General features: G+C 39.9%; 1 protein-coding gene and 1 long non-coding RNA gene across 3 annotated transcripts; one reads left to right on the forward strand and one right to left on the reverse strand.

The window, feature by feature from the left end:
- Positions 1-33,662: 33,662 nt before the first annotated feature.
- LOC148126329 (uncharacterized) lies at positions 33,663-110,454 on the reverse strand. 2 transcript variants are annotated; one of them, XR_015743103.1, is made up of 6 exons: positions 110,383-110,454; positions 87,907-87,998; positions 68,742-68,831; positions 66,028-66,068; positions 60,794-60,978; positions 33,663-35,783 (listed from the first exon to the last, which is right to left on the reverse strand). It is a non-coding gene; the product is annotated as an uncharacterized LOC148126329 (long non-coding RNA). The 2 variants fall into 2 exon arrangements; XR_015743102.1 differs by lacking the exon at positions 33,663-35,783 and adding an exon at positions 54,223-54,488.
- LY86 (lymphocyte antigen 86) lies at positions 48,478-80,248 on the forward strand. Its single transcript, XM_026715050.2, has 5 exons — positions 48,478-48,801; positions 63,623-63,709; positions 65,181-65,309; positions 78,468-78,520; positions 79,927-80,248. Exons 1-5 carry the CDS (start codon positions 48,630-48,632, stop codon positions 80,008-80,010), a joined length of 525 nt encoding a protein of 174 aa, XP_026570835.1. The 5' UTR covers positions 48,478-48,629; the 3' UTR covers positions 80,011-80,248.
- Positions 110,455-115,872: the final 5,418 nt, after the last annotated feature.

The raw sequence follows: 115,872 nt of genomic DNA on the forward strand, positions 1-115,872 counted from the left end.
CTGGATATAACTAAACATAAAATGGACTTAATAGACAAAGAAGAACTGGCACAGAAAATTAGGAGTGCCAAACAGAATTATTTTGAAGATGCAAATAAGCCAGGTAGATGGCTAGCATATAAGCTGAGAAAAGAGAAAGAGTCGAGGAAAATATTGCAGTTAATAGATGACCAAGGTAAAACTTGTCATGGCAACAAAGAGAAAAAAGAAATTATTTATGACTTTTACAAACATTTGTATAAGAAAGAAGATATTGATGAGGAGAAAGTTAAACAATACTTGCAGAATGCAAATTTACCTAAGATACCTAAAGAGATTGAAGAAATGTTAGGAAGCAATATAACAATGATGGAGTTAAGCCAAGCACTTAAGAAACAAAATAATGGAAAGGCACCAGGTCCAGATGGGTTTCCTGTAGAATTTTATAAAACCTTTCAAGAATCATTGTGTATTCCACTGTTAGAAGTTATGAATGAAGTTATGTTAAAAAAGATAATACCTAAAACATGGTCAGAGGCTTATATTACACTTATTCCAAAAGAGGAGGCGGACCTACTTCAAATCAAGAATTATAGCCCGATTTCCTTATTAAATGCAGATTATAAAATTTTTGCTTCAATATTAGCAGAAAGACTTAAAAAATATCTGAATAACTTTATCCACTCAGATCAAAATGGATTTTTGCCAAAACGACAAATTAGAGACAATATGAGAGTAATTCTGGACACCTTGGAATATTATGAGGCGCATCCTGAAAAGCAAATGGCTTTGATATTTCTAGATGCTCAAAAGGCATTTGATAACGTAAATTGGAGATTTATGTTACTTTTAATGGAACAGATGGGCTTTGCTAGAAGATTTATTCAAGCAATAGAAGCAATTTACAATGAACAAACAGCTAAGGTAATGATGGAGGGAGAACTCACAGATCCTATTAATATAAGAAAAGGCACAAGACAAGGTTGCCCTCTTTCTCCCTTGTTATTTGTATTGACTTTGGAAGTGTTGAATAGAAATATCAGAGAAGATAAAACTATAAAAGGAATGAAAATTAAAAAGGAAGAATTTAAATTACAAGCTTTTGCAGATGACCTAGTCTTTATTCTGGAAGACCCTATAGAAACAGCCTTGAAGCTGTTGGAAAAGATAGAGGCATATGGGGAGGTGGCCGGTTTGAAAATAAACAAAGATAAAACAAAGATTTTGTCAAAGAATATGTTGCTGAGACAAAGAGAAGAACTGGCAGAATTGTTAAAAATTCAAGTTACAAATAAGATTAAGTATTTGGGGATATACTTGACGTCAAGATGTAGTACATTAAAGGAGAATAATTATATTAAACTTAAACAACAGATAGCTCAAGACTTGAAAAAATGGGAAAACCTACAATTGTCATTAATAGGAAGGATTTCAACAATTAAGATGAACATTCTACCCAGAATTTTATTCTTGTTTCAAACAATACCAATTAGGCTTGGAAAAGAATATTTTGAGGATTTAAATAAAATTGTTTTGAAGTATATATGGCAAGGCAAGAAAGCAAGGATAAAGTTAAAGCTTTTACAGGATGCTAGATTTAGAGGAGGGTTTGGCCTGCCTAATTGGGAGTTGTACTACCAAGCTGCAAATTTGATGTGGGTTAAAGAATGGATAACATTAAGGAAAACTAGATTGTTGACATTAGAAGGTCATGATTTGTTGTTGGGTTGGCATGCTTTTTTATGGTATAAGGGAACCAAAACACAGGGGTATTTTAGAAGACATTATATACGGGAGTCTCTGTGGTTAAATTGGGAGAAGACAAGAAAACAATGTTATTTGAAAATTCCAGTTTGGTTATCGATGATAGAAGCGTTTTCTTACCCTATAATTTATAAAAAGGAACAAACAGTTAGCTATGGGGAATTACTAGATGAAAAGGGTGAACTTAAATCGATGCAAAAATTAGAGGAACAAGGTATACAGATGAATTGGTTTTCATATTTGCAAATACATTCAAAGTATTATGAGGATTCCAAAGCAGAGGGATTTTATGATAAACAAACTGATTTAGATAAGATTTTGATGGGTACTGATGAAAAGGTGATTAAAAAATTATATGGTTACTTATTGGAAATTAAGTTGGAGGAAGAACAAGTTAAAGAAACTATGATTGCTTGGGGAAGGAATTTTGGATATGGGATTGACTTAGAGAAATGGCAGAAATTATGGTTGCAAAATTATAAAATGACAATGTCTACAGCCTTTAAAGAAAATTTGTATAAGATGTTTTACAGGTGGCATTTTCCCCCGATGAGGATAGCAAGAATGTTCAAGAACAAATCCGAAAAATGCTGGAAATGTCATCAGAAACCTGGTTCATATTACCATATGTGGTGGACTTGTGAGGACGCTAGAAAATATTGGACTAAAATTCACATGTGGCTGGAAAAAATGACAAAGAAGCATATAGACTTGAAACCGGAGCTTTTTTTATTGGGAATTTTACCAGATGCTTATAGTAAAGAGCTGAAATATTTGATTGTAAATGTATTGACTGCGGCTAGGATTGTATTTGCAAAAAATTGGAAAAATGAGAAAATTCCATTGCAGGAAGAAGTCATAAAGAAAATATTGGAATGTGCTGAGATGAGTAGATTGACTTTTGAAATCAGAGAGCAAGAAGATAAACAATTTTATATAGTTTGGGATCTCTTCTATCAATGGTTGAATGATGAAATACAAAAATAGAAATGTTAGATAATAAGGAATAATATTGATTCTATTTTTCTTTTCTCTTTTTTGGTACTGGATATTATATTTATATAATATTTTTCTGTTTCTTTTTTTTTCTCTTTTATTTAGGATAGAATTGGCACGATTATATGATTTGTTTTAGAATAAATTACTTAAAATATAGTTATCTCACAAAGGCATGATCGTACAAAAGTCTAGTCAAATTTCTTTTTTTAATAGTGATATTATGATTTATAAGTTTGTATTGACAATAAGAGTTATTATACAAGGTAATTGTAATTGTGACTATGAGATGAGTGCACAAAACTGATGAACCAACCGACTCACTGTTTGTATATAAATATGGGGGAGCTGATGTTTTTATGTTTTGTCTGTTTGTATGTCAAAAAACAATAAAAAATCTTTGGAAAAAAAAAAAGATAAAGGAAAGAGGTCTTCTCGGGCTGTCACTGTGCCTGTTGCTCACGTGGTCTGCTGTCAGTCAAATACAGAGTGAGTATTTAAGGGATCAAGGGAACTTCCCCCCCCCTCTCTTCAAGATGTAATTTAAATAATACAGAGGCTTTACTTTCTTATATATTTCTTTAAAAGCTTATTGTTTCAATTTTGTACAGACAGGGTGTACTGTCTACAACTCTATATTTAAAACACCAAATTAGGAACATTTTATATCTTTTTTATCAACACATTCTGTAATCAGTATTCTTTCAGTACTCTGCATATGTGCAGGAGTACCTTTTCTTTCTTTTTCTTTTTCTTTTTAAAACAAAACTTTACTGAAGTTCAAGATATTAGAAAGTTTACAAAAGGCAAAATGTTAAAAAGATTTACAAAAGTTTCTATAATAGAGCTTATGTTGACATATTTCTGTATCATTCCTTGGCAGTATATTAAATACCATATATATGCATAGAATTTGACAGTTTTTTAAACATATTGTCTGTATTGATTCTCAATTCTCAATTAATATTAATAAACAAAACTATATCATCTTTTAAGATCACTTTTCCTTTTAAGTGTCAGTTTGATATTCCCTTATCTGTATATGCGGATTAGTGATTTTACGAGTACTTTTTCTAACAGTTGCTGCTGCTGCTGTCTTTATCAGATTATTTTCTGTATAGTTGCAACCTTTCTAGAGTCAATGCAGAAAAACTGGAAGGAACTGTCTTCAGAATTCAAACCATCAGAACAGAAACCAGCCTGCGATTGAAATGCGCCATTCTTACACAAACAGAATGCAAGGCCATGTGCTGCTTGAAAAATAAATGTACCCCAGAGTCAGGGAATTTAGAATTATGGTCCCCCAAACAACTATGAGGCAGCATACTGAGGCTTTATTTTTTTTGTTTCCCATAGTAACATTATGGCTCAGCACATGGATGAGTTATGAACCCAATGAGAGCTAGCATCCTGCATCCTTTGGTTTGACTTTTTAACACAGGTAGTTTAGCATGGATATTTAGCACACATACCTTTCATGCCTGAGAAAGGAGGATGTGGATGCACAAAATGCCTTTCCTGCAGATTAGGGAGTACAGTTACACAGGGTTTTCCCTCTGGCCTCATTAAAGGGCTCTCCCTCAGCTTCCTTGCCTCTCCCACCAAGCTTTGCAATCAATGGGAGAAACAGTTCCCAAATCTCCCCTTGGTGTGGTGTGGAGCAGAGGTGGTATTCAGTTCTGACCAGTTCTGGAGAACCAGTAGGGGAAATTTTGAGTCTTCGGAGAACTGGCAAATACCAACTCTGACTGGCTCTGCCCCCATCTATTCTCTGCCTCCCGAGTCCCAGCTAATTGGCTGGGTCTTCTTTTGTTGCCCTGCACAGGAGAACGGAGCTGGAAAGCAGGTTAATGGGGTGGGGAGGGAATGGGATTTTGCAGTAATCTTCCCCCAGGAGTGGGGAGGGGATGGGGATTTTACAGTATCCTTCCCCTGCCACGCCCACCAAGCCATACCATGCCCACCAAGCCACACCCACAGAACCGGTAGTAAAAAAAAAATTGAATCCCACCACTGGTGTGGAGTGGAGAAGGCAGATTGTAGGCCTCAGCCACTTTTCAAGTCAAGGGACAGATTATTGCACTTATGTGCTGACTGGCATGAAGCCCTGTTGGGCCTAGGTATTTTATTTATTGTTGGCAATGGTTAGCTCAATTTCAGTAGTCGCAGAGAGTAGTAGCAGAATCAGTGTCACTCAGTGCAGAGAACTCTTAGTAAGGTTATTTAATAGGAACAAGAAATTCATTTTAAAGCACAGAGGGAAGGGGTGGCTGTTTTTAAACTTGTCGGCTGTTGAGAGGCTTCAGATCACCTCAGCACCTTATTTGGAGCATTTTAAAATTGTAGTTCCCACCCACCCACCCCCCAATCTAACTAGAGAGCTATAACTAAAAGTGGATCCAACTTTTACTGAGTTATGGTTTGTTTAGCTCTGGCTGATTAAACAAATCACATTGCGATTTAGTGGAATTTTCACATTTTTACCTGCAATTAAACACCGATTAAGTCATGTTTCTTGAGTTTGCTCTTCTCAGTCTGACGGTCCCCCGGATGTTTGGGGGTACATTTTCTAGAATTCTCAATCACCATAAATCAGTGGTTTACTAGTTTGTGCATATACAAGCAAGATATTTGATTACATATGTTGCACCTCCATGTGCACAAGTGAAAATAACAGATGTTTTCCTTTCAGAAAAAAAAAAGATGTTAATTTATGGGTGGGGCAAGCTAACGTGCTGACAATAGATACCAGAGCAGAAATGCCATTACTTGCAAATGAACACATGAAAGGGGTTATATTGAAATCCTACCCAACTTAGTAAAAGGAAACATAGATAAATTGTGCAGTATTAAATAACGTGCTGGAGAAGATTTGCAAGAGCTCCTAGCCTTCCATGCATATAATCCCACTTCTGTGGAAACATTAAAGACTACAGATTATTGCTTTGACTTCATCTCTGCTGGGAATTATTTCTCTCTAGGCCTGTTACAAAAAAATCTAAGAAGTAAATTGTTCGTCTCTGGAACGCACAGAAGTTCATGCCAGGCATTAAGAAAGCCTAGAAAAGTTATAGTCTGGCTCTCCCTAAAAGTCATCCAGAATCATTCCATTAATGCATGCAGCCTATTAGTCAGAAATAAAACATAAAATATTCCTAATAAATACCAGGCAAAAAGATGTGCTTGCCAAAGATGCTAGCATCTTGTCAGATTCCTTGCTTTGCTTTGTGGAACCACTCGTGCAGGTTTTCTTTTTCTTCCTAACAAGCCAGCTGATTTTCATTCCATAGGTTGCTTTCATCTTCCCTTTCTCTACTTGGGGAGAAGATCCATTAGTTTTGTAAATTTCTGAGCAGCCCAATGTGTCCAGGGCCCAAGGGAGATGTCTGGTGGTGTGGGGAAAGCATATTCAAATAACAGCACTTTGGTGATTTAGTTTGAAGAGACAATATCCTGCAGCCTATCAAACTATAGTATAAAATAAGAATTATCAACACGGCATCTTTCCAGGAGATGCTAGAGCTATAAGCAATGGCCCTGGCACCAAGAAATTTGTAAATAACTGATGTGAGATAATTGTAAAGTGTGTGTGTGTGTTTGTGTGTGTGTGCGTGAGTGTGCGTATATATATATATATATATATATATATATATATATATATATATATATATATATATATGCTTATATATGTGATGTTAGCTTTTCAAGGTAGGTGAGTCAAGAAGCAGGACAAATAGAATTAGGTCTGTATGAATTGTATGGTTATACTAACAGACTCACAAGTCAGAAAGTATCTCTCTTGTTTTACACTCACAAAAACTAGGGAGGGTACCTTCTGGGCTTCTTTCTTCACCACTCTTCTTAGGGATTCAAATTTTGCTTATCAGATCATTGTCTTGACTGTGGCTCTTCTCTATGTCTACCAGGATCATTCTCACATACCATTACATAAGAACATATTTTCTTATATATATGAAAAAGTCTGAGTAAGCAAAGAACATCAAAATGTATACAACAAAGTTATTTAACATGCAGTATGCCAGTTAAAAAAAAAAAGCCTCCCGTCTTCAGTCAGTTAGAGCCAACAGAGTAATTTATTAAAATAATTGGGTTCATTTGGGACAGCTTTCTCCCATATAAATCTCACAGATCTTGATTCCCTCACAACTAGGGTTACCAGATATTTGAACAGGCAAAGGAGGAAAATTGGAAAGGAGGACAAATGAGAGGAGAAAGAAGACACACTAGCTATACAGCTCTTGGCATCTGTGACAAAATTAGAGCAAAAAATATGTACATAGGCCTACATATAAATGCAGCATCATGAAGTCTGATTTTTCAATTGCAATATTTCTCTCCAAAATATCTATTTTGAAGAACATATGCTAATGATAACATCCACTTGAAATAGATTTGAAAGCCTGGATCAAGACACCATGACTTCAGATATTTTTATAGGTTTACAAGTGTGTAAAGCTATGAGAGAACCACCAATCAATCATGATTTGTCTTTTCTGGCCCACAGCAGAGTACAAAGACCCATCAGCCAATCAGTGCTTGCTTGCTGGTTGTAACTGTCTTCTTCCCTCTCCTTCATGTCTAAACAACCAGCCCCTCCCCACCTTCACAAACATTAAAGAGAATAATTATTTTCCATTGTTTTTGTTCTGTATTAACATACTCCAAATACTGACTTCTGATTGGTCCACATGTACAGCATTATGATTTGTCAACTAAACGGCAGTGATTGGTTCGCCAGGAATCAACTGCGATTGGCTGAGCCGATCGCGGGAGATTCAAGGACCTGTCATTGGCCGGCGAGCTGCGAGCAATCCCTATATGAAGGGCTGCCGCGGCTCCAAGATCCTGTACAGATCTATACATGAAATAAAGAGCTTGAAGTACACTGGTCTCGAGTCTCTTTCGTACCCGATCTAACAGTTTCCCTGTTTGCCATAGGAGCAAACATTTGAAACTTCAAAGCTAAAGCTGGCAGTTCTGCATTTTTGTTCTTTTTCCCAAATCATTCCCACATATTGCTTGGCGGGTAGAATTTGAGATGAGCCAAGAATCCTTTCCTATTAAAGCACAGTTGATGTTTTGGGCACAAGTTAGTGATACATTACAATTTCTGAAGGGGCATCCATGGCTTGGAAGCAGCATTTCTCCATCTACAGATGCAACACTGCTGGCACAATGACATGTCTGCTTGCAATTACAGGTCCCTGATTACTACACCATGGGATTAGCAGAGGGTTTATCTCATGCAATTGCGGTTACTACCTTGGAAGGACTCCATTTATAACAAAAAGAGCCATATTTCTCTATTCCTCTTCTCACAGCTCCCGAACTCTACCCAGTTACATCCTTCATCTGAAGAAATCACTCAGCTGATCTTAGTTCCCTCCCTTTACCTTACTTTCCTGCTTGATCTAAATGCTTCATGTCTGGCAGGCCTATGAAATACTCACCTGGGATTTGATGGCTTCTATTTACATGTTTGAACATATGTTTGAACATATGTTGAACATAACTTTTCCTCCCCCCCACTTCCCCCCCCAGCAAACTCCCATTTAATCATAATCTCTTTTGTCTGCCTTTTCAAGGCTCCTAGTCCTTCTGTGAGATGAGAACCAAAAACATCTGTGGGGTCACTTTCTCCAACTTCTTCCACAGTTTGGTAAGATCTTAGTTTTATTTCCACTCTCCAGAGTTCATTCAACGTGCCATTATGTGAAGAGTATGCTAAATAAATTTTACTTCTCTGTGGTTATGAAGAGGTTGTGTCATGTTTAGAATAGATGAAGGGAGGAAACTTTCTGTGAGGGAGACAGAGGTATAAGCACCTTTTTTCACTTTGAATAGATAATTGGGGTGGGTGGGGGATCAGCCCATGGAGGCAGTGGAAGCCTGCATAAAATTCTCTTGAAGCCAGTGGAACAATACAATCCTTTTAAACTGCACATAGGAGGTTATATCTCTCCAAGCAAGAGATTGGTAGAGGTCCCAAGCAGGAACATAAAATCTCTGTTTCTCCAGAAGCTCCAACTTACTTTTAGGATTCTCTCCAAGGAACTACAATCTCCATAAAATTGGACTTGGAAGCTCCTGATTATAAATAAAATGAAAAATAAGATATCTGTGCTATATTAGCATACGCCAAACCCTGACACCTGATTGGTCCGCACAGACGGCAACCAGATTGGTTGACTCAGCGGCTGTGATTGGCATGCTGGGAATCTACCGCGATTGGCCGAGCCAATCGCGGGAGATTCAAAGCGCTGCCATTGGCCGCCGAGCCGCGAGCAATCCCTATATGAAGGGTTGCCGCGGCTCCAGTTTACTTGTACTGAAATGGACACAAATAAAGAGCTGAAAGTTACTATGGTCTCGCGTCTCTTTGGGAACCGATCCACCCCGATCTAACAATATCAATGTCACCTTCCATACACAATGGCCTTCCTTAAAACTATTAATCACATTAAGAAATGATACATCCTTAGCATCACATGTGGATTCCCTTATAAGGGACTGTCTTCCAGGGAGACCAAAGTCAAGTTGCTCCTAATGCTTTTTATAGATACAATAAAACTCAAAATACTACTTCTACCCAATGATGCCATATCATTTTCATCACATAGGCAGAGGCCACTTGAAACTAGTTCAGCATTTAATTGCTGACTCTAAAGAAATGTAATAAAAAATAAATAAACATATATTCTGGTATACATATGGTCAGGGGTCTCCAACCTTGGCAATTTTAAGACTTGTGGACTTTAACTTCCAGAATTCCTCAGCCAGCAAAGCAAAGCTGGCTGAGGAATTCTGGGAATTGAAGTCCACAAGTCTTAAAGTTGCTAAGGTTGGAGAGCCCTGCATATGGTGTTTTGTTTAAAGAGAATTCATGTGGTGTAATTGCAAAGGTATTAGACTAGGAGTGGGCACCACTAGCTCAAGTTCACCCACAGCCGTGGAAGCTGATGGGTGATCTAGGGCAAGTACAGAGGTGATATTCAGCAGATTCTGACCAGTTCTGGAGAACCGGTAGCGGAAATTTTGAGTAGTTTGGAGAACCAGCAAATACCACTTCTGACTGGCCCCATCTCCATCTATTCTCTGCCTCCTGAGTCCCAGCTGATTGGCTGGGTTTTCTTTTGTTGCCCTGCACAAGAGAACGGAGCTGGAAAGCAGGTTACTGGGGTGAGGAAGGAATAGGATTTTGCAGTAACCTTCCCCCCGAAGTGGGGTGAGAATGGAGATTTTGCAGTATCCTTCCCCTGTCATGCCCAACAAGCCACACCCATTAAGCCACACCACGCCCACCAAGCCACACCCACAGAACCAGTAGTAAAAAAAAATTGAATCCCACCACTGGGCAAATAGCTCTTCTTCAGTCCAGCCTACCCTACAGGATTGTTTTTTTTGGGGGGCGGGAATAGGAGAAGGGAGCAGTATGTACACCATCTTGAATTCCTGTACAAAAGTTACAATCTAAAATCAAGCCAATAAAATAAAACTAAATACATAAAATGACACATAGAAGTATTTTCAAAAAATGTACTATGTCATCCATGGAAAAAATTTTATTATCTATTATGCTGCTCCAAATATGAAGCAATTGCCTCAAACGCAGTAAAACCAGTTCATTTTCCAAATGTTTCCTGTGTTGCTGACAAATTTATTGGCATCATAAAAAAGGGCACTTTTTGAAACTCCAGAGATGTCTTGGATGTAATGGTGTCAAATAAGTTTGCTTTCATTCCAAAGACCAAACCAAATGCGTTGTCTTTTGGAGAAAAGTGAATCACGCTGGGATTAAGCAGTTGCCACACTTTCCAGAAACAGTGCAAAAATGTTCATTGAGCCTCAAACCAAACACAAGCAGCAAACTTGCATTTTTAAGTGCAGTTCTCTCCCAACTTACTTATAAAGCAAAGGATAAAAGGTATGTTGATGGGGATGCCTCTTGGCCATTAAAGCAGCATACTCCATTCCATTTAATGTGGGGGCAGAACCTCATTTAAGGCTGCAGCTCTGCATGACATCTATCGTATTTATTGAAGATCTCAATTCTATGAAAAAGGAAGCCTATCTAAAAACAGCAATCCTGCTGTTTCTTTTCTTCACCAACAAACTGAAAAGCATATTGTTAGTTGTTTGAATTTCCTCTCTTTTGCAAGGGACACGGAGTCAGGGAAATTTGATACCTAACCAAAACAGTAGTTTGAGAAAAACAAAGTGAATGTTGATATCTACAGTGATTAAATAGCAATGGCACTTAGACTTATATATCACTTCACAGTGCTTTACAGCTCTCTCTAAGCCATTTACAGAGCTCAGCATATTGCCCCCAACAATCTGGTCCTCATTTTACTAACCTTGGAAGGACAGAAGGCTGAGTCAACCTTGAGCCTGGTGAGATTCGAATTTGCCAAATTGTAGGCAGCTGGCAGTCAGCAGAAGTAGCCTGCAGTACTGCACTCTAACCATTGCTTCACCACAGCAAGAAATATTGATTTCTTGCATTCAGTGCCAAGGTGCATTGTCATACCATCTTCCATAACTATTTTTTATTAACTTGTTGGTCTAGTATTCCTCCCTGGGATTTCCTGGTGGTCTCCCAACCAAGAGGAAACAAGGTGTCAACCTCACTAGGTAAGGCTGACCCGAACATAACTCCGCAGGAAGACTAAAATTTCCTTTATTGAGAAGGGGTATAATCACAGACTCTTGCAAGTCTGATCCAGTATCTCTCCACCTTCTTTTTATACACTAATGAATGGTGAAGTGTCTGTCCAAACTATCTCCAAATGTTAACTCATTGCTCTGCACTTTAAAAAAAAGTTTCAGCCCCTTTACATAGTAACACTTCTTGACTAATTTCTATTGAAGTCATCTCTCTTATTTTCCACATAAAATCCCTGCTTAGTTTGTCAACTTCAGGAACAGGACTTATATTCCGAAACAAAAAGGGCTTGGATAATGCAAGATTTGCTTAATGCAGAATCCTGAGGGCTTACAGGCAAGTAATTTTTTTTTTTACTTTGCCCTATCTCATTTATATCCACTGGGACTACAGAAAATGGTGGGAAGAAACCTCAATAAAGGGCCTTCTGGTGGATAGGTGTTTGTGATTTGCCACACCCAACATGGCAGTAATTTTACAAAGAAAAGCATTCTTTTTCTTTTTTTTACTGTATGGTGATAGTTCCTGACGTATTCTCAAAATTCAGAATATGTCCCTAAACCCAGAACAGTTGTCCATTCCAGATGGATAACTTGATCCATACTTTCAACAATAAATTCATGTGATAAAACGAGCTCTTTCCACAAATAAGTGTATCTTGACTTCTGCAAATTTACTTAGCTCATAGAATCTGTGCATGAGGCTTATTGAAGGAACCTTTTAAAATTCCATTTAAAGGAAACTTGGGAAGGAGAAAGGAGATAGATTTATTCATTCCTCCCAGATGTTGTAGGAATACATCTGACAATTTCTGTAATGATTGGCCGTTTTTGTTAGATCTTAAGAGACTTGGAATCCAACAATATTTGGAAAGCTATAAATTCTAGCAATTTTCCTCTTTTTTATGCCAGATTATTTATGTTTATTCAATAGGGATTGTTACCAATGACACTGCTTTAGTATTGTAGTGTAATGGATTCCCCAGATGCTGGGTCAGACAACAAGGAAGAACTGGCTCTCAGGTTTTTTGGAAAGAGATATGGAGAAGCATCTGAAGGACTCCACGCTAGGAGTGGATGGTCAAGAGGAGGAGAGGCCAGAAACATTGGAAAGGCCAGCGAATGTGTAACTGAATAAACAGCTGGCTGAAGTAGCAAGAGGCAAGATGCAGATGCAGCCAGAAAGCATGGATGACCTGTCAGAGGAACGGAGTGGAGAAGGGGCGTAGCTGCATTTGGTCAATGGAGATGAGGAGGAATTGCCTCTCCTGCCAGATCTCAGGGCACGTAGAGCCGAGCGGGGGGAGGTGCAACAGAGGTCAACAAGGCTAGTCACAAGAAGGCAGCCTCATCCCTCCTAATGAGCTGCACGGGCTGGTGCCTACTTAGCCCAACACGTGAAGCGAAGCAATGTTGCAGACAACCATTTGCTTTCCCGCCGTGCATCAGCTTTGACTTCATGGATTCCTGATTCCGGACCTGTGACTTGTTTCTCAACCTCATGCTTGGACCTTGGATTTCATGCCTGGATTCTGGACTTGTACCTTGGCTCTGGATTTCATGCTTGGACTTTGGACTTTGTTTTTAGATTTTCATATCTGTGCCTTGACCTCAGATTTTATGTTTGCCTGCTTGAGGTTGTGCCTTGACTGTGTGGACTCTTGACGCATCTGGACTTTGCGGAAAGCCTTTGGCCAGCAAGTTTCTTGCGAGTGGGACCTCTGGGATAATAAAAGGGTTGTGATCACCCAGGGTGGGATAAAAAATAAACATGGTCACAAAAAACAAGTGAAGCCCCTTTTATTCCTTCACTTTGCTTCCAAGCTCCAAATATCCTTGACTGGGGACAAAAAACTCCCACACACGCAGTTACAAGAAGGAGGAAATGTCATTTAAATTATAAAGAGTAAAAAACAACACAAACCAGGCTAGATAAGGGCTTGAAGACATCCACAGATATCAGAACACACACTAGGAAGGACGCCAAACTCAGAGAGGAACAATAAACTAGAGATATTTCCACACTTCGTTTCCAGCATTCGTCCGTACGCATGTCCGTCCTCTTATCCAGTTGTCACAGCTGCAGCCCATGAAGAGGATCAAGGCACTCTCATCCCCAGGAGATCACGTCTCACTCTTATCCTGTCCTCCCTGCGTGCCCTAGGATGAAGAGGGGATGGGCCTGGGTCCTCCTCTGAGTGCCCAACTGGCCTCTGCCCTTCCCCAGGCTCCTCCACAACCTCCAGAGCCACACTTCCACTCACTGTCAGCTGTTCCTCCTCTCCCTCAGAGTCAGTCTCCACCAGGGGCATGAGAAGAGGTTGTGGTGCCTAAATAAAGTGTTAACACTCTTTGGAGTGTGCATGCATGGACATGTAGTCTTAACTAGATAAATTGATCAGCAGAAATGCTCTTAATCAGATCTCTCTTGCTTTCGCCTAAGCCAGTGGCTCTCAAACTTGTCAACTTTAAGATGTGTGGGCTTCAACTTCCACAATTCCCAAACGCACTCCAGATCCCCGATGCACAAGTAATGATGCAGTATCCATCTCCACCATTAGAGAGTTGCAATCCATAGTTTTCTAATACTTATACTCCCAAGTTTTCTCTCTTCCAAAAATTGCACAAAATTACAAGCAAAGTATAAACAAATGAATGGTAATTAAAATACGTAGGTCATGCTCATCGCCATATTAAAAGAGAAGAACACCGAGCCGAAGTGGCCTATTAAAACAGAAGAGTTGCATGTCTGCTTTTTAAAAAGCAACATGTATCTAATTATAATGGAACAAGATAAAAGTATATTTATTTGTTCATTCATTTAATAATCCAATTTATATGAATACCTTTCTATGCAAAAATTTCAAGGCGGCAAAGAAAATAAAAACAGAATTTTATTAAAGAAAAAAGCAACAAACCAACTGAAACTGCACTATGGCTCATTAAAAACACAAATTCACAAATATATCGGGGTGGCTTTGGGATAGCTTTAACATGTTGCTTTTTACAATAATGCATATCACCTATAAATTTTCCAAGGATTTCAATACAGAATATTTATAATTCTATTTTCTCTTAATGTCAACCCTATTAGATAAGACCAGCCAAAAAGCCTTGATAAGGAGCGAAGATTATCACTTTACATTGTTTTTCCCCACTGACTAAATTTTAAACTTATAACTGTAAAAACAAAAATGAAAGTGGTGCTACTGATAATAATATTGCCACTGTTCAGAATCACTTGATCTCTTTAGCATGCTGGTTCAGACAAGCTTTTGAGTTCTCTGAAACAAACATTATCTCAGCATTGCATAGAATCTGTTTAATATTTGAACATTAAAAATGGGAGAGGTTAATCCATTTCAGTTTTAGATTCTCTTTTCCAATGATCAGTACTGCCGTAAAGGCATATTGGCTTTCCTGGTACAGGAGTAGCTCAGAAGAAATAGAATTTTTAAAGGGTGCAATAAGAGCAATTGATCTCAACCTTTCCAGATATAAAATATTAACCATAAACCTTTATTTCATGCCAGACAGAACTGTTTGATCAATTAAAAATTAGGACATTTGGCTGTAAACATACGCAAAATGGTTCTTATAGAACTCTTAATTCCATCTTGACTGCTCTCTGATACCTGTTAAGCTTGAGATGATTCAGTCACCTATTTCAACAGGAAAAGAATGAAACATTTTACTTTACTTTCATACATGCATTAAAAAAATAACAGTAAAGAGATTCCCATCCTGAAATGTTTCATCAGTTGTGCCACAGTAGATGTTTGCCTACTTGTCCTTAGGCAGTGTCTGTGAAATAGCCATATCAAAGTTTATGCATGAGCAATCAGACAGACACTGGTGACCAGTAAACAACACCATTTCTGTCTGATTTGGAATCTCTGCTCGGTTGGATAAAGATCTTTATGATATATAGGTTTGATTATTAGAAGGATTGACTATGGAAAGAAGGAAATCATGTTGTAACCTTAGAAAGAAAATAGAATAGAATGGAATGGAATGGAATGGGAATAGGAATAGGAATAGGAATAGGAATAGGAATAGAATAGAATAGAATAGAATAGAATAGAATAGAATAGAATAGAGGAGTTGGAAACAACCTTGGAGGTCTTCTAGGGCAGGGGTCACCAACCTTTTAGACCTCAGGGACCACCAAATGCATAATTTTAAATCCCGCAGACCAGAGACCCTGGAAAAATCCCCCCAAAAGGTCTGCAGGAAAATTCCCCACCCCTTTTTCCTACCGATCGATCATTCTTTATTTGGGATCGCAGGATCCTGTCTCCAGCTCCGCTCTTTGAGGGGGAGAGAAAGAGAGACTTTTGGCTTTATGCAAGGAAAGCAGCAGAAGCAGCAGAAGTCTTTCTTTCTCTCCCCCAAACTCCACCAGAATGGCGCAGCCTCTTGGAGCAGGATGCCTTGCAGGGTCCCAAAGACTCATTTCTGGCGGAATTTGGGTGAAAGAAAGAAAGTATTTTGCTGCTTTCCTTGCGTGCATCCAAAAGCAGAAGAAAGAAGTGGAAAGCCCAGTGACCAGGTGAGGAGGTTCCCCCCTCTGCCCTTTCCCCCCTCCCCTCACTACCTCATGTTGTTTGCAATGCAAGTGAAGCAAGCCTTGTTTTCCCATGCAGCCTGGATTAATTGCTTTGGGGGGTGTTTTGGGGGTGACATTTCTCTGCGGACCACCAAAATTTTCTCGCAGACCACCAGTGGTCCCCAGCCCACTGGTTGCAAACACTGTTCTACCCCAACCCCCTGCTCAGGCAAGTTGTTCCACTGGCTAATCGTTCTAACTATCAGGAAATTTCTTCTTAGTTCTAGGTTGCTTCTCTCCTTGATTAGGTTTCCATCCACCCAGAAGATAAAATATAAATGTACTTGGAACTGTTGTTCAGAAGAAAAGAAGTTGCTTCCTCATAACTTTGTCTTTCCTTTTTTCTCTATTTTTTTTCCCTAGCACTTTGTTTTACTCACATACTACTTTTATATACTTTCCTGACTTTTCTCTTTCAAAATGTGTATTGTTCTTTTTAAGAAGTTAGTAAAGTTATATATGAAAATACAGTAATAATCATATCATTGAAAATATCCAGTGGTATTTTGAGGGTTTTCAAAGTACTTCAATTCTCTTCAATAACAGGAAGATAACAGCACAGTGTTATTTATATCTACAGAAAAATATCTCTTTCGTCCAGGTAAATGAATACAAGATTGCAATGCAAGTAATCTGTCATACAGTATAGGCAAATATCAAGACTAGAGAGAATCCTCTTGGCTAGAAATATACCCGCAATTGTTAATAATAATGATATTTTTTATTTATTGCTAAAAGTTCTGAATAAAATTATTAATAATACGGATTTGGCTATCTCACGGCTGCAAATTGGTCGATACATTGTCAGCATTGTCCTGATTTTATCTGAGCTTTCAGAATGTGGCAATACTTGATTATATTTCTTTGGGTATCATATGGCCACATTCACACAACCTCCTTGCTCCACTCCAATGCAAAGATATGTCACCAATAATTTCCGGTGGGTATGTCTGCATGCTACGGTGTACAACTCATGTTCAGCTTCAGTTGAGGTAGCCCCCCAAAAACAGCATTAGGTGCTGTTTTCCTTCTTAGTTTAGCTCAAGACCTGTCATACAAACAACTTGAGGTGACATAGTCTTGAGGTGGCAGTAGTCTGGTCAACCTTTACTTTGACTTCTTAAAAAAGCTCATCAGTCTGGAATCCATATCATGTATCTGATATTAATACAATTGAAAAAGTCCAGAAATATTTCACAGAAGAGTTCTCCGCTCCTCTACTCATTGCAGAATACCTTATTCCACCAGACTTGAAACTCTAGACCTAGAAAATCTAGAACTACGCCGTCTCCGGTCTGATCTAAACATAGTATATAAAATCATACATTGCAATGTCCTACCTACAAATGAATACTTCAGCTTCAATCTTAACAATACAAGAGCACAAACTCAAGGTTAACCACACCAAACTTGACTGCCGAAAATACGACTTCAGCAACAGACTGGTCAATGTTTGGAATACTCTACCTGACTCTATGGTTTCTTCCCCAAACCCCTGAAACTTTAACTTAGTCTGTCTACTATTGACCTCACCCACTTCCTAAGAGGCCTGTAGGGGGCGTGCATAAGCGTATCAATCGTACCTACCATCCCTGTCCTATTGTTTCTTTTTATTTTTCTTATAAGTATCTATCTCATGTATTCAAAACTATGTTTATTCTTATACCTGTATCTTGTAAGCGATTGACAAATCAAATAAATACTAAATACCTTGATTGATTTGAGGTGGCATGTCCACCATGGGACTCCCTTCCATCTGGTCTTTGGGTTAGGGTTAGTTCACACCCATTTATACTATTCAGATGACCCTGAGGACACAGATAAACCCCTAAGTAGCCTCAACAACTCTCTAAAGAATGCAAATGACCAGCTATCTGCAAGAAATATAAATCCTTCCATTCCCCACCATCCAGTCAAAACTGAAGAAGCTTCTTGGATGAGAAGCGAAACATCTTCAAAGAAAAAAACAGAAAGTCCAGTGGAAAAAGCACTTTGGGATCCTCTAAATGTTGCTAAACTATAACTTTAACACCTAACTAGCATGTTCAGTGTTAAGAAATGCCAAACATTGTAACTTTTGAGCCAACTAAAAAAGTACAACATACGTGTTACTATACTCAATGAAGATATTGTTATATATTACTAGAGCACTCTGACAAATGCAACAAATTCTAGTATTTTGTAAATATATATACAATACTCTCTTGAATTAAATAACCTTAAATTTTAGATTTAGATAAATCTAACAATAACATAGTAGTACATTAACAGAAATAATTATGTAAGATACTGTACATTCAGAATTTGCTTAACAGTTGGTATTCGGACATTTCTTTTCATATGCTTCATGTGTCCAAACAGCAAGATTAATGTTGTAGCTAGCATATATATTCTCAGAAAAAAAAACCTGTCCTATTTCTTGGAAGTCTAATTTATTAGTGGTGATCATCACTTAATTTTTATAAAATTAAGACAGCATCTTAAACTTGGCTGTCCCAAAATTTCAGAGGCAGGTGATCCTAGAAGAAAGCTAGACATTGTGTCATCCCTACTACAGCAAGTAACCATTCTGGAAGCCAAGTCTAAAATCCTGAGATTTAATGCATATTTCTTTAAAAATCAGCACAATTACTTGGTATTTTTTATATTAGCAATTAGCTTGTCTTCATGTTTAACACACCCTTAATATTGATTTATTTGCTGAGAAAAGAATGGACATTCTCTTGCTTTTCCCACGGTGCCAACTATACTCTCCTTTTGCCAAAATCTCTCTCCCTATTCTTTGCCAAAGACCACTAGACGTTCCACCATGTGATTCAATCTCTTTACTGGGCTTTGTTAAAAAAAAATTCCCTCCAGGGATCCATGTGTTTACAAGTTGGAAGCATCTTAGCTACTATCCACTTGAGGTTTACTTGAAAATGTGTTTTTTTCATTTTGTTCTTGCCTTATTTCTTCTTCTTTTCTTTGAATCCCAACAGGAATGTTTTCTCAAGTCAGGGCTTTTGTGTATATTTAACAATTCAAAAGGTTTTTCTTCTGCACACTACTGTAGTTCATATTGCCTTGGTCTGCACAACATGTTTTATTGCCTAAGCCCAAACATAATGCTATGTAAAAAGCTAACTTGACTGGCAGTTGAATTTTTCTTCAATATTTGCTAGAGTAAGGGTATCTAAGTTTAGAGGAAATATAATAAGATGTGTGAAAAAAACACCCGGTTCTATCCTACTCAATATTTGGAGGAAATTTTTAGAATGCTGCTACGGCTGCTGGACAGAAACTCTGTGTGTTGGTAGAGAGGGCCAAGGATATAATCAGGTTGCATTTGCTCAAAGGTGACTGGGGAGTTAGTCATTGGCTTTTGCAAAATTAAGCTTGCAATTCTTGTTCAGTAGTTAGAGCTTAAGTATACAAGGCTGTCCTATTTCCAGCAGGTTAGCTTCTTAATTCCTTGTGTAAAGGCTTTTAATTATTTCTCGTGTATATTGCTTAGATATATCTGTGCTGTTGAATGGGAATTACAAGGTATTATTGAAACCTATTCACCAATGTATCTTTAGTCTCTTTTTTTAAAAACAGCTGAATGGTATGTTTATAATGAGAACTAAATCTCACTGAGTCAGTACGTGCTTACAGCTAAGTCAGTACGTGCTTAGAGCCTAAGCAACTTACACAGTCCCAAAGGTTCGTCTTGCATCAATTGCTGTTGAAAAGATTGATAAAATTCCAAATTAGAAGAAATTGTTGTTGGAGGGTGAAGGGAAAAGAGTAATTATCATACTTTCTACTTATTGGTTTGTTTTTACAAAAATCAATTGTCATTCCACTTTCACTCCTTTTAAATTTCCTGTTGAAGCAAATTCGAACATATTTTTTTTGTCCATACTGCATTACTTTCTCATTATATAGCTACCTATGTTCAGTTGGCTATATAATGTGGTACTTTGTATCCCTTTTTCTTTCTTCCATATTTATTCATTCAAATATTAAGCAGAGGGTAGGATAGGATTGTAGATTAATATCTTAGGTTACACGCACAGGACCATGGCTTGTTTACAGAAATATACATATCTGTAGATGCAGTCACAACTGGATCACCACCAGTTCCATACAGCATCAAAACTGCGAAACTCTGAAGAAAATAGAAACACGGGACCTGGGAGGCAGAGAAGAGGATGAGGCAAAGTTTCTTTCACACATGTTGGGGATGGAAGGGAAATATCCCTGAGCAACATCCAAAAGAAAATATAGCTGTACTCAGGGGTGGGATTCAGTTCTTTTAACAACTGGTTTTGTGGGCGTGGCTTAGTCGGCAGGTGTGGCTTGGTGGTCATGTGACTGGATGGGCATGGCCAACTTGACATCACTCACGTCAAGGGGTGCTTCTCCTCACCTGGCCTCTCACGACAGTGGGGATGTTGCAATGGTCATAAGTGGTCCTAAGTCACTTTTTTTCAGTGCCATTGTAACTTTGAATGGTCACTAAATGAACTGTTGTAAGTCAAGGATTACCTGTACAAAAATACAAAAAGCTTCTTTGCTTGCAAAAAGCTGCCCTAAATACCAATCATTAGATTAAAAATACCTGCAAGCCAAAGTTACACATCAGGCAGGGTGCCAGAGCACCTTGAGGAATGAAAATAGTTAAAATGCAGTGATAACTGTCAGGCACCATCTCTTGCTCATAAAGTGAAACCCTTTAGCAGAGAGGTCATTTAAGCTCTCCAGAAAAAGCACACCCAGGAAAAGCAATCCTTAGATCCATTTGCAAAGATACTTAAAGATACTAGCTGGTTCCACTCCCCTCAAAAGATATCCTAAGGAAATCATCCAGATTTAAGGAAAGGTCACATGCCCACCAGAAAGGCAGTAAAGAAAAATCAGTGCCAAGCTTGCATCCTGCCTCTTGGAAGTATACCCCAGAAGGACAATGCCAGATAGTACTAAAGCAGTGAGGAAGACCCCCTCCCCAGATAGAAAAAGAAATCATGAGGCAGGAAAAAATTCAAACACAATACAAATAATTAAATCACAACAGTAGCTGTTGCTTGTTGAAGCTGAATAGGGAAAATTATCCCATCAATAAACACAGGATTAAACATCACCAAGCACAGAATTAACCTTCACTAAAAAAGTTTTAAACCAAAACTCAGAAAGGGTATGTAAACTCACGTTTGAATGTCAATCTTTCTAGCTAGCAAAGAAGCCTTGCTGAATGTCACTCATCTTGGTTTCCTGTCACTAAAAGCTCTGCTTCATTATTCAATTATTTCTTCAAAGTGCTGATTATCCAGGAAAGTATTTCCTCCCAACAGCAGTGTAAAAATCTTAAAACAACCCTTCCCCTTTAAGAAAGCCAAGCCTCAGAAGCTCTGGAGACAGGAAGTCTAGGCGTACTGGCAAGTAATAAGGGTGGGAAAAAAACAAAAGGAGATTGCTTCTAACTACCAAACTGCTTAGAAAGTTAACAAGGGGTTCTATAGAACCGGACAGAACTAGTAGAATCCCACCCCTTGTACTTCATTGTTCAAGTGAGCCAAAATAATATTCTCAAGCACTATGGCACTCATGAAACTGCTCCAGTTTGGTCCAATAACCAGACAACATTCTTCTCCTTCCTTCCAAAATGTGCTCACATCTACTGCCAACATCTCCCATATCTGATTGCTTCATAGGTCATCCCTTCAACTGGTTTTTCTTCACACTCTTATCCAAGCATCTTCTCAGCTTCTTGTCATAGGTAAGGCTTCCAGCTCTTCTCATTCCACTGGTTTAGCTGCCATGGGTGAGAGCCAACTTTTCTTTTGTGCCAGTATATGTGGGTCATTATCCTTTTGATTGTCTTTTATTTGGCCTGAGAGAAAACATTGGGATGGCATGAGTTAACTGCCTGGAAATGAGACATATAAAACAGTTCAGTTAAATTGATACAAGTTTTGCTTCCTACTCAAATAAAATTTATCAAGGCTTACAAAAACCCACTGTTGATGGTATGTTAATATGCAAATGAGAAAATGGCTGAAAAGAACAGTTTGATCTCTAACTGAATGGTCCCTATATTTTTAACAATTAACCTGATGCCTCCATCCTGTAGGAATAGTCAATGTGCCAGCCACAACTGACTTTAGCCCAATGTATTAATAAGAGTAGATGCCTAACAGAGGTGGTATTCAGCAGGTTCCGACCAGTTCTGGAGAACTAGTAGTGGAAATTTTGAGCAGTTTGGAGAATTGGCAAATGCCACCTCTGACTGGCCCCACCCCACATCTATTCTCTGCCTCCTGAGTCTCATTTGATTGGCTGGGTCTTCTTTTGTTGCCCTGCACAAAATGGAGGTTAGTGGGGTGAGGAGGGAATGGAGATTTTACAGTATCCTTCCCCTGCCAAGCCCACCAACCCACAGCCACCAAGCCAAGCCCACAGAACCGGTAGTAAAAAAAATAATGAATCCCACCACTGGTGCGGAGCCTAGTTCGGTACATTAAAATATGACATAGATATTTCAGAATATGAGGAAATAAAACAATATGCTGCTGAAGTGTTTCTTTATAGCTCCTCTTAGTCCAGTGGTTTAAAGCATCAGGCTGGAAGACTGTAAGTTTGACCAGTCATTCTCTCTCAACCCCAGGAAGAAAACTATAGCAAAACACTTCCAAAATCTTGTTAGGAAAATTACAGAGTTTTCTGCTTTTTCCATGAAGCAAAGGTTCTACTTTTCTTTCTTTCTTTGTCATAATATGCATATGGCTTCCCATTTCATAAGAATATGAGCTTTCCCTTCTAGCTATTTTTCCAGAATCTGTTTTAGTATATATTCCTAGGGATAGTGCAATGATGAGACCATCCATTATTTCTTGCCTGAAAAGTGGTTCATATTGCAACAGCTTTAGTTGAGCAAGTATATTGTGAAACTTCTTGGATTGCCATTCTGAATTCTTTTAAGAAGAGAAATGGGTGGAATATGTTTGGAAACCACTCAAAGATCATGACTGGTTGTGAAGCTTTCTGGCAGATTAATCTCTTCTTTTAATTCTTCTCCAAAAGAGATGGCTCCTTTCTCACTGTGTTCTTTTGTTTTGAAATCCTTAAAGTGGCTTAAAGAAAACATCAATATTTGGTTAAAAAGGTTTGCAGACATCTAACATTTTAACATCAATTCCTTCTTCCTAACTGACTTAGGTGGGTATGTTACTCCGTTTTGAAGGAGAGAAAAATAAAAGGATTATCAAAAATGATATCAAAGAGGTAATCATGTTTTGATACTCGCAAACTTTTGATACTTCTTAAACTATTACCTTTCCAGTAGTGATAATAAGAAAGGCAAGGTAAGGAAGAGTTTTCCAATGAGAGAGAAGCACTGAAATTTTGGGAAACTTATGCTATAGCAAATCCGTTAACCTTTAAAGTCACAGGAGAAGGCAGTACTTGGATAATGTAAGCTAAGTAGGGTTAGACATGGTTCATTCCTGGATGGGAGCTCAGCAGGAAATGCTTCAACTGTAAGATAGACTGGTGACTTGAAAAACCATCCAGGGAAAGACCCAAAGGTGCTTTTTCAAGAGGCAACTGGACTCAGAAGCTTCTTGGATGAGAAGCAAAATGTCTTCAAAGAAAAACCGGACAGTCCATTTGCCTCTTGAAAAAGCACCTTTGGGACAACCATGACCTGGATAAGACTGAGAATCTCCATAGACATCCAGGGAAAGGGTGATGGTTAACTATTTTTGTACTGCTGCCAAGAAAACTACAAATGCATATCATCTGTAATCACCAGGAGTCATATTTAGCTTAAAGCAGTGGTTGCCAACCAGTGGGCCCGGGGACTACTGGTGGTCCATGAGAAGATTTTGGTGGTCCGCAGAGAAAGCCCCACCCAAAGCACTCCCCCCAAAGCAATTAATCCAGGCTGTGCGGGAACACAAGGCCCACCCCCCACTGGCCCCCACCCTTCGGCCAAGTGCAAACCTTACCTTGAGTAGAGCCACGCGAGCTGGAACTGTAAGTCCAACCGCGGGGGAGGAAAATCCACCCTGGGGTGGCTTGCTGACATTGGTGGGAAAGTCAGTCCCATATTCCAGAGCTGTAGTAGTCACAGGACTGGCCTTTTGGTCATCCTGGAGCAGCTCCTCCAGTCCATGGCAGGCCGGTGCACCTGGGTGGTGGAGCAGCTGCTCCGGGATGAACCAAAGGGCCAGTCCTGTGACTACTGCAGCTCTGGAATATGGGACCGACTTTCCCACCAACATCAGCAAGCCACTGTCAGTCAAAATTCATATTAGTGGTCCCTGGGATTTAAAATTATGAGTTTGGTGGTCCCTGAGGTCCAAAAGGTTGGCAATCCCTTGCTTAAAGAATCTTTGTCTTTGGAGACCATCAAGTCTGGAAAGGTTAGGATGAGTCTGCATCTAATTTCCCCCATCCTTGTTTCTGAGCCCCAAACAGGCTCAGGATACATTCATGCAAAATAAAAATTCCACAGCTCAGGGTGAGGAAGCACGCCCATTTGCCCAGAAATAAAGACATATCCTAGCATAAGATGGCTTCAGGCAGAGATTGAAAACTGTGAACCCCAGTGATAGTTGCATCAGTGGTGTTAGGCACCATAGTTTGCTCCATTTACTTTCCTTAATGGCTAATGCTTTCCTGCTGTACATAGATTTTACCCATATAATACTCTTCAAGTGCTTAAATTGCTGATAGTATATGGCCTTCATTAACATTTGAATGTTGATTCCTTGATTAAAATCCTGTTCTTCAACCTCCCCAGTTCTTTTCCCCTTTGGCTTGTCTTCTTCGCTACCAGAAATCAGATGGTATAAACCTCAGTGGGAAAAGTTGTTGCTTGTATCTTTGAAATATCACACATATAAACAGAAATAACGAAGAGAATTTGTATATACAGGTAGTTCTCAACTTACGATCATTTGTTTATGATCATTTGTTTTAGCAACGGCACTGAAAAAAGGGACTTATGACCATTATTCACACTTATGACCATTGCAGCATTCCTATGGTGACATGATCAAAATTCAGATGCTTGGCAACTGGTTCATATTTATGACGGGATCATGTGATCACCTTTTGCGCCCCTCTGAGAAGCAAAGTCAATGGAGAACCTAGTTTCACTTAACAGTCATGTTAGTAACTTAACAACTGCTCAACTAATTCATTTAATAATTGTAGGCAAAATGAAGATAACCAGAAAGAACTACATTTGTTAATTTATCTGGGGAATGTAATAATTTTCAAGCTGAGCACAAACCTGCAGGGGGGGATATAACTGAACAACAAAAACACAAAAAATGCAAATGTGAGATTAGAATTAACAGAACCATAATTCCCAAGTTATGGGTTGGTCTTTATCTTCAGAATAAATGTGTGTTGTCCTAGACATTAGTATGGCTCCCAGATATCTCTCTGCTCTAGCTGATATTTTTAAAAGACTCTTTTCATGGATTTAAATGAATAAATGAGAAAAAAGCAAATACAGTGTAAAGTAAAGCACCAACCTCTATCATCATATTTATTTATGGCCAACCTGAGTCAGTTGTTTCAGCTACCAATTTTCACAGTTTCAGTCACAAATTGACTTCCGTGGACCTTACTTACATTGTGCTTAAGTGGTAAGTAGAGGGGATGTGCATAAGTGTAATAACGTGCCTATCATCCCTGTCTTTGTACTTTTATTCTTTTATTCTTGTTCTCATTTTTGTATGACAAATTCCAATTAATTAATTAATTAACGTTGGATTTTACAGAGATCGCGTTGGGATGGCAGAGAGTGGAGATTAGTTTATGTTCTAGCAAATGGATGTTTTGTGACTAGCCATATTTATCATGAGAACTATTTCATAAATAGGTAAGTATCCTATGGCAACGTTATGTTGAGTGTACCCATCACAGCTCCTCAAATGTGTCCCAGTCCCCAAAGTCTGACCCGTGACTTGAAAATCTGGTCTTTTTTTTTTCAGATGTCATATAAGGTGGATAGCCCTAATGTCTGTGTTGTCCATGGCACTTTTAACTCATGGAAACAATCTAAGTTTCTTTCACACTATTCTGTCTGTCCATGAAAAATCTAATATCCAATGCAACCAGGTGTGGTTGTATAAATTGCACAAAAATATTGATGATATTCATGGAACTTACTGTAAAGGTGATACTTCAGGCAATATTCCAAATTTCATGCCCAGAGGGATCAACTAACAGATACCTTTTTAAAAGAAAAGGAAAGGAGGGAAAACATTTTGCCCCATCATCTATTTTTCTAAAGTTAGTAAAATAAGAAAAAGCTGGAAAAGTGGCTGTTAATGGATAATGACAAGTCATTTCCTGTGGTCTTAAAACAAGCCATCAATTACAGACAGCCTTTTAAATTCTACAGGCTAAAAAACGGAATTCAATATCATTCAGCTGCTTGTGTATTGCTGAGTGATTTGCAATGTGGGTAGAAAAATAATGTATTTTTAAAAAGAAGAAAATAAATTCCTGTCTAATCCTTTATCTGCATAATAGTACAGTACCAAATGCAAAAAGTTTGCTAAAATTATGGTTTGCTAGAACCTTCTACAATATATACTTGCTCTTTTCTATATTCTTTAGATCACTTGTAATTAGAATTCCTAGGCAAATAGCCAATATTCTAGCATGAACTGTTAGCATAGTCATTTTTTTGTGTGTGGAACACTTATCAATACTCTATGAGCAACAGAAGTCAGTTCAGGTTTTCCAGAGTTTTCTAAAATGTTTCATAGTAACCCACATGGTAGCATGTGGCTACCCACATGCTACCATTTGCATTGCAGATCTAAAGTGGGATTTAATTTGCAGTGCTCCGGTTATTTCTGGAGGTTGAGTTTCATAATCCTAAGCATGCTGAAGACTGTTGAATTTGGAGGTTGACAGATTTATCTAATCTTCTAACAGTCTTGGGACCCAAGAAATGGGGAGTCCACTTATTCTGATACTGCTAAGAAATGTAGACTTGACTTTGGGTAAGGCATGGGAGAGCTGTTAAAAGGCGGAAGGGACAAGTGAGCTAAGAGGAGGGCTCTAAGAAAAGATTGCCTAATCCTGAGGTAAAGGAAAGCATGAGAAAGAATAGATTTGTGTGCCACTTTACAGCCCTCTCTAAGCAGTTTACAGAGTCAGCATATTGGCTCCAACAATCTGGGTCTTCATTTTACTGACCTTGGTAGAATGGAAGGCTGAGTCAACCTTGAGCTGGTCAGAATCGAACGGCTGAACTACTGGCAGTCGGCAGAATTAGCCTGCAATACTGCATTCTAACCACTGAGCTGTCACGGCTCATCCTGCCTTGATTTTGTTAGTATAACTTAGGAAAGCGAGAAATTGGGATTCTGTTATTCCATCCCATTGCTTCCCAATTTCAGCAACTTTAAGATGTGTGGACTCCCTCCCAGAATTCCTCAGCCTACTAGAGTAAAGTACATTCCTGGAAACCCTGCTATGTCTGTTTCTGGACTTGAATTTGGCCTTCCTTAAAGGCTGACATCAATCTTGAAAGTCTCACAAATACTTGTTACTTTTCTCACAAATAGCAAAGCCTCTGCTTCTCTTTTAGTTTCGGACCCTTTTGTTTCTGTTGCAGTTTCAATCTTCCCAAATTCACATAGGAGTGAAAGACCCCTAAATGAACTATTTTTTTCTAGGGTAAATGACACACCTGGAACTTTCTCTGGACTGAGATCAGGCTCGCCCTGTTACCTATCCAGGTTCTGACTTGTTCTTCCTTTTCCTCACAATTCAAGAGGTGGACTCAGTTTTTAAGAAGCCCATTTACGGCTGGGCTACAACTTCCTGGAGCATGCATGCCTAAAGTCAGATGTTCCTTTTGATATGTGTTTTCTTGGTTACATGTAGTGAGTCATTTAGAATATTGTCTTGCTTGTTTTGATTTCATTCGTATTATTTATTTCCCAAAATTAGGCAAAGTTTAGCCTGGTCTTAGCAATCCTCCCCCTATCAAGTACACAGTGATAGGGCTTGCAGTTTAATTCATCTGGTGAGCACTTACTGTAACTATGCCTCAGGGGTGAATTCAAAAATTTTAACAACCAGTTCTGTGGGCGTGGCTTGGTGATCATGTGATGGGTGGACATGGCTTGGTGGTCATGTTATTGGCTGGGTGTGGCCAACTCAATATCATTCACATCAAGGCACACATCTCCTTGCCTGGCCTCTCAAGACTGTGGGGATGCTGCAACAGTCGTAAGTGCGAAAAATGGTCATAAGTCATTTTTTTCACTGCCATTATAACTTTGAATGGTCACTCCACACAAGCAAAGTACCAGCAAAGGAGGAAAAAAAACTCCAGAGATGTTCCTGAGACAGGAAGTCTAGTCCTGCTAAGAATGTAATAAGGGTTAACAGAGAGGCAGTTTCTGTAAGCAACACCAGAATGTTTCCTTCCTGCCTTCCTTACAGGATTAGGCCAGTAATTTCTTCTAACAACTGGTTCTCCGAACTGCTTAGAATGTTAACAACCGGTTCTAGCAAATGGGTGCAAACTGGTAGAATCCCACCCCTACTATGCCTGCATAGTCTTCTTATAGCAGTTCTTATAAACACATATAATAAGCTATTTTTGTAATTGTGACAGTTCTGCTTTAACTTTGACTGTGTCACTCCCATTTTGGCCAAAAGCGCTAAATCTTCATGATTAAGAGTCGTTTGTACATAGGAACAAACAAATGTTTGGACCAAAATATGTCCTTATCTGCAAGGTTATTTCAAGACCGGCAGTGCCCTTGGCTGGCTTACAAAAGACAGGTTACAAGAGATAAAATAATGCATCCAACCTTATTTCTAATTGCTGTTCTCCTTCAACAGATGTTGTTTCCCTGAGACAAAGTTCTCTGCATTACCCTTACGGTCTGAAGCACCAGAAAAATGCTCACGCCTTATTTAAACATTTACATAAATGGTATTTCATATACATAGAAGATCGAAAAGGGCAGATTCTGTCTCCAGAAAGACAATTTCAAACATCACGGGAAATCATTTAGCACAAGTTCAACATCTTTAAAATCCAATTTGTCTAGAAAAATAACAACACAGGCAAACAAAATATCGACAGAATTATGCAGGCTGACAAAACTTCCAACAGCATTTTGCAGCCTGGCATGTCCCTCTTCCATGTTTCAACTCCTCCATACAGGGAGTCCTCGACTTACAGCACAATTGAGCCCCAAATGTCTGTTGCCAAGTGAATTTTGCCCCGTTTTATGACCTTTCTTACCACGGTTGTTAAGGGAATCTCTGCCGTGGTTAAGTTACTAACAAGGTTGTTAAGTGAATCTGGCTTCCCCGTTGACTTTGCTTGTCAGAAGGTTGCAAAACCTGGGACATTACAACCGTCATAAATATGAGTCAGCTGCCAAGCACCTGAATTTTGATCACATGACCATGGGGATATTGCAATGGTCATAAGTGTGAAAAACAGTCATAAGTCACTTTTTTCAATGCTGTTGTAACTGTGAATGGTCACTAAATGAACTGTTGTAAGTAGAGGTCTACTTCTACTGTCTCCCACACTACTAAAGAAGTTTCTTAACTTCTTTATTTTCTTCTACTTCTAAAACATTCAGTAGGATGGGACAGGAAGGAGAGGAAATCATATACTTTCAGGCCATGTTTTGGTGAGAGAAAATTCCTACCATGCTTTTCAGACTAAATAATTCCTTTTCTGCTTCTCAGGGTGTTTTCTTTTTTAAAATATCTTTATGGATAAGCTGGAATTGCCTATAAAATTTAAAAGTGCTGCTATTTTACTGTAGATGAGATTGGATACCAGCTCCTACATATAACAGGAAATGGAATCTTTCCTGTGCTAAATTAATTCTTCTTTAAAGTGAGGCATTTTAAAAAATAACCCTCCCTAATTAAATTTCAGAAACAAACAGAAGTCATATAAATGGTTTAAAAGGTTGAATGGAGATGGTGCGTCCTATTACTTTAGATTTCTACTAGTTCTTTCTCATGGTCCTCCTCATATCCTTCTGATTGGGGCATGGACAAGTCCTGCTAAGCAGTATGACAGCATCCCCATCCAGTCCATAGCTTTGGTTGTCCCTGTGTTGACATAGTGTTTTCCCTCTTGTCGTGTTCTAGCATGCTTCAACAATAATTTTGTGAGTAACATGATTAAGGGCTACTACCTGGACAACCTTTATTGGGCTAGTAAGCCACACCTCCTCCATTCTGATTACTGGGTTTGGTTCTCAATGTCTGTTTTGACTTGAGCTGTAGAACTGGACGAGACCACACGTTTTCACACATAACATATGTTTGCCTAAGTCTAACCAGCACTTTCTAAAATGCTTCTAAGAGCTTATGGAGGGTCCTTACATCCACAGGTTAAACTCTTTTGAAAGCACATAATACTTCTATTGAAAAAATAGGCATAATGCTCTGTTGGAGTAATGCTAGTTCTCTACAGCAGATCACTCTTAACTGGGAAAGAGGCTTTGCTCAACAATGGTCGTGTTATGGCTTTTCTGCTCCTTCTGCTGAAAGAGGTTTTATGTAGCTGTATTTTTCCCTGTTCTTTGGTGAGTGCAGTGGAGCAAGTGGCAACGTTTTGCCTTGGTTACTTTGGGATGCTTCCAGTCACACCCCCTCGATGTCAGCACCATCATTTCCTCGTGGCATTAATCAAGGACAGAGGTTGCTTGTTGTCAGTGACTTCCTGTTACTTCAACTGCGTGTCCTTTCTCTGTGTTTGTGAATGGTCAGACTGGGGTTGTTGGTTTTTGGGGACACTATAGCTTTCTTTCATATGTAGACCAACTGGCTGGTAACACACAATGGGCACATCCATTTTTGGAGTTGTTAATTGGGTCCCTTGAAAGAGGACCACTCCAAATGCCTGTGTAGGTTTGCCCACTCCTGCTCTACCACACATTAAGCAGAGCGCATGGTCCTAGTGTTTTTTGTTATTGGCCACTGATGAAGAGGAAGTATAAAAAAACAAGATATCGTCTATTTCTCTTATATTACCTCCTGTTAAAACAATGAGCACTGTATCACTTCTTGGTCTCATTATTGAGGCAGGATAGGGGTCAGGACAAGGGACTGGCACAAGGTACAGCTGCCTAGCTGTGCTCATAGACCTGCCTAGCTGTGCTCATAGACCTCATAGACCTGCCTAGCTGTGCTCATAGATTCCATTTGCAATCAAACCCACAGACAAGTTTTAATAAATCTCTGTGCAAATGTATTTTTTTGGACATACAAACATTCTTTGAAAACTGTGTATGTGGAATGGTGTGCAAGCAAAAAAAACCATCCATTTTCTTGAGAGTCCCATTCTCAGTTGTAAATGCCATCATTGTATCTCTATCAGGCAGCTCTCATACCACTTGCCAACCTTGATTGTTTGACTTTTCCAAGAAAGATCTTCATCCTGAGTTCATCTACAATTGATTACCCTTCTTTCTGCCATCAGTCCATCCCAATTTAAATCCTACATTGGTTTAGCCATTCCATGCATCTGACAAAGTGAACTACGCAAAAATGTATGTATTTTATAAAATGTATTAGTTTAAACAGGTGCTACCAAACCTCTGAGTTTATGCTACCATAGATTAACATGTCTCCTTCTGCAATGTGATTTTGCTATTGATAAAATGAAATCTTGCTACATGATAGACTTTTGCCCAAACCCATTTAGCTCCCGTCATAGCACCCAACCCGTAGGCTCTCAACAATTAGTAATGATGATTCATTATTCACTGGTTTTGCTGCACTAAAATTAGTTGACAAAAATTCTCATTCTGATTTTCACTTGCAGTACAATTGCGTTAACACAGTAAAACATCCCCAGTCCCAAGGAATGCACAATTCCTTGGTTGGGTAAGAGCTTCTCCTCTGTGTGCGTATTTTCAGAAATGACACTTGGAAAGGAAGACAAGGAATAGCCTTCTACCCCATCTCGGGAACGCTTCTTAATATGGCAGAGAACTCTGCGTAGATTCACAAACGACCAATCTCCATCAAATTGTTGACAGGGAAGGAATGGAGTTTCACTGCTACATGGAGTCAACAGGAAGAAATTAAAAAAAAACCCCACTGACATGTACTTAAAGGATGCTTGAGCTTTAAGCAACACGGAGAGGAACAAGGAAATCTCTTTCCTTCTCTTTTCCTCCTTAAAAGGAACCAGTAATGAGAAAACTAAACACTTGGAAGGGCAGCTGAAGGTCAATGTGGACCAACCACCACCTAGTCAATGACTATTCATAAAATTCCTGGAGGCCGCACACCTCATCTTTGTTATTTGTCCCCAGGTCTTCCAAATGGACGCCATTTAGCACTATGCAACCACTGAAGTCAACATTCTTTTATTTATCTTGCTATAAATACGGCTAAATCCTTGTCAACATTTTTATTGGCTGTGTTTCTCAGCACCGTAAAAGCAGGCTGGCCTAGACCAATAAAGCAGGGGGTGCTTTTTGCGAGCCACTTTTTTTCTTTTTAAGTTGAGAAAATATTTAGGTGGTATGGTAATATCTCTATGGCAGGCTGGAGATGAAAATACAGAAATGGATTCAAGAAGAAAAGTTACTCCACCCAGAACTAGGAAAGGACATTTTTTTTGTGTGGAAATCAAGCACTTTGACTAATTTTTGCAAAGTCAGGATATAAATAAAACAAAGTCATTCCCCCATTGGCCCAAAGGTGCTTTTTCAAGAGGCAACTGAACTTTTTTGTTTTTCTTTGAAGAAGTTTTGCTTCTCATCCAAGAAGCTTCTTCAGCTCTGACAGGATGGTGAAAAATGGAAGGATTTATATTTCTTGCAGACAGCTGGTCATTTGCATTCTTTTAGAGAGTTGTTGAGGCCACTTAGAGGTTTGTCTGTGTCTTCAGGGTCACTTGAGTAGTGTAAATGCATGTGGAGCCTTCTTGGAGCTGCTAAAGAGGCTCTTGAGGTCCTGTAGTTTGAAACCCGTTCAACAGTTCCAAAAAGGCTTTGCACCCATTTGCATTCCTCAGGTGACCTTGAGGACACAGAGAAACCTCCAAGTGGCTTCAAGGATTCTCTGAAAGGATGCAAATGATCAGCTGTCTGCAAGGAGTATAAATCCTTCCATTCCCCACCATCCAGTCAGAGCTGAAGAGGCTTCTTGGATGAGAAGCAAAACATCTAAGAAAAACAAGAAAGTCCAGTTATATCTTTGGGACAGCCATGACCTGGCTAACTGAGAATTTCCATAGTTATCCCCCAATGAATCTTCTGTGTAAAGTCCATGTTATTAATTCAACATTGGCTGAACAATATAAGCTGGTCTGTATTACTGAATCTGGCACATATACAAGAAACATGCAAATGGTGGTGAGAATGCCTGATGTCCATCAGCTTATTAAATAAGTTTCAAATGATGCTTATTCCATTCTCCAGTCCATGATTCTATCATTTTGTGTGTGTGTGCGTGTGCGCGTGTGTGTAAAGCTGTATTATATCCCCAAAGATAAAAAGCATTATGGGGCATTACTATACTAATAAGGCAGAGTTTCTAAATCTTTGGGGTGTTATAACCCTTTCAACTTTCTAATAGGTTTGGCTTTCTCGTCACTCTGATATCATAAACTCAGAGATCTGCTCAAGATAATACATTTTAATAAAGCTACAAATTGATACTCTCGAGAAATGCATGGGTTTGGAATGGAAAACAGAAAATATCTTCCATATAAAGAATTCTCCTTGAGCTGACATTTCTTGATAATAAACAGTTTAATAAATGATCCTGGTTGTTTTGCTCAGAAAACTGAAGGCACAAGGAGAAATTGCTTAATATTCTTCTCAGATGTGGGCAATGTAAGTAGGAAGTTTTTTTTCCCTATTTAACCCTCCTGTTTTGAATATGGTCAATATAATACACAGATTATTAAAACAGGCTTATTTAAAGGCTTTAACAATGAAGAGATATTAGTGCTACACCATGAAATCACTAGCCACATTTCTGTTTAAACCTGGCTTGATGTGATACAGTTTTGTGTCCAAAGTTCATCTGAATTGAATTGGTATTTGAACATATAAAAATCTGGGAAAATTCACATACATAAGCCATAATTATTGGCATCAACTTCTATTGAACATGATCAATCAAAGTGAATTATTTCATACGGTGCTCAGCAGCTAAGACAAAGCCAAATATTTTAATCCACTCTGCCTGGACAAACTGGTTGTCCAGAAAGGCCAGGACCCAACCTGTCAGGTTTATTCCAATCAGAAAAGACTAAAATCACTATTATGCCATGTCTCCATGTTCCATTCAAAATATTGTTTCCAGAACTGCTCTGTCTTAGTAACTTACTGTGTGTGTGTGTGTATGTATGTGTGTATGTGTGTATGTGTCTGTCTGTCTGTCTGTCTGTCTGTCTGTCTGTCTGTCTGTCTGTCTGTCTTTGTGACATGTTGGGTCATAGTTCTGTTTTATTCCAGAAACAAAAACACGGTTGGAAGTTTAAGAGATTATTAGGAATTAGAACAATGCTCCAACAATCACAAAAGACTCAAAGCATAGCTAGTTATGTGCTTCTTTCCTCCTTTTATTAAATTTAAGTGAGTTACTGGAAAGAAGTTTCAGATGTCTGCAAATGTTTGCCTGATTGCCAACTAGTTACTTCTCCCATGAGAGCAAATCAGAACACTGGTTCAATCAATTGGAGTCCTTGATGCTTTCATTGGTTGAGTCTACTCTAAACCTTTCATTAGGTACTAGGATAACATCATCACTGCTACCGAGTGCGCTCCCTTTTTATATATAGTAGTTTGTTTTATATATAATAGTGTTTGTTTTCTCCTTGGTAGTTTCTTGATTAGGATATTGCTTTCTGCTTAGTTGTTTGTCTCCTTGATATTTCTTTGCTAAGGATACAATTTTCTGCTTCTATGAACCACATTTAGTGGTTCACACCATTCAAAGAGACAATAAATGTGAAGAGGGAAAGAAAAAGACCTGAACACATCATCTCAAGCAGCCAAAAAACATATAAGATGGGATTAGCACCAAATAAAAAAAATAATACTCTAATTAAGGAACTATCAAGGAAAAAACATCCCATCAACACTGGTCGAGCAAGCTATGATCTAGAAACAGGTAGCAAACCCACATTCACTAGCACTGATGTTACCTAGACAGTAATGAAATGTCTACAAGCAAACAACCAAGTTCGGTGAGCACTAAGGACTTCCTAGCTCAACCCTGAGCTATAGATATGCTCTTCAATTTAGTATCAATGCTGAATTTTACATGTTTCCAGTATAACCAGGACTGGAAGACATCACTCCAAAGAACAAGTCTCTCTGAATATTGATCAATAAGATTAAGAAAAAGGCTAAAATAACAGTTCAAGAATTCTGATGAAAATGTTACCCTTTGGGTGAAAAAATATTTAAAATCTAGGCAAATTTTTTAAAAAAGTTTGGATTCTTTCTTGCGTTCTTGTGTTCTTACAAGTTAAGGGGAAAGAGGGCTGTTTCTTTTTTTGAAGGGGGATCAGTCTATATTAGTAGATCATTTCAAAAAGACTTGTCTTTTTATTAATGTGAGAATCAACTCTAATAGCATAGCTTCTGGGGCAGGGAAAGTTGGAATAACAAAGAATGGGTAATGAGCACTATTTCAGATGTGAGTCTTGTAAGACTGGAATGGATGCAATTTTGGAGCCTCCTGATGAGCTGCACACAAATCACTTCTGCGTTGTGGGGTCCCTTGTCCCCTAAAAAAATCAAAAGAGAAAATTGAATCTCCATCATTTTCTAATTTACAATAAGCAACATTCAAAGCTCTGACAAGATATTTCCAATTGTAAGAAAGAGACTGTGTAGCACTTGCTTCACATCAAACAATCTGCCAAATGGAAGAATGAGATACATTCTTGAGTGCTTCAACAAACTCCTGCTCACCCATCTGTCCAAAACCACTTTTTCTGCTCAAAATGTGAAGTCTTTTCTCACATCTACAGAGCTTTTCAGTGTGAAACAGCTGTTGTGAGAACAAATGAAGTCAGGAAAGCTTGGGATAGGCTGCAAGGAATTTTTTATAAACATCTGGAACCCACATTTCCAGACCCAATACACTAAACCATAAAAAGCTTGTATTTATTGGCGGACATATTCTGCATATATTTGAAACAAACTGACCTTCTGGTCTGCATATCCTAAAGAGAACTCACCTGTACTTTGGGGGGGTTGACACAGTGGTGGTATTCTACCGGTTCACACCGGTTCTAGCAAACTGGTAGTCCCAGTGAGCAGTTGGCTCTGCCCCTGCCCTTTCCTGTCCTATATTTCGCTGTTTTTTAGCTCCGCTGATTCACATGGCACAGCAGATTGCTGTGCGTCAACTGTTTTACTCACCAGCACTTACATAGAAGGTAAATTTTTAAGCTTAAAATGGGCAGTTTTTGAACAGTGCTCACACACTCACCAAACCAATTGTTAAACTGGTTTCATCCCACCACTGGTTTGATACCATGAATTCTGTGATAGAATTCTTGATCCAAAAACTACAGTTGTCAAAAGCATATACAGTAAGATACATAAATTAGGATAAAACATACTGGAGAAAAAAAATCCATTCAAATACATATTAAAAGACAAAGATTTGTTTGGTTTAGCTGAAAAGAAACAAATGCAGTTTAAATGAAGCAACACAAACCTATGAATTAATAAATTCATGCTGACACTGGGAAATAATATGGCTATGGTCACATGAGAACAACTAGGCTAGTAAATATTCATAAATTGCCCTCCTTTTTAAATTATAACAATACACTTTACAAAAGTCTCAAAGGTTTGATGGCAGAGGCAGAAGGGAAATAATCCCCCACCACCACCACACACAAAAACCCTATGTCTAAAATATATTTTGTCCTCATTTTCCATAAGTTCTGGCCATAGTTGGTAAATATCTTGAAAACAGAAGATGGACATTTTAGGTTGTTCACACACAGCTCTTGCATTTCCTGCCATGAAATGGCACTTTGACGGAATTCCTGGGGGATGCTATGAAATATTCATCAGCTTCAATTTGTAAATGGCCTAGCAACATACTGTGTAAATGAACCTCGAATAAAACAGCCACATTAAAATGGAAGGCAGCTACAAACAACATGTGTTTTGAGAGCATGGACAAGCAGCAAACACAAACAAAAGGATTTTTGCTTAGAAGCAATAATGAAGACAAATAATGTCTTGCCTGTTTTCTTTGGAGGTATGTGCTAGTACAACTGTCCACAACTAGATGCTCCTTAGTGTCCAGCACCAGGAGCCTTCATTGTTGGCAGGGGACAGTGTCTCCCAAAACTATAAAATAGTGTAGCGGATATTGTTTTAGTCCTTTCTCTACAGGCCGTTTTCTTAATCTACGCTGGGTTTGAGAACCTGTAGATGTGACTCACCTATAATTGCCAGTCATCCTGGATGTGATGGTAATAAGGACTTTGGGTATATTTCATCAACATTTGGAGTACTACAGGCTCATAATTCAGATCCTTTTGTGAAGCATAATAAAACATATTCATTTCCAGCCAACTACAAGCCTAAGTTATAATTAACAGTTATCTGCTGCTTGTCTGTCCTTCCTTTTTCCATTTCCTCTCTTCCTTTATCTGCCTCCTGTTGAAATTTAAATTCCTCAGAGCAGGAAATGTATTCTGCTGTGTCAACTCTGTAAAGCATGTTGCATATTATGGAAATTACACACAAAAAAATTATGAGGACCTGTCAAATGCTCCAACACTGGAGATTTTTTTATGAAGAGATTGGACCAACCATATGTCCAAAATGGTAGAAGGTTTCCTGTAGAAGACCTCCAAGGTGCCTTCCAACTCTGTTATTCTGCTTCTGCTTCATAAAATTAAAATAAGTATAAGAATACAGATTACATGAATATTTGAACACAATTTCTTTCCTTTTTAAAATGCAATTTAATGCAAAAACGTTAAATGTGAAACCATAATGATCAGATATGTCTTGAGCACACACAACATTTTTCAAGACCACCTCTTAATTTATTATCTTTTCAAAGACGAAAATTACCTTTTTCAATACTTCTTTCCTTTTAGGATTGCTACCTTTTCCACTGTTAAGGTAAAGGTAAAGGTTCCCTCACACATGTGTGCTAGTCATTTCCAGCTCTGGAGGACGGAGCTCATCTCTGTTTCTAAGCCAGAGAGCCAGTGCTGTCCGAAGACGTCTCCGTGGTCATGTGGTCGGCATGACTAAACGCCGAAGGCGCATGGAGCGCTGTTACCTTCTCACCAAAGTGGTCCCTATTTTTCTACTTGCATTTTTTTTTACATGCTTTCAAACTGCTAGGTTGGCAGAAGCTGGGGCAAGTAATGGGAGCTCACCAGAGAGTCTTTGATCACAGCCACTCCAGAGGTGGGTATTCAGCAGGTTCTGACCAGTTCTGGAGAACCAGTAGCAGAAATTTTGAGTAGTTCGGAGAACTGGCAAATATCCTTCTGACTGCAGCTTTTACAGTATCCTTCCCCTGCCACGCCCACCAAGCCACGCCCACAGAACCGGTAGTAAAAAAAATAATTAAATCCTACCACTGGAGCTCACTCCTTTATGCAGCGCTAGGGATTCAAACCTTCTGATCAACAGGCTCAGCGTCTTAGCCACTGAGCCACTGCGCCCTTTTTCCACTGTTACCACTATATAAAAGACATTTATTATAGATATGGTTGTAATATTTACACATTAACTTATTTCTAAACATGACTACATCCAGGACTGCAGGTTGAATATAATTGGATTTCCACAGGCACACCGCATTTCTTTTGATGGTATGTTTCCCTTTTTACTACTTGGATTGTTTACAGGGATGGGTTTTTCCTCATATTTAATTGAATCTTATTTGCAGATGCTGAGGTAGGCAAGGAGGTGGCCAGGTCTGCAAAGCATTCCTGTTATTCTCAGTACCCTTATCAGAATGATCCACTCCAGAGAGAAGGATGGAACCGCAAAGCCATTTCAAAAACCTGCCAGAACAATCTTGGCAATCCATGATATGCAGGGGCAATTAACTTCAGCCAGTTTGATCATTTTTTACAAAGGTAAAAGAAAATATACAAAAGTTGGCTGAGTGCCCCAAATCTTATCCTAAATCAAATCAGAATTACATCAGGGAGGGGGGAGGAGGGAGAGAGAGGAAGGGAGGGAGGGAGGGAGAGAGAGAGAGAAAGAAAGAGAGAGAGAGAGAGAGAGATTGGGAAGATATACCTTTAGTCAATAGTCATTGTACAATAATGCACTAGCCTGCAAATAATAATACTAAAAAGTAGATTATAAGTAAACATCTCCATCTGGTGGCTGATGAGGAAAAACACCTGGCCTTTCTCTCATCTGTTGTTATGAATATGGTCACACATTTGCTTAGATGTCATTTGAATCAAATGGCAATATGGTGATTTGCCACTTTTCAAATATCAACGTGCAAATATTGATTCCTCACTCATCTTAGTCTTCTTAAATAAGATGAAAGAGAAGTAGTCTCATTTTAAAATCAAGAAACACTGAGAATAATAACCCCCAATAAAGAAAATATTTGGAAATCTGTGGGGAACCACTTTCCATGATCTTCCTTCCTTCTCTTGGCGTTAATTTCTCACACATGTTTAAAATTATCTTGAGAGTTAAGTAGAGTAAATGAAAAGACCATTGTATCATTTGAGGCACAATCAATCATATGTTCCTTCTACATGGCACCTCTGCAAACCAGTCACTAAAAAAAAAAAACACCATACAATTTTGTCCTCATCTCTTGCTTCTGGACTTCCCACGAGGTTACAGAGTCTGGCTGTGGGAATCAGGAGTCTAGAAGGACAGTCCTGTAGGAGTTCTTCATATATTCTGTTATATAGGTAATCCTCAATGTATGACCATTTCTGTTGTTAAATGAAACATTTGTTAAGTGAGTTTTGCCCCATTTTACAATCTTTCTTGCCTCCGTGGTTAAGTGAATCACTGCAGTGGATAAGTTAGTTATTTTGATTGTTAAGTGAATCTGGCCTCCCCATTGCTTGTCAGAAGGTCACCAAAGGGGATCCCATGACCTTGGGACACTACAACTATCATAAATATGAATCAGTTGCCAAGCATCTGAATTTTGATCACATGATCAAAGGGATGCTGTGAAGGTCATAACTATGAAAAATGGTGATAAGTCACTTTTTTCAGTGCCATTGTAACTTTGAATGGCCACTAAAAGAACCATTGTAAACCGAGGACTACTTGTACTATTAAGAAATAATCTGAAAATTTAGAGTTACCTTAGTAAAAATGGATGGCTTCCTTCACTAAACAAACAGATTGGAAGAAACCATCAAATCCCGCGAGAAGACATGATTAATTGAATTGCATATTTGACAAAGCATCAGTAGAGGTAATCCTCAATGTATGACCATAATTGAGCCCAACATTTCTGTGGTGGTTAAGTGAATTTTGACCTATTTTACCTCATTTCTGGTTACAGCTGCTGAGTGAACAACTGCTGTTGTTAAGTTAGTAACCCAGTTTGTGCTGTCCAGACAGTATATAGTTAATTGGGAATTGGGATAGTTAATTGGGAATTGGGAGATGTCCCCTTAAGGGAATGCCTCATGGTAAATGTAGTTAATGCATCGTGGTAAATGTAGTTCATATCATGTGGTCACATCTGTAATCCTGATTGGTCCCTGAACTGATCCTTGGTTGGGTTGGTGGAGTTTTCTTTGCTCTTGCTCGGACCTCAGCTTCATGCAGGTGTGTCACCCTTTGCTCCATCGTTACGGGATGAAGATAACTGTATTTTTACACTATGGAGTCAACTATGCAAAGATTTGGACATTAGATGGATCTCGACATAACCGTGAGTTATATTTCGAGGATGCCTTGTGACCCAATGAAGAAACTTTGTATGGAAGCCTTTGTAGAGTTGGCCTGCCTGTCTTTATATTCAGCCAGCAATTAAAAGACAGAACACGGTTGTTCTGCCCATTGATTTTGCTAGTCAAGTTGCAAAAGGTGAACACAGGACCACAGGATACTGCAATGGTCATAAATATGAGTCAGTTGCCAAGCATCTGAATTTTGATCACGTGACCATGGGAGCACTGCAACGGCCATCAATCACTTTTTCCAGTACTGTTTTACAACTTTGGATGGTCACTAAACAAACTATTGTAAAGTCAAGGACAATGTGATGACCCGGGGCATGGCACAAAAGCAACAAAGTCACAAAAGTAGGTAAAGTCCCTTTAATACCTCCAACTTGGCCCCCAATGTCCAGTTATCATCAGCTGGAGAAAAAACTCTCCCAAGAACAGTCTTTAAAGGGAAGAAATTCAGTCCGAACCCAAAGTACATATAAATTATAAATAAATACCAACACAAACCACACTGCAACAATTAATGAGACAGGGCAGGATAAGGAAGATAACTGAAACAGACACAGTTGGGAGGACACCAGAACCCAGATAAGACTTGACAAACAAAAATAATTCACGCTTTGTTTCCAGCAAGGTACTGTGCGTGAACGCCTTTTTAAAATCCTGTTTTCCCAACTGTAGCTAATGAAGGGAATCAGGGGCCCTTTCTCCCCTGTAACCCACGTAACTCACATTGCTCCCTTCTCTGTTCCTCCCTGCATGCCCTAGGATGAAAAGGGAGTGGCCCTGGGTCTTCCTCTGAATGTCCAGCCAGATTGTGCCCTTCCCCGGTTTCTTCCACAGCCACTGGAGCCACACTCCCCACTCGCTGTCAGCTGCTTGACCTCCCCCTTGGAATCAGATTCCAACAGGGGCATCTTGTATTTATACCAACTTGTAGCTGGTAAACAGCATCTTTAAAAAGTCTGTCATCCTTTTCTTACCCAGAAGCTTTTTTAAAGATACCTCTGACTATCAGATAGGAATTAGCAATATACTGCCAAACCATTTATATACTTGTTCCAAAAATCACATAGGCGAAATTTGCTACAGAATCAACTGAAAGCACATAGCTGAAACTGTATTTTTAACTTACCACAACAAACTTTCTAAACCTCAAAGTCACTCCTCTAAAATGCCATTATAGTTACTCAGTTTCATCGCTAACATTCCCATTGCTTTGGCTGTAATTCTGCCCTGTGATTGGGTTATAGTAAATATTGCATTCTATGGTACTGGGGGGAAAAACTTGCTGCTACTCTGGCAAAAGAAAGTGTGTGCGATCATTGAAAAATTATGGAGAGGTGATGACATGGCAGATTTTTAGATGAAAACAAATATTTTGTTTCTCTCCGCAAAAAAGAAAAGGAGGCTCCAATCTGCTACTGATATTGGGGAAGAATTCTAGAGGAAGTCATTGAAAGACTGCTCTATCGACATTTTAATAATGTGGTTATTAACGTAAGAAGTTAGCTTGGAGTTTTCAGGAATAAGTTTCACAAGGCTAACCTTATCTCGTTTTTGAATGAATGATTTTGTGAGGAGATTGGGAGAATGCTGTAGATGTAAGGTATTTTAATTTCAGCAAAGCATTTGAAAAATATCCCATGACATTTCATTAGCAATTTAATTAAGTAGCGGCTGAATGGATTGTCAATTAAATGAACACACATCTGATTAAACATTGTACTGAAAGAGTGCTTATCAATAGTTCCTCATCAAAATGGAGGAGGGATCCAAATGGATCCAAAATTGGTTGAGGCAATATCCTAGAAGACAAAAATAACATTCAAACAATCGTGATTGGTTAGAAATGGAACTGAAATAAAATGAAATAGAATAAATAGAAAATTATGAACTCAGAAAACAGAAAGGCATAACTAAGGCAGGACATAAAAATATATTAATTTTAGAGAAATAATGAATAGCTGATTGCAAACTGATTTTGCAAAGATATAGCTCAGTTAACTGCCCCTGGCTATCTCCACATGTTTATATATATCTCCACCTGGCTATCTCCACGTGTGTGTGTGTGTGTGTGTGTGTGTGTGTGTGTGTGTGTGTGTGTACATGGCTCCCAATAGCTGTGCATTATATATATATATATATTACATTACACAGCTATTGGGAGCCATGTGGAGCTAAGATGGTGGTGAAGCAGAAGCTTTCTTGCTTATCTCCTTACAATATTTTATTTGTTCTATATATGTAAAAAAAACAACTTTCAATAAAGTTGTGTGGCCCTTGCAAAAGATGTGGTTGCTTTAAAAGTCCAAGATAAAATCCTTTATTTGCAGTCCCATGTACTGCAAAACACCTCTTTCAGCCTTATCAATTAAGAGTCAGATATGTAACTGTGATTCCATTAATAGAAATCTATCTTCCAAATCAAGATAAATAATTGTTTTACTTTACTTTGTACAGACACTGTGTCAAGGACTCAGAGAAACCAAAATAGTTTCAGAGAAAGACAACAGGAAATGAAATACAACAAAAAGAAACTGAAGGAATTGTGAAAGTTTAGCTTTGAGTAGACAGAGGGGGGATATGGCCTCTTCCAAAATATCACAGAAAAGAAAATCAAGACATTTTCTCTTGCATTGCTCAACACCCAGGATTTAAGTTACAAGAGGGTGGATTCTACTCATTAAAAAAACTTTCCATTTGTAAAAGTACTTCAAGGGTGTAGTCATTATCCAAACAGGTGAAAGGTTTCCTTTTATTGGCTGTGTTCATTAAAAGATGGGACAACTATCTGTCAGAAATGTTTTAATTTGAATTCCTGCCTTGAGTATGCTGGATTCATTGGTCTAAATTATCATCCATGTACATGAATTATGTACATTCCATATTCTATTTTCAAATGTTCCAGCCCTCACCTAGAATTATATTTTCTCAGAAGGTCAGAGAGGACTAATAACATTTCTGTAATACAAGATATATTTACAAATGTTGTTTAGCCTGAGTAGAAAGGTAGGGATTCTCATGGTTAACACCCCTATAGATCCTTGTTCTATAGCCAATTCACGGGGTAACCCATAGTACCACCAAATTTTTGACAGGCAGCATTGGCATTCTGCCTCCTTTTCAGACATTGTTCGAGTTAGATTTACTTTCTGATACTGATCTCACTTATTTCACCTTCTTGACTAGGGAGAAAGGGCAAATGAAGGAAGACAGACAAGACTTTCTGATCATCACCCATCTTAGGTCATCCTAGTTACACCTCTGATCAAACAATGTCTGAAAAGGAGGCAGAATGCTGATGCTGCTATCTGTCAAACATTTGATGGCCCAATGAATTGGCTATAGAAGAAGGATCTATAGGGGTGCTAATCATGAAAATCCCTATCTTGTGCAGTATTCTCACAATCACCTCACAGAAACGTTAGAGCCAAGAATTAGCAAGCTAGACAGTTTCCCTTTTGATTATCTTGACTACTCCATAACCATAGCCAGTATTAGGAATGTTAAGTTCTGGGCAAAGAATGGAGTTGGGGCCAGAATTATTTCTAACAGCTCTTTATTCAATACTGCCTGTGAGGCAACTAAAAACTCCCTGGCTGACACAGCTCCTTTTATAGGAAACTGATCAGCCAACAACCAATCAGGAAAGAATATTTTCCCGCTCCAACAGAGAACCAGGATGAGAACTTGAACTGATAATTATCTACACTACATAACAAGGAATGTGATATATGTTCACATTGCTGAACTATGCAAGTGTTGCTGTACTGAAAAATGCTGCCTGTTCCATCCGGTATAATAAGGAAGAAGTTGAATGGATAGAGATTGATCAGGAACACCGAGGGCATAAGTTTTAATATCCATTAAATGTCAAACTTCTGCCCCCATTCATGAACATAACTATTTGAAGATGTGCAGAAAAGGGAGACCAGTGATATAACAAGGCCCATACTTTAAATCAGCCTGTTCTCCCACCTCACTAAAACCTTATTAGAACAAATCTATACCCTTTGCTTCTGCAATCATGCATCACACAAAAACTGAAATGGTGCGTGCAAACAAAGGAGAAACAATGGTTTGTGCCTTACTTTATGGGTAAGTTATTAGAAAGATAACAGAAATGTTTGAGGAAAGGAAGAATAGAAATGGATGGGAGAGAAGAGCAGACCAGTAAAGGAAGAACAAATTTGCAAGGTTGATAAGGATAAAGAAACATAGGATTTTATGATCGTCTAGAAAGCATAGAAAGGCTAAGCAATAGAGGATAACCAGAATTTATTCAGTGCCAAATTTGGTAATTAATATTTCTCCATGGATATAAAAACTCCGAGTCAGGACACCAGAATACTTCTAACATTTACACTATTGAAACTTGAACAGCAACTGTCATCTTAAGCGGATTTGACAAAGTGTATAAGCTAGATATTAAAATCTCCTATTAAAGCTGATCTCCGGAGCCTTTGCCTCGGGAACAATGGAATTTGCAAAACCGTTGTATGCCATCATGAATAGCAATCAAAAAACTGCTGCAGATTGCAATTGCAGACTGTAAAATATGGCCCCTTAAATTCTCAGTGGTTCTTCAAACATAAGGTCTCCTACAATAGATGATCTTAATATTTAAATACCAAATACTCATTGATAGGATTTTCCCTGCTCAAAACACTGAAATGAATTCCCTTCCTGATAAGAGTTCTTAGTCTTGCCATGAATGGGAAAGTAGATTTTGCAGATTATTTTTTTAAAATGGGCATTTGTTTGTGGATGGCAGTTCTCTCCCGTTCCCAAAGGCTTGTACACTGCTAAACAGCAGCTAATTATAAACTTACATCTCTTTTCATTATTGTGCCATTGAAAGGATAGATGCTTTCCTTCTCCAGCTGGGAAAAAATGGCAAGGGAGTACTGATTCAAAATAGGCTAGCCTTACTAACTGAGAAGAACTAATAAGTAATTTCCTGACAAGTTAGAACAATTAACTAGTGGAACAACTTGCCTCCAGAAGTTATGAATTCTCCAATACTGGAAGTTTTTAAGAAGAGCTTGGACAACCATTTGTCTGAAATGGTATAGGGTTTCCTGCCTGAGCAGGGGTTGGACTAGAAGACCTCCAAGGTCCCTTCCAACTTCATTATTCTATTCTGTTCTAAGATAATATGCCAGTCTACTCTGATTTGAATTCAGTGGGCTCTTATTACTGGATTGCAGCATAAACATGCAAAGTCCCCCATGGAACTAATGGATCAACAGTGAAAGGATGTAATGGAAGAGAGATTTACTTTTTTATTAAAATGCTATACAGCACATTCTCTGTAAGTGCTTCTCTGTCCCATTACCTTGGATCATTGTTGTTCCTTTAATCAGACATTGTAATCAGTGACCAATCAAGCCAGGATCAAGCCAGGCTGTTTTGTGGTCCCATATCCTTTTGCAGAGCGTTGCCTTGTTCTGTGAGTCACTCCATATCTGCTGACAAGAAGCCAATCTGCTGTTTGGGGTCAATAGGGAGATTTCTGATTGCAAATACCAGCTTCAGGAAATATGTTCTCTCTTCAGAAACTCACCAAGGAAACGTCTTACATTTGTCTTTAGCCCTGATATCTTGATCAAGACCCTTTTTTTTTTTTTTGCTAACAGATGCATTAAAAAGAAATACCCCTGCATTTTAAATGAAATGTTATTAATTCTGGCTTTGAAACTGTCATCCGAAAAGGAATACCGTAGATGCAACAGATATCATTCTGTCTTATATTAGTCCTAGTTCCAAACCACACTGTTTAATTGGGGAATGGGGTAGGGGTGTATTTTTTGAAAACTCTTTTCATCTGCATAAATGATAATTTTTAATGACCCAGAGTCCTTAAATTTTAATGACCCAGAGTCTTGGCTAAGCCCCCCACCCCCAAAAGCTAGGGCTAAATTCATTCCCCAGCCCAGCCCTCTCCTCTCAGCACATAAATCCTCAGAATGTGTTTCAAGAAATTGTTTCATTCTCTTCCTTCCCAGGACTGAAGCAATAGCCTAGAGAAGCCCCAAGGAAGTGGACCTTATCTAAAAAAAACCTTTATAGTTGTCTTCACAGTAGTTTTCATTGTCCTGGGTCATGGTAGGAAAAGAAGTTGTAGAAAAGAAATATTTCATTCACACATAATCCTTTGGTATCGTTGGAAGAAACACCCAGCCTGGTTCCAAGCCAGAAGAAAGATGCTGGAAATAAAATAGAGGCTGATTGGAAAGAAGGACTCTTGTTTATGAATGAGCAGAACCAACAACAGCATGTGGTTCTGGGACAGCTGACAAATTTGTTTGATGAGTACATAGTTTTTTATGGGGTTCTGAAATGCTGCTAGGAGTGTGTACAATGGAGTGAGCCTGTTGCTATTCTTATGGTGGCGGGTTAATCCTATTATGTATGTCTGAAAGGTCATGTCCTTTCTTAGAATTTGGGTGGAAGGGGATGTAAATTTTAATCCCATCTCTGGAAGTGAAGGTGTTTTGTTTATGAATAGGTTGGCCCAGTCTTTCTTAATGGGCACAAAATATCCATCTCTAAAGACTTTAAGAATCTGCTGGAGGCTGTTGGGGCTGCTTTCTGCTTTGTTGAGATTTTTTTCTCTCTGTTTCTCCTTTAGGAGAAATATAAATATCCTGCTTCTTTTAATATTCCCAAAAATATTTCATTTGGGGGGGAGGCTTCCCACAGTATCTGAGGGGCGGGAGAAATCCACCTATAAACCATCTATGGAGACTCTCAACCATCCAAGGCATAGTTGTTCCAAAGGCCCTTTTCAAGAGGCAAATGGACATCGTGAGCTCTTGCCATACCACAGAAACACCCTCCCAACTCATGTACATCCTGCACTGGGTTTCCCAGGGCCTCCCGCATCTCCTCTTATCTGGGACTCCTTCTGCTTCCCACTTAATAACTTCCTTGTCTGTAGTTACAACAATCAGGACTGCCTGGATTGCTCTCACCAAGCATGTGGTGTCCCGCTTTATGACCACATTGCTTAACCACAGCAATTCCAGTCGTAACTCAAGGATTACCCATATATTCTTATTTTGTTTTCATCTTTTCTATTTTTCCTTTTGATTTTTTTTTTCATTTTTGCACTTTCAGTTTTTGTAGCTTGTTATTTTAGCTTGTATAAATTTTAATGTTTTATTATTGTAACTTTTAATAAAATTACAATTTTTCTAAAAAGGTCCATTGGCATGGAAATGAAGGCAAGCCTCCAAGACTGACATCATTAGTAAGATGCCATAGTAATGACTGCTGCCATCCTGAGTCCAAAAGTCTTTTCTTCATTCCTTTTTTGGGGGGAGGGGTTTGTTCATATTCCTTTCTTTGTAATATCCCACAAGAAAAGCTATATAAAGACTTTTCTCTGGTAAGAATCTTCCATGATTATTGAAAGCTAGATAGGAATAAACTGTTTCACTGGAAACGGTTTGATCTGATTTTTTTTTTAATGATCAAAGTAAGCTTGAATACATTTAAAGCTTGCAACAGAGTTTTTCTTCTATCCAAATGTGGACTTGAAGCATTTGCGAGGAGCTCATTATGGATTCTTCATTATTAGCAGAAACCAATATGAAACTGAATGCAGAAAGCAAATTTGCCTGGCTTTTCTGCCTTTATATTAGAAAGAGGAAGTGGGCAGGCTAACTATCAACCCTGATGACAAGAAAGGCACCATTATTATACCGACTCTCCTCCACAGAGATCATGAAAGCGCTCAAGGTTGTTCCTGTCCTCCTTTCATTGATTTACACCACCGTCAGCATCACCAGATGGCCTACACACATAATCTGCAAGAACAATAATTTGGAAGTGAGCTACAGAAGCTGTGGTGAGAGCTCATACTTCTGTTTAACTTCTTACGATGACCTTGTTTTTTACTAACAGCTAGTGCAGTAGGTTGTACAATAGACCGTTTGCTAGATGTGTTTGATACTTCAGGTTTTGAGGAAGATTCGTTTGGGGCAATTCTCTTTTGGCACATTCCATTTCCACCGGACTAAGAAAATATGAATAAAACAAGATTACAAGGACCCAGATTGTTGGGGGCAATATGCTGACTCCGTGCAACCGCTTAGAGCACTGGGAAGAGGTATATAAGTCTATTGCTATTATGTATAATGGTAACAGAGAATTAATATGTTACAAACCTGCTCATTTTAACCTCATTTTAACCTTATCATCTATTCTCCCAGTCTAACATTTCGAGTAATGCTTGAAGCATTTTTAATAGAGAAGCTAAAACTCTGATCTGGTGAATGGAGCTTTAATGCAGATTCATCTTATGCTAACCAACACCCACCCCAAATTTTCAGATTCATTTTACACTAACCATCATACCCACCCCACTTGGAATGGTGAGAATCCTGATTTTTTTCCCATCTCCTACGCCATCTTCTTCCGTCCCCACCTGTGTAATAAACAAGACATTCCCTCAAGTCATGCAAATCTGATATTTTCTCTTCTTTCCCTTTTCAGTCAGCCTGAATCAGCTTTAATGTGTAACTCAGGAAGGAACCATGTTGTCAAAGGCGGGTCGCCAGGTTTCCCCCCTCCCCCATCCAGTGAGCTTCTTAGACTGGCACCACTTCCCATAGACAGTTGGTTTTTCTAATCTGCTGGCAGAAAAAAGAAACAGGCACCTCTGAAATGAATGAAAATGAATCTGCTTGGCAGTGCTTCTTTCCAGAGCTTTCCAGCTTGACTGGCTCTGTGCCTCAGCTGCTGCCCTGATGCCGAGGAGATGAAGGGAATGAGCTTCACAGACATCTCATTCATATGAGGCACGTGATATGAAAAGCGATCAGCGGCACATGAGAGCCCAAGTGTTTGGGTTGTTTCAAATTCATCCAAATACAAAAGCTGCCCTCTGTGAGTTTGCCTCTTTCCCTGAAGCTCAGGCATCGCTTTATGTACCTTCGTGGAAATTATTTTAAAAATGAAAACAAAAACAGCGAGGGACACAAGGAGCAAATAAATATTTGGAATGAAATCTTTTACTAGTCAGTTCCTAGGAGACGAAGTCAGCTTTCAAATATTATAAGTGGATCTCCAGTAGTAGACCCAGGACAGGAGGCAAAATAAAGAAGGCTGTTTTTTACGAGTCAAACGATGACTTCATTTTAGTTAAAATGCTGTCTACTCCATCTGTCTGCGTATCAATATTACCTGCAATCCATTTCTGAGCGCCCTCAGGAACTGAACATCCTACATGCAATCCAGCTGTTTTCTTGCTAAGCTACAGACCCAACTCAAAATAGAAACCATTTCTCCTGAAGAAATCAAACCTTGGTTTCATATAGGCTACTATATTTCTGAGAAAAAACAGATAATAGCAGGAACAGATACGGGCATACACACAACCCATTGGTTCATTTACAAGGAATAGAATAGCATGGCATGACATAGCATAACATAGAATATGAATACGAATGGCATTCAAAAATCCCAGCAACCAGTTCACTGCCCAGTTGCTGGGTGGGTGTGGCCATGGTGGGCGTGGCCAACCGGAACTTCCAGGAGGGCTGTTTTTTGCCTTCCCCAGGATCCGGAGGCTTCCGTCGGCCTCTGGGAGGGTGAAAACGGCCTCCCTGGGGTCCGGAGGCCCTCCAGAAGCTGGAAACAGGCCTGTTTCCAGATTTCTGGAAGGCCCAGTTTTCACCTTCCCAGAACCTCTGTGTGGACCCTGCACTTACCTGCATCCAAAACGCACTGTGAGGAGACTCCTGGGATGGGAAAGGTGGGGTGGGTGGGGCCAGCCAGTAGGTTCAACTACTGGTTTGGTGAACCAGATGTAAATTTAACAACCAGTTCACCCAAACCGGTCCGAACCGGCTGAATCCCACCCTAGAACCCCCAACTTCTGAAGGCAAGATGTTCCACCGATTACCTGTTCTCACTGTTAAAAAAAGTTTCTCCTTAATTCCAAGTTGTGCCTCTTCTTGATTAGTTTCCATCCATTGTTTCTTGTCCTGCCCTCTGGTTCTTTGGAAAATAAGTTGACCCCTTCGTCAACTAGAGCTGTTAGCAGCTATTCTTTTTGCATTATTCCCTCATTCATATGCCCCAAATAAAGGAAATAACTGTAAATCAGGCTGCTATATATCAACAATTTTGTGTTTAGCTAAAATGTCATCTAATTCAAGTGAATGCAATCTTATGTTCACCAACTTGAAAACAAGTCTCACTGAAATTTATGGGATTATTTCTGAGTAAATATAGTTAAGCTCAAACTGTACATGTTTTTGTAAAATGTTACTAGCCAGAGCCTGTTTTCAGTAAGCTGGAGATTTGCCCAATATAATAAGTTTAATTTGGGGACTCAGTGTTTCTTGTATGTAAACATATTGCAATGGGCTAGTTTTTTTTGAAAAAGTACTTTTTAAACTCTACACATTGGGTACTGAATACATAAAAGGCACAAACACACTTTAAATTTATTTGGTAAGGTCATTTGTTCTTTTAACCAATTGGCATTATCAAAATGACTGTAAATTATCTAAAGTCACTATTGGTATACTGAGTTTATACTTGTTTGTTCAACCAGACACCGGTAGTCAAGGTGACTAGCAGTAATAAAAATAAAATATAGAAAACCACTTTGTTTAAAATCATAATAAAAAGTGTTTGAGGTTTTCTTAATTAAAAACCCAAAATTATACCAGTTCAAAACTCAGTTTATTCACCAAAAGGTGGTCAGAACAGATCCATTTGCCAGAAACTTATAATCAAGAGAACTTGTAAAAAAAAAATTTTTTTTTCAAACCTAGAAGTTAAACATATTGCAATGGGCTAGTTTTTTTTGAAAAAGTACTTTTTAAACTCTACACATTGGGTACTGAATACATAAAAGGCACAAACACACTTTAAATTTATTTGGTAAGGTCATTTGTTCTTTTAACCAATTGGCATTATCAAAATGACTGTAAATTATCTAAAGTCACTATTGGTATACTGAGTTTATACTTGTTTGTTCAACCAGACACCGGTAGTCAAGGTGACTAGCAGTAATAAAAATAAAATATAGAAAACCACTTTGTTTAAAATCATAATAAAAAGTGTTTGAGGTTTTCTTAATTAAAAACCCAAAATTATACCAGTTCAAAACTCAGTTTATTCACCAAAAGGTGGTCAGAACAGATCCATTTGCCAGAAACTTATAATCAAGAGAACTTGTAAAAAAAAAATTTTTTTTTCAAACCTAGAAGTTAGGCTTCTCTAATCTCCCAATGTATTAGAATTACAAGCCCTCAAATTCCCAACTGGCACAGTTACTGCAATCCCAACAGTTCTGGAGAGCAGAACAGCAGCTCAGATGGTTAACAAATGACAGACGGCAAATTATCAGCATCAAATTTCATACCTATTTCAAAATGATCTTCCAGGAAAATTCATGGCTGACCAGGCACGTGATGTTTGGGTGGCTTTTCGGTGGCCAAGGACCACCGCTGGAAGAGGGTTGAGAGTTGCAGAGTAGATATGAAGACCCACCAGTCATTTGAAAAGATTTGGATTTGTTGAGAAATTCCTTTTTCAACAAGAGTGTGAAAATTTTCAGAGCTTATACTACAATTTTCACGCCTTAAGCCATTTCCTCCCTGTCGCTTACAGCATTTTTTGTTTGTTTGTTTCATCCAATTAATCATTGAGGAGATTTAAAGCTCATCTGTTCCTGTTATGTTATTTTGGCACAATAAAAGTTGGCTGGTTAAAGTCATCCTGTAAGTGACTAGGGCGATGGCATTCACACTATTCCTCACTCAAAACAGTGGGAAATTGAGGCTTCAGCAATCATAGTCACAGCTGCTGCAAAAAGGTCATAGATTGCTCATTCCTGAATTAAGCAGATATATATATATATGTATATAAAAAAAACTATACTTTTGAAGATGAGTGATTTCAGGAGAATCCCATTTGGAGCAAAAAAATATCAGCAGAGAGATAAAAATACTTTCCGTTTTTCCAGCATTAGTTTTTCTCCATACAGGTAGTAAGTCTTGCATTCTACATCTGTTGCAGAAAAAGCAACCTGATAAATCTGAAACAGAGAAGCTATCTGTGAGTGGGGAAAAAAAAAATACTTACTCCAACCCACAACTCATAATTTCACTCACAAACAGAATTTGATTCATTGCTTGTATTCTTAAGGTTAAGACTCTGGCGTAGAAATCCAGAGCCCCACTTAGCAGAATGAACAGGAGGGCTTCTAATACAGCAAAGCAGGCTTCCCACATTTTGGAATTAAAACAAAAGTAATAATAAAAAGCAATAACCGTTACGAGGGAACTACTCTAGTAAGAGCCTTGGTGGCGCAGGTGGTTAGAATGCAGTACTGCAGACTACTTCTGCTGGCTATCAGCTGATTGCAATTTGACAGTTCGAATCTCACCAGGGTTGACTCAGCCTTCCATCCTTCCGAGGTCAGTAAAATGAGGACCCAGATTGTTGGGGGCCAATATGCTGACTCTGTAAACCGCTTAGAGAGGGCTGTAAAGCACTGTAAAGTGGTATGTAAGTGGTTTATATTGCTATTGCTAGTATTTTTTTTACAGAGAACATCTTTCTCTCTGAAGGACTGTCAGAAAATAGTCCTCTGTCTGAAAGTGTGTGAAATTTGACGGGCTATTCAAACCCCTTTAGAGATGGCTGTAGTTATGAGCTATTGTGTCATAGCAAACATCAGTTGCCTCTGGAGAAAAGTTCTTCAAACAGTCCTATCTGTTGCCATTATGGAGTTCTTGCAGGTGCATTTCAATGACTTTCAGTACTCTGACTATCTGCATGATGCACTGTCAGCCTCATCTTCTCCTTCAGCCTTTCAACGCATCAAGTCTTATGATGTGTCTGAAGTATTAAACTTTTTGTTTCAGATTCCTCATTTCTGGTTAACATTCTGGCTTGGAAACTAGTCTAAATGTTACTTCTTGCTTTGGAAATGCTATTTTGCAGGAGGATTTTACCCCCTTTATAGGTTTTTCTTTCCTCTTTTCAGTACTTCTTCCCCCTTGCTTCACTTCTACCCATTTTGTTCTTCCCGCCCTGTGCTGCCCAGTTTGATAATTCTCTTTTTCTTCTCCTATCTCCATTCTGATAGTTGTTTCTTATTTTTGCTGGAGAGAGAAGAAGGAAGATGAAAAAGTATGTTGGTATGGTTTCTCTATGTGAGTATAGTTTAGGCCCAGAGGGATCAATTAATGTTTCAGAGGAGGCACCTTATTTTACAGATCATTAATTATAATCACTATTTATTCATTCAGTTAATCAGTTTGTTTATTTTTGTCCTGGGCTTGCCCTTTTTAAAAGTGCAATTTCTGGAACATACAACTGCAGGCCTGGTGTAAACTGGAGTGGGTAATCCTAGATCGATAAGGTAGAGTTATTGGGGATTGCTCAGAACATTTGCTTGCATTTCTCATGTTAATCTCCCAGCTCTCGTTTTGGGGGATGAGCGTCTTCAATTCAGATTCATCTTCATCTTCCTTTTGGCAGGTCAGGTTACAAACATGTCTAAAGAAAAAACTAAACCAAACCAAACCACAACTGGTATATGAAAAGGGTCATAGAATCCAGGTTCATTAAACACGATGACACTGACCAAGAGAAAACAAACAAGGGAGCTGGTATATTTCAGATTTGTCTTTCCCAGAAGCCAGGGGCTCAGATTAAACTCTGTCATTTAACACGAAGTATCACCCAGCACTATTTCCAGAAATCAACATCATGGCAGCCAGAAGAATATCCATAAGTTTCAAAGTTCAAAAATGGCTTCCAAATGCATCTTTAAGAAGAATCAGCAATAAAGACGGCTTAGGCAGCAGATGGTTTTAGACATCATGTGAGACAGAAATCGGACAGGACAACTTATAAAGCCCACAGATATCTGATGATACGTAGGATGACATCAGATTAGGTAGCTGTGGGTCTTACTTTGGAAGAGATCTTTAGAGCATTACTTGAAGATCTTTTTATTTTATTTATTTATTTTTGTTATTTTATTTATTTATTTGTTTGTTTGTTTATTTATTTATTTATTAATCGCTTACAAGATAATAAGTATGAGTATAAACATCAGTAAGAATACAGGAAATAGGGACGAATAAATGGGGGCAAAAAGACAGGGATGGTAGGCACGATGGTGCACTTATGCACACCCCTTACAGACTTCTTAGGAATGAGGTGAGGTCAATAGTGGATAGTTTGAGGTTAAAGGAGTGGGGGTTAGAGGATGTAATAACAGCTAGCGCATTCCAGGCATTGACCACTCTGTTGCTGAAGTTGTACTTTCTGCAATGAAGTTTGAAGCGGTTTATATTGTGTTTGTATCTGTTGTGTGCTCTTGTATTTTTGGTATGGCCATACTTGGCTACCCTAGGTGGACCAAGATAGATGATGGACCATTTTCTTTAGAAACCAAATACAGAAGTGTTGTATTCATACAGGCAACTGAAGGATACTACTTAAAGTAAGCACAAAACCTCACTTTGTGGGGGAAATGGCAAAATTTTCAATCCAGATTAAAGGCCTATGCATGGCTATCATTAAGATCCAGCTGCAAAACCACCAAATATTTTATTGTTTTTAAACTATTTTATTGTTTTAATTGTTTTTATAGTTTTTAAATTATAAGCCACCCAGAATCATTCATTGGGATGGGGTGGCTATCACAATGAAGGACTCTGAATTGAATGAATAAATAAATTCATAGATTAGTAGAATAGAAATTGAATAAATGGAATTAAGAGAAAAAAAATCAGAACAAGCATGGGCTCAATTTGTCTTTATGAGGAGCATCTGTTGGGATTGGTTTCTTTCTTTGTAGTGCTTGTAACACATGTCATCCTTACTGATTAAAATGTCTCTAAAAATGAAAAAAATATTTTTGCATTTGGTACACTATCTCATAGACAAGTCTATCTAACTGCAGCAACAGCCACATGATCAAACCACAATTTCTTGGAGCAATCGTGGCTAAATAAAGGATGGTCATCATGAGTGAACTTCTTGTCCCCTTCTTGTTCCTCCTTTTGTTACAGTCATATTAGAATGGGGACTCAGTGTACCAATTCTAAAAGTGGGAGATCCTTTAACATGGCAGCATGATTACTCTGGTTGGTAGCTACCTCTTAATTTTTACTGAAGAAGTCTACACTGAAATAAAGATGATCTCAGTGCAAACAAACACTTTATAAATGTTGTACCATCTCAGACATAGAGCCACTGCAAAAAAAAAAGTTTATGCAGCCCAATGCCTGAAGTGGCAGAGCCTACCAGATTCAATATGTTTCTTTCCTCAATGGGAAATAGAAGAGGAAGAAGGGGGAAAGCATTTGGTATGTCTACAACAGGGGTCCCCAACCAGCACTGGGCTGCGGTATGCCAGAAACTGTGCCGCACAAACAAGTGAAGCCCCATCCATGGGATGCAGGCAGCACGCAAAACTATGCCCCCTCCAGTCCGCGGAAAAATTTCTCTTTACAGAACTGGTCCCTGGTGCCCAAAAGGTTGGAGGCCACTGGTCTATAAACAATTAGGGCTTAATGGTTTTACTGGGGGTAGGGGCCCTTTAGATGCACTATGAAGCAGGGTACAAGCAAGAACACTCTCCAAAGTCCTGCTCTTGTGACATTATAGAAAAGATGTGTCCAACCAGCAGCCCATGGGCCAATGTGGTCCTGGACAGCTATTAATGTGGCCCCCACAAGATTGTAAACTTTTAACATTATTTATATCTAAACATGCATTAATTATATTATATATTTCAATTCCTCTTTACTCAAAGCATCCAAAAGTTTGGACATGCCTGCAGAGCGTTACTTAACAGAGTTGGAGAAGAGGATTCAATTTGCTAATATCTTGCCATCACATATACATAAGCAAGGTTTCTCTAAATATGCTTATAAGGCTACAACTCTCCTTTTTATTATTATTCTTTTAATTTTACAAGATTTTTAAAAAAAACAAGAAGAAAAACAAAGAAAAATGAGATTTATAAGCATTACAAGATTAAATTAAAAAAGCCAACTAACGCTAAATAGCACTGTATATTAAAATAACTGCTATCTGTTTATAAATTCAAAACATTATTAAAAGTTATGTAACAATTAACAACAGCTGACAGTCTAATATGAATTATAAATCACAATGAAAACTCACAAAAAAATAATAATGTCTAACCTAAGAATTCTGTTATTTGGCAAACCAAAGACAAGCAAAAAAATTTAAAGCCACATTTCACAACTTCATTTTATAGAATTGTAACCCAAGCATGATTTCTCAGTTGAATTTTGTTTTTCAAAGGCTCTGTGAGGGAGAAAAGGAGATTTTTTAAAAAATAAAGATTGTTGGGGGAAATATGCTGACTCTGTAAACCGCTTAGAGAGGGCTGTAGAGCTCTGTGAAGCAGTTATGTGAGTCTAAGTGCTATTGCTATTGTCCTTTTTTATGTGTGGTGCACGCAACACACATAAAAAGAAGCTGGGGTTTCAATCATGAAGTTACGGCCACCATCTAGACATTTTTTTCAGCCTTTCATGAAGTCAATACTTTGAGGTAGTCTTGGCCAGGAAACCAAGTCCACTAGATTGATTAGAATTATATTTATTGCTAGACATTCTAGGAACAGAACCTTGAAAGCCTAAATGCTGTTTTTCCTTATATCCCAAAGAATTTGGGCAGAAACAGACTGAGTTTCTTCCTAATGTTTTGTTTCCCAGACTTAACCATGTTTTTGTACATATTGTTCTAACCATCTCTGCATAGGTTCCCAAGGTCATCCTGCCCATACCACTTGATCCTTGAGGCAAAAGACAAAATTGTATGTGCCTTCTCCTTTCCATTTAGAAAGTCGAAACATTGGTGATAGGATACTGCCTTCTACTGTTCTCAACCAGTGTACCCAAGTACACAAGTGACTGTTGCATGTTAAACTAACCAGAATGAGAAAGAATGCCTTTTTAAGTTGGAATACAAAGAAAGAACAACAGAAACAGAAGTCAGAGCTGCCAGGAAGTAATACCTCAGGGGAGTTTATTTTATTCATTTATTGATATCCAGAATTGGAGCAACACTTGAGAGTTTTGATCTCAGGAGCCAATTTAATTTAATCTAATTTAAATATAAAATAGTTTTGAATTGAAGTTTGCTGGCTTCTTGTTATCTTTTTTCTGGCTTTGATTTTGAGCAAAGCTGCCTCTTTTATAGCAAACAATCCCCATGAGTTCTCACTTGTTGTTGTTTTAGTTGCAGCAGTATATTCAACAGTAGTTTTGGCATTTTAGGGTTTAAAATTTACTGTAACCAATAAATAGAATGATTTCCTGTAAGCATGTATACTGTTTTTTCAGAAAAGGTGTGCTTTTGTTCTTTCTATCCTTTTTCTTTCCACCTCATTGGTACTCAAAGCTGCTGTTACAGAGTAGTTAATGGGATATATAGGTTCAAGAAGGAAGCAGTCTAGTTTAAGGGCCTAGATCAGTCAGAACTTAACTAACATAAAACTAATTCCACTGCTTCACCTTGCCCAATGATAGGACCAGTAGTGGGATTCAAATAATTTAACAACCAGTTCGTCCAGGGTCAGGTTGGCTGTCATGGGAGGCGTGGCCCAACCTGACACTGGGCGAACCAGTTGCTAAATCACCACCACCAGCCCACTATCAAACTGGATCCTGGGTGCTGTGCTGCACTGGAGAAACAGGCAGTGGAACAGCTGGCATGAGGGAAGGAGGAGGGGCAGGGAGAAGAAAGAGGGAAAGCGGCCTTCTCCTTCCCTTACTCTGACTGCTCCATTGCCCATTTTTCCATTGCAGCTTAGCGCCCAGGATCCACTTTGATAGGTGGGGTGGTAGTGGTGTAATTTAACAACCAGGTTGCATGAACCAGTGCGAACCGGCTGAATCCCACCACTGGGTAGGACTCTTGTCTTGAGCAAGTATAATGTGCTTCCAGTTCTAACATTTAAAAGTACAGGATATGAGTGATCACTATGAGAAATTTAGGGAACACCGGAGGTAATTTATTTCCCTAGCTGGCATACCAGTGGTGAGAAAACATTTTAGCTGTGATTTTTTTTTTTTAACAAAAAAGTTGTAATCATTTCCACACCAGGACTGTGGTTAAAATTAATTAGGGAGTATCTTATTTAGGTCTTTGGAGGCAGAAACCACTATGGAAATGCTAAGAATTAGTCTATTGTGTGTTCATTTTCAGTTCTGCTCTATTGTAGCATGAACCTGGAAAAACAAGAGCTAAAATAACCCACCACCTTCCCATTATTTAACTATTCCCAGGAGTGGACTAGGGAAAGTCCAAAAGCATTGATGTACTCTGCAGAGTGATGGGACCTCCCCCACATCCCAAACTGTGTGAACTCAACCAGATCAATGTCTGGAAACATATGCAATTAATCTACTGAAGATTGCTTTCCCCAAAATCATTTAAATCAATAATTGGTTAGAAAATTATCAACTAATTGTCCAAAAGTATTGAACCTGGAATGGCACAGGAATAAGAGAGAAGGGGGAAAGGAAATTGAAATGTTTCATTTGTGATTTCAATACAATGATTGGGGCCTAATATATTGTCATCATAGAAACTGCAGATACTCATTGTGTAAGATTTCCACTGCTTGGAAAAACTTACTTGTTCAGGTAAACAGCTAAAACAGAATGTAAAGGAAGAATGAACAATTCCTTAATGCATAAAGACTAACCCATTCTAGCTTTCAACTGAGGGTTGCTAGGGAGAGGAATATCAAGGTGTAGTTATAATGTCAAAGACAGAGATTCTCAGGGAAATGTAAAAGCTTGAAAACAGCAAAATTCCTAGGTATTATTCCTGTGAAAGTGTATGTCTAAAGATAATTCAATTGTAACAATTTTGCAGAATTGAGACTCTGTGGCCATGAGGATGCTCGATGATCTATGGAAGACCCAACCTTAACTAATTAAGTTGGTGATTTGTACAGCTAAATAAATTATGCCACAATGTTGTCTTCATAGATGGACATATTTTGGTAATATAGTCCAAGAAATGCTTGATAGGGTTATCAGAAACCAGCATGGAGCACCACAACTATGGCTGATAAAATATTGTTCTTTGCAAAGAACTAGTATGTAGAAATGAAAGTGAGAATAGTATAATGGTTATGGTATTAGGCTGGTATCAAAAAGATCTTGATTCAAGTCTACCCTCAGCCACTGTCAAGTGCAGTAATTAAATCTACACGTGAAGCTTTCAAGTTGACTACTTCATTGTAAAGATAACGGTTCCCTTCTCATATATGTGCTAGTTGTTTCTGGCTCTAGGGGCTCTAGCCTTGCTCATCTCTGTTTCAAAGCCGAAGAGCCAGCGCTGTCCGAAGAGGTCTCCGTGGTCATGTGGCTGGCATGACTAAATGCCGAAGGCACACGGAAAGCTGTTACCTTCCCACCAAAGTGGTCCCTATTTTTCTACTTGCATTTTTACATGCTTTCAAACTGCTAGGTTGGCAGACACTGGGACAAGTAATGGGAGCTCACTCCATTACATGGTGCTAGGGATTCAAACCCCCGAACTGCCGACCTTTCTGATCGACAAGCTCGGCGTCTTAGCCACTAAACCACTGCATCCCTTACTTCATTGTAGTCTACCTATAACAGGGGTCCCAACCCCTGGTCCTTGCCATGTCAGAAACTGGACTGTGCAAACAAGCCAAGCTCCATCTGCAAGATGCTGGCAGCATGCGAAACCACGCCCCTTCCAGTCTGCAGAAAACCAGTTCCTGGCGCCCCAAAAGTTGGGGCCCACTGACCTATAATACACCAGAATCTCTCCAGACTGCTTACCTTCTCTTGGGAACAAGAAGATAAAGCCTTGTAGAAATTGGCAGGGGCGGCTCACTGTGGAAGACAGCAATTCAAGGCAAATTCCCCACTGGATCCCTCCTCTTTGCCTGGCTGGCAGATTCCCAACAGCCATGGAGGCTCATAGGGTGATTTTAACTCAGTTATAGTCTTTTGTCTCAGCCAATCTAAAAAAAAAATAGTGGGAGGAGTGCTGTGTACATAGCCTTGAATCCCTAGAGCAAAGGCAGGACATACATCTAACAAATAAACAAATGAGATAAACTCCTACTTGGATATTTGATTCAATTTAGATTTGCGCTGTAATTCAGTTCCAATCAAACTATAATCAATGCAGTTTGATTCAGACATCTGAACTGCTTTGGAGACAGTATTTCTAAAGGCACAGAATCTAGCATCAGAATGCCTGGTTTGAGTCAGATCCGTTTGCTAATTCTGTTTGGAAATATAGTTCAGTTTAGAGATCCAATCAAATCACCTTTGAACTGAATTACCAAATCAAATATTCAAGAATGGATTTTTAAAAACAAAAACAAAAAAACCCACACACAACACATCAGGAGGGGGATTATAAAACAAGTCATTCTGAAGAAAAAGGTCTAATTTGGCAAGTAGTTCTAAAAAAAAGAAGAAGAATGCATAAAGAGAAATCTAGAAATTCAACAGGGCTGTCTGTTTCTCAAGCGTGGAGGGGAAATGAGAGGTTGAAGTACAGCATAATTTCCTTCTGGGAAAGGAAGATAAACATTTTGACTCTGTGAGAATTCAGGAAGTGTACATTTTCAGCCTGTGGATAGATTGATGGATTGGTGGTTGGAACAGAGTAATTCACTAAGCAGTAAGCTGGATCTCACAAACACCACCACCACCACCACCCCACACACACATCTGTGCATTTTTCCTGCACAACTTATTCTGCACCAGTTTTTGGAACTTTTGAGACAATAAAAAGGAGAGAGAATTTTACAGACTGTGTAGAGCATTTTCCCTTTATTCATTCATTCCCCTCACCCCCACAACCTGCTATTCAGACAACTGGTAAAACAAGGATGGCTGACAAGTTAGACATCATAAAACTCAGACTAACACCATCAACATCTATTATGTTAGAAAGATTATAAAATCATTATAGCAACTGGCTACCCCCAAGCTCATAATCATGTGTGCCATCAGCTGCCTGCAAAGGCTCCAATTATCCAAAGCAGCAACATGATTGGAAAGAGTGGGGAAAACAATAGCACAAACTGCAAATACACAGACAACAATTTGCCTTTTGTGTGTGTGTGTGGCTTTTTTACTCTGTCTGAAAACATACCAACCAACAAAATACCAACTGCTGCACAGCTGTTCCTGTTGCAGGAACACAACTGATCTACCCATGAAGACTGAGTGCAAAGACTGAAAATGCTACCAGTGGCACCTGTGGCAAACAAGCTCCTTTATAGACCTTTTTCTACACTGTACCATCTGCATGCATGAATAGGGAAAAAAGGAGAAACATTTTTGTGCAAAGTCAAAGAGCTAACCTAAAAAAATCAACTGAGGACAAAAAGGGGAACTGATAGCACAGAAAAGAGATGTCAAGGGGTTGGTGTTAGAAAATGGTTTCATAACCTACTAATGGTAACTCAGTGATGGTGGGGTTGCAAAATAATTGTCGAAAGTGTTGAAGAAGCAAAAATATTAAGCAATGCTCTGTTACCATGTAATGATAAAACAAAAAAACTGACTTTTGTCAGGTAGAGAAGAAAGCACAAAAGGGTTCTATACCTGTTTCCTTATAATGCTACTTTCCTTGTTACCTGTGGCTTTCTTTTGATAACCAAAACATAAACTGTTATTAAAATAGTTCATACTGTATCCATTGGTGCAGAAACTGCATCCATTGGCGAGATCACAAATATATGTATGTATGTATGTATGTATGTATGTATGTATGTATGTATATGTATGTATGGTATTCAGCTTTGTTCGGGTATTTTCCCACATCATTATAGTTCTGCTTTTAAAGTTGTAGCAACGTTTCGGCAGAATCTCATCTGCCATCATCAGGCTTCTGTATTGTGTTCGTCTGTGAGTCAGACTCACAGACTCACACTATACAGAAGCCTGATGATGGCAGATGAGATGCTGGTGCTGCAAAATTACCTACACTGTCCATGTGCAAAGGGGAATGCCACACAACAGTCTGTCACTGTGTGTTCTGTGGACAAGTCTGCTAAAATTAAACATAGCATCTGTTCATCCACAGAATAAGAGAGAAGAAAATCTGCAAAATGTACAGGTATAAAATTATTCTGCGTTAAGGGAGTCAGAGAAATTTCTGAGATTGATCTATGGAGCTGATACTTCAAGGGAGGTCTGAGAAGGCCAACCTTAAGAGGGTCTGCCAAAAAGAAATTGAGGAAGAGCTTGGAAAGTTGGAGGGCTTCTTTGGTGGTCCAATCACATCCTGAAGAATGTGCTTCTGGTTTAAATGTCAACACTGGCATTGCAGAAGTGGCATTTCAGGGCAACGAAATGTCTGGTCCTCCACATTTGCTTCTACTCAGGAAGCTCGGTTGCTTAATAAAGTTATGGTGTCAAGAGGACAAGAGCCACAGGCTTTGAAGTTCCTTCCCTGTTGAATTGTCCAGGCAGAAAGCAGAATGATCCACAGAGATCACGTCCACAGGAAATGTGAAGATGATTGAATTGAAAGCTAGTTTAAGAAATATCTTTCTGGTGTTTTGTCATCTATACAATTGTAACTCTTATCTAGACTACTGCAAAATCAAGCACTCCTGGTTTGCATCTTATTTTTCTCTGCAGATCCTCTGCAAGATGTTGCTTTGAGTGTTGACAGTTGCACCTATGTAGCCAGCAGAGATGTTAACATCCGATTAGCAACTGTTTTAAGTAAGTATAGCAATTCACTGCTCTGTAGTGCTCCATCACAGTACACGTGGGCAGTTACTCAATGGTTAAGAGAATGCTTTGTGTCCTGAATTAAAATTATCAGCTATAAATTATTTGTTTTATCATTAGGTTAGGTTCTAAAACAATTTTGTGTCACAAATCAAAGAGAAAACAGAATAAAAACAGAGTACTTTACAAACAAGCATATGGCATCCAATTGGTCCATATACCTCCTTCATCAAGGGGGCCCCAATTCACCCTAACCCAAAGTCTGAGGGAAAAGGCAGGTCTTCAGTGCCTTCTGGAATGTGATCAGGGTGGGAAATGGAACCACATGATCTTGGGGGGCGGGGCAGGGGGGGTCTCATTCCAAGGGTAGGTACTGCAATAGAGAAGGCACACTTCCTGGGTTCTAATAGATGCCATTGTTTAATCCAAGGGAGGTGGAGCACACCAACTCTGCCAGCCTATGCTGGCGAAGCAGAAACTAGGGAATATTTGTGTTGCTAAGTAAGCTTCCTTCTGGAAAGGCATAGACTGGTGCTTGCCCTGAAATATCTTAACCAGATATGTATTTCTAATAAGTATATAACTGCCCAATATATTGTAGTCAGGGGTGGGATTCTATCAGTTCGGACCAGTTCTACAGAACCGGTTCTTACCATTCTGTGCAGTATTGGCAAATCGTGCCACTGGACTATTGGTTTAGGGAATCAATTTCACTCATTAATACACCTGAAACGTTTCCCTCAAACAGTCTAGCCCTGCTAATTTTTGGATGATGATGACAAAGATTGCCTCTTAACATGGTTTGCAACCAACCCAGTCTCTTAAAATCTGAAATTAAAGTCCATTTTTTACTAATGTGTTCACTTAAACCAGGTTTTGGAAGGTGATTAGGATTTGGACACCCCACCCCCCCCAAAAAAAATGGTTTACACAATGTACAATTAAACTTTGGAATTTGCTACACTGGATGTGTTAGGGGCTACAGGCACAGCTGGCTTCAAAGATTGGGCCAATTCATAGAAGTCATGGCCATCAATGACTATCAGTCTTCCTGGTAGAGTGACTGTCTCTGAAGGCCATCTACAAGTAACCCTGATTTTTTTAGATCTAGCTAGTTTCATTCAACTCTGGTCTTGCAAGAATCAAATAGGTTTTTAAGCCAGCCCGAACCACACTATAATGTTGTCCCAAGCATGAACCTTACTGAGGATGGATTTTATACTTGTTAGATCAAAACCAAACTCCCACTATATCCCAATGAAGATATTTCTCTTAAGTAATTGAGTGTAAGTTGGAATGTCCATTTGCTTTAAATTTGGAGATAGGTGAGATATGTTGTATAAAGCACACTTCACACACACGTGCATTATCACTCTCCCTCCTTTTATGAAAACTAAGCAAAGTGGCAAGGTCTTGTTCTTACGGACTTCCTGGTAAGATTCATACTACATCTATTCTACAGGGCACGCCATCAATGAACTCTCTGTGGATTTCAGTCTTACTATCAATGGACAGATTGTACCACTTTACAGCAAACAACTCTGTGAACGAAATCAGCCCCAGTTTCAATTCTGTGGAAAGAAGAAAGGAGGTAATTTTTTTTCCTACAACGGCATTGAAAAAAAGTGACATTTTTCACACTAATGACTGTTTCAGCATCTCCATGTTTACATAATCAAAATTTAGATGCTTGGCAACTGGCATTGTCCTGGCTCATGGGATCACCATTTGGGATCTTCTGACATGCAAATTCAATGGGGAAGTCAGATTCACTTAACAACCACTTTACTGACTTAACAACTGTGGTGATTCACTTAACAGCTGTGGCAAGAAAGGAAAAAAATGGGGCAAAACTCATTTAACATGTCTCGCTTAGCAACAAAAATTTTAGCCTCAGTTGTGGCTGTAAGTTGAGGACTATCTGTACTTCCATGAAAAAAACCCAAGTCTGCTCTTTGAGACAAGTGACTTGGAAGTGGCAGATCCAAACTGGATTCTTGACTCACAAACAATTACAAAGTACTCCATTACTTCCTGGTTATGTCCCCAATTACTGCCCTTCGAGGAGAGTACGCATACCGAGAGGTGTGCATACCGTTTCCTATAATGGCTGCCATAATGCTCCCTCTTTGACATTTTAGAAGTCTACTAAGAAGCTGTTCCTGGTTTCTGAATGCTTGTTTTTCACTTCTTGGAAGTTGTTACATGTATTTCGCTGATTGTGTTTTATTCTGGGATCTTAATATTGGTTGTTATATTGATTTGTGATATGTGGCGGTTATACTGTCTTTGTTATGTTTTTATCTCACCTTATTCAGAATCAGTTGTAACAAAGAGCAGCCTGGAAATTCTGTAAATAAAGTAAAGAAAATATTTAGTAGGAAATTTCACATAGTCGTGTATCTTAAAGAAATATTCTCAAGGCAAATGCTGTTGGCAAAAATATCCATTTATTTAAGAGAGGCACATGAAAGTTCTAGCTACTGTTAATTCTGTGTTATCCAAAGGAAGGTCACATTTGCACAATACTAATACATAATTGAATACATAACTGAAAATATATTGTGCTAATAACAATTTTTAACTATCAGTAAGGAAACATCCATTCACATGAGGGATGTATCAGTGAGTTCAGAGGAACCCAAGTTCACCAAAGATGAACTTGGTGGAAGGAAGGAAAAGCCCTAAGAACAGAGAAGAAGCCAAAACAACTCATTAGTGGTTGAACAGGAACCTTGGAATTCTAGCTAATTGAGGTACAAGAAATCCAACCAGATGGAAAAATAGAATGTTATAAATAAAAACTTTTTATAAAAAAAAGAAAAGAAAAATAGAATGTTATATACAGGATGAGTTACCACTTATATTGCAGTGATGGTTGAGCACCTCTTGAAAATCAACAACATAAAGTGTGGTGAAGAATACAAAAACAAATAATTTATCTCTAGTTTATCACTGATTAACTAGAAAAAAACAAGAGCTTGACTATAAGAAGACAGAGAGTCAGTCTGGTGTGGTAGCATAAGGTAACAAACTAGAAACCAGACACTTGTGAGTTTTAGTTCTACTTAGGCACAAAGCCAGCCTGTGATCTTGCACCACTTTCTTTCAGCCCTTGGTAGAAGGCAATGGCAAATGATGTCATGAAAAATGTAGGGACTTATCCAGGCAGTCACCAGAAATTTAAAAAAAAGTAATTTGAAGGCACAAAACAAAGAGACAGAGGACATAAACAAAAAAGCAAATCAGAAATAAGAGCTTTGAAAGTATAAGCTTTGGTCTATTTTCATAATTAGAAAGTTGAAGAGGATTGTGTTAATAAAAAGTTATAATCTTCCCTGAGATTAATAACAATGTCAATTAACATCCTGTCAGTGTGAGCGAGAGTTGAGGGCTGTTTGGAAAGTGAAACGGTATTTGCTGTGTGAGCAAGAAGGAGACAGCAAGGAGCCCGGGCTGTGAAACTAAAAGTGAAAGTGAAACTCCTCTCCTCTGCTTGTGTTTTGCATTTGGAACATATTTCTTTCCAGGTGGGGAGGAGGAGTAGAACTCCTTAGCATCAGAGCGTGTTAATATTATATGAAATGCTAATGCTCATTTAAAAAAATCCTTTCTTGGTGAACACCTAGAAGCCAAGAGGAAGATACGTGCCAAATTTAAAGTTTGTAGGCTTTACGGTTCTGGAAATTTTGTGATGATGTGTGAGTGGTATTTTGCTTTTATATAGAGAGATTTAGAAATTTGGGCTAGGAATTAGAGGTTCTCTGCTTCGTCAAACAGCTGATTAATATCACCTGCTCTGCTTAATAATTCTGTTTCACATATATGAATACATAGATAGTGGACCAAATGAGAAATGAGCATCATTTACAGCACAATATGATAATCAAACAGATTCAAAGGTATCTTAAGTCTTTCATGTTGACATCTTAATCAGAGTTATAATCATGAATACAGTGCAGTGAGCTTCATGCTGATGCCACAATCCATCCATTAAGATGTGCTCTGAGGATCTGCTAGCACAATTTTTATATAGCTCAAAGATACCAGGCAATAATAACCAAATGCCATCTAAGCACACAATCATGCAAATTATGGACATGTGACTGATGACAAACTTAAATTCTCATATGCTCACAAATCTCCCTGACAGCTACCTCATTCTGAGGAAGTACTTAATAAAAAAGAAAGAAAACCTCTGGAAAATCCAAGAGAAAGAAAAGCGATCTATTGAAGAAGCCACACAAACAGTCTCTTATGCAGACAAATGGAAAGCCATGTTCTTTCATTATTGTTTGTTTCTTCATTCAACGTACACAGCTGTCCTTCTCACATACACGACCCTGGATGGCTTAACAAAGTTTTTTTTTAAAAAAAAATCCACCAAAACACATAAATGCAAAAATGAAATATTGTAACTATTAAAATCATAAAAATATAACCAGTGGGAAAACATAGTAAGCTCGTTAATAATACAGCCCCTTTGCTGGTGCCACAGCATCACTGCCAGATTTCCAGGTCAGATGGAAGAGCCATGACTTCAGGTCCTTCTGGAAGGCCAGTCATGTTGGCACCAGACTGCCTACTGGAGGAGTAATGATCCAGGTGCTATAGCAGAAATGGCTCTCCTTCTGGGTCTCATCAGTGATATTCCTTTGTGTTGGATGTGTGCATTCCTGTAGGACCTGTGGCAGTGGTGGTATTCTACCGGTTTGACTCGGTTCTCCCGAGCCGGTAGTGCTTATAAGCAGTGGAGACCAATCCAGTTCTCTCCGACACTCTGCTGTTGGGCCCGCCTGGGCTCCCATGCTAACCTTTTATTCCCTGCTTTTGAAGCGCAGCTGCTTTGCACAACACAGGGAGAGCGCAGGATTGCAGGAGGAGAGTCAGAAAACCTCTGCGCCTGTGCAAAGTACGCGTTTGCCCCACGCAGATGCGCAAAGTGTGTGCGCATGCGGAAAGCGTGCCCACCAAACCACACCCACCGAACCGGTGGTAATATTGTTTGAACCACACCACTGACCTGTTGGGATGGGTAGATGTGATTGGAGAGAGAGAGAAAGACTCTCTCAAATAGGGACCACCTCAGTTTTAGGACTCAGAATCTCTGAAACTTGAAAAAGAAAGGAAGTTGTAATGATATATACTGCAACATGTCACTTCTGATTAGATTACATGAATCAGTTGAAGATATAACCCCCCAAAATCTTTATTAGGATTCCAAAAACAAATAAACTAATATTAGTTTATTAAAATATTTAGTTACTAATATTTTAAAAATTCCTTTCAAGTTATTTATTGTTCTGCCATAAATTTTGCAGACTCATTCATCAGTTATTATAAATCTAGCAGGTTTTGGGTGTCCATCAATACATACAGATAGTCTTCAACTTACAACAGTTCATTTAGTGACCATTTGGCACTGAAAAAAGTGACTTATGACTGCTATTCACATTTACGATGGTTGCAGCATACCCATGGTCACATGATCAAAATTCAGTTCCTTGACAAATGACTCATATTTATGATGGGTTGCAGTGTCCCAGGGTCATGCGATGCACCTTTTGCGACCTTCTGGCAAGGAAAATCAATGGGGTAAACAGATTCACTTAATAACCATATTACTAGCTGAACAACTGCAGGGATTCACTTAGCAACTGAGGCAAGAAGGGTTGCAAAATGGGGCAAAATCCATTGAACAAATGTCTTGCTTAGCAACAGAAATTTTGGACTGAATTGTGATTGTAAGTTGAGGATCACCTGTACTAGACAACCCACCCTCCAGATAAAATGGGGGTCTTTTTAGGAAGAATATTAGTTGTTTTTTAAAAGCAACTTTAATTTTATGCTGGCACCCAGTTGATTAAATGTTTGCCTGTTGGAAACATATGTAATATTCCATGAAACCTACACAGTGATTACATAAGGGAAAATCAAAATATATCCTGTGCACAACCATATCTCCAAGGTCAAGGGGAAGAAAGAAAAAATGTTAGCTAACTGACAAAAATATAACTACAATGAGAGGAGAAAAGAACCTTCAGAATTGATCCAGCCCCTTCCCTGACATCATTCAGTTATAAAGTACCACTTTTGGTGGTGAACAGCATCCCTCTCTACCCCTCTCCCTCTCTCTCCCTCTCTCTCTCTCTACCCCTCTCCTTCTCCTTCCCTCCCTTTCTCTCCCCATCCCTCCCTCTCTCCCCCTTTCCCCCCCTTCCTCTTTCTCCCTCTCCCTCCCTCCGTCCCTCTCTCTCCCCCTCTGTCCATCTCTCTCCCCCTTCTCCCTCTCTTCTCCCTCCCTCTCTCTCTCTCTCTCTCTCTCACACACACACACACACACACTGGGGAACCAGGAGAAGATTGTAAAGGAAATCCTCGCCCCAGCCTGGCTCTGGCCAAACACTGAAGGGAAACCAACATGAGTCTGGAACTCAGCCAAGCTGAGGCAGCTAGTAGAAAGCCACCGATCAGGACTGAAACAAAACATAAACTTTGAAGAGTTTTTTGTTAGTAGACATTCTGCCTTTTGTTGTTGTTGTTGTTTCAGGACGCCTTTAAAGTATGCATGCATAGTTCTGCTATTATTCTTTCTCTGTGGAAAAATCAAAAAGATAAACAAGAACATTTGGGCAGGGAATGTAAGGAACTTCTAAGCACATATGCAGCATGACCTACACCAGAATTATAAATAGTTCAATGACCATTAAACAAAGAATCTAACTTCCTCAAGGCACTTAACAGACTATTAATTGAATCATATGAGAGTAAGGCATCTTGGTTGAAACAGCAATGCAATGCAATATTATCTCACTATTACATAAAAATTCTGATTCATTTTGTCATTCATCTGTTTAGAAGTCTTGTCTGCTTACAGTTTGCTTGTTTTTAAGCAATATGTGTTAAGTTTGGGCAATGAGAGGCTGAACCAGAGCATGAGTGCAACAATACTTTATTATAACAATAAAGGGCTGACCGTGCTTGCCATGCCAGGAACTGGCTCGCAGCAATCAGCGACTGGTTGGACCCCGCAGCCTGCTTATATAGCTGGCTGCTGGGGAGAACCAGCCAATGAGGAAAGGGGAAGAACGCCCACTCAAAGTGAGTGGACCTGAGTGAGAACTCCTAGAGTTCTCAGGACATAACACCCCTTCCCCCCAGATGCGAACATGCATAGTCTTTGAGGTAGGCAGGAGGTTTATGTTGGCGCCCGGAACGGCGTAGCTCTGGAACATCGTCTGTCCGTCCGGGGTCTGCCTGGGAAGGCAGAGTCGGCAAAGTGTCACCAGTGTGCCCCTCGGTTTGGGCCTGCCCAGGGCTCGTAGGGTTGATCGCTGGGGATGTACTCTCGAAGGCTGGATCGGGCTGGCCAACTGTCTGGGCGCCGCTGTCTGTGTTCGGGCTTCGGACCCGGCTGTAGGTGTGAACTGATCGCCGGGCGTGATGTGGATGTGAGGCTGAGGATGAAGCCTCCCTCGTCTAATGCCTCTGGGTCCCTGCTGGCGATGGTGCTGAGGCGTCTGCGCAGTTGGTCTATGTGCCTTCTCCAGACGCTGCCATCCTCCAGTCTGACCCGACACGACCGTGCCCGGTGATGGCTACGATCTCGCCCGGGATCCACAGGGGGTCTCCAGCGAAGTTCCTCGCAAAAACTGGCTCCTGTAAGATAAAATGTCTAACCCCCGATGAGGAAGCGAGGGGAGAGTCAGGGCAGTATTGTGGGTGTAGTCTGTCCAATACAGTCCTCAGACGCCTGCCCATCAGGAGCTCAGCTGGGGACTTATTGGTGACTGAACAAGGAGTTGAGTGCTGGCTCATCAGGAACCGCGAGAGTTTGTGGTGCCAGTCATCCTTGTTGAACCTTGCCAGGGCTTCCTTAGTGGTCCTGATGGCCCTTTCAGCCAACCCGTTACTGGCAGGGTGAAATGGCGCTGTGAAAATGTGGCGGATACCCAGGTTGGCAGCGGCGCGCTGAACTCAGTCGATGCGAACTGTGGGCCATTATCGGAGACAATGGAGTCGGGTAGCCGTGCGTAACGAACAGGCGTGTTAACACGTTGGTGATTGCTAGTGTGGTGGTCGTGGATAGCTGTGCTACGTCAATCCATTTGGAATAGGCGTCCACGACCACTAGGAACATCTTCCCATGCAGAGGGCCGCTAGGGTCGATGTGAATTCTGGACCAAGGAGCGCTGGCGTTTTCCCATCTAGTAGGGGTGGCAATGGGGGAGCAGGACGGGATTCCTGGCAAATGTTGCAGGAACTTACCCAATTGACAATGTCCTTGTCTAGACCCGGCCACCACACGTAGCTGCGTGCTAACGCCTTCATTCTCACGATGCCAGGATGTCCCTCGTGCAATGCTTCCAGAACTCGGCAGTGCGCAGTGAGGCCGGGATGACCACTCGAGTGCCCCATAGTAGACAGCCCTGCAGACTTGACAATTCCTGCATGCGAGTCTTAAAAGATGTGAATTTGTTATCAACATTGCCACCCGGCCACCCCCTCCTCACCCAGTCGAGCACCTGGGCGAGTGTTCGGTCTGTCTTGGTTTTAGCAGCAATGTCCAGGGCAGTGATGGGTAGGTCCAACTGAGTGATCTCGAAAATAGCGTGGACAGGAGCAGGGTCTTCAGCCGGGCAGGTAAGGGGCAGCGACTGAGGGCGTCAGCGTGGGACAGTGTTTTACGCGGGCGTGTGTATAAGTCTGTAGGAGTAGGCTGCTAGAAAGAGAGTCCACCTTGTCATCCTAGGGGAGAGGACTTGAGGGGTCTGCTTGTCCCGCCAGGAGGCCCAGAAGGGGTTTGTGGTCCGTGACCAGCTCGAAAAAATGGCCAAAAAGGAATTCGTGAAATTTTTCACGGCTGCAACACCTGCTAGGGCTTCCTTATCGATCTGGCTGTAATTGCGCTCCGTAGCAGAGAGCGTCCTTGAGAAAGGCGATGGGAGCCTCGGCGCCATTGGGAAGCCTGTGACTTAGTACCGCCCCAATTCCAAAAGGGAGGCGTCTGCTGCCAGTACCAAAGGGAGGTTAGGGTCGAATTGAATAAGTACTGCCTCTGACGTGAGTAGTGATTTGACGGCGTTAAAGGCATGGTCTTCCTTGTGCCCCCAGTGCCATGGTGACTTTTTATCCAGTAATCTGTGTAGGGGTTCAGCTACTGATGCTTTATGGGGCAGAAAGGATGCGTAAAGTTCAATAGCCCCAAGAACGCCTGTAGTTCAGTTTTGGAGGTTGGAGTGGGTGCCTCGTGGATTGCCTTAACCTTGGACTCCAGGGGTGAATGCCAGAGGCGTCAATTTTATAACCCAGAAAGTCCACCTGTCTAGTGGCAATGGCACATTTTTCTTTTTTCAACTTGAGGCCATGCTGTCTGAACCTCTCTAACACAGCTCGAACTCTTTGGAAGAGTTGGGGTCTGTCCCTGGCCGAGACTAAGATGTCGTCAAGTAGGGTACTACACCAGGAGGCCCTGCAAAATCCGGCTCCATGAGGGATTGAAAAATACCGAGGGCAACACTTACGCCAAATTGGAGACGCTTGCATCGGAAGGCACCCCTGTGAGTGACAATTGTCTGGAGTTCCGCTGTTTGGTTATCTACAGGGAACTGTTGATATGCTTGAGACATGTCCAATTTAGCAAAAATGCTGCCTGGTTCGAATGTGTGTAATAAGTGCTGGATGATGGGCACAGGATAAGCGCTAACTTGTAGAAATTTATTGATTGTCGTCTTGTAGTCCAAGCAAATTCTCAGGCTACCGTCTTTTTGAGGGTGTGACAATGGGCGTCTCCCACTTGGCGAAATCTGTTGGCTCAATGACCCCTTGTTTTAATAGTTTATCCAATTCTGCATCTAGTTTTGGCCGAATAGCAAATGGGACCCTACGCGGTTTTAGCCTGATTGGGACTGCTTGGGGGTCAACTGAGAATGAGATGGGGTACCGTTATAACACCCCAGCTCTTCGCTGAACACATCTGAGTAATCAGCGAATAAGGAGTCAGTGTCTGAGGTTGAGACAGCATGGACTCCTGTTAGCCCTAGGCCGAGATGGGGAAACCAATCGAGCCCCAATAAGGTGGGTAGATTGCCGTTAACTACCACTAGAGGTAGGTGACCTTTAAAAGCTTTAAAACTGACAAGAAACTTGCCTCTGCCGATTACAGGAATGGTCTTCCCTGGTAGTCCTTCAGGCCAAACTGGCATCTCTGGAGCCGGCTAGTGGATAGGCTTGGTTGAGCCTCTTAAGGGTGTTCCACGAGATAATTGAGAGCGCTGACCCTGTGTCAACCTCCATGCGGCACGGTTTACCTTCTAGGGAGACGGAGAGAGAAATTTTACTAACAGTGTGGCAAGTGTGCTTGGCAAGGTGATGTGTGCGACAGTTCAATACTTGCCTCTGTGGTCCCGAGTGCGAGGAGGTGCCTTGTGCTGAGCTTTGGGGGCTTGGCAGACTCTCGTGATGTGTCCCCTTTTATGGCAGTTATTGCAGGTGGCTCCTTTAAACTTGCAGGTGGCCCTCTGATGAGATCCCCACAGGCTAGGCACAGGGTGATGTGCTTGGGTGGACCGATGTTTTCTTGTTTGGCTCCTACCTGCGGCCGTCTGTCGTTGGATAGGCGGTGGACTTCGTTTTCATCACTGATGGTTTCCTCTGCTACCACCTCCTCGGAGTGGACTGGAAGTGATGTCAGCTTGGCACTTGGGCCCTGGATTTCGGTGGCTGAGTTTGTTGCCAGCTCAGCTGCCAAGGCTTCTCGACTGCTTGTGCGAGGTTGAGGTCTTTTTGCAGAAGGCGCCTTTGCAGGTGGAGGTCCTTGACCCCGCAGACTAATTGATCGAGGAGCATGTCCTCCAGGTAGGTTCCAAACCCACAATGCAGTGCTGCTGTTCTGAGAGCGCCATATATTGATTGATGGTCTCCTTGCTCGATTGCTTCCTCATACGGAAGGTGAATCTCCTGGCAATCTGTGAGGGCCTGGGGAATAGTGGTTAGTGAGAATTTCAAGTAACTCAGACCACGGAACGCTTTTTCAACTCACGAGGAGCCACAAGCGCTGCGGCAGTATCAGACGGTGGCTCCGCAGTAGATTAGGAAATACGATTTTTCCGATGCTCCCCGCATCCGCCAGGCCAACTGCATCGATATAATGATTAAAGCGGTTCTTATACGATTCCCACTTCTCCTCGTCTGGTTTGAACGCCGGGAAAACTGGATTGGAACTCATGGTGCTGGGGCCGGTTGAACAACCTGAGGAAAAAATCTCTCTGGGGCAGCAGACAATGTTTTAGTGCCCGTGGTGGGCAAGTGATTTCAGCTCAGGAGAGGCTGTTTGCAATCTCTCTTTTCTCTCTGGGTTAACCACGTTAGGCTGTTAGCCATTGAAGGCGTTTTGGATTCGCGCCTGAGTGGGCGTCAGTGACTGGCTACAGCGCTGTGCTGTACCTTTAGGTTTGAAATTCAAATGACAACCGTTTGAATTTCGCGCCTGATACTGAGCGGCTGCGGCTCGCAGCGCTTCACTTTCCCTGTAGCTGGGCCAACAAGCGGCTACAGACGCTTCTAACTCTCGATTCTGACCGCTCTCTCTAGCTGCGGATCAGCGTTCGCTTCTTATGGCTTGCTGGCCGCTTTCTCTGTCAGCGGATCAGCGTTTGCTCTTTTTGTTTGCTCTTTTTGTTGGCTGACCGCTCTCTCTGGCTGCGGATCAGCGTTTCTTATCGCCGGCCGATCGCTCTCTCTGGGCTGCGGATCGGCGGCTAGTGACTCAGCGGTTGCATGGTGCTTCTGGTAGCCATCCCACCTTCGTCGCCAGTGTTAAGTTTGGGCAATGAGAGGCTGAACCAGAGCATGAGTGCAACAATACTTTATTATAACAATAAAGGGCTGACCGTGCTTGCCATGCCAGGAACTGGCTCGCAGCAATCAGCGACTGGTTGGACCCCGCAGCCTGCTTATATAGCTGGCTGCTGGGGAGAACCAGCCAATGAGGAAAGGGGAAGAACGCCCACTCAAAGTGAGTGGACCTGAGTGAGAACTCCTAGAGTTCTCAGGACATAACACCATGTATTTGCAATTTTTACGTTTCCTAGAATATTCTGACCAACTCCACTTTCTTTCAGTGACTGTACTATGACTATTACTCCACACCTACAATTATTCATCATATGTTTATTAATTTTTCATTCAAGGACTGAAGGCAGCACATCGAGTTTTCCCTTATTATATTTTTTCTCTATTTTCTACATCTTGGTAGGGTCCTTGCAGGATGCTAATGGCATTAAAGCATCAGCTACAGAGCATCAGAAATATTTTGGATTATCTGAATCCCTTCCAGGAAGAGTTCAATCCTGCACATAGGTTTGAAACTGTTGAACATCCTGGGTTAGGATCTTTTATAAAGTAAATGTGCCTAGATAGAGTTTAGTAGCTTTTACCATGGTATCCATTAAATCCTTTACAGGGGTTGAGGTTAAGGCCCTTTCACGTGGTTATTCTACTTCTTTCTGAGTGGATAGTTCTAGCTGGCAGTCCTGAGGGAGGAATAGTCAAATTCCTGGTCACTCCTCTCATTAGAAATCTGGAGTACCACCTTAAGATACAAAGCCATTTGGGGGACCTTGGGCCAGTTCCTCTCTCTCAGCCCTAGGAAGTAGGCTGGATAGGAAATAGGAAGAAAAACCTTGCCAAGAAAACTGCAAGGACTTGTCCAGGCAATCTCTGAGAATCAGACATGATTAAACAGAAGGAAAAAATATAAATCAATATATGGATGATATCCTGTTTTATATCACCACCTGTGGACAATAGTGGGGGTAGTTGGAGTCTGCAGGCTATGAGTAATTAAATGGGACAAAACAAGTTTAAACTGAATTCCAACAAGATGTGTTTACTATGACTTACCTGTCAATGAATACTTCAGCTTCAACCATAACAACACAAGAGCACACAATAGAAACAAACTCAAGGTTAACCACACCAAACTTGATTGCAGGAAATATGACTTCAGAAACAGAGTGGTCAATGTCTGGAATACTCTACCTGACTCTGTGGTTTCTTCCCCAAACCCCAAAAACTTTAACCTCAGACTGTCTACTATTGACCTCACCCCTTTCCTAAGAGGTCTGTAGTGGGCGTGCATAAGCACACCAATGTGCCTACCATCCCTGTCCTATTGTTTAATTTTCTTATATGTACCCATTTCATGTATTCATAACTATGTATATACTTATACGTATTATCTTGTAAGCGATTGACAAATCAAATAAAAAAATATAAATAAATAAATAAAATAAAGTAAGTAGGCTCTCTTCTGGGGAGGGTCACAATCCTCCTGAAAGAGCAAATTCATGACTTGGTTCGTCTGCTGGATTTATGTCTCTGCTTGGGCAGCAGGTAGATGGCATAGTTATGGGCATCATATCCCAGCTTCAACTGGTGCACCTGTTATAACTTGCTTGAGCTAGATAGTCTTACAACAGAGATTATCATGCCCTTCTACCATGGGCTGCCAGAAATTGCAATTGGTTCAGAATATGACAGCTTGGCTTCCAGTGGGTGACAACCACTTCAGCAGCACATCACTGCACTAGCTGCCTTTAGGTTTGGAAATCCAATTCCATGTGCTGGTCTTTACCTGTAAAATGCCTACATGCTCAAACTTTCTGTTACCTTTGGCACTGCCTCCTCCGATTAGAATCTGCCCACCTAATGAAAGCCTTAGTGTTTTGGGGGGGGGGGGGGGGGGGGGGGGGGGGGGTTGATTTTTTTTTTTTTGGGGGGGGGGGGGGGGGTTTTTTTTGGGGCGGGGGGGTTGGCTTTGTGTTTGCGCCATTGGGGGGGCCGGCGGCTGGTTTTTTGGTGGGTGGGGGGGGGGGAACCCAAAAAAGGGGGAGGGGAGAGCCCCCCCCCAAGGGGGGGGAGGGGGGGGGAACCTTTGGGGTTTTTGGGGACACCACTTTGGGAACCCCACTTCGCATGAAATACTAAGAGGATGAGAGGCTGGAGATAGACCTCAATAGTGGTCCAGCTCCCCAAAGTTGTATTGGCCCCATAATGCTGGGGTTTCATTGACCGACAAAAACTATTCCCTTGAGACCCTGGGGCAATGGTGGTAGAATTGAACTGCCTTTTTTCGTTAATCTTTTTGACTTGAGTTATGATTCATATTTTAGGTTATGAAATTGTACATTTGATTGGAAGGATTATTTTGTATTTACATAATAGACAAAAACAAAGAATACATGTTCTTTCAGTAACCTCTATACTGACTTATTGCAGGGTCATTACAGGGCCTTTTAAGATTGTCTGACATGTGCAAAGAATTAAATATTTACTATTTTTTTTAAGGATTGGAAATTTGGGTATAGTGGAGTCAGTTGGAAGTGGGCTGTTGGCTGAGATTTGAAAAACCACTATAAATAGTAAAGATTATTTGTTAATAAATAATATTATTAACCTTTGAACCATACACAGAGACAGGAACAGTATTGTTTTTTAAAAAAAATCAGCAGCTCATTATTTCAGAGAGTTAAAGACAGCATGTGAAGTCTATATTAGAATAGTAATGTTGCATCTAAATTAAATACTGAGCAGGGATCCGATTCTTGGTTTCTGTCCAAGAGAGTGTTTCTCTGTGTATGCAGTTGGGGTGTTTTAATCATAGAGGTTATTCATGGCATTCATTGTATAAAATAGGTTTTGTCTCACCCAGTTTTCTTGCTCATCGCTGGAAATGTTTGTTTTGCAGAATATATTTACTACTCAGGGCCCGTCTCCCTGAACATGGAGAACATCCCACAGGTAAATTTTTCCTATTTTTTTCTAAATTTTATGAAGGAAAAACATTATTTGTCAAATATCTAATAGGGTGCAGTAATGCTACTTTTAGAAACAAATGTACTGGAGAAGTAAGACATGCTAAAGACGAATGTGGTTGTCTCAACATTATCTAGTAAAATGTCATGCATAAGGATCGTGTATTCTCATATGACAGCCTGGGAGCAATTGATATCATTGCTTGACAACTGCGTAGGCTAAAGGTACATAGCCTGACTCTCGGGGTTATTTGAATACTCTAGAGATAACTGTTACTACAGTGCATTGTAATTTCTAATGTGGCAGACAAAGATAATTAAAAACAGCAGAGGAGAATCATTAACAATTTTAAGCTTTCATTAAGTTTCAGGGTAAATCAAAGCAAATAAAATCTTGTCCAAACAAACTGTGAAGTGTAGCTCCAACTGCAGCACTCACAGATAAATATAATTCCTGGCTTGAAAAAAAAGGAAAACTGGTTGGAACTTTATATTAGAATATAGCCATAATGAGAACAGAAGCCAGACTAAAGGAAATTTTGGTTTGATCAGCAGAGTACTTCATAGGAGATCACCTGAAAGCGTATAGGCAAATGATTTAATTCTCTAATGCAATTGTGGAGACGTTGTGTTGTTGCTGTTGTTGAACAAATCCTAGAAGTGACAACTAGCGTGCCAAGCAGTAAAGGAAGTTTTGTTCAGCAGCATTTAGGGGACTTCCTGTCCTGTCCTGCTCTAATAAGTGATGGCAGTTAACTCTGAAGTACAGGCAATGAAAAATAAAACCGGAAGAATTATGTTTGTAGAAAGCCCCTATTGCAGACTGGTGTTTGTTAGAAAATAAAGATATAAAACTATCGACTTTATTTAGGAAAGTATGATACAAGGAGGGTGTAAAAAATGCAGGAAGTGTCACCCTGCTAGTTGTCATTACATTTATTACTGCAATAGCCCCCCTTCCCCATTATCCTAATATTTTTAAAGGTTTATAAAGTGCAGAAAACCAGCAGATGCAAATGATGAATCTTCAGACAACAGGATCCTCGGATCTCTTTGCTAAAGCAAATAACATTAGGTCTTCCTTTGGCCTGTGACTGTATTGCTTGCAGCCTTCAAGGAATTATGCTGTAGCAGCATGAGGAAAAGAGTACTTTCACCCAGTTAAAACGATCTCATCTTATTGGTCTTTCACAAGTCATTCAAAAGTTTTACTTTCCAGTTTATTTCAATGCCAGTCTCATTTTCAGGAGTGCTTTTGACAATTTCCCCTATACTGGGTTGTTTTGACTTATTCAGAGCAACAGCCACAGTAACATTCTGAAAGAGAAGTGGTGATCTCCACAAATCAATTAATTTCTTCAGAACATATTCCTTTCTTTCTTTTTCTTACAGGGAGAGTTTAACGTGACAGCTCAGCTCTTCAACGAAGACCGTCACACAATTATTTGTGCTAATTTTTATATCAACAATGCCTGAGAAATTGCGGTTTGTTGCTTTCCAAGTTGGCATTGCCTAGACCAGTGCTTCCCAAACTTTTTCTTTCAATACCAAAACCATTTATTTTTTTTTTAAAAAAAGAACTTTGAGGACCAGCTCGAAGTCCCTTCCTTCAGTACCATCGTAACATTGAACAGTCACTGAAGGAATGGACATAGCTCAAGGACTACCTGTATCATAAAAGCAGTATCATTAAATGAATTCATATTATTTCAACCGATTACCATTCACAATTTGATCAAGTTTTGTCTTAATGGGAATATTTGAGAGGTTTTTGAATGTATTTTAGTACACGTGACCATCTTTAAGTCAGTTTAAATATCCCTTTTGTGATGGATAATGAGTTTGTATATTGTTATCCCCCAAAAGCCCACTTTTACCCAATTTTGGATGCTGGATAGCTCTTGACTTACGATCAGTCGCTTAGCAACCATTCAAAGATATGACAGAGCCCTCCCAGAAAGTACTTACAACAGCCCAGTTTCATTCCATCCTTCTCCCCAAGTCACATGATTGCATTCTGGACACTTGGCAACTGCATTTATGGCGGTTTACAGTCACATGACTGCAATTTATGAGGGGTTTTTGCCGGAAATCGGCATTTACTTCAGAAAAAATGCAAAAAAAAAAATGTCCATGGGCTAAAGCAGTTTCATGAAGCGACTGCCGTGTTCACCCAACAACTGTCACAAAAAAAGATTGTAAAATTGCCCGCAGTCACATAGCGATGTCCTTAACAACCAGCATAATTTACTGCTGAATTCAACTTTACATAATTTGTAAGTTGAGGGCTACCTGTAATTTATCTAGCTTTGGCAAGAACTAGCCGAGACAGTTAAAATCAGCCTAAGCTTTAGAAGTTCAAGGAGAGCTTATTTCAATCTACCCATTATATAATACGTTGAAACTTTGGAAAAGGAGGCTGATTAAGTTCAGTTGTTTTTTTAAAAATTGGATGAACCTGATACATTCAAAACAATTCATCATTGTGCATCTAATTTTACTTTCTGTAAAACTCTGCTTCCTTTTACAAAACATTTTGTTAAAATCGAAGGTTGCATGTGTGTGCCTCTGTTAGGTTCAGTCACAAAAAATGAATTTCCCAGAGAAATTCCCTGTTCAAATTACTGTAACTCTCTTCCGGGAGGTTCATTTTCCTATTAACTCCCATTCCCATCCATCAAGACTCAATGCCCTTTTTTCAGTTCCTTCATCAGTCCAGCTCAAATTTAACATTTGGGATTTATGCAGGAACACCCAAGGGTGGGTCAAGAGTCAAGATGTGGCCACTATGGGGTGATTAAAACTTGGGTCTTTTTGACCACATAATCAGTGCAAACAACCTTGCTTGAAAATGAGTGTCTTGGAAAAGTAAGAATGGTGGAGATCCATGCTCCTAGGAGTCTGCAGCACTACATTGAAAATATCTTGCACTGAAAAGCAAGGCTTGGACAAAGCAAGCTAATGAAGCTACAAATGGGCAACTGCTGCTATACCCAGCCAGCTGGATCAATAAACGAGCAATTTTGCCCTCACCCTCTTCCAGGAAAAAAAGACCAGTCCGTGTAGCAAGCTGGTCTCATCTGTGCCTATATGGAGGGAATGCCATTTTGGAAATCCACTGTAGCGTTGGGCCTTCTCTGAACATACTCCTCAGCCAAGAGATCAGCTTAGTTGGATGGAGGGCTGCCATTTGCTCAGGAGACATGAGGGGAATTTACCTACTTAATTTTGTTTTGCTTTCATTGTGAGGTTTTCTGGGTTGAACAAAGTAAGAAATCAACTGTGGTTGCTTCTACCCACAGAAGCTACAATTTAGTAGCTTGCCACATGATTGAGTAAAAGGTTCTTTTCTGGAAAGGTTTGTATTCTGTCAAATCTCATGGATAAATAAATCTATCAGCCAAAAATGAGCTGTCTGTCTTTGAGAAGTACATATACAGAGTTAAGCAACACACACACACACACACACACACACACACACACACATATGTTTTCGTAGATTTTCACGGGTACAGGTGTGCAGGTCTTGGCATGTCCAGGTCTTTTCCCGTGTAAGATTGAGAGTATCTTGGCAACGTTTCGACGAGGTCCCACTCGCCATCTTCAGGCTGGTGCTTTCGGCTTCATGCTTATGCGAGCAAAGCATGATCGGAGCTGCCGTATATATACTGGTGGGGAGGTTGGCTGTGTTGTCATTTCTTGATTGGTTGATGGAGATGATGTTTGCAGATTGGCTGGCCTTTTCGTAAGAACATGTGTGGCTGAGGTATTGGCTGTGTGTCTATCAGCCTCCTGTCAAGGCTTTGTCTTGACTACTAAGTCAATAAGCCTCTAGAAGAGAGCAATGAATTATATGCATGTATCTATGTAGTAACTGGGAGCTAAACTTCCCTTGAAGGAATTTTACTTTTGCAGCACATTAAAATAGTGAAGTAAAGCTAATGCTATACATAACTTACTAAACCCCTGATCAGAAGTTTTCAAGCTGGATGTAACAAAGTGAGATGAAAAACAACACTCTGTCCCTTAATGAAACTTTACAACTCAAGTTCTTCAGTGATGGTTAAGAGTGGTATCTTCTCCCCTACTATTTGCTTAGTCCTTTCATAACCTATGATATTAAAACCCAAACATAACCTTCATTTAATAAGTTGCACAACCATCACATTTTTACAATGGTCTAGAAAAAACCTTTCATGTATGCCTGAATGCAAAGCATGGATTTTTATGAGCTCTATGCTCTAAATTATAGTATTCATATCCACAATATAGTAGGGACTTAAATGCTTGTAAAATTCATCCATTTCTTGTAATGTCTCTGTAACAATGAAGCATTTCATAGATCTCGAGCAGCATGGTGGCTTATTATAATCCAAATCTATCTTCTTAATACATTTTTGTCTTTAGGTTCTTTAAATCAGAAATAACAAAATCCAAGTCTATGAGCAGTCCACATGGTGCAAGAGAACATCTGAAAATAGAACTATATTTTGCAACCCAAAATGTATGATCTCATCATGAAGACAACACATTGGGAGAACTACTGGACCCCTTACATGGGGCGGGTAGAAAATATAGAAGAAAAATAGTTCATTAATACTTGAGTTCACCGATTCAATTATTAATCTGGCTCTTTGTGCAAGCCTTTTTTTTAAATTTTCATATAAAAATAGCTAAATAGAAATCTGGAATGTAGCAAAACAGACTACAGCATTTAGCATCATGGTTATTTTCTATAATGGTTAGTTTACAGCCTGATAAGCTTTGTAAACATCTACCTGCAAGTTCCTTTTTTATCAGTAAAAGAATCTCTCATTGGTTCACAGAAAGCTGTTGGAACAAAACAAAGAAAGTTTCCACCTAGTTATATTGGTGAAATGAATTGATTCTAAATTAGAAATAGTTCAGTTGCTGAAATTCTTGGTACTCTGTTGCCATAAATCTTGTTAAAGAAGATACTATGGGCATTGCGCTTGGAAGAATTGTTTTTTGGACAAATTGACTGTTCAATAACCTGACATTCCCAAGAATACCTCTGGGCCCAAAATAAGTTTGAAAAATCATTTCTCAAAAATAAGGCTATTGACAGCATAGAGCTTTGTCTGGAAGTGTTTAGTTCTATCCAACAGAAAATAGAAGTGGGTGATTGGAGTACAATATCTTGGGGTATGAAGTATGAATTGAATAGTAGAAAAAAACAAGCCCATCAGTTCATCATTTGATAACTGCAAATTTTATAAAAGCATCATGGCAGCAATTCTACTAAGAGTCAAGCTTCACCATGGCAGCACACATAATATGCTCACAGAATATTTTCTAAAATATTCCCACTGGCCCCCAAAATTGCTTTCTTCTGGCCTCACCTATCGAAGCTCTTTAATATCAAAGATTTCTTGCTGTCAGAAAAATCTAGCAAAATGATATCCAAAAGACTCAGAACTGACTGAGTAAACAAGAACCCACTATTGTCCACCAGGTGTTCCTTCAAGGGGTAATGTTAGGTAGCTTTAAATCTTGTCATTGCTTGGATGGGAAAACAGCTGGCCACCTCCCTGATTTCCAATTTATTAAGAAGTTCTGTTATAGATCAATAACAGGTTAAAGAAGAGAAATCAGAGAGAAAGAATATACAGCAATGCCTATACTAAGTGGTGTAAACAATGGAATCCCAGAAGAATCCATCTTGGCACAGTGCTTTTAAACCAGTTCAGAAATTACCTGAAGTTAGGAATGAGCAGTGAGGTCACCAAATGTGATGAAACCAAATAACAGAATGGTTGTTTTTTTTTAAAAAAAAGAATGATGGCGAAAGATTTCAAACCACTCCCTAGGAATTAAGGGAATTAAAAGGGAAATTAAAGTGACAATGTTGACTGTAATGTGATCCAAATTGGGGGAAAATGCCTAATTTCACCTGGACACCAGCCATGGTGGCACAGTGGTTAGAGTAGGGTATCAGAGGCTAATTCTGCTGACTGCCAGGAGTTTGAATTTCACCAGGCTCAAGGTTGACTTAGTATTCCATCTTTCTGAGGTCAGTAAAACAAGGACCCAGATTGATGGGGGCAATACGCTGACTCTGTAAAATTGCTTAGAGAGGGATGTAAAGCACTGTGAAGCGGTACATAATTTTAAGTGCTATTGCCATTTTCAGTGAGATCAGATGCCTCTGTATTGTCTCCCTAGGCCAGAGAAAATGTATGGAAGGGAGCCAAGCCAATAGTTCATGACCTTTTCTTGGGTTCCCAAAAACATCTTATTGGCCCCTGGGAAGGTTGCACAACAGATTGGAAATCTAATAAGTCTGTGAAAGAAAAGTGGAATATAACATGGGAAAACTAACCTGGAAGCAGAAGCAGTTAAAATATCAGTAATTTGCCAATGAATATCAGCAACCTAAGTGGGGTTAAGTGCAGTTTCCTCCTCCCAGTTCTCCCCTAAAAACACTAAATCATATTATTTTAACAAATGTGGGTGTGTGAACACATACTTTCCAAGGTGACATATAGTTTCATCCTGATTTAGATCTCACTTAACAATGACTGTATCGGTCTAAAATAGACGTATAATAATATCAAACACAGCTAGGTCTTAGCAACTTAACAGATCTCAAGGGGAACAATATCCTCGAGTGACACATAGCTCTTGGCAGGAAGGGAAACACTTTTACATCTATGATCATCTACCTCTGGTTTCCTAAAAACATGGAATCTGGATCTGGAGAGGGTACTGAATGCTCAGGGATTGTGTTCAAAGCTTTCCTTGGCTCTGGGAGTTTTGGAGTTAAATTTTATCATCTTTGATGCCATTGTTAAAGGTACTGCTGAATTTTGGAGTATTCTTTGAGACATCTCGTTCTGTTCTTTTGTGATTTTTTTTTAATAGGACAGTAGAAAAATTGAAGGTCATAACTGTCAGCTCTACAAAGTCAATATAGACCTGCCATATGGGTCAAGGCTTCAGTCTCTTTACAAGAACAGATATACTAACAGAATCCTGCTGGTCTGAATATCCTTCTTCCTTCCAACATTTAATCTTCATGAATGGGCTTGCCTGAGATGTTTTCTTGTGTTACTTTCAAGCCTACTTTATCTGACTGTTGCCTTAGTAGCAGCCCTTCCCCCTGTCCTTCTAAGACATTCCAATATCTTCTATAATAATGGGTGAATAATATTTTCAATACCTTTCTGGGTGGAAATTCTAGGAGTTATGGTCTGAACACAAAACTAGGGAAATTTGATATGCATAGTACAATGAAAATTAAAAATTGGGAAAGGTTGGGTCTCCTTCAAATTCCCTCGATTGGGCATTGACTCAATCCTATCAATAACCAACCAGATAACCTCTAGGAGGAATCCTATAGTATAACTATAACTATATGACTATAGATATACATATGAACACACTATAACTATGGAGAAATTTCCTAATGGTGAAAACAATCAACCTGTGGAACAGCTTCCCTTCGGAAGTTGTGGAGACTTTCAAGAAGAACATGGACAGCTACTTGTCTGAAATGGTATAGACTGTCTGTCCTGTTCATGCAGGGAGTTGGACTAGATGACCTCCAAGGTCCTTCCCAACTCTGTTGTTCTATGTTCTAATAGTCCATTTTTGAATAAATATTTCCCTCTGGAGGAATGATGCAAAGAAGGTAGAATCACTATAGTAGTGGTCACCACTTCTACATTGGAAGAAATGAGAGACAAGAGTGGTACAGTAATGGGAAGGGAGGGAACAAGGATAAAAATGCCTAGCAACAATTATGGATTTACTCCAGATTTGAGAGAATACCAAGCAATAGCAATGATGGGTAGCAATGCTCCAAGGCGGCATCAAATGGAGAATGTGTACAATCTTTTTTTTATTTCTCCTGACGTTATGGAGCATTGTGCAAAATTTAAAAAAATCTTAGATCCGGAGTTGTTCGACAGAACCGTAAGTCTTGCCCTATTAATGACTAATTGGTGTTATAATTTTGAGTTTGCAGTTAGAAGCCATTTTGAGCCATTTGTGAGCCAGTGGCATTCTATCAAGAATAAGGAGTTCCAATTTCAGGGTAGGGAATTGTCTCCAGAAAACATGGCTTGAAAGAGTGATCTGTGCTCTCATTGGATGAGATTCCTGGCTCATCCCACCATTCAACTCCTGAGATCCCTTGATAGCAGCATGCTGACATGATTAGGTACAGCAGCCCAAATGCATCCATTAGAGTTAAGAGCAATTTATATTTATTTTATTTTTCTGAATAGAGGGAGTAATAGATAGCAGATGTAAGAGAAAAAAAATGGATAGCGGAACTAAATTTAGAATATAAAAACTTTAATTTGCAATAACATGATGATAGAAAAGCCTAAATTACTTCTTTCTACATCTAAGAGCCTGGAATATGCTCTCCTTCTTAATGGAGAGAATATGAGTCAAGTTTTTATTTATTTATTCATTCTATTTATATAGACACCCGTGTCATAAAAGTAACTCTGAATGGCATACAATAAAAAGCAAACCATGAAATAAACATTAAAAAACATCCTGCAATTAAAATATCCATCAGTGTTTACTATTAACAAATTAATAAAGAGGATTTGATATTGTAGCCACCTCGTACAGCAAAAGTTGGAGACAGAAAAGAAAGGAGAACTAAACTGAAGGGAATGATGAAAGTCTCAAGAATATCAGTTGAGCCAATAGGAAGCATGGAGACACAGAGGTTACACAGAGACAAAAACATTAAGTCTTCTTCAAAAAAAAAGGATGTAGAAGTGCAAAGTTCCTCTGCTAAGTATCACTGTTGGTTGACTTAGTGGTCAATAGGTTTATAGAAAGCTGATGAGTGCAAAGTTGAATTTCAACATAGAGTAAGCAAAGATTTGAGAAAGAAGATTAGACATTCAATTATTGGCCAACAACTAAGAAAAGACTAGCTGACAGTTCTCGGTGCTCAACTATTGTTACATTGATGCAATGGAATGTAGGAATGACCTTGAGGATTAATGGTTAGAGGAAGAAACTTAGGAAAGACCTACCTTAACTGTCGGAATGGGACAACTCTCCACAGCCAATTTACCACGGCCACAGGACAACTCATCATGGCCAACTTGTTCTGGGACAATTCACCATGGGATTCACTTAGTTCCTTTTATTTTTGTTGACCACGTTTTCATCAAAATTATTTTATCTCTTGTATCAAAGGAAATCATTCCTATGATTACTAACTTCTGTAATGCTTTGATGAATAATGAAAAGAACTAATCCCATGTTGAATTATCCTGTGGCAAGCTATCCTGTGGCAAGTTGGCCATGGCAAGTTGGCCTCAGCAAGTTGTCATAGACCCTCCCCGCCCATCTAGTTTTGTTTCCTGCCTGGTTTACCTGAGAGAGCTGACAATTGATTCTTTGCAGGCTCCTGGCTTCCAAAATTGTAAATGTGCTCGTTCTCAGATGGTTGCAATGCCCACGGAGTTCTGAAAATAGAGAACACAGCACAATCTCAAGTTCAAAAGGGATGCAAAAGGACTGGGTCTGAAAGAGCAGTAGCTCATTCTGTGAGATGTCTAAGTCTGGGAAAAGAATTCAAGGAATTCTCAGGTGGTGACCAAAGACATTCATGCACAGCAGAGGTGGTATTCTACTGGTTCAAGCCAGTTCTGCTGAGCCAGTAGCGATGAGGAGCAGTGGAGACCAAACCGGTTCGCTCTGCCATTCTGCGGTTGGGCCTACCTGCCACCTGGATTCTCATACTCACCTTTATCCTCTGCTTTTGAAGCGCAGCTGCTTTGTGCAGCACAGCAGAGTGCTGCGCAGCAGCTGCTGAAGCAACTGGGAGAGTGCTGGCTTGCAGGAGGTGAGTTGGACCGCTTTGCGCCTCTGCACCTATGCAAAGTGTGTGCTTGGTGTGCACACACATGCAAAGTGTGTGCACACATGCAAAGCATGCCCACCAAGCCATGCCCACCGAACCGGTGGTAAAACTTTTTGAATCCCACCACTGATGCACAGGAAGAACCCTGGCCACTCCCTTCTCTTAGTATTCAAACTATAGTCTTCTGGAGGGCTGAAAACCTAGTTCAAATTTTAATTTTAAATATGAAATATTTATTGATTGATTTATTGATTTACACACATGTCATCAGGCTTCTATATAGTGTTGAACACTATACAGAACACTATACAGAAGCCTGATGATGGCAGACGAGATTCTGCCGAAACGTTGCTACAACTTTAAAAGCACAACTACAATGACGTGGGAAAATACCCGAACAAAGCTGAATGCCATACATGTAAGTACCCGTGAAAACTTAAGAATATATATATATGTATGTATGTATGTATGTATGTATGTATGTATGTTATGACTCCCCTTCGAAATTCAAACGAACAAAACAGAAAGCAGCCGTTTCACAATTAAATCAAACGGAAAGAAGTCTTATTAGATAACGGCTGGCAGAAACCACAGCATAAAACTTACTCTGTCCGGCAAACCAGTCCTGGCAATAAATCCTCAGCCTCAGAGCTCTTTGCTGTAACGTCCTCACTCAAATAGTCATTTTGTTTCTGGCGAAATGCACCAGCCCAGCTGTGTCCTTTTATACTCATTAAGGCAACGTGCTAATTTACTGACTTGCTCTTCTCATTTGCTCCAGCTGATTTTGCCTTTTCAACCGTCTTCTATTTTTTACATTTAACCACAAATTTTCCAAGTTCTCATCTCCACTAGAAGACTCTCTCAAAACTTCCCTGTCAGCCATTCCCGGCTGTTCATCAGATAAAGAACCAGAGGAGATCAAAGGTCCTGACAATTCTAATACATCAGGTCTGTCGTCCTTTGTCACGTCCATCTCCTCATCCTGGTTATCAGTCCAATCAGTAAGCCAGGCTGGTTCAAATTGTTCTGACGTAACCTCTTCACTTGAACTCATATCAATCACAGGAGCTGAATCCAAGCCCGGAGCCACAGCGTATATATATATAAAATTTAAAATCTGTTAAAAGCAGTCCCAAAGCAGAGAATGAGTAATTAAAAAGAGATTAAAATAAATTAACACATTTAATCTGTGCTCCAGCCTCTTGTAAAGCCTCACTTAAAATAGTTCATATATTTAAAACTTGACAACTGCTGCCTACACTGCAAAGCTGTGCAATTGCTAGTACAGGCTATCAGTAAGAGGGATGACATGGCACGCACACTGAACTTGAATTTATCTGGATGAACAATTGGGTTTTAAACTAGCATCACTTCTATTAAGAATGCCCTTTCATGTTTCTGTTTAACAACCCTCTAGCAAATATTGTACCCTTGAGAATGCCGCTCCACTAGCTGTTAGCTGATGTATAAGGGAGAAATATCCCAATCTTAAACCACTGGGGGCTTTATATGTCATCAGAAGTGTTTTAAGGGTAGCCTGACAGCCAACAGGCAGCCAATGCAGTCTCTTCGGAACAATGATAATGCGTACACAGCATCTTGCTGTAGCATCTTCTACTGGCTGCATCTTTCAGAAATAGCCCCATTGACAAGGCACCGCAGTTACAATAATGCATGGATCACTGTTGTCAGGGTGTAGCTATAGCTATATGCAATTATATCCCATTTCAGGGAAAGTACAAAGCAGATGATTTCCTAATTCCCTTAGAAAAGAACTGCCTCTTCACAATGCCTCCCTCTTGTTAACATTCCCTCTCAGCTGATCGACCCTCAGCTAGTCTTATTTGAGATTTCTAGAGCAACATTATGAATGGTCTTATTTTTAGAATATTTCTAGAATCACATTATGAATGGGGGTGTGGGCTGTCATCTATCACTGGTTGCTTTGTGCCTGGATTTCCACCATCTCTGTTCCAGCCATCTCGCAATATCAGGGAAATTCGCAGCGGGTGTCCGCATCAGAGACGTGGACTTGAACCAGTTTTATATAAATAAATTATATTTACGGTAAATAAGACAGGCAAAGAGGAGAGTTGTCAGGTAAATCAACACTGCAGGAACAACATAGAGCACACCCAGCACCCAGAGGGGAAAAAAATGGAAAACAAGGAACCTCCCCTTTTCACTCACAGCAACCAATCACAGCTTATCTTACCTCATGCAGTGGCCAGCTCTCTTTAACCAATTAGCTATCACTGTGTGTTTTTATTCACTTTCCAACCCTTCACTGCTCCAGCTATTAAATTTTAAATACACTGCTCAAAAAAATAAAGGGAACACTTAAACAACACAATGTAACTCCAAGTCAATCACACTTCTGTGAAATCAAACTGCCCACTTAGGTAGCAACATTGATTGACAATCAATTTCACATGCTGTTGTGCAAATGGAATAGACAACACAGGTGGAAAGCAGAGGCAGTTAGCAAGACATCCCCAATAAAGGAGTGGTTCTGCAGGTGGTGACCACTGACCACTTCTCAGTTCCTATGCTTTCTGGCTGATGGTTTGGTCACTTTTGAATGCTGGCGGTGCTTTCATTCTAGTGGTAGTATGAGACGGAGTCTACAACCCACACAAGTGGCTCAGGTAGTGCAGCTCATCCAGGATGGCACATCAATGCGAGCGGTGGCAAGAAGGTTTGCTGTGTCTGTCAGAGTAGCATCCAGAGCATGGAGACGCTACCAGGAGACAGGCTAATACATCAGGAGACGTGAAGGAGGCCGTACGAGGGCAACAACCCAGCATCAGGACTGCTACCTCCGCCTTTGTGCAAGGAGGGACAGGAGGAACACTGCCAGAGCCCTGCAAAATGACCTCCAGCGGGCCACAAATGTGCATGTGGCTGCTCAAACGGTCAGAAACAGACTCCATGAAGGTGGTATGAGGGCCTGATGTCCACAGGTGGGGGTTGTGCTTACAGCCCAACACCATGCAGGACCTTTGGCATTTGCCAGAGAATACCAAGACTGGCAAATTCACCACTGGCGCCCTGTGCTCTTCACAGATGAAAGCAGGTTCACACTGAGCACATGTGACAGATGTGACAGGGTCTGGAGATGCTGTGGAGAACGTTCTGCTGCCTGCAACACCCTCCAGCATGACTGGTTTAGCGGTGAGTCAGTAATGGTGTAGGGTGGCATTTCTTTAGGTGGCCACACAGCCCTCCATGTGCCCTCCAGAGGTAGCCTGACTGCCATTAGGTACTGAGATGAGATCCTCAGACCCCTTGTGAGACCATATGCTGGTGCGATTGGCCCTGGGTTCCTTCTAATGCAAGACAATGCTGGACCTTATGTGGCTGGAGTGTGTCAGAAGTTCCTGCAAGACGAAGGCATTGATGCTATGGACTGGCCCGCCCGTTCCCCAGACCTGAATCCAATTGAGCACATCTGGGACATCGTGTCTCGCTCCATCCACCAACATCACGTTGCAGCATAGACTGTCCAGGTGTTGGGGGATGCTTTAGTCCAGGTGTGGGAGGAAATCCCTCAGGAGACCATCTGCCACCTCATCAGAAGCATGCCCAGGCATTGTAGGGAGGTCATACAGGCACATGGAGGCCACACACACTACTGAGCCTCATTTTGACTTGTTTTAAGGACATTGCATCAAAGTTGGATCAGCCTGTAGTATTTTTTTCCACTTTAATTTTGAGTGTAACTCCAACTGCAGACCTCCATGGGTTGCTAAATTTGATTTCCATTGATAATTTTTGTGTGATTTTGTTGTCAGCACATTCAACTATGTAATGAACTAAGTATTTAATAAGAATATTTCATTCATTCAGATCTAGGATGTCTTATTTTTGTGTTCCCTTTATTTTTTGAGCAGTGTATATTAACCTTGCAGTCTGGATTGTTCATACAAGTCCTTTGAAAATCATCAGTGGCTTGCGTGATCTTGAATTTCCATAGCACCACAAAGGTTTCAACAGAATTGCTGGCCTAGAAAAAGAAGATTGTGATGAAACCTTGAGGAAGAGAGACTGCAAAAAAACCCAAACACATTTATAAGTGAAACTCAAAAAGTTAGAATATTGTGCAAAAGTTCAGTTATTTCAGTAATACAACTTAAAAGGTGAAACTAATATATGAGATAGACTCATTACATGCAAAGCAAGATAGTTCAAGCTGTGATTTGTCATAATTGTGATGATTATGGCTCATGAAAACCCCAAATCCACAATCTCCGGAAATTAGAATATTACATGCAATCAATAAAACAAGGATTGTACATAGAACAATATCAGACCTCTGAAAAGTAGAAGCATGCATATGTTCTCAGTACTTGATTTGGGCCCCTTTTGCAGCAATTACTGCCTCAATGTGGAGTGACATGGAAGCTTTCAGCCTGTGGCACTGCTGAGGTGTTATGGAAGACCAGGATGCTTCAATAGCAGCCTTCAGCTCTTCTGCATTGTTCGGTCTCATGTCTCTCATCTTTCTCTTGGCAATGCCCATAGATTCTCTATGGGGTTCAGGTCAGGCGAGTTTGCTGGCCAATCAAGCACAGTAATCCCACAGTCATTGAACCAGATTTTGGTGCTTTTGGCAGTGTGGGCAGGTGCCAAGTCCTGCTGGAAAATGAAGTCAGCATCCCCATAAAGCTCATCTGCGGAAGGAAGCATGAAGTGCTCCAAAATCTCCTGGTAGATGGCTGCATTGACCCTGGATTTAATGAAGCACAGTGGACCAACGCCAGCAGATGACATGGCTCCCCAAATCAACACAGACTGTGGAAACTTCACACTGGACTTCAAGCATCTTGCAGTGTGTGCCTCTCCATTCTTCCTCCGGACTCTGGGTTCTTGGTTTCCAAATGAGATGCAAAACTTGCTCTCATCAGAAAAGAGGATTTTGGACCACTGAGCAACAGACCAGTTCTGTTTTTCGTTAGCCCAGGTAAGACGCTTCTGATGTTGTTTGTTGTTCAGGAGCGGCTTGACAAGAGGAATACGACATTTGAAGCCCATGTCCAGGATCCACCTGTGTGTGGTGGCTCTTGATGCACTTACTCCAGCCTCAGTCCACTCCTTGTGAAAGTCCCCAACACTTTTGAATAGCCTTTTCCTGACAATCCTCTCCAGGCTGTGGTCATCCCTGCTGCTTGTGCACATTTTTCTTCCACACTTTTCCCTTCCACATAGTTTTCTATTAATGTGCTTTGATACAGCACTTTGGGAACATCCAACTTCTTTTGCAATTACCTTTTGAGGCTTTCCCTCCTTATGGAGAGTGTCAATGATGGTTTTCTGCACAATTGTCAGGTCAGCAGTCTTTCCCATGATTGTGATTCCTACTGAACCAGACTGAGAGACCATTTAAAGGCTCAGGAACCCCTTGCAGGCTTCTTTAGCTGATTAGAGTGGGACACTTTGAGCCTAGAATATTGAATCTTTTCACAATATTCTAATTTTCTGAGATTGTGGATTTGGGGTTTTCATGAGCTGTAAGCCATAATCATCTCAATTATGACACATCAAGGCTTGAACTATCTTGCTTTGCATGTAATGAGTCTATCTCATATATTGGGTTCACCTTTTAAGTTGCATTACTGAAATAAATGAACTTTTGCACGATATTCTAATTTTTCGAGTTTCACCTGTATAGCCACACTGACAAAATCGAAAGTCACTTCTTTATAACCTTTTATTTCTTTCTATTTCTATTTTTTTTTTCCTATTTCTTCACTGGTTTTCCTTATTTTTGTTGTTCTAATATTTTTATCTTGTTAAAATTTTCTTCAATAAATATTATATTTAAAAAGGAAGTCTTTTGGATTCCATTTCCAAAGCAAGCTATCTTCACCCCTACTGGCTTGTTTGAAGACAACCTCCCTTTATTCTACTTCAAAAAATCTACTTCCCTCATTTCATACTCACCGTCCTCTTGCTCCTTGCCTAAAGTTACTCTCCTTCAAAGCCTCACAGCAGGTGGCAGTATTCACCTGCCAAAAATCACATGGACTTGAAGCAACCATCCATTTTTTTTTAAAAGCAAAAACAAGTCCTAAGTCAGGAAAGAGGCTATACATACAGTTAAGGGGTTGTTAAACTAAAAAAATGGAATGAAATGAGAACCATTCAGAAATGTTACAGTGTGCATATTTTACACACACACACACACACACACACTGAAGAGTTATATTTCTTAAGGTAAAAAATGCAAAATTAGAATCCAGCATAAATAAATTCTTAAATTGTAGCTTCTGAAACGCACAAGAGGTTCATTTTGTTGCTAAAGCAAAGTAGGATTACCTGTTTAACTCCCAGCCAAGAGGAGGGGTAATATCCACAAGGGGTGGGTAGGGGTAAAAAAAAAAAAAAGATGGCAGCCATAATTGTTTAGGTATGTAAAAGGGGGCGGGGCCTTGATCACATGGTTTTGGCCACCATCTTGACCATTTTTAAAACTCTGTGCCAGCATCTCACCAGCATCAATGAAACAAACAAGAGAAGGACAAGGAGGAACAACAGAAGCAACTGTTTTCCTCTTTTTGCATATAACTGTGGTAGAAATATCGATTTATTTCAAGTGCTTTTAAGCTGCTTCACTCATAAGGTCCCTAGCAGCCTGCAGCAATATCTTCACACAATACAGATCACTTAAAACTAAATCAATAACATCTAAAAAAGAAAATCAATAGAATATCACAGACAAAAAAAATCCTCTGCATAATCACATTCCATACTTGTACTAATGGCATTACAATTTATCAACATGGCAACCATCCCAAATGCTCTCTAGAATAAGTAGGTTTTTGGCAACTTGGTAAATGTCAGGGAGAAGGCCCAGATTTTACATCTTGGGGAAGGATGCTTTGCAGAAAGGAAGCCCCTGAAGAAAAATTCAAGTCTCTTGCCTTCTTAGCAAGGACTTCCAGCAAAGATGTTTGGTAGTCTTGGGCAGCCAAATACTATTTATTTATTTGATTTGATTTATTTGATTTGTCAACAAGATAATAGGTATAAGTATAAACATGATTAAGAATACAGGAAATAGGCACGAATAAATGGGGACAATAGGACAGGGACGGTAGGCACGATGGTGCACTTATGCATGTCCCTTACAGACCTCTTAGGAATGGGGTGAGGTCAATAGTGGATAGTTTGAGGTTAAAGGAGTGGGGGTTAGAGGATGTAACAACAGAGTCAGGTAGCGCATTCCAGGCATTGACCACTCTGTTCTTGAAGTCGTACTTTCTGCAATCAAGTTTGGAGCGGTTTACATTGAATTTGTATCTGTTGTGTGCTCTTGTATTGTTGCGGTTGAAGCTGAAGTGGTCATTGACTGGTAGGACATGGTAGCAGATAACTTTGTATACTATGCTTAAGTCCAACTGTAAACCCAAAGCCACATAGAACTTGAAAAGGCCATAGCTAGCACTTGAATTGCACCTGGAAAACTATTGATTACCTGACTCTACCAGGTAATGCAGGTTAACCCATGGGCAGTCATTTTCTACAATTTGCAGATGATCTTTAAGGGCAGTCCCATCTATATATTACAGTAAGCCAAACACAGGTATTCCTCGACTTACAATCTTTTGTGATCTTCTGAGAAGGAAAATCAACGGGGAAGCTGGATTCATTGAACAACTGGGTTACTAACTTATAAAAGCAATTTTAACAATCCGATGAAGTTGATTTCTTAGTTTGGTGTGTTTACCGAGGCTAGCACAGAACAATACGTCTAGGGAGATCCAACAGCAACTTACACAACATCAAGTTGCTTGAGCAGGGATACTGCAAGCAAGCAGCCCTCTAAAGTGGCCCCTACAAATAACCTTACAAGGAGAATCTCACATCCTGCTATGCCTGGGACAATGCCTCTAAAGCCCTTCTGAGAGTCCCAAATCACAGCCACTTCCACATCACTATCCTGGAGTAGTGGTTGGTTCCACACCTGAAACCCCAGAAGCCACATTTCCCGATCAGGTTTCGGTGATGCAAGCCACCAATAATGATTTAGCATGAAGCATGTAGGTAGGCAGAGGGAATAGCAATGGGTCCAAGACCCATAAAATGTGGTTCTCTATCTCCCATTGTTGGAAGGAGACAGGAAAGTTTTGGTTCTCTTCTGTTTGAAGACTGCCAACATCAGCCTTAGCTTGGAAAGAGCTGCTAAATGCAAGCAGGGTAGTTCTAAGTGGTACCAAAAGGAATTGATACTTAAAGATCGCTACTTATTCAATCTTTTCATATAAATACTCATAATATGGAGATATTTCTTGGGTTTTTTTAATAACATCCTTTCTTAAGGTTATGATAAAAATTGGTAGAACCATCAGGGGCTAATTTACAAAAAAAAAGTAAATAGTCATGGATATATTTAGTACTTGGTAATCTCAGGACTGTAGGCTACCCTGTGAAGTCAACAAGGCAGGACAGATGTGAGAGAAGGGAGGCCAAAATTTTCTGGGTTTATCATAGACATTGGAGGACAGACAACAGATAGGAAAAACCTGAGCTTACAACAGCAACCTCTTGTGTTTGGACTTAGAAATATAAGAGATTTAAAACTTAAGAAAATTATATTGTGTGTGCTTGTTAGAAATTTGTTTAAAATTCTTGTGATCTGTTTCTAGAGAGTATCTAGAACTTCCAGAATCTCAATTAAAGGGAAGCCCATTTTTACTAACATGAGTCAATGGTGTGGTCCAGAGGTAGTATTCCGCAGGTTCTGACCAGTTCTGGAGAACTGGCAAATACCACCTCTGACTGGTCCTGCCCCATCTATTCTCTGCTTCCCAAGTCCCAGCTGATTGGCTGGGTCTTCTTTTGTTGCCCTGCACAGGAGAACGGAGCTGGAAAATAGGTTAGTGGGGTGGGGAAGAAATGGGATTTTTCAGTACCCTTCCCCTGCCATGCCCACCAAGCCATGCCATGCCCACCAAGCCATACCCACAGAACTGGTAATAAAAAAAAAATTGAATCCCATCACGGGTGTGGTCAGTAAACCAAAATAAGAAACAAATTAACAGTAAACATTGGCCAAACATCTAAAAGGCACATGCCCGAGAAATGGAGGGAGCATCCAAGATGATGTATATCTTAGCTGGATCCACCTTTCAAGCAAATAAAGTAGCCCAGATAGTCAAAGAAATATTTCTTTAGCTTAGCTACAAAAGCTTAAAAAAAAAACTGCTTAACCATAAACATTAGAAAGCAGAATCTTCAGAATAAATAAGCAGTTCGTTTAAATAAAATATCAAAAGCTTATGCAGAAAATTGTGCAAATATGCTCATAACTTTTTAAAATTAAATACTTTGATCATTGATCTTTATAAAGATCAATGATTAAAGTATTCAAATTAAAATTAAAGGGAATTAAATATCTTCCACATAAATCAGATTTGAGATCCAGTCTGGCTTTTTGTAAACATTTCAAGAGTTTGGAAATTAGAAGAGGGTAGTGATCCTTCATGGGTAGGGGGTTCTGGAGTGATTAATCACAGACTACATGTCAGAAACAATCCTTGGTCTTGCCAAAAAAAAAAAAAAAAAGGTAGGAGTATAGCACAGAAGGGTGGGGAGGCATATCTTATAAATTCTTGTCAGAAAATTCCAACACATAGGTTAATTCTGAATGTGATATTTAGTAATGTGCTTCAAAGGTCTTGGATCTCAGTTCAAGGAATCTTCAAGTTAGCTCTCACATGTGCTCTCCAATTTGCATCGTTTCTCAGATCCATGCTGTTCTTAATCAGAAAGAGAATTGTTCCCTGTAAGTGTTGTGGTTAGCCAGCCGCAGGTGCGGACAAGCTGAGGAGAGCGAGGACTCAGATGAGGGGCCAGGACCATTTGGGAGTGGACTGCTGCCTTCAGAGATTGTGGGGGCTGGCAGCAGCGATGAGGAGGTTCCCGAGGAGCTTGTGCAAAGTGCTCGTGTGCACAGGATTGATTGCAGGAAAGAGCAGCTGCAACAGCATGGGCGACTCGGAAGTAAGGCTGCAAGGTAACGGCCCCTTTTTCAAGAATATAAAAGCCAGCTGTGAAGCGAACATTCTTTGCAGGAAGCAAAGAAGTTTTGAAACTCAGCCTCATGGACATTACAGTATTTTAAGTTGGTATTTGAAGACTCTTGTGTTGTGAAATATTTCTTATCTGTAATTCTTGGCAGTCTCATACAGTTTTGGCAAGTTTTATCAAAGTTAATTAGTTTGCAGCAGCCTTTTAATGGGGGATTCGTAAGACTCATTAAAAGCTTCCTGTTCCCTTCGATTATTGTTTGTCTTATTGGAAAAGGGTTTGGGTCAGAATAGTAAGGCGATTCTAATACAGTTAGTCCTCAACTTACAATCACAACTGAGCCCAAAACTTATGTTGCCAAGTGAGATGTTTCTTAAGTGAGTTTTGCCCCATTTTACAATCTTTCTTGACACAATTGTTAAAGGAATCACTGCAGTTATTAAGTTAGTAACATGTTTGTTAAGTGAATCTGACTTCCCCATTGAGTTTGCTTGCCAGAAGCAGGTAATCACATGACCCTAGAACACTGCAACCATCATAAATATGAGCCTGTTGACAAGCATCTGAATGTTGACCATGTGACCCCGGGGTTGTCACAACAGTTGTAAGTAGGAAAAACGGTCATAAGTCTCTTTTTTCATTGTAACTTTGAACCATTCCTAAACAAACTGTTGTAAATCGAGGACTATCTGTACAGGTTTGGTTGGTGAGGAAATCTCTGAGGTAGACAAAGGCCTTGCACTGAGAAAGGTTGTGAATTGGCTTGAATAACTATATTCGTCAGACAAGGAGTCAGCATCAAAGGGTACAGCTGTATGGCAATGGCTCCATGGTTCTAGGCCCAGGATTGAGATGAGGCCCACTGGTTGCTAGATTAACTACATCACTATCTGGGCAAACTGGTCTTGCCACTTTGTTCTGAGATTGGAGCAACACCTTGGCTGGGAGATAAAATCGTTGGAGGGGGCAATAACCACCATTTCTTTGATCTTCGATCCCTAAATAAGTTATAAAGGAATGTAGAGATAACCTTGGAGATACTGAAGGAATGAGTGAACCATTAAGAGGGGATTTTGAGAAAAGACCGCGCAGTTCTGAGAAGGAAATTCAAAATACTGCCTTGCTTTTGTTTAGTAAAAAAGATGGGACAGACACAAGCTGGCAAAACTTTTCAAAATTTTGTTTCTCTGCTTCACTGCAATGGAGATTATTCCCAAGATCCCTACCCTGCCTGTTTCCTGGAATGGCTGACACTAGGCAACCTCTCATAGCCATGGGAGTATTGATGAGAGAATGAAGCTGAGCAAGTGACTGGGACTTGACAGGAAATAGCTGATCTGCTGACACTTCATGATTTAAGCTTAACTCTTTGCCTCCCCCTGTGGTAAACTCTACAGATGCAGTTTGGCCAGATCAGTGTGTAGTAAGAAGCAACTTGAAGAATGAGGAAGGGAAATTAAGAGACCACAACCTCTTTAGCAGATGCAGGCTTGCCTGTGAGATGGTTCTCAAAACACAACAGAGAGGCATTCTTCCTGGGAATCACTTGTCCTAGCAAGAAAGACTCCAGCCGTTCATGTCTACAGAAGCCAACGGCTACACCCTAAGCTTAGTGCCATCATGTGGCCATGCAACCTGCTGAGCCTCAAAGAAACTGCAGGAGCTGAGACGTCAGCTTGCTTAAGTGGTAGTTTTATACAGCTGGGGAGTTAATTAAGATTATCTGGGCTGGGGTGAACTTGCACCATCAAGGAAGTAAATATAAAAACTTGGGTTTCCTAGACAGGTTATTGAAAACAACCTGACTGTGAAGCTTTCTTTTTGTCTTTTTTGTAAATTTTATTTGAGTTTTCACAAAGAGAAAAAAAATACAAATAAAAAACTTTTTTGAAAGCAGCATAATCCTGGGTTACATTTCTTCGTACAGACACAAATTCAGGTTCATGCTCATTTTTATATTCTATTCCATATCTTATTACTGTTTTACATTTTCTGCATAGCTTCTCCCCTCTTTTAATTTTTTCAATTTTATTTTAATTATCTCATCTCAGTTCAAATCATTGTATTTATATTTTTTGTCTGTTCTGTTTCAATTATCTATTATCTTTTCTCATTAAACAAAATTTCTCCTGTAGTTACTAATTGGAGTATGACGCCTTTATATCTTTTCCCTAAAGTTGTAACATTCAATACAATACATAACTTCCATTCGGATTCTGCTTGATACATTCTTAAAATACACACTGTATTTTTTTAAAAAAGAAAAACATTATAAATGTATATAATTAAAACAACATTCCATTCCAATTCAATTATATCATTAATATTATTATTCATTAAAGTCTTAGCATCTTTAACATTACTTTTCAATTAAATATCATACTTCTATGGGAACAATTATAAACTTTCCATAGTTAATTCCCCCCTCTTCACTTATATTTTATAAAACAATGACTAATTAAAAGGTTCCCGTCCCTTCCAAATTCAATTTTCTCATTTATTTTATTTCACTTATTTTATTCACAAACATTTCACTAAATTACACTAACTATTTTATCCCTCATTTTAATCATAAATTGTTTCCAATTTTCTAAAGTTATTTCTATTACTAATATAACAATACAATCTTATGTACCTTTATAGAATCGCTTTTTCAGTTAGATTTTCACCCATTATCTCTAAATAGGTCCTGTTTCTCTATATCTTGCTCCAGTCCTTTGTAACTTCTTTTCCTTTCCTTCTTCCCTCTCTTCTTCTCTCTCCCTTTTTTACCCCCTTGTCTCTCTACCTCTATTTCTCTCTTCTGTATTCCCCTTTTCTGTTGCTTTCCAGTATTATATTTATTTTTTGAATTATTTTTCTTTTCTTTGGTTGTTTTTTTAAGTCTTAAATTCTCCATTCTTTTTCCCCCCTTTCCTTTTTCTTCCCCACATAGAATTACTTGTTCATTAAAGATGGCTTCTTCTTTGTCCCAGTCTTCTTGTTTTGCAGTCTTTTCTTGTTGTTTCTCATAGTTCCAAATCTCCATTTCTAAGAATTGAAAAACGAAGCCAAAAGAACCCTTTCCTTCTTGTGCATCTTCTTTGTACTTTTTAAGTTCCATTTTCAATTCATCCAGAAGTGGTGCCATTGTATAAATTTTTAAACAACCACCCGATTGATTTTAGTCATTCAAATATAATAACCAAAAATCCAAAAATCACCAAATAATTCAAACTGTTTCTTTTTTGCTCTTTTTTTTCACTTTCTCTTCCTGGAGTTACTATTTAGTTGCAAAGTTTCAGTTAAAATGTATCTTTTAGAAGTCTTGTTGAAGTTTTACTTTAGATTCTTTTTAATTCCAGGCAGTCTCCTCCCTCTTCCAGATCCTGCCCTTATTCTTTTTCTCTCCCTTCCTGCTTATGAAAAAGAAAGTTTTTAATGTCCAGAAATCTTTATTATCCCTTTGGCATTTTGTTTTATGTTCAGCTTAATTGCCTATTGATGTCAAAGCGGATTTTTCCGATTTCTTATTTAAGTCTCTTAGTTGTCAGTATAGGGAAGGAAAGAGAAGAAGAAGAAAAAGCCAAACCTTTCCCTTTTCACTTTCCTTCGCTGCTTCTGACTCTTCTTTGGGAGCAAAGTTATTTTTTGTAAGTTTAAATTCCAGGGTACCTTGGTTGTTGCTTTTACAATTTAACCCAGTCAGCCAAAACTTTCACTTCTTATCTTCCTCCTGCATGTTCTTTTCCAGTCGAGTTCTTCTTTATGGTGGCCATTTCTGACCACCGCTGCTACCGCCTTCAGGAAAGGGAGTAATGGCCAGCTGAGGAGGAAAGATGTGGCTCTCCTCGACCCTGCTGGCAGTCTCCCCTCTCTTCACCACCTCTACGGGGTGGCTTAGCCCCGAAACCAGCCGGCTCAGGGCACTCCAGCGGCGAGCCCAAACAGAAACTGCTCACAATCACGGATTTCTGTCTGTCGCCGAAGCCCTTCAAACTGGAAGTCCCCTGACTGTGAAGCTTTCTCTTTCCTGTCTCAAAGAACCAGACTGTGACTCACTGTGATATCTCTTCCTTATGGTCCTCATCAGGAGTGGGATTCAAATTTTTAAACAACCGTTTCTGTGGGCGTGGCTTAGTTGGTGGGTGTGGCCAACTCAATATCACTCACATTGAGACACACATCTCCTCGCCTGGCCTCTCATGACTGTGGGGATGCTGCATTGCAAGTGTGAAAAATGGTCATAGGTCACTTTTTTTCAGTGCCATTGTAACTTTGAATGGTCACTCCACTCAAGCAAAGTACCAGCAAAGGAGGGGAAAACAACTCCAGAGAAGTTCCTGAGACAGGAAGTCTAATCCTGCCAAGAATGTTATAAAGGTTAACGGAGAGGGAGTTTCTGTAAGCAACACCAGAATGCTTCCTTCCTGCCTTCCTTACAGGATTAGGCCAGTAATTTCTTCTAACAACTGGTTCTCCAAACTGCTTAGAATGTTAACAACCAGTTCTAGCGAATAGGTGCAAACTGGTAGTATCCCACCCCTGGTCCTCATAGGTATGAACTGGCTTTGTGATTTGCAATGACTTGGTTTCATCATCTGCATATCATTCTTGTGGAAATTGTGAGGCTTCTCCATCAAAACCTGCAATCCCAGTCAGAATTCCCCTTTAGGGGGAGTCCCCTTCGGGTCTGACCCTTTTTACGCTCACATTCTTGCAGGAATGTACAGTGTGCTGTTCCAGGAGCTCACCTTTTCACAGGTGGCATCCAGACAAACATTGTGGCACAGAGGGCAAAGGAGAGCAATCTCTTTAGGAATAATATCCTGATCCTGAAGAATGGGAGTAGAACAGAGGTCCTCTGTGGCCTTCAAACTCCATGATTCTGCAATGGAATCTGTAAAATCATGGCCTCTGGTGGCTACAGAAGGTAACCTAAGAAAGCCTTTGTGGGATAGCTTGTTGCATGCCAGGACATGCCTGAGATATGCCAGGTCCTGCAAAGTTTTTGGAGGGAGTGGGATTTGTTCATATTAAGTAAAAGAGGGTGGCTTAATCTACCAGAGACTTCCTGCATTCATTTAAGACTTCTTTTTAAGTACATCTTACCACCAGAGAGAGTACAATTCCAGTGTAAAACAGTCATCTACCAGAGAAACAGCGAGCCTGCTATTTGGGAATTGAGCCTGAGTTTAAAGAGTCCAGGAAAAACCTCAGCCAGCCATGGCACAAATAACTATTTCACACAGTCCCAGCCTTTCCCTTCTTGAAAGAACTGCTGAGGGATTTGTTCCTTCAGGTAGCCTGAATTGCTGGCTTCTGCTGGTAAAATAAGCACCTTCCAGTCCTAATTATAGGCTTTACAGGCACATGATTTAGAGTGCTCTTGCCTTTGTTTGCAGTATTGGCTGGGCTTGCAAAACAGCAAGTAACACAATCCGGCTAGAGGACCAGAATGTATGCAAGAGTAATAAAAAAAAACAAACCTCCCCACAAAAAACAGTTTCTCTGGGAACTCAGGCAGCAGTAGCCAATGGGGTTGCTCCACATCCTCCCCTTCCCATTTTGCCCAGCCACAGAGCACACGGTGGAAAGAAACTCTTGGCTTAACTCCTGCATCGTCTCTGCATTCAGTTTATTGCTGCCATTGTTTCCTGGGCAAGGCATTCCTGCTGGGTGCCCAAGTCAGTTCTGCTCTCCATCTGACCTTGGACTTTGCCATGCTGCGTCGCAAGCTTTTCTCTGTCCAAAGTTTCCCCAACCCATCCCCCCATTCCAGACAAGGGAATATGGGGATCCTTTATCTTATCAACTGTTTTTAAATTCATTGTGAAATCATTTGAATATGCTATGCTTCCAAACATTTTGCTAATCTAGAGTCACTTTGTAGTGGAGGCGGGTGGCAAAGAAATTTAATAAATAAATGAACATTTGGATCATTTTAGGGGCAATCCTATCACAAGATGAAATGAAATAATGGGTCTCGGACAGATGACAACCACTTCTGCTGAAAATTCCTCTCTGTTGGTGGACAGAGCAAGAGATAAATCCCAAATATGTTGGCCTGTCCTGAAGCCCCACACTAGCCTGTTACTTCAAGCATGGTGGAAAATGTCATTCCATCACTAACAGGCCCCTCAGTTTATGAAAGTAAGATGGGAAGAGACCATTGGCTTTTTTTGTTTTGGGGAGAAAATTGTTTGGGGCTGATCAATTTGGAGCATATTCAGGTGATGCTTGCAACAAATTCTGAAGCTCAGGAAATTATGCTAACTTCTGGACAATGTGAAACAGCAGTTGGCTAGGTAGAAATGGGGCTTTGGAAATGCTTTTACTGAGCAACAGCAATGTGGAAATTTCAACCATCCCAATCCTCTGCATATTTTTTTGAGAAGTCATATCCATAGCACTCGATGGGAACTAACCTTCCATCGTGAGTACTGTTAAGGGAGATACTGGCCTAGCTAATGCCACCAACATATTAGGATACTATGATAAATAGGTGTTAAGTCTCTTAGATAACTAGAAAACTATTAAAACCTCAAAAACAATTCTTAAGTGAATCTGTAACAATAATTTCTTCTTAAAATTGCAGGTGGCAGTTCCTCTAAAATAGTGTTTCTCTACTTTGGGAACTTTAAGTTGCGTAGATTTCAATTCCCAGAATTTGCCAGCAAGCACATATATTAAAAAAATAAAGATGATATGAGAATAGCATATTGTGGGCTACTGATCATCACCATGGTTTAGGGTAATGGGAATGGAATGGCAGTGAAGGACTATGCTACTTATCTTTGCTTTAGAAGCATATTATTTCCCTCTTGCCCTAAACCTTTGCCCTAAGCAACATCCTGGATTTTTCTGCCAAAGACAAGCAGATTATATCTGGTCATTGCTCTCTCCATTTCGTTAGTCATTAACCCAACAACTGGTCTTTCTGGTTTCCTTCCTTTTCAGTTTACACTGTGCCCTAAAAATCACCTTGACATCTTAAGTCTTCGATGTTTGCCAAGAAAAAGAACGTGAGACACTCCCTTGCAAAGACAAATGATCTTTGTGGTTATAGATGATACCTTGTTCCAATGACAGCAGATTCTTTAGCAAAGGTTTGTGTGTGAAAAACTTTTGACTCAGCTCACATTAGTGAGAAGGGATCTAATAGCTTACTGAGAATTTCTGTATATCCAGTTGCCTTATTCTTATCATCAAGTTTCTGGGTAAAATAAATTATTTGTTAAATGTTACCTTGAATCAGCTTTTGAACAACTCCCATCTGAAGAAGCATAAAGTGAATAATAATAAACCAGTGTTTTCTTCCGCAGTATTGATCCAACCATCTAGGATCCTGAGCCTAGAACAGGGGTCACCAACCTTTTGGACCTCAGGGACCACCAAACTCATAATTTTAAATCTCACGGACCAGAGATCTGGGGAAAATCCCCCAAAAAGTCTTCAGGAAAATTCCCCACCCTGTTTTCCTAAGAATCAATCATTCTTTATTTGGGATCGCAGGATACCGTCTCCAGCTCCGTTCTCAGGAAGAAAGAGAGAGACTTTTGGCTTCATGCAAGGAAAGCAGCAGAAGCAGCAGAAATCTTTCTTTCTCTCCCTCAATCTCTGCCAGAAATGAGTCTTTGTGAGACATGTCGCACCAGCGCAGCCTCTTGGAGCAGGATACCTTGCAGGGTCCCAAAGACTCATTTCTGGCGGAGTTTGAAGGAGAGAAAGAAAAACTTGCTGCTTTCCTTGCATGCAGCCAAAAGCAGAAGAAGAAAAAAGCGGAAAGAAGCAGTCCGATGGCCAGGCCAGGCACATGGGGCGCGTGCTACTTCATGTTGTTCGCAATGCAAGCAACGCAAGCCTTGTATTCCCACACAGCCTAGATTAATTGCTTTGGGGGGTGCTTTGGGGGTGACATTTCTCTGCAGACAACCAAAATTTTCTCACAGACCACCATGATCCACGGTCCACTGGTTGGCAACCATTGGCCTAGAGTGTTCCCTATGAGTTCATTTCTCTTGTAGCAGAATAAAAGAGAAAAATCACACAATCATGCTCAAAACAACAGAATCCTTAGGGGTGTTTTTTTAAATGACAGTCTACACTGCAGGGGGAGGTTCTAAATTAATTAATAAACTTTCAAAAGTAATTCTGGAAACTATAAATCAGCCAAGAATTTTTTTTTTTTATCATAAGATAGATAAAATTTCCAACTAAGCTTGTCTACATGATGTGCCAAAATTAAACAACCGGAAGAGTCCATTGAGAGCATTGAGTCTAATCCCTTGGTCCCTCCAGGAATCCAAATTAATGAAATCATAGCAGACAGATATCTGGTCTTTTCTTAAATGTACTCAACTGGAGGGGGTGGAAACCCATTATCTCTCAGAGAACTGTTTCCACTATCGAACCGCTCTTAGCAGTAGAATTTTTTCCTTTATCTTCAGCCTTTCTAAAGCTTGAGTACATCAATTCCATTCCTTGACAGAGATCTTCTGGGCATCATCTTTCCAAATACTTGACAGCCACTGTCGTATTTCTCGTTAGTCATCTCTCCTCTGGCTAAACATCCCAGTTTCATCAGTATGGCTAGGACTATGTACCTAATCCCTTGATCATTCTCTTTCATTTCGTCTGAATCCATCTTAAGATACGATACCCAGCAGTGAGCATAGCATCCAAGATAGCGTCTGATTTAAAATAAAGTGAACAGTTTCTTCCCATGATGAAGAAACTGCACTTCTGTTGACTCAGCCAAAAACTGCATTGTTTTTAGAAGGAATTCACATTGCTGTGACTCATATAGAATTTGAAATCATTCACTATTCCAAATTCTTTTTTCTCAAGTAACTGAGGTAGTGAATATGTGTAGCTCAGGGGGGTCGGCATGTTGCATTGTTGGAGGTGCTGAAGACTCGTTGTGATACTGTACTAGATAACACACAGCAACTTTCCACATCCCAGTATCCCACAGCAATCAACCAACATGCAGATAAAGTAAAATAATTTATCAAACTAATAACAAAACATCTATAATTCAGCAATCACAGAAAAAGAACATCCTTCCAATGTGCAATATCATCACACAGCTATTAACACAATACCCCAGAAGCAGCCAACAGGCAGATAAGATAGAACCACCACCTTATCAGCCTGATAGTACTTTACCAACAACAAGTATTACTCACTTGCACATCCCATCCTACCATGTGCAAAGCAGGCAAAATAGAGGGATATGTAATCTCTGCCAACAAAGAATCTCACTTCTCCAAAACTCCAAATATTGATGGTTTATCATTTGCGGGATCCTCCTTTTCCCAATTTCTGAAGATATGGACATTGGTCCTCTTCAGGTTTCAGAGGACATGTTCTCCAAGATTTCTTGGCCAGAGAAAAACAAGTGCTCAGCAATTTCTTTCAATACCTTACATATGAGATTCAAACTAATTCTAATAAATAGCTATTTGCTGTTCATATTTCCATTAATTTCTCACTTTCATTCTTCATTCTGTTCTTCATAATTGCCTTGTGGAACATATATTCAGAAAAGACTGAGACAAAATAGGAGCTTAACAATTTTGCCTTTTCTCTAATTACCTACTTGACCTCTTCAATGAGAAGTGAACATACCGATTTGTTTCTCTTCAGCCCTTTTTTGTTGTTTGTAGAATTTTTTTTGCCAACTTTAATTTATTCTGAGCTTTAATCTGACACCTGTACAATTTTAGGTTACCTCCGTGTATCGTTCTATGATGCTCCTTTTCTTAGATGTCCATTTCTCCAGTTCTTCACTAAGCGTTCTGTGTAGCTACATGGACTTCTTCTGCTTCTTCCATTCTTCTTCCTTCACTGAAGTAGTGCTTTTAGGACCTTCTTTTTTAGAAAACTCCCACATATCCTGAATCTCTTTTCCCACTAGCTTTCCCTGATATGGAGCCTTATTCATGATTGGGGAAGAATCATTAGAATTCCCTTTTTTGAAGGAAGATAGACAACAAATCACATCCAGGTTTTCCAAAAGTAACAACAAGAACATTATACAGTCTCTTTCTCCAATGCTAGATCCAGTTCCTCAACTAAGCCTAAACTAACTAACTGATTAATTTCAAGCTGAGTATCCATTTTCTGGAAAAACTTCACTTGGCAGAGTTGTTCTCCCAACAATTGCTAGAATAATTACATTTCTCCATTATTACCGTTTCACAGCACTTTAAAAGGTCTGCGGTTTGATGGAGGAAATGAAGGAGTCAACTATATGAGGATGGAGTAAAACAGGGGTCTCTAAACTTGGCAACTTTAAGACTTGTGGACTTCAGGTCTCAGAATTCCTCAGCCAGTAGCTGACTCTTAAAGTTGCCAAGTTTGGAAACCCCTGGGCTAAACAACATATCCAACAATTAATAAATACAGGGAGAGAAGTGCTTATGTGTCATACTTTACTAGCCACAAGTATTTGAAGGGCTGTCGAGAAACAATTTATTTTAATTTTAAATTTTAATTTATGTTACTCTTCAGAACAAAGATATTCCTAAAGCCACATCCTAGGTTGACAATTTGAGACCTGCAATTGCAACACATCGACCAATGTCTCTTGTTCTTTCATGCTGCAGTTGAAAAACTGGAGATATATTTCCTCTTTCTCTGTGTAAATGAACTGGCCGTCTCCTTTCAATTCGTGGGGGGGAAAGTGCTTGTGGCAGGAATTATTTCAGTTATGAGAAGTATATTCTATAAGAGCATCCAGAGGGACAAACCATTAGAGGGCAGCATGTTCTTAATTGTTTTAATTTGTTCTGTTCATATAGTAGCTGGATTTAAAAGAGGGGGCGGGAGGGAGGAAGAGAGAGAGAAAGAGCACTGAATCCCAGATTAAAGGCATTATTATTGGGTTATCTTTAATTAGTTAAATTAATCCATAGACCCCTAGGCAACTGCTCTTTAGCCGATTTATTCATCATGGACAGACTGGTTTCATTTCAAGATTATATTTGTTTCAAAATGTCCACATAATTAAGAATGGGAGGGAAAGCAGGAAAAAACAGATCCTTTTCTAACTGCAGACTTCAGAGGTTGTTAATATACGGATTGTTGAATAAGAGGCGCATTTATCAATCATTTTATGTTTGTGTTCATTTTAATATAATAGATTCCCCTCAGATAACACAAGATTGCAACCTTAATCACGCCAGCTCTGCTTCTAAAGCATCCTAAGCCAAGAATATTGTTTGTATTCCATTTAGGGCAGTCGGGGTAGTTTGCCACCATTGTGATGATTATTTATTGGTAAGTGAAATTTATAAGGCCACCCAACTCATGGTGACTCTGTGGCAATGTGCATTAAAGGCATTGAAAGAAAGAGGGGTTAAGGGGTACACTTAGAGGGGTACACTGAAACAGCGCTAAGTCATCCCTCTGAACAAATACTGTCTATTTGAAGCCATTCTCATCAAACATATTCAATTATGTTTAACCTGTGGTATAATCACCATGGAAGCAATAATAGCCATATCTCACAATGTAAGTTTATCCCCCTGAAATCAGTAGGACTGAAGCTTGGTCACTTTATGCACCACAAAGTTCAAGGCCTGAGGGTCCTATCAGCCTTTGTACAACAAAGAAAAAAAGGAGGAGAGAGGACGGAAAGGGAGGGACAGGGGGGCTGAGAGAAGAATGAGAGGAGAGAGAAGAGAGGAGGGGAGAGAAGAGAGAGGAAGGAGGGGAGAGGAAGGGAGGGGAGAGGAAAGGAGAGAGAAGGAGAGGTTAGAATGAGAGAGAGAGAGAAGGAGAGAGGAGGGGGAGGGGAGGGGAGGGGAGGAGAAGCTTCCCTGAGAGAGCATTGAAGAAAAGATGGCTAAAAGAAAACAAGAAGAAGTACAATCAAGAAAGACCATCGGAGTATGGCTCAATTTCCTAGCATGAGACAGTATTCTCATTCTGACAATAAACACAGCAGGGAAGGGTAGATTTACCACATTTTCAAGTGAAATCATAAGCCAGGGTATGGCTGTGGTGGAGACCAGGGTTGAACATGGCCTGGGATGATTACTGGAGAGAAGCGGCAGAGAGGATTTAAGGTGGAGGAAGATCTGGAGTTAAAGAGAAAAGGAAGGATTAGTCTGGGGATTAGGATCAGCCAATGAGAGAAAGGTAAACAATTGGGATTGCATGAGTTTACTGTGGGATTATGTCCCCGGGCATTTTATTAAACAAGTATAAACAGCAAGAGCTTCAGCACACTGTTATTTCTCTTTTCCCTGTAGTTGCCTTCTGAGGATAGACGGTTGGGAAGTGGGAGATTTGCACTGCCAATTGAACCAGGGGAGGGGATTGTCCTTCAGCAAAATAGGTCCTGCTCTATTATCCACTCTCGGGAAAGAACAACGGAAACATCTTGATATGCAAATGTTTTGTGGCCGTGACATTATACTAGCCCAGATGGAACAGGGAAATCCGACTTGGCCACCTGGATAGACTCTTCAGTTCTATGAAGCTGACCCTAAATATGTTAGCCTGGCTGCTGGACACGTGTCACGCTTCAAGGAGTTTAACACAAATTGTTAAGATGGTAAGTGCAGGTAGTCCTCAACTTAGGACCACAATGGAACCCAAGATGTATTTTGCCATGTGAGGAATTTGTCACGTGAGTTTTGTCCCATTTTACAACTTTCCCTGCCACGTTTGTTAAGTGAATCACTGCGCTTGTCAAATTAGTAAGACTGGTTGTTACGTGAATCTGGTTTCCCCTGTTGACTTTGTTTGTCAGAAGGTTGCAAAAAGGGATCAGGAGGGCCCAGGACACTGAGACCGTCATAAATAGGAGTCAGTTGTCAGTCAGGAGTCAACGTCAAGCATTTGGATGTAAATCACGTGACTGTGGGGATGCTGCAACGGACATAAGTGTGAAAAATGGTCATAAGTTACCTTTGTAACTTCAAACAGTTACTGTGAGTGAACTGTTGTAAGTGGAGGACTTCCTGTAGTGGCATTTTGCCTGGTGAAAGGAGCTAATTTGCATCAGCCAACTCTTTCACTTTCTTTCTCCTTTCAGCAGACTAATTTCTTCAACAACCCAGAGTAGGCAACTTCCAAATAGTTCTTACAACCTGTCGCCATGCTGGATAAAATTTCTAGATGATTTAAATCACCCAAATCTGGAAGAGGCCGGGTTGCTTCCCCGCTGTCCTTTCATTCATTCCTCTGATTTATCTAGCTGCCCATCTGACATAGGTAAGCGGTGTGCATAAGCGCACAATCGTGCCTACCATCCCTATCCTATTGCCCCCAATTATTAGTTCCTATTTCTTGTATTAAAAAAGTATATTTATTATTGTTTCTGTTGTATTGTAAGCTTTGGACAAATAATAATAACAACAACAACAACAACAATGATAAAATAATAATAATAATAATAATAATAATAATAATAATAATAATAATATGTGATCTAATATGAACTAAGTGTGAAGGTGAAAATAACATTAGATTGTTGTGAGTAAATTTCTGCATTTCTCTTCCCCACACTCAGCAAACACCAATCACCCAAGTTTCAAGTCCACAGCTACAATGCTGAGATGGATTAGATGCCATATTCTTTCCGTCTGTACTAAAGTCTGGGAAGCATTCCTCAGTATTCCCAAATACCATGTTATGTGATAGTCTGCATAACCAAAATTTGAATGAAACCTGTAAAGGAAATACACCTGAACAGTCAGAATGTCAAAATGGTAAGAGGCAGACGTCTTTGTTTTTTACATGGTTATACAAACATACAATTAGTCCTCAACTTACAACAGTTCACTTATGACCATTCAAAGCTACGACATTGAAAAAAGTGACACGGTTTTTCACACAACCGTTGCAGCATTCCCATGGTCACATGATCAACATTCAGACACCTGGTAACAGACTCATATTTATGATAGTTACAGTGTGCCTGTGCCATGTGATCCCTTCTAACAAGCATTCTTCTAACAAACAAAGTCAGTCGGGGAAGCCAGGTTCACTTAACTAACAATTGCAGTGATTCATTTAACAATTCTGGCAAGAAAACCCATAAATGTTTGCGCTCAATCGTGGTTGTAACTCAAGGACTACCTGCATGCTTACACACACATACCTGATTATTTCTCAACAAATCAACTGCAAAGTTAACTGCACTGTCAGTCAAATAATTGAAAATGAAAGGGAAAGCAAGAAAAAAATAAGCTGTTTTCTCACTGGCGACTTTAGATACGGGTAATTAAAAGATCTATTTTACATTGAAACAATTTGCTTTATATTCAGTTTGATGAGATAAAGATCCTGTGTACCGGTTGGCTTTAAAACACTTTATTTTCTGTTGCTGTGTGAAATAAGGTTCACAGCATTCTTACCTCCACTTGCCACTTGAAGTTAATCCATCCTTTTTTTAGCGGTATAATGTTCCAGTATTTCTTAGCACCGATCTTAGACCGCCAATCTCTCTTAGAATCAAATTATAAGTTGTTCTACATTTAAAATTCAATGGTGAAAAATGCAAGGTTTTACATTTAAGCAAGAAAAACCAAATGCACACATATAGACTAGGTTAGGGGTATCAAATTCGATCCCATCGTGGGCCGTATCAGGGTTTTGTTTGCCCGTGGGGGCCTAGGATGGGAGTGGCCTGCTCATCACAGCTGACTGGGGGGACGGGAACAACAGAGGGATAGAATCAAGATCACGGGAATGTTGATATCACTTTATAATGTCTTGGTAAGTTCACATTTGGAATATGGTCTCCAGTTTTGATCCCCGAGATGTAAAAAAGAAGTTGAGGCTCTAGAGACTAACACAGAGAAGAACAACAATGACGATTAGCGAACTGGAGGCTAAAACACACGAAGACTGGTTGCAGAAATTGGGTATCTCTAACTGAATGAAAAGAAGGACTAGGGGTGACATGGTGGCAGTGTTCCAATATCTGAGGGACTGCCACAGTGAAGAGGGGGTAGGTACACCTATTCCAAAGCAGGACAAGAAGCAATGATAGGAAACTAATCAAGGGGAGATGCAACCTAGAACAAAGAAGAAATTTCCTGACAGTTAGAACAATTGATCAGTGGAACATCTTGCCTCCAGAAGTTGTGAATGCTCCAACACTGGAAAGTTTTAAGAAGAGCTTGGACAACCATTTGTCTGAAATAGTATAGGGTTTCCTGCCTGAGCAGGAGGGGTTGGACTAGAAGACCTCCAAGGTCCCTTCCAACTCTGTTATTCCGTTATCTGTTAAACATATAAGAAAATCTTATGAAAAACCTAGTGTTTTCTTGACAGAATGACTAACAGATGTTTACTGGCAACGAAGAAGAGCAAAACTGTTGTTTCCCTCTGAACAACAGTCACTGGGAACAACTGTGGGAGAGAGTTATTGTACTTGTGAGTTTCTCATGGGCATCTGGTAAGCTATGGGGAAACACAAGTGCTGTTTCATCTTTCATTCTAAGCTTTTTCACATATAGCACACAAATGTACAGCTATTCAATGGGTATGAAGATCAGCTATTCTTTGTAAGGGTCCATAACAGGTTTCCAAGTGTCACAAAAAGTGATGTAAATTTATTTTTTGAGACACAGTACCAGTTTGTAAACATAGTTTTGCATGTGTTAAAGCAAAGCAACAGAAATAAACACATAACGGCAGCATCTCTTGGCTTAACAGATAAAATGTTGTGAAATACTGCTGCAGTAAATAATGAGCCATTATTCAACATTTCAGATCCAGGGTGTTCTTTTAGGTGCAATGTGGAGCCACAAAAATCTATTCCCCGCTTTTCTCTTTAAAGTTATCAAATACAAGAAGAAAAGCCTATTGCGTGTAAAATATTTGCAGCAAAGGAAATTTTGGTTGATGCACTGTTAAGAGGCAAGAAATATTACATGTGCCAAAATTTACACTTTTCCGAGGCCAGCCACTTAGCCACCATCCAAAACACAAATGCCACAATGAAAGAAAACTTAGATTACCATAAGGTTTGTGAATGGTTTTATCTGAAACTATTAAACAATACAACAACCATACTCTCCTTCAAATACCTCTGATGCTGCAGCCCACTTAAGTTGAGATCTACTTGTCAATTGAAATTCTGTTGCTAAGGTGCATAACAATGTTCATGTTTTCTTTCTTTTTGACCTAAGGACTGTGGGAATGATGCTCTAACAACTTCCAGAGTCACTGAAAATTAGGGTGACTTTTACGGGGCAACTCCTCAACCCCATAAAGTAATCCCAAAATGTTGACCCTCAGCATTTTGTGGCACTCTAGAGAGACTGCAGACTGAGCAATGAAAGGCTTTATACAAACTCTGCATTGCTTATTTCTGAGCTAATGATTCCCAGAGCAATTATTTGTATAAAGGTAAAGGTTCCCCTCACACATACATGCTAGTTGTTTCCAGCTCTAGGGGACAGGACTCATCTCCATTACAAAGCCGAAGAGCCAGCACTGTCCGAAGTTGTTTCTGTGGTCATGTGGCCGGCATGACTAAACGGCGAAGGGGCACAGAATGCTGTTACTTTCCCACCAAAGTGGTCCCTATTTTTCTACTTGCCTTTTTACCTGCTTTCAAACTGCTAGGATGGCAGAACCTGGGACAAGTAATGGGAGCTCACTCTGTTACGCGGTGCTAGGGATTCAAACTGCCGAACTGTTGACCTTTCTGATCAACAAGCTCAGCATCTTAGCCACTCAACCTAATTATGTGTCTAGAGGCCTATAAATGCTGATCTTTTAAATGTTGAGCTGGATATACTTTGACCCTTAGTCAGGGATGTCCTCAAAACATGGTTAAAAAAAGGGAATATGGCAGACAATATGGTGAGACTGTTGCTTCAATCAACCCATACCCTACTTTCAAATGCAACCTTTGAGAAAGAACAAGGGATTGTGAATATCAGGTCTTATTAGCAATAGAATTTTAGGCTTATATACCAACCCATAATGCTTTACACCACTTTCTGGCAGTTTACAATGTAAGCGTTATTTGCACCTTGGCCCCAACAATCTGGGCCCTCATTTTACCAACCTTGGAAGGAATGGAAGGCTGAAACAACCACTCAGGATTGAACTCTAGGCTGTGATCAGAGTTTGGCTACAATCCTGCACTTTAACCACCGTACCATCACAGCTCATTATTCCAATTTAATCCAATTCTCCAATGAAAGGAGAACTTTACTCGGTGCTAATGGGAGAAGGAGGAGGGCAAACTTCCCTCAGAAACAGTCCAACTGGTTTCATTATCCTCCTTCTTGAATATATCTCTGAAACAGAGGTTTCAAGTATACAATGGCAACATCAAATATTCCTGTGCATCATGTACGAAACATCTCTGCCAAAAACAGTATGCTGTTAATCCATGTCAATTGGATCATGAATTGAAGTGCTTATAATTTAATTCAACAGCGCAAATCAAAATTAAGAACCACAGCTGCACAAATGCCCAA

Source organism: Pseudonaja textilis, chromosome 3, assembly GCF_049901715.1.
Source record: "Pseudonaja textilis isolate UNSWEBS1 chromosome 3, rPseTex1.2, whole genome shotgun sequence".
In the NCBI taxonomy this organism is placed as follows: domain Eukaryota; kingdom Metazoa; phylum Chordata; class Lepidosauria; order Squamata; family Elapidae; genus Pseudonaja; species Pseudonaja textilis.

Excerpts from the sequence above, each read along its gene's own strand:
- LY86 (XM_026715050.2), top strand. The coding sequence starts at position 48,630 with ATGACAAGAAAGGCACCATTATTATACCGACTCTCCTCCACAGAGATC. Across the intron at positions 48,802-63,622 it reads AGTGAGCTACAGAAGCTGTG|ATCCTCTGCAAGATGTTGCT; the intron begins GTGAGAGCTCAT and ends TTTTCTCTGCAG. Across the intron at positions 65,310-78,467 it reads CTGTGGAAAGAAGAAAGGAG|AATATATTTACTACTCAGGG; the intron begins GTAATTTTTTTT and ends TTTGTTTTGCAG.